The sequence below is a fragment of the Nilaparvata lugens genome, chromosome 1 (genome assembly GCF_014356525.2).
Source record: "Nilaparvata lugens isolate BPH chromosome 1, ASM1435652v1, whole genome shotgun sequence".
Classification (NCBI taxonomy): domain Eukaryota; kingdom Metazoa; phylum Arthropoda; class Insecta; order Hemiptera; family Delphacidae; genus Nilaparvata; species Nilaparvata lugens.
This window is the reverse complement of record NC_052504.1, coordinates 205435-349613: the sequence shown is the minus strand read 5'-3', so window position 1 is coordinate 349613 and position 144179 is coordinate 205435. Positions and strand designations below refer to the sequence as shown.

Below are 144179 nucleotides of genomic sequence, written 5' to 3'. Positions count from 1 at the left end.
GTAGTGAAATTTCTCATTCTAATTCACTCACTGTAATGTAGAACGGAGTATTTTAATAATAATTGTGTAATTTCTTGGTGTATTGATTTATTATTTTTTTTTCTCCACAATAGTAAATTTCGCACCTAGAGCAGAAAATGAGATTTTCCGGATTTCAAGTCCGAGCCGTAGCCGAGGACTAGAAAGATGAGAGCCGGAAAAACATTTTTACCGTGGTGCGAACGCTATTTTTCGCCACACACAAAAATAAACTATATATTATATATATATATATGAGAAATAGGTTTACTAAGCACTTCCGAAAGCAGAAGTGGAAGGTGATAGCTCTAGCAATCTGAGGTATCTGAATATCAGGAAATTGTCCAAGTATTTATTTTTTATTCTGATTTGTCTAAATAACCTAAAAGATTATGTTCAATTATGTGGGGGGTTGAGTTTATACTTTTTATTCTTTCAAATGACAATAAGATGATATTATTATAAATGTTTTAATATTGAATAATGAACACAAATAATGAAAAGTTTTTTTGATCAGCTGTTTTTTGATCACCTTTCTTAGTTGCATGTTAGCGGCTGGAGAACGGGTACTCTTTCCGGCCTAGGCCGGAAAGAAACCTGTTCTGACGTCAGACGAGAGTCGAATATCCTTCAGATCTACGTAGGGACTAGAAAACAGCTGCTTTCTGTGCAGTGTGGCGAAAATATATTGTAATCTTGTAGACTATTGTAGTTTCTCTATAGTGAGGTCCACGTTGTAATGGCAGTGTTTGATTAGCAATGACATTGCTATCCTTGTCTATCATTCAACAAAGCGGATAGCGCTCTCTTTCTCGCTTCCTCGCTTTGCTCTGATGCTAGATCATTTTTAACAAAGTAGAATTAAAAATTATTCAACCAAATATCTAATCTTAATTATGAGATATAATTTCTCGCTTAGTGAAATATAATTGATTATTTTAAACGAAAATGAACCGTTAATATTACATCAATAAACCTGTATCAGCTACCGTCTATAATAGAAGACATTGACAAAGACAGAGAATCGGCAACGTTTTTTCCTATCTTTCTACTGTCATTATAACGTGCACCTCACTATATACAATAACTGCCCGAGATATTTTAATTACGTTTAATGAATTGTGTTTATTTATTGGATTGTGTTAATTAATTGAGGTTCTCATAAATATAGGTCAAGAAGAAGCCGTTTTGAAGGGACACAAGGGGGAGGTGATCACGGCTCAGTTCAGCACTGTGGATCTCGCATCCTGACCGGCTCCTTCGATAAAACTGTGCGCTTGTGGGATAGACGAGTGCCCAAGTGAGTCATTTTATCATTAAATAAATAAGCAAAAATGAAGAAAAGAATAATTGATAGTTTACAATAAATTGTACATAAGTTGTGTGAACTTTTTGTTCAGAAGTCAAGGAGTTTGTGCAATACCTGTATAATAAGGATATATAAGAAAGGAAATGAAATAGGAAAGAAAAGAGGAAAATAGGAAATAGGAAAAAAGAAAATAGGAAAGGAAAAAAATAAAATAAAGGAAAGAATTGGCTTATACTCGTACGGGATTGGAAATTCACAAATGACGCATCATCACGTCTCAACTACTCAACTGATTAACTTGAAATTTTGCATATAGATTCTTAATTAACCGAGGATGGTAATAGGCCTACTTTCAATATTATTCAAGATTTCAGTACGTCAAGTTTTCAGTTTGTCAAGTTTCTAATTGGACCCTTGCGGAGCACTGGTTACCTACTGCAAGTTTCACATAATTTGAAGTAATTTATGATAGCAAAATTGAAGGGTGCTAAACCATAACATTGTAAGTGCCAAACAGCAAATTGTTCAGGAGAAGCAAATAACTGAAGTGAGCCATTGTACTCAACATGCATGGAATATTTTCGAGGAATATGGATACATATGAAGAATAATAGATTAAATTAGTAATATTAGAGATATTTATTAATTATAAAAAGCGTTTAAAATGATATTGAAGAATATATATATTTTTTTTCAATATGAAATAACTTTTATTTCACATTTTTTTATATCTTTCTTTTTTATTCTGTATTATGTTTGTTTGTGAAATAAATGAATTGATTGATTGATTGATTGGTGTTTTTTATTCAGGTCCTTGGTATATTTCTAACATCACAATATGAAAGAATATAAAATTTCTAAGCATTTCTAAGCACTATTTGATAAAATGTTCAAATAGAAGTCTTTTGCACTTTTACGCATAAATGGAAGCATGTCCTTCAGATTTTTTGCCTTAGCTGGTTGAAGTTTCCGCCGATTATCAATCTCAGCCAGTCTGTAGTTTGCAAAGAACGCTTTATCCATTTTCCATTGCAAAACCAACAAATTAGTAGCAAACTAATGCTATAAACAACAGAACTGAAAGCTATCAACATAACCTAAAAAACGTGTATGGCACTTGAAACGTTATGATATTGTCAACAGCCATCTAGCCTGCCACTGCACTTGAAACGTTATGGTGTTTCTCAAGGTTTAGTTACAAAATTCTCCACAGAGAGCAGTGTTATCACATCCATGTTTATACACAACATGAGAAATGGCACTTACAATGTTTTGGCGTTAAAATCTGGATTTTCATAATTTTAGCACTTACAACGTTCTGGTTTGGCACCCTTCAATTTTAGATTAGTATTGAAAGTTTGAATTTATGCTCAGTATACTGGCTAATTGCTCATCCTGTTTACGCATATTGCTAGTTTAAACGCCCAGATTTGTGCTTTTACTTTTGAGCTAGTTTAAACTGGCGTTTACTTTTGAGCCAGTTTGAACTGCGTTTCCTGGCTAAAGATGGAATCAACATACGGATACCTCGGTTTAAACTCGAGTTCAAACCATTGATGGGCTAGATGCAGTTTAAACCGAGCATCAGCCTACTCAATTTTCACAATTTAACATAGACCATAATACTTTCAATTTCTGGAACATTTTTGTTTTTTTCAGGGAAGTAGGTCTCCTTGCTGGGCACCAAGAGGAAATCAGCAACTGTCTGTTCAGTTTTGACAGTCGACTGGTAGTGAGCAGCTCTCTCGATAAGACCGCCAAAATATGGGACACTCGAACACTCACCTGTCTGTGGACGGTTACCGGTCATAACAATGAGGTAATAAATTATGATCATAAACACTTTGGAAACTTTTTTCAGAATTTTATGAAGATTCAAATGATACCTGAACTTTAGCCTGTCTATGGACGGTTACTGGTCATAACAAAGAGTCTTAACTGGTCAAAGAATGTTTAAATGTTTATATGTTGCGCATTTACGGCGAAACGCGGTAATAGATTTTCATGAAATTTGACAGGTATGTTCCTTTTTTAATTGCGCGTCGACGTATATACAAGGTTTTTGCATATCAAGGATAATATAAAAGGAAAAAGGAGCCTCCTTTATACGCCAATATTAGAGTAAAAATCAGACTATAGAATTATTCATCATAAATCAGCTGACAAGTGATTACACAGATGTGTGGAGAAGCCAGTCTATTGCTGTATTTCCATAAGGTCTATAGTTTCAATCAGGTACTTGTGGATGAGAATACTGCGTAAGGTCTACTGTTCACAGAACTACTAGTACAGAGTGAGCATAAATTATTGAACACATTTCGTAGGTGAAAATAACGAATTAGTGTACTTACATGAATATATTGATTTATTGAAATGCTTATTTCAAATAGTTTTTTTTATAACACATGACAAGTTCAAAGTGAACAAATTTCTAAGTAAGGGGCTTTTGTTGCACATAAAATATCTAGACTATATTCAATTTCACGCCAGTGTATGATGTCCGGAATTACGGCTTCAATTCTTCGTTTTAGTTCATCAATATAACATAACTTCGTTGTATACACCTTATTTCTCACGGCCATAGTCTAAACAAAAACGTCTTTGAACGGCTATAACCGATTTGCTTTCGTGAAGCCACAGAACGTACATAGCTTCCTATTGGCGCTCTGCCAGCCCCTCCATTGAGCTGACTGTGTTTTGGATGAAGGTCATCACAAATTATAGCAGCTACACTAACCTGTGGCATAGAGAAACGATAGCATAAGTAGATATCCCATGGTATAGGGCGTTTATGTCGCAACTTTTACTGTTATCCCAAGCCGATAGTTCACGTAGTTCTTTTCTATGCATATATGGTAGTACAAGTAAAGTAACCTTGATAAAATTCTGAAACAGCAAAAACGAGCAATAAGAATTATGCTGAACCTCAATAGAACTGATTCTGTAAAAATAGCGTCCTCAGACCTGGAAATTTCAACAATATATGGACAATACATAGATGATGTTATAGTCTTTTTCAAAAAATTTGGTGACACAAACTTGAGAAATAACACTCACGGTTACAATACAACGTTTGGTCGTATAATAGAGAGGCACAGATTAGATATTTTTACGAAAAAAACCATATACAGAGGTAAGAAGTGTTTTGTAAAGTTACCAAGCAGTCTCCAAATATTAGAAGATCCAAGAATGTTTGCAAAGTATCTAAGGGAATATCTGGTCAAATTGTCACTGTATTCGTTTCAAAAGTTTAACATTGATTTTTGACGAAACGTTTTTGTCTATACTAGGCTAGCCTAGTTATTTATATCTATATATATTTAATTTATTGACACTGTTCCAATGTATTTCTTACATCTGATGAATAAAGACTATTTCTATTCTATTCTATGCAGCTGTGTGACGCTGGTAGTCTCTCAAATTGTGTCGTTCATACTCTATCACCCCAACAAAACAGTAAAAATTGACAGTAATCGGCTTGAGATAACAGTAAAAGTTGCGACATAAATTCCCTATACCATGGGATATCTACTTACGCCATTGTTTCTCTATGCCTGTGGACTAGGCATCATATGTACGTGTGCTTGGATCACCACTTAAGGTGAAATAAAAACGATATTGTCAGTTCCACATAATTTATTTGAGCCAAACTTAAGTTTCAAATAGATTTTGTGGAACTGACAATATCATTTTTATTCCATCTTAATTATGGATAAATTCCACAATATCTCTGTACATTATTATTATTAGCGTATGGCTTTGAATGGTGGGGAGACCCAAGGGTAGTTCCACTTCGCCGTATATAGAGATGGCAAAGAATCAATCGATTCAAAAACTTTACTATGATCGTAATGTATCTAAAAACATCGAAGATTTTGTAGTTGGAGAGGAGATATATATGCAGAATATTCATAACAAAGAATGGGAAAAAGGAAGAATAATTGAGAAATTACCACAACCACGTTCATTCCTGGTTAGAAACAATAATGGCGGTGTTCAGCGAAGAAACACAATTCATAAAAATAAAAAGAGAAATAAAATAGGATAATATATGACTAATATAAATTCTTAAAGAGGGAGTTGTTACAGATGATAATTATTATTATAATATGATTTCAATACATTAGTTACCAGAACGTTAATAACAGTTTAGTCTTGAATGTATTAAAATAAAGATGGTTGGTTGATATGAAGAGTATTATTTATTCAATATCTAACATGGTATTAGATGAAAAAATCAGGACACTAAGGTTATAGTGAGCACAATACATAGTACAAATTCTATCTTTGTACATGGTGCAGATTCTATTCTCTGTTCATAGTGTAAATTCTATCAGTTTTACCCATACCATTGTATCTATCATTCTTTTTTCTTGTTGATTTATTACCCTATTATTCATTAATTTGAATTCATGTTTCAAGGTGCTTGACGTATGCCTGGACCATCGAGGCCGCCATCTTGCTTCGGCGAGCAGTGACTGCACGGCCAACATTTGGAACATATGCGGTGATCCGCGCCTTGTGGCTACCCTTCGAGGCCACACTCAAGAAGTGTCCAAGGTAGGTACTCTATAGCTTAGAGAAAATATAGCATAATTATAAATCCCATGGTATACTTTTTGTGTAGTTGAGAAGTTGATATTGTGGTAATTATTCATATTGAATGAAAAAGACTAAGAAATTGTCAAAAAACCACTGATTTATTGATAATTAGAAAGACCGGTTTCGGTTATTACACCATTGTCAATCAATAAACTTGATTAGTTTATCAGAGATTATCAAAAAATTTAAAGAGATTATCAAGAAATTGCCAAAAAAACCACTGATTTATTGATAATTAGAAAGACCGGTTTCGGTTATTACACCATTGTCAATCAATAAACTTGATTAGTTTATCAGAGATTGACAATGGTGTAATAACCGAAACCGGTCTTTCTAATTATCAATAAATCAGTGGTTTTTTGACAATTTCTTAGTCTTTTTTATTCAATATCCCATGGTATAGGTCGTTTATGCTCAGAATTTCACTGTCAACTCAAGCCGATTACTGTCGACTACTGTCTATTATTACGTACTGTTTTGTTGGGGTGAGAGTGAAAGAACAGCACAGTATGAGAGACTACCTACCAGCGTTACATATCTTCACGAAAAATAACTACAAGGACTATCAGCTCGAGTTGACAGTGAATTTTGGAACATAAACGCCCAAAACCATGGGATACCTTCTTATGCTATTAATTTTTTTCTCTGTCTTTAGTGAGTGTTTATCACCTTATTAAACGGCACAGTATGAGAGACTACCAGTGTCACATAGCTTCACGAAAAATAACTACATACTAGGACTATCGGCTCGAGTTGACAGTGAAATTTGAAACATAAACGCCCCATACCATGGAATATCTTCTTATGATATTTTTCTTATTCATTCATTCAATCGTATGGTTTTGATGCTAACATCAGCCTTTAAAAATAATTATCTATATAAATAAAAATCGAGCCTCAAATTTTGACATTCAATAACTTTTTTATGTGTGCACCGAATTTGATGATTTTTTTAGTTGTGTTCGTTATGTTCAGGATCAGGTTTAAGGCCTATCAAATTTATAATCCAACTTCAGGATTCTTTCCTACGGTCCTTCAAAGTTTACATGTAATCCTTATGGAAGAAGATTTGTGAGCTGGCTTCATACAGAAATAAAAATCAGCTGTTATAATCATTCCGTCATCCGTCGGTAGATAGTAGACGAGAGTGTGTGCTGCTCCATAACCGCCCATGTATTTTATTCTAAACGCCCAGACTAAAAACAAAATGACTGTTCTGTGTGTAACCATCCAGCAGTGCGGCTTCAGGTTAAAGACTTACATGCTCTGAAGACATTGCTTTGTTTCGAATAATTGTGCTGTCTTCGGTGTTCAGAATTAATTGATTTTTAGTAAATTATTTATTTTGCAGTTGGAAAATAATCGATATAAATAAAATGCAACATCGCGCCTTCTCAGATGTGCATCCAGCTAAAGTTTGTTATGAGATGCATTAAACTATTTGGCGGGCCAGCTAGTTCTCCGGGCCAGCTAGTAGGAAATAAAAGACAGGTTTTAAACCCTCGTCTTCAAAACATAAAATATCAGTTTCAGCCCTTCCTAAAAATAAAAATATTTAGTTCTTTCAGAGCCACTAACAATATTCTATTCTCAGCTGCTTTTCCCAGCGCAATATATTCCTTCTAGCTCAGTATTTACCCTCTTCAAATAATTTCTTTACTATCTTACAATGAAGCGTGAAGGGCCTTCACGAGGTGCGCCTGGATTCCGAAATGCAGGATGAAGAATATGGAGACCTAAATTTTGGAAACTAACTCGAGTACATGTCATGGCGGACTGTTGATAATAATAATAATAATAATAATAATAATAATATAATAATAATAATTTATTTCTCGTAAAAAGGAAAAATCACAATTACAATTTCAAATGAAAACATATAACATAACAGTATGAAGAAACATTTCAATTTTCAATGAAATTATATAACAAAATAATCATACAATTGCTTCCTTATCAGAGAAATTAGGTACTCCCGAGGATTCCTTTATGGGAGTTACCAGCAAATAGTTTTAGTCATTTAGAAAAATTATAAACCTATAAATAATAATTACTACATCCCTGTCGCGAAGAAAACTGTTAGGTACTAGAATCAACAAAACTTGTCTTCTCTATTTAAAAACAAACAATATAATTACTCTTCCACTTATATCCATTCATCATAAGGTGAAAAATTCAACTTAACGTATCCCTTGCCATCTATCTATTCTAGAGCAATCTTAGGGCACTTAATCACTTATATCTACCCTCTCCAACTTGGGTTGTTTTACCTTGAATAATAATATCTATTTACATCACAAACAGAAACAAATACCTACTAAGCTTAGATTTGAATATTTCACACATTGAATAGATTTCTTTAAATGACCTGTAACTATATTTCTATTGCAATATTATTAAGTTTTTATCTGAGATCTCTAAACACACTTCAACATCCTGCTTTTCCAATAACCAATTCTTCAGAAAAAACTTGAAACTTCTCGGATTTTTTGCTGCCTTATGCTAATTGGAATTTCATTGTATACTTTTGGGGCTATAAATAAATAAAAACGTTTAAAGATTTCTTTGTGTGGTCTTGGCCTGGTTAATTACTTGCGGATCGGAGATAATATTCGTGTTAGCAACGTTCACTTGCCCACTTCTAAAAAAGAAAATTGACAATACTTTGAAGAAATACAGATACCTTAGTGGTAGAAATCCCCATTTTCTGAAAATTGGCAAAGAGCTAAATAATCTTGGTTTTTTGTCTATGGTCCTCAATATGATATAATAAAGATTACATAATAAGTACAAGTAACAACCCTATTAGGGATGTTAGGTATGATTTTAGGCGTTTGCTAGTACACGTACCTCAATCAAATTTGACTGCTTTTCAATATTCTTACTCTTTCAATGCTCCAAGATTGAACAATTTGATTTCACCTAAATTGAAAAATTTGCAACCGCTTTCTTTGTTTCTAAAAAGCTTGAAAGTTTATCTTTTTACACTCAGTAACTATGAAACATTCTTGGACATTGTGGGATAGCTTACTTCAAGTCTTTTTGTACTGTTCATCTAAAATATATTATTCTAGTGTCACATTTGCCATTTGTTTATAGTTATTTGTGCAACTAGTGCGCAAAGTGACAGTTTGCTGCACCGAAAGAAACGTTTACGCCCGAGCCGTAGGCGAGGGCGGAATGGTTCCTTGAGTGCAGCAGAGGAACTTTGCGCACGTATTTCACATTAAGTTTTTCCTACAGTTACCATTGAATATGAAAAGTGGGTAATTATGGGTAAAATTGCCTGAAATGCATCAAATGTTTTTCTGTGTAATTTTATTATTGATAAAAACCTTAATCCTAAAATCCTAAAGTCCTCGTTGTCCTTGGTTATAATATCTAATGAATAATAATTAGCGCGTTGTTCTTCGTTGCACCTCTGCTCACTATAGCAGCCACAGCAGTCACTGTTACCAACTTCATTTTGATTTTGCTGCACTGTTGCTCCATATAACCTACTAAGTATTTTGCGTTGCCATGTTGCAAATCTGGAGTGCAGAAAAATTTTTCCCGCACTAGAGCGGAAAAGTGATTCTTTGCGTTCTGTAATCAGTGCAGCAATGGCCACTTTTCAACGTAACTGTAGGAAAAATATTTTGTTAGTCCGTAACATTTTATGTAGGTACCGTATATCTTTTTCATCGTTATCCGATAAAATTCTGGTAAATTTGTTAGGGCGGGCGGTCCTAAACCTCTGAGTACCATTTAAAATATTCATTTTGGGTACCGGTAGTACACCTCACTCAGGCTTATGCCTAGGGGTGCGCTTTTTATTTTACACTTTTCTCTTATTTTTTAGTTTATGGTTATTTTACTTATTTATCAAATTAAGTTATTTCCGTAATTATTCATAAGGTAAATTATGTAAATAATTATTTTTGTCATAATTTTACTTTCCTTGCCCTATTACCATAGGTAAGGAAAGTATTGCTTTCCGAAAAAAATTAAGGTACCCCAATTTCTAAATTTCTATACGTTTCAAGGTCCCCTGAGTCCAAAAAAATGGTTTTTGGGTATGGTCTGTTGTGTGTGTGTGTGTGTGTGTGGTGTGTGTGTGTGGTGTGTGTGTGTGTGGTGTGTGTGTGTGGTGTGGTGTGTGTGTGTGGTGTGTGTGTGTGTGTGGTGTGTGTGTGTGTGTGGTGTGTGTGTGGTGTGTGTGTGTGTGTGGTGTGTGTGTGTGTGTGTGTGTGTGTGTGCGTCTGTGTACACGATATCTCATCTCTCAATTAACGGAATGACTTGAAATTTGGAACTTAAGGTCCTTTCACTATAAGGATCCAACACGAACAATTTCGAACAAATCCAATTCAAGATGGCGGCTAAAATGGCAAAAATGTTGTCAAAATCAGGGTTTTTCGCGATTTTATCGAGAATGGCTCCAACGATTTTGATCAAATTTTTACCTAAAATAGTCATTGATAAGCTCTATCTACTGCCACAAGTCCCATATCTGTAAAAATTTCAGGAGCTCCGCCCCATCAATGCACAGTATGATTTTTGGTTCCCAATTATCAGGCTTCAGATACAATTTAAACAAAACATTTCAAGTGGAAAAGATTGAGCATAAAAATCCCTACAATTAATGTTCAGTGACATTTCCACCTAAAATTGAAAATAAGCTCGAAATTCGAGAAAATGTGTTTATTCAATAATGCAAACTGTTGGCAACTGTTGATTCTATTAAATCACACTATGAAGAGATAGCAGACTTCGTGTGTCTCCAGCGTTATTGTCCTGTCACCAGCTGGCCGATCTTTGAATGCGCGTGTACACTAGCGTCAGATGATCAATTTTCATAACGGCAAGGAAAGTTGTGTGAGTGCGCCACACCAGATTTTTTGTATTGATGTGCAAAATAAATACATTTTGAATTGAATTAATTGAAGATTACTGCCTTGGAGGTATTGGTGATTAGATTGGCAATGAACCGCATATATGAATATTGAAGGAATTTAAATTTGGATATTGAATGAATATGTTAGGACTTGTGAGGACATGTTATTCATTAGGCCTATCAGAATTTGGGAATAGAATTATGTTTGGGCCTTGCCTGTTGTTCTTTCCCGATCATAAATATATTATTGTTATTATATCCACAAATAAATAAATGAATACACAGAAGGAGCCAAACAATTAGGCTAGGCACACACCAGTTAGTCAAGACAAGACAAGACATGATCAAACACGTTTAGTCACAATACTTCACATTGTTGCTTATAACGCAACACACACTCATTAGTCATTGCAATTAGACATATGTCTTCATAAGCAACTGTGTGAAGTATTGTGACTAAACGTGTCTTGTCTTGTCTTGACTAACTAGTGTGTGCCTAGCCTTAATAAGGTGCGTACAGATATACGCGCCGCGAACATGAGCAATTCACTTTTAATCAGCTCACTATATCTGTATTTTTACAGAAACGATAAAATACAGATATAAAAAGCTTGGCATCAGCTGATTAAAAGTGAATTGCTCATGTTCGCGGCGCGTAAATCTGTACGCACCTTTAGGTAACATAGGTCGCACATAGGGTAACACTCTAATAATCCTTCTATCTGGTGCTGTACGTTCTAACTTACAGCAAAAAGATGCCAAGATGGCCTAATAATGACAGCCCTACTAAGCGCTTCAAGCTGAAAATTATTCAGCTCAACATAGAAGGAATATCATGGTCAAAATGTTTCTTATAAACACATTGGAAAAATAAACTGTAACTTATGTTTTTATGATGAACGAATTTGAATTTGCTTATTGGTTACAGGTATGCTTCAGCCCAGGCGGTCACCTGATCCTGACGGCGTCTGAGGACTCCACGGCGAGGCTCTGGCAAGTGGACTCGGGCGAGTGCAGCCAACTGCTGCGAGGACACTCGGACGAGGTGTTCTCCTGCGCCTTCAACTACAACGGTGACGTCATTGTCACCGCGTCCAAGGATAACACCTGTTGTATCTGGAAGAGTCATCGCTGAACTATAGTGAGGTCCACGTTATAATGGCAGTGTTTGGTTGATATTGCTATCCTTGTCTATCTTTCAACAACGCCTATAGCACTATCTCTTTCTCGCTTTGCTCTGTTGCCAGATCGTCTGTTAACAATCTAGGATTAATAATTGATTAACAAAATATCCTATTATATTAAGCGAGCAATTTCTCTATGTCTGTTTATATTTTTAATATCGGGGCACCGAGCTTCGCTCGTTATTTTTATTTATTGATAAACAGAACACAATTCTCTCAAATGATCGTGTTTATATTTCACAGCTGGCTATACATCATCTTATGAATTTCGGTGATGCGATATTTTGATTTTTCACATACTCACTCGCTCACTCACTTTTTTACTATCCACAGCTGTTTCAGCCAAGGATGAATTATCCTTTTAATGTCGTTCAGCGAGTTTCCCAAGGATGAGACCTAGTGCAATCGAATTTTTATATTATAAACCTACTATATTCCAAATTTCGTGAAAATCGTTAGAGCCGTTTTCGAGATCCGTTAATCATAAATAACCAGATATATAAATACAGAAATTGCTCGCTAAATATAATAGGATATCTGGTTATCTGGTTATTTATGTTCAACGGATCTCGAAAACTACTCTAACGATTTTCACGAAATTTGGAATATAGTAGGTTTATGATATAAAAATTCGATTGCACTAGGTCTCATCCCTGGGAAAACTTGCTGAAGGACATGAAAATTAAAATTTATCCTTCGAAAAATAGATGATAATTTCGTCGTCTGTCGATAACAGAAGATGTGTGTGCCTGTGTAGGAGATCAGCTGTGTAATCAATTAGCTTACTGTATCTCGCGAGAAATCTAGAAATTTTAATTGACTCTATCAAAATAATCTGATTTGTTCACATGAGATGATAATTATAATATATTGTAATATTCGAATTTAATCATTATTTTACAGTACTAAGTGATTAGTGAGTGTTATTTGGTATGTAAACAATCTAAATTAGAACTTTTATGTTTTCAAATATTTGGACTGAAAATTTGACCTGAATTCAAGTGTATGGAACATAACCTACTTTTTGGGATATTCATAGTGTATAAATCAAAATTCGGGGAAGAAATAGTTTTGGGCTGTGCCTGTTAGTCCTTCCCCAATCATTTTAAAGAATTGAGTTCTGTTTATCAATAAATAACGAGCGAAACTCGGTGCACCAATATTTTCATCTTAAATGTGAAAATCCATTATAAAATTATTTAAAAATATAATTGATTATTTAAAATGAGAATGAACAGTTAATATTACATCAATAAACCTGTATCAGCTACCGTCTATAGAAGGCATTGACAAAACAGAGGTTCGGCAACGTTTTTCTCCTATCTTTCTCCACTGCCATTATAACGTGGACCTCACTATGGATGCTTCTTTCAAGTATATATGAGGTCCACGTTATAATGGCAGTGGAGAAAGATAGGAAAACAGCGTTGCCTCTTCTCTGCCTTACCACTGTCTTCTATAGACGGTAGCTAATACAGATTTATTGATGAATATTAACTGTACATTCTAATTGAAAAAATCAATTATATTTTTAAATAATTCCATAATGAACTTTCATAATAAGATGAAATATTCTTTCAACTAATAAATTAATTCTACATTGTTAAAAGACGATCTGGCAACAGATCAAAGCGAGAAAGAGATAGCGCTATATCGGTATATCTGATATAATATTAACTGTTCTCCTTTCTTAAGGTTAAGTGCTGAAGGTTAGGGTATCCTTGATACCCTTTCTGAGAATGGACTTCTTAAGGTCCAAACTTCACCGTTTCATGTGAAAACATTACAGTAGTACCTTAACTTTCGCATATTTCATAAATTTTTTTGGCTCAATATTATTGTAAAACTCTTTAGTTTAATGTGATTCACCATTGTATTTTACTGCTACTGGTATTTATTTATAACGCTAGAACGTAAGTTGAATTTTGTTTTGTTGAACACATGAATAAAGGAATCTGAATCTTTATCCACTGTTATTATAACGTGAACATAATTTAATATGACATCAATGAACCTATATCAGCTACTTGCCCTTGCTTTGACGGGAATATTCATTTATATCAAACCATTTCATTGGTATTTCTGTTTTGATATCTACGAGTATGAATATTAAATAGTTATTTGTATATCAAGAGTGGAAAGTACGACTTTTTCTCCCTGTGGGAAAAAGTTTGAAGCCCGAGGCGAAGCCAAGGGCAACAATTTTCCTGAGGAAGAAAAAGTATTTTTCGCTCATGATGTACACAACATTTTTTCCTAGGGCAACAATTTTCCTGAGGGAGAAAAAGTATTTTTCGCTCATGATGTACACAACATTTTTCCTCCATCTACATTTTTTTATAGAAACTGCAAATAAAATCATTTTAAAAACTTACATATTGGTGACAATGTTTCCTAACAACATAACCTAAAATCTAAAACCTAAAAACCGGTCGGCTGACACAGCACACGTAATAGGGGTAAAATGAATTTCCAATATTGCAGATTAAGTAAATCACTTAATAGTCACTGTATAATGTACAAAAAGGTTTACAATAGTTTGTTGGGGTCCATTAACAAATATGATAATATGACTTTTCTCAATAAATTGGATATTTGGCTGAGTGAAAATCCTTTCTATGACATTGAGGAATTCTTTGAGCATCCACATATATTATTTAGTGTTAAGTATTAGAAGTGCTGAAGTGTTGTTTCAATCAATTCTGTTATTCAATTCCAAATTTTATTGTCTGTCCTGGTGTTATTTTATTGTTTTATTTTTATTTTTAATGTTTAAATTCTATATTATATATGGTTTTTATTCACCTCGGCTTTAGACTAAGGACTCTGCTCCGTTTTCATGACTTTGTCAATACATGTATAATTGTGAACGACAATAAAAAAACATTTGATTTGATTTGATTTGAATGGAGTCACTTTTACTCCCTAGGGAGTTTTTCAGTTTTTTACTACCGAGAGCGAAAAAGTGACACTTTAGTATTATGTTTCAGAGAGTAAAGTAAGTACTTTAGACAGTAGCTGGAGGAAAAAATAATAGAAATACAGGGTGAGCATAAAGTCTTGCCCTGATTTTAAAAATTTATTACAGAATAACCATTTGACATAATCAATTTATATCTGGCGCTGTTACATAGGTTAGTGTTAGTAGTTTTTTTTATATCACTTACGTTAGTGAACTGAAACGTGTGCCCCCTTGGTAGCCCGGAGAATGTCGAAGCGGTATTCCAGTTCTCGCCAGGTTTTTTCCACCCCGCTCTCCAGACATTACTCCCCTGGACTTTTTTTATGGGGATATATCAAGGATAGAGTCTTCGCCACACCAGTTATTGCTGACATCGACGAATTGAAGGCTAGGATACAAGCTGCTGTTGGGTACTGTGACAGACACATGTTACAAAACACCTGGCGAGAACTGAAATACCGCTTCGACATTCTCCGGGCTACCAAGGGGGCACACGTTGAAGTTTACTAACGTAAGTGATATTAAAAAAAACTAATAACACTAACCTATGTAACAGCGCCAGATATAAATTGACATGTCAAACGGTTATTCTGTAATAAATTTTTAAAATCAGGGCAAGATTTTATGCTCACCCTGTTATCAGCTCGCAAATAGGATAGATAAAATGTTGGTAATAATTTTATAAATTTTTCATAACCGAATTGTTGTTTTTTTAGATTATCAATCCAATTTCAATTATATTTGTTGTAACTCTCTATTTTTTATTGTAAGGCTTGTCCGTTAACAAATAGAATTACCCTCATCTATTAAATCCATTTAGGCTCTCCTTCTTCTTCCCCTTCATAAGATTCACTCTACTTGAAATACCAACTCGAGTCTACGCACAGGCCACAGTGCCCATGTAGGCTCATTCCATAATGTATAATATGAAACCCTAATCTAAGTACTTAATAATTTGTATTTTATATTTCATATTATTTATCATTTTTGTACTTGCTGTATTGCGGAATAAAGAAGATTCTTGATTGATTGATTGAGAATGATTATTCATTTATCTATTATATTTGAAGTAAAGGCGTTTTATACAGAGATAGTTGACAAATAAATTTAATAAAATATTATACCAAAGATGAATCATTTGATTTGTAACTAACTCAGCGCTTCTGGAAACCATATTTTAGCCTGAATAATTAAAGTTATATCGTTATATTATGTGCATGCTTTCATTTCATTTTCTTCATTACGATTTCATTATTTATGTATACAATAATAATTGTAATACTGACTCTCGGTTCCACAAAAGCCTTTTAAAAAAATAATATTGATTAAATTTCCTGAGAACCAATTAGAAAAGTTTTTTTTCAAAAGATAAACTTTTCTGATTTGTTTTCGTTGCATTTAATCACGGTTAAAATCTAACAGGGTTTCGTGCAACCGAGAGAGAAAGTATGAAAATTGCTTAAACATGTTGTTGAATCATTATACAATAAAGAAAATATTTTAGTTGACAAAATAGTTTCATTGCTAGAATAAGTCTTCACGAATCCCATGAATACGATTTGAGATTGTCCCAGTTTGCAGTACCGTTGTCTAATCGCACAGATGAGATAAGCGCCGTGCTATCAGTTCTGTCGTTGGAATGGTAACCGCTTGAGGACAGCTCTGCTAACAGAATTTTGTGAGCTTCAAATCACTTTCCGGTGGTTTGGAACTCACGTAAATATGTTAGCCCAAACTTCAAAATCTCATAAGACACTTGGTTCGCTCAATCTCTCAGGAATGATAGTACTTGACGAGAGGAAAAATAATATGTCATCACATTGGCCAAATTCACTCCTATTCTTGAGTTATAAGCATTTGAAGATGAGTGATTTCTCTGATCTGTGAGTGGAGCAAAGATTTTATGTTTGAGTGAATAACTCACCCTGTATTGTAGCGAAACGTCTCATATTATAGCACGACACTTGGTAGGTCAACCTCTATCCATAGCCCGTATATCAACCAAATCTGGGAGATGTGCATTTTTCATTAAATCCATGAAAAATCATGGACTATAACCATCGTGCATTTTGAAACAGAAAAACAAAGTATCTCAGAAGATTTTCAATTGACCATATCTCCTGAACGGTAAGGATTTTTTCAATTTCGATTTCTGACTCGTGTTCCTCGCATCAAAGTATAAGGTCACAAAATTTGAGCGATTTTTATTTTTCACAAAAAAATGAGAAAGACCTTGGACTAACCATCGTGCATTTTGAAACAGTTAAACAAAGTATCTCGGAAGATTTTCAATTGATCATATTTCCTGAACGGTAAGGAATTTTTCAATTTAGATTCCTGACTCGTGTTCCTTGCATCAAAGAGCATAAAGTCACAAAGTTTGAGCGATTTTTATTTTTCACAAAAAAATGAGAAGACCTTGGACTAACCATCCTGCATTTTTAAACAGTTAAAGTATCTCAGAAGATTTTAAATTGATCATATCTTCTGAACGGTAGGAATTTTTTAATTTCGATTCCAGATTCGTGTTCCTCGCCACAAAGAGCATAAAGTCACAAAGTTTGAGCGATTTTTATTTTTCACAAAAAAATGAGAAAGACCATGGACTAACCATCGTGCATCTTGAAACAGTTAAAGAAAGTATCTCAGAAGATTTTCAATTGACCATATCTCCTGAACGGTAAGGAATTTTTCAATTTCGATTCCAGATTCGTGTTCCTCGCCACAAAGAGCATAAGGTCACCAAGTTTGCAATTTTTATGTTTGAAGCTGCATAACTCACCCTGTATAGTAGCTGGGGGTTCCATATTTGGCTCCGACATTTCTCAGGTCAAGCTTTATATATTGTGCAAATTTCAGCCAAATCTTAGATACTTTTTGTTTCAGTGTGTTTCACTATGGTCCATGAGTTATCTCCTTTTTTGCGAAAAATAAAAATCGCTCAAACTTCGTGACCTTATGCTCTTTGATGCAAGAAACACGAATCTGGAATCCGATTTGCGAAATTCCTTACTGTTCATTAGATACGGCCGTTTGAAATTTTATGTTTGAAGCTGCTTAACTCACCCTGTATAGTAGGGGTGCCAAATTTGGCTCCAACATTTCTCTGATAGAGTTATAAGCATATAGTTATTAGCATTATTATTATTAGCTATTAGTTATTTAAGCATATATAACTCATTTCTTGAGTTATAAGCATTTGAAGATGAGTGATTTCTCTGATCTGTGAGTGAAGGAAAGATTTTATTCGTCTTCTATCATCAATAACATTTGATTTTGATCTTAACATCCCTAGAATTAATCAAGCACAAGTCTAGGGCTCTCATTGACATCATCCTCAGAAAAAGATAGTTCAAGTCCATGTATTATACCGTATATCCATAGGAGATGAATAAATTACACCAGTAAACAAACTATAGTGAGGTCCACGTTATAATGGCAGTGAAGAAAGATAGAACAACGTTTCCGATCCACTGTCTTGTCAATGCCTTCTATAGACGGTAGCTGATACAGGTTTATTGATGTAATATTTATTTACATAAATAGAAAAATTACAACAACATATAGAGGCTTACAGCTTTATGCCAAAACAAGCCTAATTGAAAATCAATTGTTTACACAAACTGAAACTGAATTAGTAAGAAAGAAAAAACGAAAAATAGTAATAAAAATAGTTTGGAAGAAACATTAAGGATAGAAAATAACACAAGACACAATAGAAAATAGAAAAAGACTGAATTAATAATAAAAAATAGAGTAATTGAAAAAGAGAATAGGTAGCAAGCCTATTTTAAGAAGAATTTGAAATTTAAATTTAAATTTTCAATTTTAATATTAACGGTTCATTCCCGTTTGAAAATTAATAAATAAAATAAAAATAATTAATTAATTAAATTATTTAAATTAATTATTTATTAATTAATTAATGAAAATTAATTAAACTATAGCAAGAAAAATGTTTTTTCAAAATAATTTCTTAATGAATTTTCATACTTAAGATGCAGGATTATTAATAAATTCTACATTGTTAAAAGACGATCTGGCAACAGTGCAAAGCGAGAAAGAGATAGCGCTATCCACTTTGTTGAATGATAGACAAGGATATCAATATCATTGCTAATCAAACACTGCCATTATAACGTGGACCTCTCTATAGTGGAAAGTATTTCATACAAGTTTTACTAGTGAAATTCAGTTCTGATTTTCAACATTGGTTTAATGAGGAACATAAATTCATAATAAGGTATTTATAATATTTACATTTTCAAGTAAATTTCACAACAGTTTCAACAGTAATATTATATGACTAGTCTCGACTTCTACATTCTACCATAGAGAAACAATAGCGTAAGTAGATATCCCATGGTATAGGGCGTTTATGTCGCAACTTTTACTGTTATCCCAAGCCGATTACTGTTGATTATTGTCGAATTTTACTGCTTTGTTGGGGTGAGAGTGTATGAACGGCACAATATGAGAGACTACCAATGTCACACAGCTTCACGGGAAAGAATTACATGAACTATCGGCTTGAGATAACAGTAAAAGTTGCGACATAAACGCCCTATACCATGGGATATCTACTTATGCTATTGTTTCTCTATGATTCTACATACATGTCAAATTGAACAAAAATCATGAAGTAGTGTAAACATAACCTATTTTTGGACAATTTCTATGGGCTTAAGGTGGGCCGTCCACTGGAGCCGATTTCGTGCGAACTAGCATCGGCCGAAAACTACCGAACTCGTCCGAACGATCCCCCAACAAAGAAAGCTATAGATGCTCGTCCATTGCAACAGGTTCATATGTCCGTGCACGGACGTCTCCGGCCGATCAAGTTTTCAATCCAAATTGAATGGGATTCTCCGGCTCAATCCGGCCGAAGTCGAGCTGAGACAACATCATCCTAACCTCAAAATTGTTTCACAGGCTTGTCTGTTTTTGTTTTTTGAACTTGTTCCGTTTTATAAAGTTTTAACTACTGTATATGGACAATGAGAAGTTGATAAGTTCGAGTAATGAGAAGTTTGGTTCAAGAGCATGTTCCATTGTGGGATATGCGAGACAAAAGATATCATCATTGTGATGTTCAAAGGAATCTATGAACAAATATTGTTGACCGAGCGAAGTGAGGTCTAAGATTCAAGTCGACGGTATGGCATTTCTCTTAATGTTTAAATGTTTATAATATAAACATATTTGTATATGTTGCGCATTTACGGCGAAACGCGGTAATAGATTTTCATGAAATTTGACAGGTATGTTCCTTTTTTAATTGCGCGTCGACGTATATACAAGGTTTTTGGAAATTTTGCATTTCAAGGATAATATAAAAGGAAAAAGGAGCCTTCTTCATACGCAAATATTAGAGTAAAAATCAGACTATAGAATTTTATTCATCATAAATCAGCTGACAAGTGATTACACAGATGTGTGGAGAAGCCAGTCTATTGCTGTATTTCCATAAGGTCTATAGTTTCAATCAGGTACTTGTGGATGAGAATAGTAGTTCTGCGAACAGTAGACCTCACGCAGTATTCTCATCCACAAGTACCTGGTCCCCAACTATAGACCTTATGGAAATACAGCAATAGACTGGCTTCTCCACACATCTGTGTAATCACTTGTTAACCGATTTATGATGAATAATTCTATAGTCTGATTTTTACTCTTATATCGGCGTATGAAGGAAGCTCCTTTTCCCTTTAATATTATCCTTGAAATGCAAAATTTCCAAAAACCTTGTATATACGTCGACGCGTAATTAAACAAGGAACATATCTGTCAAATTTCATGAAAATCTATTACCGCGTTTCGCCGTAAATGCACAACATATAAACATCAAGAGAAATGCCAAACCGTCGACTTGAATCTTAGACCTCACTTCGCTCGGTCAACTAGTAATGAATAACTAATTTAGTGGATATTTTTTGAAGGTAAGATTATTGTAATGAATAATAATAATAATAATATCGAGTGACCTGGCTGGCTCAGGTCTGGTGTCAGAGTTTTCAGGTCGCAACTGATCAGAGTTTTCAGGGCCTTTGACATGACCTAACGACTGCTTTTTAGGCAGCCGGGACAGACGACTTAACGTGTCCATCCGAAACACGGGAGTGGCCCGAGATAAATATCTTGCCCGGGCCGGGATTTGAACCCATTGTAACGAATAATTCTAATTTAGTGGATATTTGTATATTCAATTTAAAAAATCCCAAAAAATCATTGTTTATGAACAATTTTGGTGGCTATGATAGTAGTTAATTCAATATTCTAGTTCAGCCAACTACTGAACTAGACTGACGTAAACGGTTCCAATGGACGACTATATTCGGCCGAATTAATGGCCGGCAGATTCGTCCGATCTAACGGCCGAACGGATCGGTTGAATACACTTCCAGTGGGCGGCTACCCTTGGCCTGTTATTGTTCCTTCCCCAATCATTCATAGATGAGAATGATAATGTATCCATCTATGTAAAAAAAATAAATGTTAGATTAGGCCTTTGTTACATTTACGTTCAATGACTAACAATTAATGTGTCAAATAGTTCTCCATGAAAGCGTTCGAGCTTATAAGTCACATCATTTTTAAAACAATTTCATTCAAAGTGAGATTATTTGTACATTTGAAATTGGGCACAGTTTCAGAACACTTCACATCTCAAATGAACCGACATTGACTGTATTATTTACGGTGAGACTTTTCGAATTGAGCAGATAGTTTCATGTGTTTCCACAGCAGAGTGCAAACGGCTTGGTGGGTCTCAAACGCGGCAATATATTTCCCTGAACTTTGACAGGTATTGAATTTTGCGTCGACGTATATATAAGGTTTTTTAAATTTTGCATTTCAGTGATAATACAAAAGGAAAAAAGTCTCCTTTGAACGCCAATTACCGTAAAAATCAGACTATAGAATTATTCATCATGAATCAGCTGTCGAGTGGATTATTAATTGCATGCAATGACGCATGCAATTGATATCTCAATATCCTATACTATTAAACGAGCAACTTCTGTTTATATGTTTAGATGTTTATATGTTTGTATTGCACTGGATCTCGAAAACGGCTCTAACGATTCTCACGAAATTCAGAACATAGTAGGTTTATAATATAAAGATTCGATTGCACTAGGTCTCATCCCTGAGAAAACTCGCTGAAGGACATTAAAGGAATAATTATTATTCATCCTTGGGAAAACAGCTGATAATAATTATTCGTCGTCTGTTGGTGATGGAAGTGAGTGAGCGAGTTCATGTGTGTGGGACTGTGTCAAAATTATGACTCAGCTGTTGAACTTGAGTAATCATTCAATCAGGTACTTAGTGCCGGTTGCAAAAATGCCGGGTTATTTTCAATCCTGATTAATTCCAGTACATCCATCTTTTTGAAACGGTCTTCTCTGATTTGGTTCACGTGAAGTTAATCAGGATTGAAATTTAACCGGCTTTTGTGCAACTGGGCCTTTATCAGGGAAATTTTTGCACTCCTCTGGGAATTAATCTCAATTTACTGTGATTAGATAGAACATTTCTGTATGAATGTTATTATAATTTCTTCTTTCGTGATAGATTTTTTATGCTTTTGTACTCCAGAGCGAAGCTCGGTCCCCGATATTAACTTGGTAAAAAATCAGCTATCGTGTGGACATTGCATGCAATGACGCATGCAATTAATAACTGAAATTAACATAGTATTGTTTCTCTCGACCTTTCTCTGCTTTCAACTCGGGCTGACCTGTTACCAATATGTCTTGAAGGAGATTAGCTTTTGAAGCTAGCATTTTTGATACATCAATCCCAAAAGCAATCAGCTGTTTTCACGCCGATATCTCGCCGACACAACATACAGACAGGATGTACTCTGATGGATAGTTCTAGAGGAGGCTGTGGTTTTATTACTGCGCAAGGTCTACTGTTCACAGAACTACTAGTTAATAATTGGGAAAGGAACATTTTGGGGCTTTGAGCCTGTTGTTTCTTTCCCAAATCATTCATAATAGGTTAAAAATGATAGGCCTTAAAATCTATGAATGTATAAATAAATAAAATAAGTGGAGAAGTGAGGACCATGTTATAATATTCAATCTTCTCAATATTTTCCACATGTTTTAATCTTCTGAATATTCTCGGGCTTCAGATGCACATTCAAAATTAAAATGAACATCAAATTTGAATAATTAAAATTATAAAAAAACTAGCTTACCCGGCGAACTTCGTACCGCCAAAAAGTCAATGTATCTCATGTCACACTTGACTTCATTTGGTGAATCATAAAATTTATCTGACAATCAATATTTCGATTTACATCTCAATACGGACTTTCTATGTGCTTAGTACATGCAGCATTGATTATTCCTAAAACATATTCTTCTCAATAAATTGGTAGTAATATCTATCAGTAAAGTATTGAATTAAAAAAAAAAAGATAGGATAAATCAGTATTTCAAAGATGAATTTAATGTTTTCATATTTGTTGATTGTCAATAGATGGTCCAGGAAATATGCGATGTACGATGAATTACACAGAGTTCCATATTCTTTCCATCTTTCATTTTAGAATGAATATAAGCTAAGCTAAATTTAAAAAAAATGTAAATTAGTCTATCATTCTTCAGTAATTTATCAATGAATGCAATATGAAAAACTCTCTTTCATGAGGTGAATAATTTTTTCCAGTTTCTCAATGATAGGGGAAAATAATTATTTGTATAGGTCTTTCTAAGGAACGATTATCTACAGCTGGTACCAATCAACTACAGTAACTTCAACTCTAAACTACCGTTTGAATACCAGTGCATAATTTATCACAGGGTGACGTGTTTATTATACAGCTGGTAACTTTGGATGTTAAATCATAGGTAACCACTCGGCCGAAAATTTCGAAAACATAGGTTTGTAAAATGGATTGATAAATAATTACTAGTAGTTCTGTGAACAGTAGACCTCACGCAGTATTCTCATCCACAAGTACCTGATTGAAACTATAGACCTTATGGAAATACAGCAATTCAAGGAGACTGGAGAGTGACTTCTCCACACATCTGTGTAATCACTTGTCAGCTGATTTATGATGAATAATTCTATAGTCCGATTTTTACTCTAATATTGGCGTATGAAGGAGGCTCCTTTATATTACTTGAAATGCAAAATTTCCAAAAACCTTGTATATACGTCGACGCGCAATTAAAAAAGGAACATACCTGTCAAATTTCATGAAAATCTATTACCGCGTTTCGCCGTAAATGCGCAACATATAAACATATAAACATTTAAACTTTAAGAGAAATGCCAAACCGTCGACTTGAATCTTAGACCTCACTTCGCTCGGTCAATTATTAGCCCCCCTATTAAAATTTCTGGTCAGAAACTATCCCCAATATTCACACAACATATTCCCAAAGTTTCATTTCGTTCTGTCAAGTAGTTTTCGAGTCTATAGGGTACAAACAAACAGATATTAATTTATATATATATAGATAAAGCAACATATGAATGGCATAATCATCACACAAGTTGGGGTAAATTACATTGGATGCATATATGTGCAAGTGCATGCATGACAATGCGCGCAGAAGAGAAACAAAATCTGGAATGAGCAATAGGAGCATTCACACTGAACGCATGCAATTGCTGGTTGCGTTCAGTGTGAACAGCCCCATGCAAATCCCAACGTGTTTCAATAACTCTTTCCAGATTTTGTTATTCGGCTCTAATGCATGATCTGACGTCCACTATTGCATATACAGAGTGTTTACGAACTCCCTACCCAATACTTTAGGGCATTGTACCTGGGTAGAAAACATATCTAATCATATTTAAATTGTCCGAAAGTCTTCAGTTACCTACTCACACAGCGGTCATTTTGCTTTTTTCACTTAATATTTTTTTACAAAATAATGGTTAAACATACAAAAGTGAAACTCTGCACAATCAATTATAACAACTAGACAAAGCTAGAAAAAAATTATGATAATTTTTCAAAATCATAAAACAAAATGGCGGACATTTAAAATTTTGTTTCTCAAATAACTCAGAAAACGTTGGTTTTACAAAAACTTTACAAGAATAACTTTTTTTAGTAAATTTAACTGCCTATCGATTGGTACCGGTACCAGATTTTTCAATATTGGACCAATATTAACTGAGATATGGCAGCTTTAGTGGTTGCTGACCCACCTTTAGAGGGTTATGTAACATTATTTTATTGTTTGAAGACCTAAAATCGCTTACAATTAACATGCAATGCAAATAGAGATTGTTGCATCATTGAGGCAGCTCTATCAGCATGCCTTGGTTGCACTGCAACAAACTTTCAGTGGTCACCTATCACTAAGGCTGCCATATATCAATTAATTAATATTGGTGCAATTTTGAAAGAAAACTGCCTATTGATTGGTACCATATTTTTCATAATTGCACCAATATTAACTTATATATGGCAGCCTTAGTGATGGGTGACCACTGAAAGTTTGTTACAGTGCAAACCAAGGCATGCTGATAGTCGCCTCAATGATGCAACAATCTCTATTTGCATTGCATGTTAATTGTAAGCGATTTTAGGTCTTGAAACAATAAAATAATGTTACATAACCCTCTAAAGGTGGGTCAGCAGCCACTAAAGCTGCCATATCTCAGTTAATATTGGTCCAATCTGGTACAATTGATAAGTAATTAAATTTACTAAGAAAAGTTATTCTTGTAAAGTTTTTGTAATACCAACGGTTTCTGAGTTATTTTAGAAACAAAATTTTAAATGTCTGCAAATTTGTTTTATGATCTTGAAAATCATCATAATTTTTCTCTAGCTTTGTATAGTTGTTAGGGTATATAAATGATTGTGCTAAGTTTCAATTTTGTATGTTTAACCATTATTTAGTAAATAAATAATAAGTGAAAAAAGCAAAATGACCGCTGTGTGAGTAACTGAAGACTTTCTGACAATTTAAATATGATATTTAGATTTGTTTTTCACCCAGGAAAAATGCCCTAGAGTTCGTAAACACCCTGTATAATATGATCACACCCTTATGTTATTGTTGGCTCTCCTTTCAACGAATCAACTATAGTTTTCTGTAGTAATCTGTGTAGTCTGTGACCTTGTGTGGAGATGTATTATTAAGGGTTGTACAAGCTCAATAACAACTGATTCGGTAAGTGGGAAAATTAAAGCGTGCACCGGCAAACATTCCAATCATGCAACACCTGCTACTCCATCGAAACTTATTAATTATAATGAGGAAGTAGAAAATGTGAAAATTCCGAAAATTACAAAAATATCAAACTTTGAAAATAGAATGTCTCTTGATTCAGTAATAAATAAGCACCGGAAAATTGATTCATGTGATGTGGGATGTCAAACAGACGATTTGGTTCTCAAGGAGAAGGACGAACTGGTCTCTCGTGTGAGTGAGCTTCTTTTTCATAGGGATGCACTCATACAAGAAATCTAAAATCTCAAGAAGTGCAAACCCAGTAACGTTAATGCAGTGGGTTCCAATGAAATCATAACTGAACGCTGGCTGAGTGATTCAGAAATCTGGAACGAGCTGAGGGATCTGCACGAGGCAAAAGATGTCCTTATATTACATCCAATCATTGCCAATGCGATAATAACGATAATGCTTGCCAATAACGATAATGATTCCGTTGATAGTATAGGAAATTTGAACCCTTTTGACTATAAATTAATATTGGCCCCAATCTCAAACTCCAAAATAGACACTGTGAATGGTGGGAATACTGAAGGATCTCACTGGAGTCTGATAGCTATAAAGCTGCCTGACAAAGTCTTCTTACATTTTGACTCTGCATCCGGATTGAACAATGATTCAGCAACTGTTTTCTATGAAAGGCTCTCCAAATTGATGAATATAGTGAGCACATCATCTTTCAAACAATCCCAGTGTAGGCAGCAGGAAGATTCTCACTCGTGTGGTTGGGAAGTTGTAAAAAATGCAAAACTCCTGGTGAACCTATTGAGAGAGAATCCAGAGTTTCTAGCTGGGAATAAATGGTTTGACTTGAATATTGATTTTCCAAGTAGGCCTAATATTGAGAGTGAAGCTGATGAAAATGATTTTGTTGAGGAGTCGAACATTCTCAAAATCAAGATCAAAAAGCAGCAGAAGCGATGGACTTCAACCTTGAAATAATAGACACAGAATCATCTTCCATGGAATTAACATGTGAAATAGCTGCACTGAAATTTAAAACAAAATCTCAAGGGCTTATAATAGTATGCATCTACAGACCGACATCGGGGAATACCCTGGAATTTTTAGAATATATGGACAAGTTTTTGACTAGCATCATGACAAAAAACGAGAATATTGCAATAATGGGTGATTTAAATATAAACTCTCTAAAAGATTCTCCAAATTTGAGAAAACTAAAGAAAATCTTGGCACAGCATAGTTTAGATATTGTACAGCTTCCACCAACTCGACAAACTACAGACAGAAACTAGCATAGATTACTGTATTACAAACATGATCAGGCCTACAGTCAGGATTATAGATAATGTAATATCAGATCACAAAGCATTAGAATGCATTTTAGACACAGCCGTGAATCTCCAAACGCCTCATATGACAAAGATAAGACAACTGAACACTCAAAATATGGAACTAATTAGACTACTTCTGCAAAGAGAGCGTTGGAGTGAACTGATATACAAGATCTGTAAATGATAAGTACAATATTTTTATCAAAACAATGCAGTACCATCCAAATTGCATCTGCCCGTTTAAATATAAAAAACTTGGTACCCTGAGAAAAAACCAATTCAAAATAACAGAAACAATTAGAAAGTTGAGACAGAGGCTTCTTGATGCTAATACCATATACATGCTGACTGGAGAGCAGGATCACAAGGATAAATATTCCTATCTGAAGAAATTATATGATTGTGAAGTCAAAAATGAAAAGAAAAGACATATAGCAGAGAGAATAAAGCGGTCAACTAACCAGACAAAGGAGACATGGCGGGTGATAAATGAAGAGAGAAGGAAGAGGAGGAATGACGATGAGGATGAGGGAGTCTGTCTGAGGATAAATTGCAATTTAGAGAAAAATCCCCACAACCTAGTGGAAGTCTTCAATAATTATTTCTTAAATATAGAGCAGACAGACCGTCAGACATCAAGCACTGCTAATTGTGAATTGGAACAGAGTGATGAGGAATTGCTGGAGGCATACAAGAGAGTGACAGAGAAGGACATGCTTGAAATTTTCGCAAAAACAAAACACAAATACTCAGCAGGTATAGATGGAATCCCAGGGAAACTGCTGTACCATTGTCGAAAGGAAATTGCCTACCCAATCCTACAAATAATCAACTTTTCAATAAGAGAATCAATAGTGCCCGACAGCATGAAGATATCACTTGTCCATCCAAAACATAAGAAGAACTGTAAAACTGACATTGAGAACTACCGACCGATATCAAATCTGCCAACGCCATCTAGATACTTAGAAAAAGCTATATACCTACAGATATTAAACTTTCTCAAAAGAACTAAAAAGATCCACCAATATGGATTCAGGGACGATAAATCAACTGATACAGCTATAGCAAATTTCATCCACTTAATTACAGAGAACTGGGAGCAAAAAAACAGGGTCTCGGCGGTTTTCCTGGATCTCCGGAAGGCATTTGACTCCTTGGACTGGACGATTCTGCTGTCAGAAATAGAATATATAGGGATACGAGGTCAGGCAAAGAAATGGCTGGAAAACTACTTAACAAATAGGTACCAAATTGTGGAGCTCAAATATAAGAAATGTGGGAGAAAAATGACTGCTAGGTCTCTGCCCCAGTCTATGAGAAACGGAGTGCCACAGGGATCTGTGCTGGGGCCCTTACTCTTCCTCATTTATATTAATAGCTTGCCTAAAAAACTCCCAAGAGCTTCAGAATGCATACTTTTTGCTGATGACACTACATTAATAATAAATGGAAAAACCCAGGAGGAACTACAGTCACATTATAACACAACAATAGCCTCAACAAAAAAAGCCTTGTTAGAATTAAAATTAAATATAGACAGTTCAAAAAGTACCATAGTAAACTTTCAAACACAGGCAAGGACCATCATGAATGCTGGGAGCCAGTTGAATACTTAGGAAGAGATTTCGGGTTCAGCAAGATTCCTGGGCATAATATTAGATAGAAACTTGACATGGCAGGAGCACATTGAATCACTGTGTAGCAAATTATCCACATCACTCTATGGGATAAGAAGAATAAGGAGTATAGCAGATAAAAGCACTGCAATGATGGCCTATCATTCATTATTCGCTTCACACATCAGTTTTGGCATAATAGCCTGGGGAAGCGCACCGCACACATACATAGAACAATAATAATGATATTACAAAAGAAATCAATAAGGATTATGAACTGTTTGCCATATGACGCTCACTGCAGGCCTTATTTCAGGAGGGACAGAATCTTTACAGTAGTATCCCTCTATATCTACAAGACAATTCTATATATAAAAAAGTATGTACGGTAACGGTTAGGCCATGTAGACACAATATACATGAACACAATACAAGAGGAAAAAACGATTTCGACCTCCCATACAGTAGACTGCTGAAAACACAGAGACAGCCACATACACAGGGTTTCCGCTTTCATAATTGCCTGCCACACGATATAAAAAGTATAAAAGAGCCTAAACCATTTAAGCAAGCTCTAAAAAAATACTTTTTAGACAATCCACTCTATTCACTGAAGGAATTTCCAGTGAAGAGTTTAATTCAAAAGTAGCGACTTTCATTCGCTTCCTTGACGTGCCCCTCATCCTTGTGATGTAGGTGGTGAAATAAAAATGAAATGAAAAGTTTAATATTGAAAGTTTCTGTACCAAACATTATAAGATGAAAGTGATGATTCTTTTCTATTCTAACCTAACCTAACTAACCTTGTTGCATCTTGCGCGAGGGCAACTTGTCCATAGCGATGTTCTCGCCAGGCCTGCGCAGTAGCAGCCTCCCCACTCCCTCGCACCTGCGCAGAATGTCCTGATTTAGCAGATGTCTGCGCACTTCCGGTTGTAGACCGGTCACCCTCTCCAGCACCCATGTGGGCACTGCCCCAAAATCGGTTAACAGCTGCAGGGCACCCCATTCACTATAACATCAATCAATAAATTGAATTAAACAGAATAATATAAACTCTTTATATATTTATTGATTCATACAATAACAGCAACATCATCAAAATTATAGGGACAGAAAAATAAGGTAACTTGTGCTATTCCCCTCCCAAATTTATAGTGAGGTCCACGTTATAATGGCAGTGTTTGATTAGCAATGGTATTGCTATCCTTGTCTATCATTCAAGAAAGCTGATAGCGCTATCTCTTTCTCGCCTTGCTCTGTTGCCATATCGTCTTTTAACAATGTAGAATTAATAACTAATTAACAAAATATTTTACTTTTTGTGTAGTTGAGAAGTTGATATTGTGGTAATTATTAATTTTGAATGAAAAAGACTGAGAAATTGTCAAAAAACCACTGATTTATTGATAATTAGAAAGACCGGTTTCGGTTATTACACCAATGTCAATCTCTGATAAACTGTTTATTTCATTGACAATGGTGTAATAACCGAAACCGGTCTTTCTAATTATCAATAAATCAGTGGTTTTTTGACAATTTCTCATTATTTTTCATTCAAAAAAATATTCCATCTTTATCATGACAATTCATTATGATAATATTGAAATATTATTTCCAAGTTTGGTTTTGAAGCATCTAAATTGAAAAATTTACTTTGTGAAAATAATTATAAGAATTGAAAATTTTGTGAAGTGAACAACTACAAGACTTATGGAGTGATCCGTGGTCTAGTGGATAGAGTGCTTGCGTAGCAGCATAGAGATCCCGGGTTCGAACCCCTCTCATTACCAAAAGTTTTTTAACCAGATCACTCCCGTGTTATCGGATGGGCACGTTAAACTGTCGGTCCCGGCTGAAGTATGACAGTCGTAAGGCCCATTGACGGCTTAAATTATATATTCAGGCGGTGGAACATTCCCGAAAGGGAACTCCCCACCAACAAAAGCCATACGAATTTATTTTATTTACAAGACTTATAATGAGGTACACGTTATAATGGCAGTGGAGAAAGATAGGAGAACAATCCTCTGTCTTGCCTATCCTCTGTCTTGTCAATGCATTTTAAAGACAGTAGCTAATACATCCATTTATTGATCTAATATTAATGGTTCATTCTGGTTTAAAATAATCAATTATATCTTATTAAGCAATAAATTATATTTTTCAATTCTGCATTGTTAAAAGACGAGGAAGATAAGGAAGGTTCCTAAACAAGAATTGAGTTCTTTCACTTTATTATGTTAGTACCAAGTTGAAGAACTTATCTATACTATAATAAAGGGAAGAACTGGCTTATACACACGTATGGGATACCAAAATTATGTTTGACGCATCATCACATCTGAAACTACTGGACTGAAATTAACTTAAAATCTAGCATATAGATTCTTCATTAACGAAGGATGGTTCTAGGCCTGTATCAAGATTCCACTCGGTCAAGTTTTCAGTTTGTCGAGTTTTGAAATAGATCCTTGCGGATCACGGGTTACCTGCTAGCTATAAAACAATAATAAATATCGGGGACCGAGCTTCGCTCTGGAGTACAAGAGCATAACAAATTTATTACGAAAGAAGAAATTATATTCTATCTAATCACAATGAATTGAGATTAATTCCCAGAGGAATGTAAAAATTTTCCTCAAAAAGGCCCAGTTGCATAAAAGCCGGTTAAATTTTAATCCTGAATAATTTCACGTAAACCAAATCAGAGAAGACACCATTTGAAAAACATGGTTCTACTGGAATTAATCAGGATTAAAAATAACCCGGCTATTTTGCAACCGGCACTAAGTACCTGATTGAATGATTACAAAAGTTCAACAGCTGAGTCATAATTTTGACACAGTCCCACACACATGAACTCGCTCACTCACTTCCATCATCAACATACGACAAAATAATTATTATCAGCTGTTTTTCCAAGGATGAATAATAATTATCCTTTTAATGTCCTTCAGCGAGTTTTCCCAAGGATGGGACCTAGTGCAATCGAATTTTTATATTATAAACCTACTATGTTCTGAATTTTGTGAGAATCGTTAGAGCCGTTTTCGATATCCGGTAAAATACAAACATATAAACATCTAAACATAGAAACAGAAATCGTGGAGATGACGTTTTTGAAACGTATGCGCTAAAAATGTTGATGAGTACCTGAATTTGATTCGATGTGTGGTGATATGATCCAGCCATGCCTCGCACATGATATGCAACACAAGTCCTGCCACATTCTGCTGAACTTGCACTGAGAACGGACTGGACGCCAGAAACACTGGACGCATCACCACTTCTGCAACAAAACAAGTGAGATTTGCAGTTAAAATTTAAATAAATAAGGCTCAATTCACACTACAATGGGCCATATCAATAAAGTTGAGCATTTGCTTATACTTCTAAAATATGGAGCATTTGCTTCATTTTCTATTAATAAACGTGAGCAAACCCTTTTCCTCATGCTCATCAAAAAAATGGTTTGAGTATTTGCTCAAAAGTTGAAGCTTATACTCAAAATTGTATGAATAAACTAGAGCAATTGCTCAACTTTTGAAGCAAATGCTTCAAAAAAGGTGAGTCTAGTCTAGAGCAGATTTTCACCTTTTGCTCATAGTAAAATGGCTCAACTAATTCGTATGAGGAAGAGGAAACTATACCAGATACGATCACAACCAATAGTTGAGAGCTATAAAACTCTTTTTAGATTCAACCAAAAGATACCTATCCGATATAAATATAGCCATCACAGAATAGGAAATAGGCATTTAAGAAGATTGATTGATTGATTGATTGAGTACTTTATTTATGTAGATTACAATATATACTGGCTTATACACTTATATACAATGGCTTACAATACAGCAAAATTATAGATGAATTTACAAAATATAGACTAAGAAAATAATTATTGAACTGTATATGATATGAAAAAGTAATTTGTAATATAATAACTATAGATAATTATATTGTTATGCATCTACATAAAATTGGCGGAGCTTTGGACATATCAATGTCCATTCTTCGGAAAGAATATTAAAAAATATCCTCCCCAGTAACTCTCTACCAAAACTAACTCTCTACCAAGATGAGAGTGTAGACGATTATAAGAAGGCTATTGAGATTATAAGATTATGCTGAAGATTATTATAGAGATGACATTTTTCACGCTATTATTTCACAATTCTAAACTCATAAATAGAAAACAGAGCAGACGACGCAAACATATGCGGTGTCTCCTACTTGCATATTTAGCGCTTACGTGAGCTATAAAAACAAAGTAAGGCCACAAAGGTGAATCAGCTGATGAAAAATCTTTAAAATACGTGAGCAAATTTTGCTCCAGAGTTCAGGAGCATAAGGTAAGAGTATAAGCAGGACCTCCTAAATATTTAGGAGGTCCTGGTATAAGGTAAAGCTTATTCATATAAAAATGAGCAAATGCTTATGCTTTTACCTAATGCTCATGACCTTATGCTCCATGCTCATGCTCATGAGCATATGATTTGGTTTTATTCATATGGCCCGTTACCTCGACTCAAATCGTACGACTCCAGTCTCTTGACCTTACGACTTTCTTGCTCATTGTCACTACTTCACTTCCATGCTACTCCATTTCCTAACCTTACTTTACTAGAAATATAAGATTTAATTCGTAATTACTCAGCGTGCAACAAACTTTATAATTATCATGAATATATTGTCTTATCTTGCCACATGCAACCCACTTTTCCAAAAATTAGGTGTTCTGATTCTCCCATCTCAATATGTATATATTTATATATATGAAGAAAAACTCTAGTAAATAATATAATGTAAATGCTGATATACATAATTATTCTACAAGAGGTAGGCTTAACGTAAGACTTGATTTTCACTAACATGCAACTAATCAGAGAAATTGGCATTGTATGTCTATAAAATTGTTTTCGCCACACTGCACAGAAAGCAGCTGTTTTCCAGTCCCTACGTAGATCTGACAGACATTGTTTGCAATCTCAGACTCTCATCTGACGTAAGAGACAGGTTTCTTTCTGGCTAAGGCCGGACTCTTTCCGGCCGCCAGCATGGAACTAAGAAAGGTGAAAGAGAAATGGTCCTAAGCATTGGGAGCTAATGTATCGAATTTTCGGATGGATATTCCAAGCCAGGGCGGAGCTTAGAGATGACTTGAATAGAACAGACCAATCAGCATCTCGGGATCACAGCCCCAGAACAAACATTAACGAATAAAAACGAACATTCCCGAAGTTAATAAGTCATCCGCTAGATCGGGCGAGTGTCAACTTTCTTCATCTGAAAAATAGCATACTCGAATCTCTCAGAAAGGTGTTTACGGTATTCGGATAACATATTCCCGGGCTCGGCAAGCCTTGCCCGGGAAACTATCCTCATACCGTAAACACTAACTTTCTGTGCTTGTAGCGTAATATACTATTGATCAACTTTCTCTAGAGGTGAGACTCATGGACATCAAACGTTTCAAATCTTACATAAAAGAGGTTCTTGTAGAAAATGTCTTTATTCAGTTAATGAATTTTCTGTATAGACCTCATGAGTGTGAATGTTCTACTTTTTTGGCCACAGAAAAACTCACATACATTTAGGTATCACCTGTTTTTTAATATTTATTGGGTAATACCATTGTTATCATTGTGCTGTGGTGCTGTTCTGTAAGAGCCTGTTCACATGACAGCGATTTACGCTCGGTTGTCGCGCGATTGACCATCCGAGCGGTTGCCAGGTATAGGGAAACACATGGTGCAGTACACATGCATCGCTCGGTTTTAGTAGTCGCCGGCGAATCGCGGCGGTTGTAATCTCAGACTTAACCGAGGGCAAATCGCTCATGAATCGCTGTCATGTGTACGAGACTGGCAAATCGAGCGATTTGCCAACTGTGCGACAACTGAGCGTAAGTCGCTGACATGTGAACAAGCTAAAATTAAAAAAAAATCAAAATTCAAAATGTTTTTATTACCGTGAACAAATAGATGTATTGACAAAGTCATCAGGTAAACATATACATTATACATACATTTCACATGGTACTCAAAACAGAGAAATATTATCACAGCCAACAGTCCCGCGTACTTAGTATCTTCACAGTTATATACAGTCATATTTTTAATTGGCAATAACAATATTATAATAGAGGTCAAATATTAACATGAAATATCAGCTGCTAACATCTCCTCAATCGAATAAAAAGCCCTATTTTTGAATAGTTTGGAAATTGCGTACCTGAACGATCTAGAGTTTTTATCACGGATACTTTCAGGCAGTTTATTAAATATCTTTATACCGATATATACATACATATTTTGTGTTTTGGAAAGTCGTACCCGTCCGGTATTTATTTGTTTACGCTCTCTTGTAAAGTGCTGATGTACATCGCATCTTAGATCGAATTGCCTCAGATTATCTTTGACAAATGTCAGAGCTTGCAGCATAAATATACAGGGCAGAGTCAATATGCCGTTTCTTTTAAAGAATGGCCTGCAGGAATCCATTCTACTAAGATTAAAAATGATTCTAATGATTGCTCATGGATCCATTGTTGTTTTAGATATATGTGGATTGTATTGTGTGGTATAAGTTTTATCTATGATAGTTGAGTTCTTCCACTCGTATTTTCATTTTTTAATTAATAATGAGGATTGTCTCAAAATATTGTATGTTTTATGGCAATAAACGATGATATGATTTGATCTGAAATGATAAAACATCACTTTCATCAAACATAACCTCACTTTCATTAAAAATGCACGGTACTACGCAACTCTAGTCGAGGCTCGACCAACATGTCGAGTCGACGCTGGACTCAGTTTCACAGTCATGAGGTCGCGGAGACTTGAGTCGACTGGTGTGAGTGTCACCATTTGAAAACACATGCTGCTTCGAGAAGGGACTAGACTAGAGTGGCAGTCTCTTCTCGACTTGAGTCGCGTATGTGTGAGTTGAGCCTAAACGAATAATTCGATTGTATGGTGGGAGATATTGTGGTATTTCTCCCTAATTGAAAGAATAAAACGTTGATGTTGTCAATACCACTTTATTTGTTGAAAATCAATTTAAATTACAGAACCAGGTTTCATGTTTCAGTTGTAGATGTGGCAGGTGTTGCCAGGAAACCTGGTTCTGTATTTTTTTTTCAAATCAAATAATTTATTTCGCCATTTAAAAAAAACAATCACAAACAAAGAGCAAATCAAATATGATGAACAATAAATTTAAACAAAATACAAGTGTTAACTTAAAAATAAGAAAATAATAATACAAAATCATAAATATCTCTTTACGTATGTATATATAATTTATTTATTTATCACATTGTGTACAAATACTTGAGATGAGGAAAGGCACAACAGACTCATGCCCAAAACTGTCCCATTTCCAATTTATACTATACTGTCCAAATCAAAATGTTGGTTATGTCACTTTCACTTTTCAAATAAAATTTATGCTCTTCAATACTCACACTTCAAACGAGCAAATTTTGAACCAAATAGATACTATTAGAGCCTAGAATCAAAAAATCTAGAACAGTAACTTAATAATTATTCAAAAAGTCTAAATTTTGATTGAAACTAAAAATTTTCGAGCTAAAAACCTCACACTTTACAGAAAATCACATTAATTTACGTGTTATATATGGCATCACCGGCAAAAGAATAAACTTTGCCCGCTGGTGACCGTTGCAAATCAAAAATAGTATAATCATATTTAAAAAAAACTCAAAAAATTAATTAATTAAATTAATTTAGATTGTTTTTTTTTAACAATATAGGCTAGTCATTGACAACATCAACGTCCAAGGCTAGGCGCACACCACTTAGTTAAGACAAGACATGATCAGACAAGTTTAGTCACTATACTTCACATAGTTGCTTACTAATCGGTGTGTTCTGCTTCATAAGCAACTATGTGAAGTATTGTGACTAAACGTGTCTGATCATGTCTTGTCTTGACTAACTAGTGTGCGCCTAGTCTTATTCTTTCAAAATGAGTGTATGTTTCATTGCAGTAACAGAAGAGTACAACGCATTACAACGTCAATTGAAACAACAACTACTTAATGAAAACAGCAGAAGAAGACAGAACAAAATAAAATACAACAAAGATAGAAAAATAGAACTACTGTATTATACTATAAGTCAGAATTGTCAATATATAAATAATAGCTAATTCTATACATATCAAGTGTTCATTTATTCTTGGATATCAATTGAGTTATTATTCAATTTCAAGATTAATTTTTAAAAATCCATCTATTATATAAATTCTTAGACAATATTGCCTTCAATTTATTTTTAAATCTTGAAATTTCTAAGTTCTTGATAAATTTTCATAAATTGAAACAATAACTACCTAATTAAAATAGAAAAAGAAGATACAGAACAGAAAAAATACAACAAAAATAGAAAAATACAACTACTGTATTACTATAAGTCACAATTGTCAATATATAAATAATCGCTTTTGAACAACTAAATTACGACATAGCTGTCAGGTATTTATAAATAAAAGCTATTAGCTTCTACTCACATTAGTGGAGCGCTTTCGGACACTAGGCCCTTCATCAACACTGGTTGAACCAGTTGTATTGAGATTCAATATTTTGTTGGATAATTATGGTTCTACATTGCTAGAAACCGATCTGGCAACGTTGCAGAGCTAAAGAAGGATAGCGCTATATGCCTTGTCGAATGATAGGCAAGGAGAGCAACACCGATGTTAATCAAATACTGTCATTATAACGTGGACATCAATATGGATAAAGTGGTAACTTGCCAACAATGCCGTTCTATCTTATGCACTGACCTAGATAGGCCTCGACATAGTTGGTGGCGTATTGGGGCAGTTAAAGCCATCATTGTTAACAAGAATAATCAATTATTGATAAATAATTAAATATACCGGGATGACTTGAATGACAGTTATCTACTAGAAAAGGCGGTGGAAAAGGAACTCGCAAACAATGCCGTCCTATCATTTGCACTGACCTAGATAGTCCTCGACATAGTTGGTGGCGTATTGAGGCAGCTCCTCTGCGTGCTGCCTCCAGTAGAGCGGAGGCGGAAAGATCATGCGCAGATTGGCGAGGCAAAATGTGCGGCACACTATCGCCAGCACACCCACGCATTCTACTGGCACTTTCTGCAACCACAAACTGAATTTAATAATATTATTACACTATAATTAATGTAATTGACTACCTAATAAACAATTTCAACTTTTAAAAAAAATACTCTTCTCTAAATTATTAAAATCATTAAAAAATAATCAATAGTAGCAGTATGCCGGGTGTTTCAAAGAGAATGACCCAATTTTAAACAGTTATATTTATTTTAAAAAATGGTGTACACAAACCAATTTTACATCAAATTACTCAAAGAAGTATCAATTTTTTGATGATGTATTATAAGTGTACTATGTGCCCTCCTTTAGAGGCTCGGACGACATCTAGACGGTAGCCAAATTCATCCCAGACTGTTGGCAAGATGTCTTCTCGGACTGTAGCTACTGCATCAGTTATCCTGGTTTCAGCTCCTCAATATCAAGTGCTAAGGGAGGAACAACTTTAAAGATTGTATTTATGTTTCTCCCTTGTCGTCCGAGCCTCAAAAGGAGAGCACATATAATACTATTATTATATTAAGCGAGCAATTTCTGTATGTCTGTTTATATTTTTATATCTGGTTATTTATGTTTAATGTATCTCGAAAACGGCTCTAACGATTTTCACGAAATTTGGAACATACCGTAGTAGGTTTATGATATAAAAATTCGATTGCACTAGGTCTCATCCTTGGGAAAACTCGCTGAACGACATTAAAAGGATAATTCATCCTTGGCTGAAACAGCTGATACTTTCGTCGTCTGTGGATATTAAAAAGTGAGCGAATGATTCTGTGGAAAATCAAAATATCGCATCCCCGAAATTCATAAGCTGACGTATAGCCAGCTATACAATATAAACACGATCATTTTAGAGAATTGTGCTCTGTCTATCAATAAATAAAAATAGCGAGTGAAGCTTGGTACCCCGATATTACTTATAATACATAATCATAAACTTGATACTTCCGTGAGTAATTTGATGTAAAATTGGTTTGTGTACATCATTTCTTCAAATAAATATAACTGTTTAAAATTGGGTAATTCTTTTTATATTTCAGGTGTATTTCAGGTATTGTACCATCTTGAGGACCCGAAGATAAAGACCTGAAGCCCTGAAGGGTTGATTTTTAAATCAACTAATTATAGCAAAATATCCAATTATACCAGTATACGGCCCGCCTCAAATTAGACCCACGCTAATCCACGAAAATCAACCCACGCCGTGGGATGTTTTGTAAACCATTCAAATTTATTTATTCCACACTCATAACTACATATACGTACATGAATCAAACAAAGCTCAACATGACAATACAATCCAACCAAAGTGTAATAATAATAAACGGTAAGTGAAAAAACCACTGGCATAAGATGACTCTTGTTCGCCAGTGGGAGTAGGAGATGAAATTATAATACGCTTAACCTGATTTAAATTGATTTAGCACAGAAGCAAATATTTTTACAGAATAGTAAATTATGAAACGAAGAATCAAAACAAAATTCACAACAAAAAAATTAAAAAATTCTCTCGAGTATCTTAATATACTATATAACTATGGTACTCACTTATTCATAAAATAGTGATCCATAAATACAGTGTAAACAGGGTATATAGAACGCATTTCATGGTAAATGGGAAGAGAGAAAATCATAATATTCTTATAAAAAACAAAAAATTCACAAAATATTTAAATTGAAAATAAAAAATTCTGGCAAATCGTAATTCCCATACGAAAAAAATAACAAAATATTCAAATTGGAATAAAAATTCTGGCAAATTGTAATACTTATACAAAAAAAAAACACAAAATATTCAAATTGAAAAAAAAATCTTGGCAAATCGCAATTCCTATACGAAAAAAATCACAAAATATTCAAATCAAAATAAAACATTGCTATAGAATTATCCATAATCAATCAGCTGACAAGTGAATTATTCATTGTAAGTATTATTATCATTGCACAGATGTCTGGAGCAATGGTTTGCAATGGTCCCACGGCGTCGGTTGCTTTTCGTGGATTAGCGTGGGTCTACTTTGCGGCGGTCCTAAATACATTGTTCAGTACTTATATCTAAGTTAGTGTTTTTTCCAGGGCTGTCAGTAATGGGAAGTACTCAAAAGTTTAGTTTTGTTTAGTTTATTCAACGCCAGAGACTATTGAATATCCTATACTATTAAACGAGCAATTTCTGTTTATATGTTTGTTTGAATGTTTAGATGTTTTTATGTTTACATAATTATATATCTGTATGTGACCGGATCTCGAAAACGATTCTCACGAAATTTGGAACAAAGTACGTTTATGATATAAAAATTCGATTGCACTAGGTCTCAACCCTGGGATAACTCGCTGAATGACATTATAAGAATAAATACGTCCTTGGAAAAACAGCTGAAAATTCTGTCGATACTGTGTAATGGAAGTGAGTGAACGAGTGCATGTGTGGGATCATTCAGCTGATCTCACGAGAAGGAAAATTCAGCAAGAAAAACTTATTTTAGTTTATTTCTCTTTTTTTAGAAAACATGTTTACTTCAGAAAGTTCAAAACAGTAACTAGATGCTGTTAGTGTAGAATAGTACATAGTATATTAACAAATATTGTAGCAAACATAGTATGTAATTCTAAATCGAATTCATAGTATATCTATTTGTAATCAATGATGTGTTTGTTTTTTGAAGTGTGAATAAATTGTTATTGATAGAGTATATCAATAGTATATTCATAGTATATCTATTTGTAATCGATGATGTGTTTGTTTTTTGAAGTGTGAATAAATTGTTATTTTGATGAGTGATAGTAGCTTAACCTAGATTTTGATTTGCACTGTAGTATAAATTTGAAAAGGGACAGTTTTGGGCATAAGCCTGTTGTTCCCCCTCATATAACTGTAAAAATAACTGAACGATTGAGAAAATCAATAAATATAAACTATAAATTCAATCTTTCGTTACAAATTTTCTATGCTTTTACACTCCAGAGCAAAGCTCGGTCCCCCGATATTAAAGCTGGGTCTACACCAAAGTTATTAACAAAATGTTAATAACTTGATCCTTATAGATTCTATTAGATTGAACGGAACTTGACAAACACATATATGTTCATCACATGTATGATAAGTTATGTTCAATCTAATAGAATCTATAAGGATTAAGTTATCAACATGTTGTTTATAACTTTGGTGTAAACCCAGCTTAAGGATTGTCAGAGAGTAATAAAATATAGGAAGATTCACGTCCTGTTTCGGAAAGCCAATTTTCAGACTCCAGCTGTTTAAAGTCTAGAACTTAGCTAAATCCCGAGATCGGAAACCGTCCCTTAGTGGCAATGTTGATAGACAGTTTTTTATTCAATATACATTAAAATAGGGAAATTAAAATAGTAAGGAATTAAAATAAGAGACAGTGTTAGAATTTGTTCTGTAAATTAGGGATTAGATTGAATAATCAATCAGCTTGAAGAGTACCTCAAGTTTTGAGATGTTGGCTTTCACCTCGGAGACAAGTTTTCCTCTCATCTTACAGCAAACGGTCACGTGAACACTGCTCTCTACGCTCAACAGCTCTACTTGGCTCGAAGTCTGAAAAGTTATCAAAATAATGTCGTTTTTATCAATAACTTCAAGAAAATAATACAGTGAAAAATAATACAGTAGAAAATAATATTATTATATAATAATAATTTAAATAAATAATTCAATGTTTAAATAATTCAATGGTGGTTTCAAAATAATAATACAGTAGAGCGGTAATAATTATTGCAGCTGCTCACACTGAACGCAACCAGTACATGCATGCGTTCAGTGAGTGTTCCTATTGCTTTTTCCACATTTTGTTTCTTATCTGCGCGCTTGGTCAAGCATAAACAAGCGTGCACTTGCACACTAACGCATTCAATGTGAAGACAGCCTAATAATTAAGGTTAACAATTATTGTTTTATTATGGTTACTCACCATGAGTTCCTTGAGCTTGCTCAAGGCCTGGTTTACATCGGACTGAGTGACGCGGAAGAATTGGTCGATGCTCCAGTCGTTGGCTAGTTGGCGGGCACGCGAGGCCGCCCAGTTACGCGCTGTGTGCACCGAGTGGTCCAGCCTATCAATCAATCAATATATTTATTCTTTATTGAGTCATACAACAAGTACATCATCAAAATGATAGGGAGAGAAAAAAAGGCAACCTTGTGCTATTCCTCTCCCAAATTTTGATAAGGTTACACAATTGTCCACAATAGGTTGTCTTGTAGTTGTACGTGGGTTATCTCAAAAGTAAGTTGCACTATTAAATAAAAAATATAATAACGCACATAGTTTGTTTAAGAGGTTATATTTGAGAAACTACATGTATCAGTTATTTTTCTACATAATCTCCTTTAATTTCAATACAGTTTTGGTATCGTGGTATACGTTTTTTTGAACCAGAGTTATACCATTCTGCCGCCAAACTGGTTAGCCATGTCGGAACTTCTTGTATGAGATTTCCTTCGTTTGCAAAGCGTCTTCCCCCAAGGTGTTGTTTCAGCTGTGATGAAAGTCGCTTGGAGCGAGATCAGGGCAGTATGGTGGGTGTCCGAAAACAAACCCTTCAAGCATTGTCTTGGACTTGGGAAGCGTGAAGTGGATGGGCGGCCGCTTCGTTGTTCGTCGTGTGTTGTTCTGCCTTCAATAAATGATTGGCGCGAACGAGAAACCATTGGCCTCAACATAACGTTTTCCTCCACCTACTGTCTAAAGTACTTACTTTACTCCCTGAAACCTAATACTAAAGAGTCACTTTTTCGCTCTCGGTAGTAAAAAACAGAAAAACTCCCTAGGGAGTAAAAGTGACTCCATTTAAATAACATGGGGAGCATCTCTATTTTGAAACTTACATTGTAATAGGTTAGAAGGTCTAAGCTCAGATGAGAAAGCATAATAGAGGTGTCTGTCATTGAGTCAACTGAATTCAATACCACAACCAGAAATTTGATTAACTCATGAAATATATGTTTGTATGATAATTATTATATTCTTAATATTAGTAGACAATAAAAATTTATACAATTTTTAAAATATTCTATTCTATTCAAAATACCAGCCAACAAATATTTTTGATCTGCATTCAAATCTGAACCGCGTGATCTGGAGTCAGCCATTTTTGGTAGCTGCTCAGCTGATATAATTGTTACAACTTTAGCCGATAGATAGCACAATCGGCAGTGCCAATCAGACGACCGGTTTTTAGATTTAGGTTATGTTGTTAGGAATCATTGTCACCAATACGTAAGTTATTAGAATGATTTTATTTGCAGTTTCTATAAAAAAATGTAGATGGAGGAAAAATGTTGTGTACATCACGAGCGAAAAATACTTTTTCTCCCTCAGGAAAATTGCTGCCCTCGGCTTCGCCTCGGGCTTCAAACTTTTTCCCACAGGGAGAAAAAGTCGTACTTTTCACTCTAGATATACAAATAACTATTTCACCGTGCACACTGCACAACTCACGATGAATTTCAGTTGCATTTTTATTGTTTGCCGTTAAAAAACGAATAACACTGCGTACTTCGCAATCGGCGGTAGGAGTAAGTGGTAGCACCATAGTGGTTTGATCGCAACTGACAAATAAGTCATGGCGGCCTCTTAGGAACTTTACAGTGCTATCACAACACCCAGACAAAGGTTCACTGCGAATGCCAGACGTCTCCTGCCAACTGCGCGGATATAAAAAAATAGTGCAACTTACTTTTCAGATGACCAGAGTATATCTCAAAGATATGGATGTATGGATAAGATACATAGATGCGTCAAATTATTAAAACAACTAATAAGATCTACACTAGAAATCAACACAAAAATCAGATAACTGAATGTACTGGAACAATATGGAATCTACAACCACTCAAAACAGTTTCCCAACAAAATCCTAGATGATCAAATAAATTGCACACACTCTTTGACAAAATAGTTCTCAATTCAAAATCACTATAGTGAGTTCCACGTTGGAATGGCAGTGGAGAAAGATAGGAGAACAATGTTGCCGATCTATATGGACGGTAGCTGATGAAGGTTTATTGATATAATATAAACTGTTCATTCTCGCTTAAAATAAATCAATTATATTTTATCAAGCAAGAAATTATATTTTTCAATAATTCCATAATGAATGTTCATAATAAATATGAAATCTTTTGTTAATTAATCATCAATTTTACATTGTTAAAAGACAATCTGGCAACAGAGCAAAGCGAAAGAGAGATAGCGCTATCCGCATTGTTGAATGATAGACAAGGATAGCAATGCCATTGCTAATCAAACACTGCCATTATAATGTGAACCTCACTATAGAACAATATAGGCATAGCCATCTCTAATACAAGGCCCCGGCCTACGATATTGCAACGTCGCAGTGTAGGCCTAGAATCTGATACATGATTGGTGAAAAAGATCAGCTGGTATTTTTAAAAATCTTTTAAATCTTTGTGAATATTCTATATTTTTCACAAATTGTAGACTGCAAGTCGTCATTAATAATGAATTATGCTCTTTGAGTTAACAAACAATTGTAATATTTTTTCGATAATATTAATATGTAATAAATACTTTTGACTATTGCCTATTTGACTATTTAAAGGCCGTTTGAAAAGTGTCAGTTCAAACTAAATTTCATTTCAAACTAGATTAAATCCGTATCAAGTCTCGTTTGTTATAATGTGTTTCATTTTGAGTTTAAGCCACCAGCTGATTAAATCGAGTTCAAGCTTTGACTGTGCAAACGGCGCTTAGTGTGAAAACGAACCTGTGCAGGACGGGAATCTGCTCGACCAGTGGCAGTTGTTCGAGGTCCTCGAGTGTCCAGTTGCTTCCCTCGCACGAGTTACTCCAAGCCACGAGTTGCGCGAAAAGCTCGCCGAACAGTTCGCCTGTCCAGGTGCCCTGTCACAAACATCCAATCAAATTAAATAAATCTATAATATATAATATAATAAAGGAAAAAATTGGCTTTTACAAGTACGGGATAGGAAATAAACGAATGACGCATCATCACGTCTGAACTACTACTGAACTGAGTAGCTTGAAATTTTGATCAATGATCTACAGAAGAACCGGGCTAGCTTATGCTAAAACCTTTAATGCCTCACTATATAGTGAGGTCCACGTTATAATGGCAGTGAAGAAAGAAAGAAAGAAAAAAGAAAGAAAGAAAGAAAGAAATATTTATTGCCAAAATCATTAAACAAACTTTAAAAATGTGAAAAATATAAAAATTTTCATATACAATACATTGCAAAAACTTAAAATTAAAATATTTTCCATTTAAAAATCGATTATAATATTATCATTGGCGTTACCAGCAAAACTAAGTAGTTTGAGCGATGGCAACGAGTAATCAGTCGGCTATAGTGGCTTGAGATTCAGTCGAAAATAGAAAAAATATAATAAAGAAAAAAGAAACATATGGAATGTATGAAAAACTAGAAAAAAAAATTTCAATCCGAAAAGAAGAAGTACTAAGAGTGAAATACTAAGAGAGCAGAAAAACTAGAATGAATTCATAATAATTTAAAAACTCAAAAGAAAAAGAGATGATTCATGTAATTATTAATCTACAATTCACTGTACATATGTAATCCATTTAGTAACATAATGTAATTCATTTGTAGCATATATGCAATTCCTTTTGTAAGCAAAGAGAGAATTAGAAAAACAATACAATACAGTACACATGACACAAAAATAAAACTTAAACTCAGAGAGAGAAAATTAATCTGGGAGTATAGCCCTACTAATAATAAATTCAGAGGAACTGAGGAAGACAGTATATGTACATCAAATTAAAATATTTCAGGTATGATATCTTCTGTCTTTATCCAGCTTTCAATTTTTAATTTAAGTGCTTTTGTAGGTTTTCCTGCAATGAAATGTTCCGGCATAAAATTAATAAGCTTTTTTGTTGTATAGTTGAATTGTCTTCTGCATATAGTTAGATCTGTTCGAGGAACAAAGCATCTATTTAGTGAGGTCCACATTATAATGGCAGTGAAGAAAGATAGAACAATGTTGCCGATCCTGATCTGTCTTGTCAATGCCTTCTATAGACGGTAGCTGATACAGGTTTATTGATGTAATATTAACTGTTCATTCTAGTTCAAAATAACCAATTATATTTTATTAAGCAGGAAATTATATTTTTCAATTATTTCATAATGAATTTTCATAATTAAGATGAAATATTTTGTTTATTAATTCTACATTGTTAAAAGACGATCTGGCAACAGAGCAAAGCGAGAAAGAGAGCGCTATCCGCTTGGTTGAATGATAGACAAGGATGGCAATACCATTGTCAATCAAACACTGCCATTATAACGTGGACCTGACTATAGCTGTTTCAGTGTACCTGTCCAGAGTTGTTGACCTTGTGCCGACTGTTCTGGTGGGCGGCGGCCACAAGGCAGCGTCTGAAGTGCAGGTCCCAGGCGGTCGACGTCACGTGACAGCAGAGGGCGTCCATCAGTGACTGGAGCGGCGCGCGAACTAGTTCGGGCAGGGTATCTGCGAACAATCAAACTGAGAATATACACAGGGCCGGTTCTAGACATTTTTCTATATTCTGTATAAAATAAGTTGAGACTTGGCCCTCCATCTGAAGAAATTACAGGGTTGCCAAATCGTGTAAAAATGCAACTTTCTCAAATTTCCAATTCAACGTCAGAATTTGATGTAGAATATCAACACCGATATCCTAGTGGTGCTAGAAAAGATCCAGGGTTGAAACAGTTCGTCTGCTTCGTGTTTGTTTACATTTAAATGTCAACATGACCTGTCTTCTTATTAAACATATTTTTTTCAAGATTTTTTTTAATTTAGTCATACATTTATTCTAACTGAATAATTTGGAATGGACATCAACATTTCAAGCACCAATTCAAGCCTTCACTGAGCCGTTGTAATTGTACAAGTAACTAGTATTTGACTTTTTTTCTCTAAAACATAATAAAACCTGTTTAAAAATTGTTATAATATGATTGACAAATCTCCAATATTTAGAGTAACATATGCAATTTAAAGCTTGAAATTTACCAATTTCACTCAGAGATGATGCCACCATCACCCGCCTCTCCAATTTGCGTTTACTTTTTTTCTAGCAATGGTTTACAAAACATCCCACGGCGTGGGTCTAATAATCCACTCGGCAGCTGATTCATGATGAGAAATTTTAACGGTAATATTGGCGTATGAAGGAGGATCCTTTTCCTTTTATATTATCCTCAAAATGCAAAATTTCAAAAAAACCTCATATACAAAATGTTCTGAAAAAATGTGCCCATAAGATTATTTTTTAAGGGTTCCGTTTGTCTATTATAGACTTATTTCCATCATTCTCTTTGAGATTAAATTTTCTACAAGTTCTGTAAAAAAAAATATGTTGTGATTATTGTACATGTAAATCTGCTTCAAACCTTAAAGGAACTTGTTTTTCGGGACCAATTTTCGCTTATTTTATTATTATTATTATAATTTATTTGAAAATTTACATATTTGAGGGCACCAGGAACTGAATCCCATTATTGCCCTCATAACACACATTGAGCATACAATTTGAAAATACAATAAATTAAAAAGAAAATAGAATAACTTAACTAATATACTATTGAGTTTTAGAAAAAACAAAATACAAAAAAAAAAATAATAGAAAACCTTGCAAATATGAAACTTATAGTATAGCAGATAAAAGAAGAAGAACTAAGTATGTAACTAATACTGAAGAATTCAAGAAGAAAAGAAAAAAGAAACAAAGAAAAGAGAATTATGGAAACTTTGCAAATATGAAACTTATAAATAAATAAATATTTTGTCACATATCTTAAAAATGACTGTAGCTACAGGTCTGGAAACGGTTTTATTTAATGTTTTAGTTCATTTTACATAAAATACGCTAAATTGTACATCTTAATTAACAGCCAACAAATACCCGTAGGGCTTCGTTTCAGCAGGGGAACTGAAATTCAGACGAAATCTTTCAGCCTGTATAACTTGGTAACCAAGCATTTTTGGACCTATGTTAATTAGAGCTTTTTTTCTTCTTTTGATGTGAGGAATCACACACTGACTTATGGGCGCCTTTTTTCAGAACATTCTGTATACGTCGACGCGCAGTTCAAAAAGAGCATACTTGTCAAATTTCATGAAAATCTATTGCCGCGTTTCGCCGGAAATGCGGAACATAAATAAAAAGAAAAGCAAAACCGTCGACTTGAATCTTGGGCTGTCTACACACACATCGATTTCTTTCGGTCCTTATCCTATACTATTAAACGAGCAACTTCTGTTTATATGTTTCGATGTTTAGATGTATATATGTTTGTATGCTTGTATTTCACCGTATCTCGAAAACGGCTCTAACGATTCTCACGAAATTCAGAACTTAGTAGGTTTATAATATAAAAATTCGATTGCACTAGGTCTCATCCCTGAGAAAACTCACTGAAGGACATTAAAAGCATAACTATTATTCATCCTTGGAAAAACAGCTGATTATTTCGTCGTCTGTTGGTGATGGAAGTGAGTGAGCGAGTTCATGTGTGTGGGACTGTGTCAAAATTATGATTCAGCTGTTGAACTTTTGTAATCATTCAATCAGGTACTTAGTGCCGGTTGCAAAAAAGCCGGGTTATTTTGAATCCTGATTAATTCCAGTAGATCCATCTTCTCTGATTTGGTTCACGTGAAGTTAATCAGGATTAAAATTTAACCGGCTTTTGTGCAACCGGGCCTTTGTGAGGGAAATTTTTGCATTCCTCTGGGAATTAATCTCAATTTACTGTGATTAGATAGAACATTTCTGTATGAATGTTATTATAATTTCTTCTTTCGTAATAATTTTTTTATGCTTTTGTACTCCAGAGCGAAGCTCGGTCCCCGATATTGAATTCTATCAGATCAATCGGAACTTAACAAATATAATATGTTTGATCTAGTAGAACCTAAAGACGGCAAAAAACGTACGTCCAAATATCGATGTGTGTGTAACTAGCCTTAGACCTCACTTCGCTCGGTCAATAACTTACTTGTAGCAAAGAAGTTCCTGAGCCAGTTGCGCAGTCGGTTGGTGTGTTGCGGTAGCTGTGGACCCAGTGGAGCATTGCCCCACCACAGCAGAATGTGCTCGAGGTAGGTGCCCACTTCGCCCCACAACACCTGTCTGTAGTAGTCACAGATCTTCAGTCGCACCTTGGCTCTGATTTTCACATGGCCTGTCACAAAAATCATCAAATACTTTTTATTGCCTCAAATTAATACACAATATATTTTGAAAAATCACTTGAAAGTAGAAAAGATATAAAGATTAAATTTATCAAATTTTCAAAAATTAAATTTAGCTCGGGATTCAGCTAAGTTCTACACCTTTTCCAATTTTATTTGAGAAAGTATCAAGTTAATTTGAGAAGGTATCAATTGTATTTGAGTATAGTCACTTGTGATTGAGATAATGTCAGATGTAAATGAGAATAGTCATTTGTATTTGGGAAGTCATCACAATGTAATTGAGAATAGTGAATTGTATTGAGAAATCGTCAAATGCAAATGAGAAGATATCAATTGAAAATAAGAAACTTTTCCAATTGACATGTTGTAACTCTTCTGAAGCCTACAATGAAGGTTTGATTTGAGCAGGAAAGGATACTGTACTACGTACACAATATTCCAATTACAGTACTATCATAGGCTTTGCATGGGGGAAAATAAATATTTGCAATGGTGAAAGAATTTCCCCTGTACTGTTTATGAATGATTTCTATGTATTTATTGGCAACGCGACTTTTGTCTCCAAACATTTTGTGAAACATTGCACTTGATGAAGATCAAATTCTCTATGTTTACAGCGTAATTGAACTTTATCATCAATCAATTGAATCTCTTGATCAAACAATTCTTCAATAGATTTTGGGGCTTGAAAATAATGTTTTATTCAGAAACTAAACGGTTTATTGGAATATTAAATTAATTATCATAGTATTTTATATGAGTACAGTCATGATAAATATAATTACTGGAAGTACTGGTTTTTTAAAATCATTTCCCAATTACAACTGACAACTTCTCGATTTCAAATCGAATGCTCTCAAATTGAAATGATACTTTCTCAAATAAAATTCACTATTCTCAATTACAAGTGATGACTTCTCAAATACAATTGACCATTCTCATTTAAATCTAACGTTTTCTGAACTACAAATGACTATTCTCAATATTACAATTGATAATTTCTCAAATACAGTTGGAAAAGGTGTAGACTCTAAACAGCTGGAGTCAGAAAATTGGCTTTCCGAAACGGGGCGTAGTGGCAGTTTTTATGATAAACTTTATTTTATCATTTATATAATTGGAAACGTTTTTCCCTGACGAAATGAAACATTTCTAAGTCATTCAAAATGGCTGAAACTTTACACTATTCTCTCTTTATTTTATCTTGTTCAATTTTCTAGTTTCTCTAAATTTAATTTAGACGTGGACTGCGACTACGCCCCGTTTAGGAAAGCCAATTTTCTGACTCCTGTTTAAAGTCTAGAATTTGTCTAGAAACCGGCCCTTAAACTCTGAATAAACCCAATAAGAAAAAAATTGGAGGCGTTGAGCGTTGTACTGGTAAATACTGTTCATGGAGGAACACTCGTTGCTCTTGGCAAAACGACATGCCTACATTATCACACACAAAACAATATTGCAGGCCTGTTGTAACTTGTACACATTGAATGACTTTACATATCATGTTTTTACTTTCCTTGCCCTATTACCATAGGTAAGGAAAGTATTGCTTTCCCAAAAAAATTAAGGTACCCCAATTTCTAAATTTCTATACGTTTCAAGGTCTCCTGAGTCCAAAAAAGTGGTTTTTGGGTATTGGTCTGTATGTGTGTGTGTGTGTGTGTGGTGTGTGTGTGTGTGTGGTGTGTGTGTGTGTGTGTGTGTGTGTGTGTGTGTGTGTGTGTGTGTGTGTGTGTGTGTGTGTGTGTGTGTGTGTGTGTGTGTGTGTGTGTGTGTGTGTGTGTGTGGTGTGTGTGTGTGTGTGTGTGTGTGTGTGTGTGTGTGTGTGTGTGTGTGTGTGTGTGTGTGTGTGTGTGTGTGTGTGTGTGTGTGTGTGTGTGTGTGTATGTGTGTATGAGTGTATGTGCGTCTGTGTACACGATATCTCATCTCCCAATTAACGAAATGACTTGAAATTTGGAACGTGAGGTCCTTACAATATAAGGATCCGACACGAACAATTTCGATCAAATTCAATTCAAGATGGCGGCTGAAATGGCAAAAATGTTGTCAAAAACAGGGTGTTTCGCGATTTTCTCGAAAACGGCTCCAACGATTTCGATTAAAGTTATACCTAAAATAGTCATCGAATAGCTCTATCAACTGCCACAAGTCTCATATCTGTAAAAATTTCAGGAGCTCCGCCCCATCTATGCAAAGTTTGATTTTAGATTCTCAATTATCAGGCTTCAGATACGATTTGAACAAAAAATTTCGAGTGGAAAAGATTGAGCATGAAAATCTCTACAATTAATGTTCAGTAACATTTTCACCTAAAATTTAAAATAAGCTCGAAGTTCGAGAAAATGTTATTATTTCAATTGCAAACTGTTGGCAACTGTTGATTCTATTAAATCATTCACTATGAAGAGATAGCAGACCTCGTGTGTCTCCAGTGTTATAGTCCTGTCACCAGCTGGTTTAGATCTTTGTATAAAAGACTTGAGATGCGCGGCAACACTAGCGTCAGGTGATCAATTCTCATAACGGCAAGGAAAAGTTGTGTGAGTGCGCCACACCAGATTTTTCTATAATTAAATCAACTTCAATTTCTATTTGTTAGATTTCTATATCTATTTGTGTTGGTTTGAGATGTGTTGTATTTGTGGTTGTGTACTGACCGGATTTGGTGTGCTTGACAGCGTAGGGCCCTAGGAGGGCGGGGGTGGTAACGGACATAGTGCCCAGGAACGGGGCCAGTCGCAGGTCTTCGCGACTCAGCATCGAATCCAGTACAGGAACATCGGACACAAGTGGTTGCGACTTGGTCGCGTGTGCTTGCGACTCGCTGCAACCAGCCGGCGGCGTCATGTAGCGGGTCAGAGCTCTGCAATAATACAAAAATGGCAGTGTATCAACATGTAAAGATTTCAGTACGTGGATAGCATCAGTTATTAAAGCACAGGCACGTTGGAGAAGAAGATGAACATTTTCAATTGTGATATTATCAAAATATTGCTTATTGTGTAAATTGCTTTTGTAGATTTACTCAAGGCATTTGATAGGGTAAATTGGAATGTCCTCATGCAAACACTCAAAACAATCAAAGTAGATTACAGAGACAGAAGGATCATAAGAGAACTGTATACTGCTCAAACAGCATTTATAAAGGTGGGTGAGAAACAAAGAGAAGCTGCCATCGAGAGAGGAGTAAGGCAGGGTTGTAGTTTGTCACCGCTTTTGTTCAATATCTATGTAGAACAGGCTGTCAATAAATGTAAGGAATATTGTTCAGGAATCAAGGTAAATGGATTAAGAGTGCAAATGCTCCGCTTTGCAGACGATATTGCAATAGTGGCACAAGATAAAGGTAATCTAGTGAGAGCACTGAATACCTTGCATGACATTCTCAAAAATGAATTTTACATGGAGGTAAATAAGGCTAAGACAGAAGTGATGATCTACTCCAAGAATCCTGATTTTGAAATACTTAGGTAGCATTATTTCAGAGGATGGAAAAGACAAAGAAGACATAAAGCGCCGTATAAGAGAAGCCAAGGCCATTTTCATCAATAAACGGAATGTGCTTTCCTCCAAAAGTCTGAATTTGGATTTGAGAAAGAGACTTATAAAGAGTTGTATCTGGAGTATTGCACTATATGGCTCAGAGACATGGACTATCGGTAAGGCGGAAGAAAAGGCAATTAATGCATTTGAAGTATGGTGTTGGAGGCGAATGCTGAAAATAAAATGGACCGATAGAATAACAAATGAAGAAGTATTTCAAAGGGCTGAAGAGACACAAAAAACTCTATTGAAATCTCTTAGGGACAAACGGCATTCTTGGATAGGACATATTATAAGACACAGCGAATTCACGCTAACAATACTGGAAGGTGCAATCAGTGGACAACGGGCTCGTGGAAGACCCGGCTACAATATTTGAAGCAGATAACCCGGGATCTTGGGGTCCAGAGCTATACCCAACTAAAACAGCTGGCTCTGGACAGACAAAGATGGAAAGCTGCCAACCAATCGGACGATTGAAGCAGAAGAAGAAGAAGATAATTATAATAGTTTATTATTATTATAAAATATTATAATTGTTATAATAGATCATGTTTTGTACATAGCCTGCAAACGATTTGGCAATGGTGCAGAGCTACAAAATGATGGAGCTATATGCTTTGTCTAATGATAGACATGGATTTCAAAACAATGTTAATAAAATACTGCCATTATAACATGGTTATAATCAAGTGCTGAACATACAACGAGAACCACATTTTAGGTCATTTATCTTCTTAAAGCCATTGAAATGGAGCAAAATTAAATTTGTATGAATGAATAAGTAGAACTGTATGTGTATTAATTGGCATATTCTATCAAATTTATATTATTTAATCTGAATAAGTTGATATAGTAATTATGATAATATCGAAAGACCTGGATGACAGAGTTTTCAGGTCGCAACTGATCAATTTCAGGGCCTATGACATGACCTAACCATGTTTTTTAGGCAGCTGGGACCGACGCCTTAACGTGTTGATTTAGTGAGGCCAATGTTATAATGATAGAAGGCTATGTGATTAACATTGATGGTGTTGCTATCCTTGTCCATCATTTGACAAAGCAGATATCACTATCCTTTTCTAGCTTTGTCACGTTCAAAAACATTGTAGAAATATAATTGATTAACAAAATATTTAATCTCAATTATGAGAATTTATTATTGAACCATTGGAGAATATATTTTCTTGAGAAATAAAATGTAACTGATTATGAATCTTATTTCCACCAAAAAGAAGAAAGAAATTTGACAAACCCTTTCTGGAAATTAACTGACCACTACACCAATGTGTAATTAATCTATTCCAATTTGAATAAACACCAAATAGTTTTAGTTTAGTCCACATAACTGTATCGATGTTGAAAACTGCCGGCAGTGCAACACAATGAATTAATTTGAATTATTTTAAACAAGAATGAACAGTTAATATTACATCAATAAACCTGTATCAGCTACCGTCTATAGAAGACATTGACAAGACGGAGGATCGGCAAAGTTGTTCTTCTTTCTTTCTCCACAGCCATTATAACGTGGACCACACTATAGTTCAAATAGATAGTTTAATAATGTTGTGTAATTCAATAATGTAGAGAAACTCAAATCTTTTATTTCATTTATTAAATTAGATTAATTTGTTGTACTGCACCTTGGTTTTGCGGACAACTTAGGCGCTTGAAATACAGAATAGATTAGGTTTTTAGTGGATTATAATTCTCTTCAGATGGAGATAAATTTGTTCAAATGCTAATTAATTAATTATTATTCATCGAAAATCCTACTTAAAAGCTGTGAATCACTCTGAAGCATTCCTGAAGCATTAGGAGGTACCTGGTTCGATTCCCGGGCTGGCAAACAATTTTTGGGTAGTAGGGCCATAGAGAAACAATAGCATGAGTAGATATCCCATGGTATAAGGCGTTTATGTCGCAACTTTTACTGTTATCTCAAGCCGATAGTCCTCGTAGTTCTTTCCCGTGACGCGGTAGATTCTCATATTGTGCCGTTCGTACACTCTCACCCGGCCAAAACAGTAAAAATCGACAGTAATCGGCTTGAGTTATCAGTAAAAGTTGTGACATAAACGCCCTATACCTTATCTACTAACGCTATTTTTCTCTAAGGTAATGCTCATCGAATTTCTATCTAGCTGTTAACTCTGCTGTCAATATTTGCAGTGGTTGAAGTCTACAGGGTGATTTACAGCATTCAATTAGGATTTTCGTTTAATGATGATTATTTATTATAATTTTTTCATAGATTGGGTTTTTAGGGATTTAAATCGTATCACCCAGCAGATGTCCCAATAACCAGTCATCTGGTTATGGGGAAAATACAAACAAAACCGAGGGGTGAATAATAATAATTCAAAATCATAGTTGAACTAATGAGAAGAATATAACATAACTAAAGTAGAAGTCCATATCCATCGAGAATAGAGGTGATAAAGTGTAGATAAATGAATATAAATTGAATTTACAAAAAATTGGATTGAAAGAAAGAGTAATAATTGAGAATAAGAGAGATGGAAAAGTATGAAGTCAAACTAATAAGATGACAAAAATAAGAGACGACTGATGTCTGGGTAATCAGTGCTTTATCACTACTAAAATACCTTTTAAATTAAATAGATATGAAGAAGAAACTCACTTGTACACCTCTATGCTGGAATTGTCAGAGCTGACTACATTGTCTTCATCCACAACGGGTCTCGGCGATTCGTGATTGGTTTCCCGTCCCTGGTAGATGTCCACTATTACGTCCAGAAACAGCTGGGCACAGTACTGAGCTCTGTGCTGGGCTATCACCTGAACAGTTCACAAAAACAATAGCATTGGCTCTTATGGGGGAGAACACACTGATTTATTTTATATGATCTACTAGCCGTCAAGCTCGCTTCGCACGCCATATCCGTCCAGCAAGGGGGCTCCGCCCCCTGGACCCCCGACTGGATCGTCCAAAAATGAGATCAGCAGGCTCGCTTCGCTCGCCTGCATTTTTCATTTGAGCATTTTTATCATATGTTAGGACAGTCCATTCGGGGGTCCAGACTAAACGTCTGGCTAAACGGATATGGCGAGCGAAGCGAGCCTGACGGCTAGAAATATAATATTCCCAGGATTGAAGTAGCAGTGCCCAATCAATTTTTCCGCGATAAATGCATTTAAATCTTTAACTTGGTTCCAACCTAACAAAGTCAACTCAACTTAATGCCATTTATCAAATTAGATTAATTTGTTGTACTGCACCTTGGTTTTGCGGACAACTTAGGCGCTTGAAATACAGAATAGATTAGGTTTTTAGTGGATTATAATTCTCTTCAGATGGAAATAAATTAATTCAAATGCTAATTAATTAATTATTATTATTCATCGAAAATCCTACTTAAATACTGTGAATCACTCTGAAGCATTCCTGAAGCATTAGGAGGTACCTGGTTCGATTCCCGGGCTGGCAAATAATTTTTGGGTAGTAGTGCCATAGAGAAACAATAGCATGAGTAGATATCCCATGGTATAGGACGTTTATGTCGCAACTTTTACTGTTATCTCAAGCCGGTAGTCCTCGTAGTTCTTTCCCGTGAATCTGTGTGACGCGGTAGATTCTCATATTGTGCCGTTCGTACACTCTCACCCGGCCAAAACAGTAAAAATCGACAATAATCGACAGTAATCGGCTTGAGTTATCAGTAAAAGTTGTGACATAAACGCCCTATACCATGGGATATCTACTAACGCTATTTTTCTCTAAGGTAATGCTCATCAAATTTCTATCTAGCTGTTAACTCTGCTGTCAATATTTGCAGTGGTAGAAGTCTACAGGGTGATTTACAGCATTCAATTAGGATTTTTGTTTAATGATGATTATTTATTATATTTTTTCATAGATTGGGTTTTTAGGGATTTAAGCATTCCTTTTAAATCGTATCACCCAGCAGATGTCCCAATAACCAGTCATCTGGTTATGGGGAAAATACAAACAAAACCGAGGGGTGAATAATAATAATTCAAAATCATAGTTGAACTAATGAGAAGAATATAGCATAACTAAAGTAGAAGTCAAGGTGATAAAGTGTAGATAAATGAATATAAATTGAATTGAATTTACAAAAAATTGGATTGAAAGAAAGAGTAATTATTGAGAACTAGCCGTCAGGCTCCGCCCCCTGGACCGTCCAAGAATGAGATTCTCGCTTCGCTCGCCTGCATTTTTCATTTTTATCATATGTTAGTCGGGGGCCAGACTAAACGTCTGGCTAAACGGATATGGCGAGCGAAGCGAGCCTGACGGCTAGTAATATAATATTCCCAGGATTGAAGTAGCAGTGCCCAATCAATTTTTCCGCGATAAATGCATTTAAATCTTTAACTTGGTTCCAACCTAACAAAGTCAACTCAACTTAATGCCAACCTGACAAAATTATTAATTTAGTTGCCAGTTAACAACTGTTTCGAAGAGGTACTCTATCTTGATTATAGTTCTATAGTAACATTTGATATGGAAATTTCAATTATAATTAAGAGATTGGGAGAAGAAGAATATACATGCTAAAAGACGAACTTTAAACCCTTAAAAACAACCCTTAGAGTTAAAATATTGCCAAAAGATTTCTTAGTGCGCCTCTAGAGGGCCAACTGAACATGCCTACCAAATTTGAACGTTTTTGGTCCGGTAGATTTTTAGTTATGTGAGTGAGTGAGTGAGTGAGTGAGTCAGTCAGTCAGTCAGTCAGTGAGTGAGTGCCATTTCGCTTTTATATATATAAGATAAGATAAGAGAGATGGAAAAATATGAAGTCAAACTAATAAGATGACAAAAATAAGAGACGACTGATGTCTGGGTAATCAGTGCTTTATCACTACTGAAATACCTTTTAAACTAAATAGATATGAAAAAGAAACTCACTTGTACACCTCTATGCTGGAATTGTCAGAGCTGACTACATTGTCTTCATCCACAACGGGTCTCGGCGATTCGTGATTGGTTTCCCGTCCCTGGTAGATGTCCACTATTACGTCCAGAAACAGCTGGGCACAGTACTGAGCTCTGTGCTGGGCTATCACCTGAACAGTTCACAAAAACAATAGCATTGGCTCTTATGGGGGTGAACACACTGATTTATTTTATATTTTCTATAAGCAACTAAGTACCGCGAATAGGGAATGCCATCTTCGCCTGAGAGTGGGCACGGCGAATCCAATTCTTCCCAGGAGATAAGAAGAATCAACCTCATTCGTTAGTATCTTAAAAGAATCAAAGATGATACCTCTCTCCTGAGCTTAAGAGCATCAACTTCAAACAATGATCTTAATCGACGTGTAGGAAAACCCCTCTCACAGGTATGCCCGAATTTTTTGAAGAAGAGGAATCTTAGAAATTTATTTTGCATTCTCTCAAGTTTTATTACATAGGTGATCTGATAAGGACTCCAGACCGGCGCTGCATACTCAAGCTGGCTTCGAATCAAAGACTTGAACAAGTATAAAATGGGCTCCCACCTCTCGAAGCTTGAGCATGTTCTAAAACAAAGCCCATCATCTGATTGCACTTTGATAACAGGTGTTCAATGTGCTTATCAAAATCCATATGAGCATCCATAATCACTCCCAGATCCCTATACTCTTGCGAATGGTCCAACAAAATATTACCAATATTGTAGTTATGATGGAAAGGTTCCCTCTGTCTGGTAAACGATACCACCTTACATTTTGCCACATTCAGCGTGAGTCTTGATTCCAAACACCACTTCTGCAGTGCATCAATATCTTTTTGAAGCAACGAACAGTCATCAACAGACCTAATCTGTCTAAATATTTTGGTATCATCTGCAAACATGAGGCACTCCGAGCTTTTCGCAGCAAGTAAATCACGTTTAAAAGCACTAAAATGAATAAAATAAAATCATTTCAGTTATTTCTTATGTGCCAGGTAGTTGTAAAACACTTGTGTTCCATTTCTCAGCAACTAAATCACGTTTACAAGCAACTTAATTGCAAACAAAACAATTTCAGTTTCTAATATTATACCACACTGTAATAATATAATACTAACTCTTCATTCTTGTTTAAAATTCGTCATTTGTTTTATTCGTCAAGAAGATACCGGGTGTTTCAAAAATAATGACCCAATTTTAAACAGTTATATTTATTTTGAAAAATGGCACACACAAACCAATTTCACATCAAATTACTCACCGAAGTATCAAGTTTATGATGATGTATTATAAGTGTTGTATGTGCCCTCCTTTTGAGGCTCGGACGACATCTAGACGGTAGCCAAATTCATCCCAGTCTGTTCGCAAGATGTCTTCTCGGACTGTCGCTACTGGTTTCTAGCTCCTCAACATCACGTTCTAAGGGAGGAACAACGTTAAAGATCGTGTTTATGTTCCTCCCTTAGCATTTGATATTGAGGAGCTGTAAACCAGGATAACTGATGCAGTAGCTTCAGTCCGAGAAGACATCTTGTGAACAGTCTGGGATGAATTTGGCTACCGTCTAGATGACGTCCGAGCCTCAAAAGGAGGACACATAGAACATACATCATCATAAACTCGATACTTCTGTGAGTGATTTGATGTAAAATTGGTTTGTGTGAACAATTTTTTCAAATAAATAGAACTGTTTAAAATTGGGTCATTCTTTTTGAAACACCAGTATATTTTTCAATGATTAGATAATTGAGATTGAATATTTTTTTAATTATAGTCATACATTGTTGAAGAATCTTCTGTCAATATGACGGAGCTAGAAAAGGATAGCACTATCTGCTTTGTCGAATGATAGACAAGGATAGCAACATCATAATGATTAAATTCTGCCAATCATTATTTGCAGTATTTACAATTCTGCCAAATATGTATTCATCTATTATTTACAAGAAGGTAACCCGTGCTCCACGAGGGTCTATTTTTAAACTTTACAAACTGAAAACTTGACGTAATGATATCTTGATAATGTGTCTTTCGTGTATTTCCTATCCCGTACATGTATAGATGTATAAGCCAATTCTTTTCTTTATAATATTATAGACTAGCAGAAACCCATGATCCGCAAGGGCCTATTTTTAAACTTTACAAACTGAAAACTTGACGTAATGAAATCTTGGAAAATTGAAAATAGGCCTACAACCATCCTCGGTTAATTAAGAATCTATATGCAAAATTTCAAGTTAATCAGTCCAGTAGTTGAGACGTGATGATGGGTCAAACATAATTCTCCTATCCCGTACGTGTATAAACCAGTTCTTTACTTTATTATAGTATAGTTAACGACTGCAAGAGATAGGAAGCTGTGGAACAGAATAGTGGTGAAACTATGATAACTCTATAGGTGTCTTAAACACAATAGTAGGTAGATGAAATTTTTGAGAGTGATTTGAAAAAATCTGGTGTGGTACACTCACACAACTTTCCTTGCTCATATTTGAACCTATGATCAGGCTTCTGTATATGTGTATATATAATTATTTATTGTTTTCAGAATCCTTTTTCTTTGTGTAAATTGTGTGAAACTCGATGATTTTTTTAGTCCTAATTTTTTTAAAGTCGTCAAAACAGCTGTTCTACAGATGAATTATCTTGACTATGACTGTGTACTTTTTATAAACTGCTCTACCTCATGCACGAGATGGAGGTTACAAAGTCCATTTCTCAAGGATAGGGTGGACCTCCCATTAGTTTCCCAATGCCAGTTGATAGATCTGATAAATAACTATACAGGGTATGAATTTGAAAAAAATCGTTAGAGCCGTTTTTGAGAAAATCTGAAAAACATGGTTTTTAGTCATTATCCGCCATTTTTCTCAATAATATTACGGAGCTCCTGAAATTTTCCCGGAAATGAGACTCATGCCAGTTGATAGGGCTTATAGATAGCTATCTATGATATGAATTTGAAGAAAATCGTTAGAGCCGTTTTCGAGAAAAACGTGAAAAACATGGTTTTTTCGTCATTATCCGCCATTTTTCTCAAGAATATTACAGAGCTCCTGAAATTATCCCAGAAATGAGACTCATGCCAGTTGATAGGGCTTATAAATAGTCCGAAATAGGTTAAGTCTTGTAGTTGTTCACTTCACAAAATTTTCAGTTCTTAGTTAATTTGATATAGTGTTTCAGGAAATAGGAGTCCTAAAAATGGAATATATTTATTTGATTTGATTACCTGAGTAGAGGTGGTTGATGCATGTGCGAGCGAGTGAGACAGTGCGCGATGACCTGGTTGAGCAAGTAGAGCAGACAGAGACGGTGCTGGCAGATGGTGTGGTGCCAGTGGATGCACGCGTGGTGCACCCTGCGCTGGGACACCACGGTGGAGGCCAACAGCTGCATCAGGGACACCACAGCAGGGCCGGCGCGGTCGGTCACCACGCACAGGTCCTACACCAAATAAAATAGTTACAACATAGAGTTCGTAATAGCATAGAGGAACAATAGCGTAAGTAGATATCCCATGGTATAGGGAATTTATGTTGCAACTTTTACTGTTATCTCAAGCCGATTACTGTCGACTATTGTCAATTTTTACTGTTTTGTTGGGGTGATGGTGAATGAACGGCACAATTTGAAAGACTACTAGCGTCACACAGCTGCATAGGAAAGAACTACGTTAACTAACGGCTTGGGATAACAGTAAAAGTTGCGACATAAACGCCATATACCATGGGATATCTACTTATGCTATCGTTTCTCTATGGTAATAGTTAATATCGGGGATCGAGCTTTACTCTGGAGTACAAAAGCATAAAACATTTATTACGAAAGAAGAAATTATAATAACATTCATACAGAAATGTTCTATCCAATCACAGTAAATTGAGATTAATTCCCAGAGGAATCCAAAAATTTCCTTCACAAAGGCCCAGTTGCACAAAAGCCGGTTAAATTTTAATCCTGATTAACTTTACGTGAACCAAATCAGAGAAGACCATTCCAAAAAGATGGATCCACTGGAATTAATCAGGATTCAAAATAACCCGGCTTTTTTGCAACCGGCACTAAGTACCTGATGAATTGATTGCAAAAGTTCAAAAGCTGAGTCATAATTTTGACACAGTCCCACACACATGAACTCGCTCACTCACTTCCCTCATCGACAGACGACAAAATAATTATTATCATTTTGAATGAAAAAGACTGAGAAAATTAATTATTGATAAAAGAAAGACTAATTATTATCAGCTGTTTTTCCAAGGATGAATAATAGTAGTTATCCTTTTAATGTCCTTCAGTGAGTATTCCCAGGGATGAGACCTAGTGCAATCGAATGTTCATATTATAAACCTACTATGTTCTGAATTTCGTGAGAATCGTTAGAGCCGTTTTCGAGAAAAACGTGAAAAACATGGTTTTTTCGTCATTATCCGCCATTTTTCTCAAGAATATTACAGAGCTCCTGAAATTATCCCAGAAATGAGACTCATGCCAGTTGATAGGGCTTATAAATAGCTATCCATGGTATAAATTTGAAGAAAATCGTTAGAGCCGTTTTCGAGAAAAACGTGAAAAACATGGTTTTTTCGTCATTCAATTTTACAAACATTATTTCGGACCAATTTCCTGGTAAAAATTCTTTATACTTTATTCTTTATTGATTCATACAATAAGTACATCATTAGAATGATAGGGAGAGAAAAAATAAGGTAACCTTGTGCTATTCCTCTCCCAAATTTAGATAAGGTTACACATAGTCCGAAATAGGTTAAGTCTTGTAGTTGTTCACTTCACAAAATTTTCAGTTCTTAGTTAATTTGATATAGTGTTTCAGGAAATAGGAGTCCTAAAAATGGAATATATTTATTTGATTTGATTACCTGAGTAGAGGTGGTTGATGCATGTGCGAGCGAGTGAGACAGTGCGCGATGACCTGGTTGAGCAAGTAGAGCAGACAGAGACGGTGCTGGCAGATGGTGTGGTGCCAGTGGATGCACGCGTGGTGTACCCTGCGCTGGGACACCACGGTGGAGGCCAACAGCTGCATCAGGGACACCACAGCAGGGCCGGCGCGGTCGGTCACCACGCACAGGTCCTACACCAAATAAAATAGTTACAACATAGAGTTCGTAATAGCATAGAGGAACAATAGCGTAAGTAGATATCCCATGGTATAGGGAATTTATGTTGCAACTTTTACTGTTATCTCAAGCCGATTACTGTCGACTATTGTCAATTTTGGGCACCCTAATAACGGAAGAGAATAATGTAGCAGAAGAAGTGGATGCTAGGATAATGTCCGGAAATAGGGTGTATTTCGCCCTGCAGAATATCCTAAAGTCCAAAAATGTGTCAAAAAAGGCAAAATAAAAATTGACAACAGTTTTAAGACCAATAGTGACATATGGGGCCGAAGCTTGGACATTGACTACACGAGAAGAAGGTCTGCTTCAGAGATGGGAAAGAAAGATTTTAAGAAGAATTTTTGGAGCAACCAAGGAAAATGAAATATGGAGGATGAGAACAAACGAGGAACTAGGAAGATTGTTCGAAGAGACCAGTATTTTATCTGTTGTGAAAAGTATGAGGCTGAGATGGGCTGGTCATGTGTGCAGAATGCCGAACAGCTGTGCTTTCAGTGAATTAGTTTGTGTTTTATTTCTGGTTCCAAATTTTTCTTAATAACTCAATATTTTCAAGTTCTGAGAGTTTATTGAATATGTAATCATTCTATTATTTTCTTTTTTTAATCAAATCAAATTCAAAATTTCTAGTTCATTTATTTCTGGACTAAAAAGAGGACTCAAATCAATTCAAGTGGATAGCATAACCTATAATTTTTATTCATTCATAACTCTACCTTCATTGTATTATCATTGATCCCATCATCATCACCTAGGCTTAAAATACTTCTAGAAAGTCGCTTTTGTAAAATAATAAATAAAAAAATCATTTTACCTCCATTTAGAGAGGCTTTTGTTTGAGACGTGATGATGCGTCAAACATAATTTTCCTATCCTGTACGTGTATAAACCAGTTATTTACTTTATTATAGTATAGATAACATGGACCTAACTAGAGGCTTACGGTACCTGAAGTAGTTTTGGTAATTGTCAATTTTCTGAGCGGCTGTAGAAGGGAAGGACATGTGTTTTTGACAACTGATAATCCTTTCACATCCAGCAGCAGATTACAGGCGTGAAGTTCATTGAAGATTTCGATCAACCTGCCACAAAACAAATAATAATTAATAAATTAATAATTAGTTTCATTTCCAACACAAAAACACATTATTCATCATTCAATTTTACAAACATTATTTCGGACCAATTTCCTGGTAAAAATTCTTTATTCTTAAATGATTCATACAATAAGTACATCATTAGAATGATAGGGAGAGAAAAAATAAGGTAACCTTGTGCTATTCCTCTCCCAAATTTGGTTAAGGTTACACATAGTCCGAAATAGGTTAAGTCTTGTAGTTGTTCACTTCACAAAATTTTCAGTTCTTAGTTAATTTGATATAGTGTTTCAGGAAATAGGAGTCCTAAAAATGGAATATATTTATTTGATTTGATTACCTGAGTAGAGGTGGTTGATGCATGTGCGAGCGAGTGAGACAGTGCGCGATGACCTGGTTGAGCAAGTAGAGCAGACAGAGACGGTGCTGGCAAATGGTGTGGTGCCAGTGGATGCACGCGTGGTGCACCCTGCGCTGGGACACCACGGTGGAGGCCAACAGCTGCATCAGGGACACCACAGCAGGGCCGGCGCGGTCGGTCACCACGCACAGGTCCTACACCGAATAAAATAGTTACAACATAGAGTTCGTAATAGCATAGAGAAACAATAGCGTAAGTAGATATCCCATGGTATAGGGAATTTATGTTGCAACTTTTACTGTTATCTCAAGCCGATTACTGTCGACTATTGTCAATTTTTACTGTTTTGTTGGGGTAATAGTGAATGAACGGAACAATTTGAGAGACTACTAGCGTCACACAGCTGCATAGGAAAGAACTACGTTAACTAACGGCTTGGGATAACAGTAAAAGTTGCGACATAAACGCCCTATACCATGGGATATCTACTTATGCTATCGTTTCTCTATGGTAATAGTTAATATCGGGGACCGAGCTTCGCTCTGGAGTACGAAAGCATAAAACATTTATTACAAAAGGAGAAATTATAATAACATTCATACAGAAATTTTCTATCTAATCACAGTAAATTGGAATTAATTCCTAGAGGAATCCAAAAATTTCCTTCACAAAGGCCCAGTTGCACAAAATCCGGTTAAATTTTAATCCTGATTAACATTACGTGAACCAAATCAGAGAAGACCATTCCAAAAATATGGATCTACTGGAATTAATAAGGATTGAAAATAACCCAACTTTTTTGCAACCGGCACTAAGTACCTGATGGATTGCAAAAGTTCAAAAGCTGAGTCATAATTTTGACACAGTCCCACACACATGAACTCGCTCACTCACTTCCCTCATCGACAGACGACAAAATAATTATCATCATTTTGAATGAAAAAGACAGAGAAAATTAATTATTGATAAAAGAAAGACTAATTATTATCAGCTGTTTTTCCAAGGATGAATAATAGTAGTTATCCTTTTAATGTCCTTCAGTGAGTATTCCCAGGGATGAGACCTAGTGCAATCGAATGTTCATATTATAAACCTACTATGTTCTGAATTTCGTGAGAATCGTTAGAGCCGTTTTCAAGATCCGGTGAAATACAAACATCTAAACATCCAAACATCTAAACATATAAATAGAAATTGCTCGTTTAATAGTAAAGGATACAAACAACGTTAGTTTTCAAGTGATATGAAGTAAAATGGCATCAATGTTGAAACATGTTGTGATAGAATAATTCAAAAAGGGTACTGAGATTTTTCTTTCTATTTATATTACAAGTAGCCCTATACAGAAAAGAGATAAATAAACACTATCATTTTACAGAATTGTGTTCTGTTTATCAATAAATAAAAATAACGAGCGAAGCTCGGTGCCCCGATATTGTCAAATTAATCAAGACATTTTTTTTCATAATTTGATTAAAAAATTTGCTTCCATAACTGAGATCAGATTTTTATTTTTATACAAACCTGAAATGGCGGCTAATTAAAAAAGCTGTGATACACCAATCTGAATTTCAAAACAACAGAAATTAAGTTATTTGGTAGGTATTCTATTCCAATTTCTATTAAAAATAATAGAAAAATAGAAATCCTATTTGAAATAAGTAATTCCAAAGGAAATAATATTCTGAAATAACATTTCAATATTATTTATACCGGTAAGAGTAGGTCTAACCTATACGTGTAGGCTAACTGAAGCATGGATGAAGTCTAGGATGGTTAGTTATCAACTTTTAAAATGTAATTTCAGGTATTTTAATTTGTGTTTCTTATACGGTAATGTCTAAAAATTATTTCATTGTTTCAAAAATACATTTTTAATCAATTATAAGACTTGTGTACTAACGTATTTTGATAAAATGAAGAAAAAAATGGCGACTGAGAATTGTTTGTTTACTTTTGTACAGTCACTGTCAAAAGTAGAAATAAAATATTCTGGCAAATGGACAACATTGCAAAGCTAGAGAGAGATAGCGCTATCTATTTTGTTGTATGATAGAAAAGGATAGCAATACCATTGCTAATCAAACACTGCCATTATAACGTGGACCTCACTATAGCAGCTAGATATAACATAGATTCAATGAATGAATAATGAATCAAAAATCAAATCAAATCAAATTTATTTCCATTCAAAAACAGTTAACAAACATAAATATAAATTACATTTTATGGAAAGATTAGCATCCGCAAAGAAAGAATCTGAGCGCGGATGCGAGTTGTGCTATTTCATAAAACTAAAAAGAAATATAATTATAATTCTATTCTAAGAACAAAAACAAAAAAATACAATATTACTAAAAATTACTTATAATTGACATATTACTAAACATGAATAACAAAAGAAACCTATTGAAAAATTTCTCCCGATACAGCAACTTTTATTACTATTATTTTTATGTTTTATTTTGTGTGATTTTTTCTGTTTTGATTATTACTATTAGTTTTTATGTTTTATTATTACTATCAATTTAGTTAGATCTATTACTATTTCGATTTGTTATTTTTTCATCACTATTTTAACTATCATGGTTTTTTGTATGATTATTTCTGTTTTGGGGTAAACAACTATTTTTTTAAGATCATCAAAAAGATTCCAGTATATCACCATTTTCCCTCAACCAGTGATCTATTTCTTTAGAATAATATTTTTTTGCAGCTGATTTCTACGATCCTCGCTGGAATCAGGAGCATAACTTTATCAATTTTGTATTTGAATTGTTGCCTGCATACATTTAGATCCATCCTAACCTGGTTTATGGTCATTGTTCTTAGGTTGTATGGTGTGTCTCTCATGTTGAGCCTCAAATTACATTTATTGAATCAAATTTTTAAAATACAATTCTTTAACAGTGAGCACTCCCAATTCTCTAAAAAGTTCATTACTTGGATAGCGTCTAGGTTTACCCAGGGATGCTCTTATTATGTGTTTCTGCACCACGAAAATGTTGTTCATATGACAGCTGGCCGCTCCCCCCCCCCAGGCCAGTATCCCATACTGCAAGACAGACTGTGCATATGCCACCTAGATCAATTTAGCTATATCTATGAATAAATGAATAATGAATGAATGAATGAATAATGAATGAATGAATGAATAATGAATGAATGAATAATGAATGAATGAATAATTAATGGTGGTTACTCACATTTCGCACATTGGTTTCATCCAACAGCAAAAGTCCCAGTTTTCCCTCCAGACGGCAGCACATGCGATGTAGCTTCTTACAGGCCACGATGTACTCCAAAGTAGGTGGCTCTTCCCTAGGTAGCCATTTTGCTACGCTCATAGCGCCCTAACATCAACTTCAAATATTACTTTCAACTTAAACTAAAATAAATATTTACTTCAAATTCAAGTGTTTCCAACTCCAGTTTGGTTAGTTTTGTGTTCTCGTTGGTTTGAATTCATATTTTCAAAACTTCAATCACAAATCTAAGGTTGTTTTTTCATCTTCTCGTTAGTTCAACTATATATTTTCAACTTATTAACTTCAACTTCAACTTAATTTAGGATTGGTTATTTTCAACTTCTCGTTAGTTCAACTATATATTTTCAACTTATTAACTTCAACTTCAAGTATACTTAATTTAGGATTGGTTATCTTCAACTTCTTGTTAATTCAACTATATGTCTTCATCGTCAACTTCAATGTAAATCCAACTCTTCGTTTGGTTTTTTGCCATCTAATCAGTTTATCTTCATAATTATTTTCAGTCAATTTCAACTTATTAAATTTAACTATATCCTCAACTAGTTCAACTTTATATTTTCAACGTCAACTTCAATGTATCTTCAATGTATCTCTTAGTTTGTTTTTTTGCCATCTCATCAGTTCATCTTCATACTTTCAATGTCATTTTTAACTTACTAAATCCAACTATATCCCCAACTAGTTCAACTTTATATTTTCAACTTCAAGTATACTTAATTTAGGATTGGTTATTTTCAACTTCTCGTTAATTCAACGTCAACTTCAATGTATCTCCAATTCTTAGTTTGGTTTTTTGCCATCTCATCAGTTCATCTTCATACTTTCAATGTCATTTTTAACTTATTAAATCCAACTATATCCCCAACTAGTTCAAATTTATATTTTCAACTTCAAGTATACTTAATTTAGGATTGGTTATTTTCAACTTCTCGTTAATTCAACGTCAACTTCAATGTATCTCCAATTCTTAGTTTAGTTTTTTGCCATCTCATCAGTTCATCTTCATACTTTCAATGTCAATTCCAACTTATTAAATTCAACTATATCCCCAACTAGTTCAACTTTATATTTTCAACTTCAAGTAAACTTAATTTAGGATTGGTCAGTTTTAACTTCTCGTTAATTCAACTTTATATTTTCAACGTCAACTTCAATGTAACTCTTTGGTTTTTTGCCATCTCATCAGTCTATCTTCATAATTATTTTCAATGTCAATTCCAACTTATTAAATTCAACTATATCCCCAACTAGTTCAACTTTATATTTTCAACTTCAAGTAAACTTAATTTAGGATTGGTTACTTTTAACTTCTCGTTGGTTCAACTTTATATTTTCAACGTCAACTTCAATGTAACTCTTTGGTTTTTTGCCATCTCATCAGTCTATCTTCATAATTATTTTCAATGTCAATTTCAACGTATTAAATTCAACTATATCCCCAACTAGTTCAACTTTATATTTTCAACGTCAACTTCAATGTATCTTAAACTCTTAGTTTGGTTTTTTACCATCTCATCAGTTCATCTTTATATTTTTATTGTCAATTTCAACTTATTAAATTCAACTATACTTTGAGTTTGATAATTTTTATCCTAACATTACTCCAACCTATTAACTTTAAGTTTGGTTATCTGTATCTTCTCATAAGTTTTAACTCAATATTTTCAATTTATTAACTTGAACTGAAAGTATGCCGTATCCCAACTTACAGTTTAGTTATTTTTGTAGGTAGTTTTTGAACTATTTATCAACGATTAACTTGGATATTTGAGCAACTTTTTGATAACTGACGATTGTGATTACGATTCAAATCACGATAAAAGGCGTCATACATTTAAAATGTTTAGCCAGTGTCCTTGTAGAGGTTACCGCGTAGATGTTTCATGGTTCTTTGTGAAGGTGGCGCCAGGTTTTCGATCCATGAGTTTGTCTGAACAAAAAACGATTGAATTAATAAAATTATATCATTGCACAAAAAAATTTATACAATAAATTCAAACATTATAGAAAAATATTGAAACTTTATTCTTTATTCGATCCATGAGTTTGTCTGAAAAAAAACGATTGAATTGATAAAATAAAATTATCTCATTGCACAAAAAAAAAATTGTACAGTAAATTCAAACATTATAAAAAAATATTGAAACTTTATTCTTTATTGATTCATACAACAATAAGTAGATCATCGAAAATAAGGTAGCCTTTTGCTATACCTCTCCCAAATTTAGATAAGGTTACACATAGTCCGAAATAGGTCAAGTCTTGTAGTTGTTCACTTCACAAAATTTTCAGTTCTCAATTATTTTTACAAAGTAGATTAAACTATTTTAGTAAACTATTGCAGATATATTGAAGCAGAACTGATTAGTGATTTGAGTTTACACATGAAATAAATAAATTGAAACCTTATACAAAAAAATTGGAGCTATTAGGTAGATAGATAGATTGAATAGCATCCACTGCCCACACCTAAAACAGGGGGATCAGGAACTTGTCAAAAAATCTAAATGGTCGAAAAAAAGACACAGCCCACAGTTACAAATACACAAAACACAGGAAAAGAAATCATTATACCATTCATGTGGGGTAATATTGAATGTACTCTTCTTTTGAGTAGAAAGTACTCTTGGAAAAATCTATCTTTAATTGAGATCTAAAGTCTCGTTCATTCATACTCTTCATGAAATCAGGTAATATATTATATAATTGGATACCAGAGCTTCTAGATAATCTTGAAGTTTAAGAAAAATGTTTTTAAAAATAGGGTAACTTTGTGCTATAGAGAGGTCCACGTTATAATGGCAGTATTAGATTAACATCGGTGTTGCTATCCTTGACTATCATTCGTCAAAGCAGATAGGGTTACCCTTTTCTACCTCCGCAACGTTGCCAGACTGTTTTACAACAATTTGGAAATATAATTAATTGGGAAAAGGTATTTATAATCCCAATTGTGTATATTTATTATTTGATCATTGAAAAAAATACTTTAGAACTGTGCATGAAATGAACAAAAATGCAATTTAGGATTACTCCAAGATAATATTGTTATGCATCTACATAAATTGGTGGAGCTTTGAACATATCAATGTCCATTCTTTAGAAATAAAACTCATATTATCCTTTTCAGTAACACTCTAACAAATATGATGACTTTAAATAATATATTAAACGTTGAATAAAATTAGATTAGAATTTTTTATTTATGTATGTTACAATATACATGTTACAATATGTATGTTATAATTTACATTAAATTACATTATTGACAATTATTCAACGAATTTTACAAAGTATGAAAAATTAATTAATGAGAATAAAGATTTAATGCAATTTGAATAACGATAGTATAATATATTGTGCTGCAACTACATAAATCGGCGGTGTTTCAATAAATAATTGTCAATTCTGTGAAAAGGATAGACAATAATATCCTTCCCATTAACACACGACCTTGAAGAGAGAGATTGATTGATTGATTGAGTACTTTATTTATGTGAATTACAATATAAATATACACTTATATATAATTGCTTACAATACAGCAAAATTATAGATGAATTTACATAATATAGACTAAGAGAATAATTATTGAACTGTACATGATATGAAAAAAGCAATTTGGAATAACTATAGATAATGATTATGAATCTACTAAATGGGCGGATCTTTGGACACATTAATGTCAATTCTTCGGAAAGAATATTAAAAATCCTTCCCATAATACACGACCTTTGGAAAAAAAATAAATTAAAATTAATTTTTGAACCAATTATTATATAAGTTTTCTTTAACCATAAACCCATTAAATTTAAAAATGAAAAAAGGGGCCAGAAAAGTGTTTTAACTTAGAATTTAATAATGTATAATATACAGTTAGTTAGATTAGATTCTTTATTTATGTAGTTTACAATATTTACTGGCTTATACACTAATTTACATTAAATGACGATAATGCTATTCAACGAATTTTACAAAGTATGAATAATTAATCAATGAGAATAAATATAATGGGTCGCGTGCCCTCACAAAGTGACAAAACCTATTGTATAATATTATGTACTTGTTGGTCAATAAAGATTCTTATTCTTAAAATATATAAATGCAATTAGAATAACGATAATATAATAATGTGATGTAGCCTCATAAATCGGCGGTGTTTCAACAGATAATTATCGATTCTTTAAAGAGTCGAAGAGAGAGAGAGTGAGTGTGTATGAGTGAGAGAGAGAAAGAGAAGGGAATAACAAATATAAGCGTGGTCGGAATAAAGGCGCGGAATTTGCGTGCCTCTGATTGGCTAATTGGAGTTTAATGGCAACCAATCACGCGCTAAAGCTGAGATGTCGCTTCCCCTCTTATCCCACCCCTCACCAATCCCCTAGGAAATCTGCAATATCCGCAACATTAACGATTTGAAATGGGTTGCTATAAATCCCCAGTGTTATATTCGATTATCGTTCTATGTTGTTATTTTTACGGTAGAATTGGATTATATACTTTATGTTATTGTAGTAAGGTAGTGAAGTCCATGTTATAATGGTAGTGGAGAAAGATAGGAGAACAGCGTTGCCGATTCTCTGGTTAGCCACTGCTAGAGAGAATAAAACAATCTTATAGTCTTACAGAACTACTATTGACTTGAAGGGTGATACGCAGCAGAGAAAGGTAGGGTTACAATGTTGCCGTTCTAAAGCGGCCAGCGTTCTCTTGAGTGTTAAAGTGCTCATGATACACGTACGAAATTTTCTCTCTGAAAGCACTGAATCGACTGAGTCTAATCGACAAATTGGCAACTGCGCTTCTACCTATGACTCCATCCATCACTGTAATTGGCTGATCTCCCTCCATTTTTCTTTCCGCATATCCCTCCAACTCAAGAGTAATTTTGTATGGACTATAAGTTTCAACAATCTTAAAAAACCCATTTTTCTTTCCGCATATCCCTCCAACTCAAGAGTAATTTTGTATGGACTATAAGTTTCAACAATCTTAAAAAAGTTCCAACAGTCATACGCCCGGTTGCACAAAAGCCAGTTAAATTTTAACCGTGATCTCTGGACCAGGAGAACCAATCAGAGAAGGCGTTTTTGAGAAGACAGGTTCTCTAATTGGTTCTCGTGGAATTGATCACGGTTAAAATTTGACCGGCTTTTGTACAACCACCACTTACAGGTTAACAATCGTACGGTATAAGTTTTCCTGTCACAGCCTTCTATAGAGAAAAGCTTATACGGTATATTCATTCTTGTTTATGTATATCTGATGCTATGTTAATTCTTGTTTAAAATGATCAATCCTATTTTATGGAAATTACTGAGATATAGCAATTATTCATATGAATTAATAATTATCATTAAACGAAAATCAAATTAAATGCTGTAATTCACCTGAAGACTTCTGCTACTACATAACTTCTACTTCATCGAATTCCATCTAGCTGTTTACCCTGTTGTCAATATTTGCGGAGCAGAAGTCTTCGGGGTGAATTACAGGATTAATTTGAATTTTTAATTCTATTTTATTCGCCAAGGAAATATATTATGATTAACATTATCAAAATGATAAGGAGAGGGAAAATAAGGTAACCTTGTGCTATTCCTCTCCAAAATTTAGTTAAGGTTACACATTGTCCGAAATAGGTTAAGTCTTGTAGTTCTTCAATTCACAAAAATTTCAGTCCTCAAGTATTTTCACCAGTAGATTTTCAAATTTGGATTGCTTCAAAACTAACATAGCTAATACCGTATATCTGATGTGATAGTAACTGTTCATTCTTGTTTAAAATAATCAATTCAATTTACTCATCAAGAAAGTATATTTTTAAATTATTATCTAATAATAAATTTATAATTGGGGTCGAATATTAAATTAAATATATTTTTATTCTGTTGGAGAACGATCAGATATACCTGATGTTAATTTAGGCTGTGTAAAGGTTAAAAATAAACTTTTTTTCGTGATATTTTTCAAAGTTTTTTGATTTGTATATCATCAAGCTATCAAAATGGAAAAGTTTCTCAGAAAATTTCTTTTTCCGATCATTACTTTTTGAGATATGAGCACCTAAAGTTAAAATTTTTGGGACAGAACATTTCACATTCGGTAAGAGATAAATCCATGAGATTCAGAGGATAAATTCTTCATGGTATTATTGATCTAGTAAGACAAAATTTTCTGAAAATATCAATAAGATAGTTTTCAATTTACTAAAAATAACCAAAAATAACTTTTAGTTGAGTTATTTTTGATAAATTGAATAACTTTTCCAAAAATTGATATTTTCAGTAAATGTTTGTTTTACTAGATCAACATTACCATGAAGAATCCATCCTCTGAATCTCATGGATTTATATCGTACCGAATTTGAAATGTTCTGTCCCAAAAATTCAAACTTCAGTCGCTCATATCTCAAAAAGTAATGTTTTCCTGAGAAAACTTTTTCATTTTGATAGCTTGATGATATACAAATCGAAAAATTTTGAAAAATATCACGAGTAGAAAGTTTATTTTAGCCTTTGCACAGCCTTAACTGTTCATTCTTGTTCAAAATAATGAATTCTATTTTAATTTTCTAATAAAATATATTTTTCAAATGATTGAATAATACATTTTCATAATTGATATAAAATATTTTGTGAATTAATCATATTCCTCGATTGTCAAAAAACGATCTACCATGCGGAGGTAGAAAAGGATACCGCTATCTGCTTTGTCGAATGACAGACAAGGATAGCAACACCAATGTTAATCAAATACTGCCGTTATAACGTGAACCTCACTAGAGAAGCGCACAAAAATAATGGCGAATTTCGATTACAATAGTTAAGTTCATACCAAGTTGTCCTTGATAAGTCGTTTAGAAACTCAAAGCTCATAAATCACTGGCAAAAAACTAAACAAAGCATTGTGAGACAATAAACGGGGCGGGCATTGCGTGTGGAAATTGGAGCTTCCAAGTCTTTTAAACCCCCTTTCACGTGGAACCCTGGTCTTTCAAGCCCCCCAAAGCCCTTCTGAACCCTGCACCCTTTAACCCCGAACCCCTTCTGAGTCCTGCACCCTTCAAAACCCCTCAAACAATATTTTCACGACCTTAGCTATCAAGTTGAAACCTTTCTCTGGGAACACCAACCCCTTTCTCAACATTGTTCAACTATATATTTTTCCTCTATCTTTTTCTCTTCTTGCTTTTATTCTTCTTCTCCTTCTTCTGCACCCTCTTCTTCTTCTCCTTCTTCTGCTTGTTCTTTTCCTACACTTCCCTCTCATTCTAGGTCTTCTTCTTCTTCTTCTCTTCTTCTTCTTCTTCTTCTTCTCCTTCTTCTTCTTCTTCTTCTTCATCATCCCCTTCATCATCTTCTTCTTCTTCTCTTCTTCTGCTTCATCTTCTTCTCCTTCTTCAGCTTTTTCTACTCTTTCCTCTCATTCCACCTCATCTTCTACTCCGTCCTCCTTCTCCACCACCTCCTTATATTATTCATTATAATCTTTTATTATTCCTCCTCATATTTTTATTGTCATTCCGCTTCTATTTCTCATTCTACTTCTTTTTCTTCTTCTTCTTCTTCGTCGTCTCCTTCTTCTTCTACTACTACTACTACTTCTCCTTCTTCGTCTTCATCTTGGAAGAACTGACCTGGATTCTTCTTCTTCTTCTTCTTCTTCTTCTTCAGCTTTTTCTACTCTTTCCTCTCATTTTCTCCATCTTCTACTTCGTCTTCTTCGTCTCCTCCACCTCCTTCTTATATAAGTAGTATAAAATTTATAACCCTTATCTTTTATTATTATTCCTTCTCATATTTTTATTCCACTTCTTTATCTTCTGCTACGTCTTCTTCTTCTTCGCCTTCTTCTTCTTGTTATTCTGTTTTTCTTCTTCTTCTTCGTCATGTTTTTCTTCTTCTTTTTAATCATTCTGCTTCTCATTTTTCTACTCTTATCTCATTCTCCATCTTCTTGTTCGTCTCCTTCATCGCCTTCTCTTCCATCTCCTTCTTTTAAATGCAGTATAACTTCTTATAAACCTTACCTTCTATTAGAATTCCTAATCATCTTTTTATTGTTAATCTGCTTCTACTTCTTCTTTTCCTTCTCTCCCCGCCTTATATTTTTCTTCTTCTTTTCGACCTCCTTCTTATTCCACATCCTCCTTCCTCTCCTCCTCCAATTTTCTTGTTCTTCAGCTTCCACTTCATGTTCTTTTATTTTTTTATTTTTTTATTATTTATTAAAAACACACATAACAAGACAAAACAAAATTACAAAGAATTTGAAACAAATAAAACACAATAAAATGTTACAAATATAAAAAAACCATGGGCTTTGTGGTTGTTGGAGAAGAGAAAAAAAAGAGAGGAAGATACCTTTTGTTTCAGCGTCTTCTTCTTGTTATTCTGCTGATTTTTCTTCTTCTTCTTCGTCATGTTGTTCTTCTTCTTTTAATCATTCTGCTTCTCATTTTCCTACTCTTAATGATTCTCCATCTTCTTGTTCGTCTCCTTCATCGCCTTCTCTTCCATCTCCTTCTTTTAAATGCAGTATAACTTCTTATAAACCTTACCTTCTATTAGAATTCCTAATCATCTTTTTATTGTTAATCTGCTTCTACTTCTTCTTTTCCTTCTCTCCCAGCCTTATATTTTTCTTCTTTTTTTCGACCTCCTTCTTATTCCACATCCTCCTTCCTCTCCTCCTCCAATTCTGTTCTTCAGCTTCCACTTCATGTTCTTTTATTTTTTTATTTTTTTATTATTTATTAAAAACACACATAACAAGACAAAACAAAATAAAAAGAATTGAAACAAATAAAACAAAATAAAATGTACAAATAAAAAAAACCATGGGCTTTGTGGTTGGGTGTGTTGGAGAAGAGAAAAAAAAGAGAGGAAGATACCTTTTGTTTCAGCGTCTTCTTCTTGTTATTCTGCTGATTCTTCTTCTTTGCCATGTTGTTGTTATTCTTATTCTTCTTCTTCTTCTTCTCTTCTTCTTCTTCTGCGAGATTTTCAAGCCTAAATCTCCCTCTCCTCACCATCTTTCTTTCTCTATCTCTCTCTCTCTCTCTCTCTTCCTATCATCTCCTCTCCTTCTTCCTCAATCTTCTTTCTCTTCCTCTTCTACTAGCTACTACTACTTCCTGTCCTTCTCCTTTTCTTCTTCTTCTCCTTCTACTGTTTTCTTCTTCTTCTACTACTACTACTTCTTCTTCTCCTTCATACTTGGAAAACTGACCTGGTTTTCTTCCCGCCACCCCCCCCCACAACCCTTCATCAAGTAAGATAAATATATAATCTGAGGTAAACTACTTTCACTAACAATATTCAACAAATGGTGGGGGTGGTTGTATATATTATATATATATTTTGTTTATTTTTAGGGGCGGTTATTTATGCCTGTTCGTGATATTATTGTACTGCATTATTGCATCACTGGCAGCGTTAGTTTGAGTGCGAAGCACTAATAATATTAACACCAAAAAGCTGACAATTTCAAGTGAATCAATCTCTCAACCAACTTTAGGCTCTAAACCTGCTGGGGTGAACTGGAAATGTATTGACCGTCGAAAAGCTTGCTTCTTCTATAGTGAGGTCCACGTTATAATGGCAGTGGAGTAAGATAGGAGAACAACGTTGCCGATCCTCTGTCTTGTCAATGCCTTCTATGGAGGGTAACTGATACCGGTTTATTGGTGTAATATTAAAATAAATAAATAAATAAATAAATAAATAAATATACATAAATAAATAAATAAATGTTTATTTCCCAAAAAAAACTAAAACTACAACATCAATTACACAAAATATTAGATAAATTACAATATTACATACAAGTTAGTTACAAAAAATTCTTATAATGTGTCCTCTACTTGTTTAGTTTTTTCTGTGTGGAAATTGACCTACTCCACTATGGCGTACCATGTTCTAGAGTAGGTATTGTTGTTTTTTTGTGCGTATTATTTAGTGTTTAGTAAGTCATTAGGTGGTTAGTTGTGTTTGAAATAATGTTTCTATGTTCTGTCTTCCTTTGTACATCAACCAATTGTGTACTATTGTTTTGAACTTTCTAGGATGATTAATCTGTTTAAAGTTTGCAGGAAGTAGATTATATAATTTTGGTGCTAAATGATTGAAATGTCTCTGGTATAGTGCCTTCCTTGCAACACTAGTGATGAGAAGATTCCTGTATGTGGTGTTGTGGTTGTGGTTTCTGGTTTGAAATGTTGTTGGTTCTTGTGTAATCTGCATAGTATCTCCTTGGAGTAAAGCTGTCTTGGATCCATCACGTCAAACTCATGAATAGCTGGTCTGATGAATAGCGTGGAGGCTTCTGGTTGATGACCCTCATGATCAGCTTCTGCACCCTGAGGAGCGGTTCAATGTGCAAGAAGCTTGCACCTCGCCATCCCACAATCCCATACAGCATCAGGGACTGAGCTAGAGAGAAGTAGATAACTCTTAGACATCCCTTGTCGACCAGTGTCCTCAGAATCCTGAGGACATACTAACTATATTAACTGTTATATATATAACAGTTATAACCGCTATAACGTATATAACGTATAACCGTATATAACAGTATAACAGTTAGAACCGCTATATTAACTGTTCATTCTCGTTTAAATAATCAATTATATTTTATCAAGCAAGAAATAGTATTTTTCAATGATTTCATAACGAATTTTCAAAATCAAGATTTAATATTTTGTTAATTCATTAATAATTCTACATTGTTAAAAGACGATCTGGCAACAGAACAAAGCGAGAAAGAGATAGCGCTATCCGCTTTGTTGAATGATAGACAAGGATAGCAATACCATTGCTAATAAAACACTGCCATTATAACGTGGACCTCACTATATTATAATAAGATTCACGTTATAAAGTCAGTGGACCTTCTCCAAATCTCTCTCTCTCTCTCTCTCGGAAGAGAGTTAGTGGGGAGGATATTTTTGAATATTCTTTCCGAAGAATGGACATTGATATGTCCAAAGTTCCTCCTATTTATGTAGATGCATAACAATATTATCTATAGTTATTATATTACAAATTGCTTTTTTCATATAATATTTTTTCATTCAATAATTATTTTCCTAGTCTATATTATGTAAATTCATTTACAATTTTGCTGTATTATAAGCTATTGTATATATAAGTGTATAAGCCAATTATATTGTAATCCACAAAAATAAAGTACTCAATCAATCAATCTCTCACAGGCTTCTGTGTCACCACAAAGAAAACTAAAACTTCAATCAGCCGCCATTTTGGACCACAGAACATTTTTATTAATTCCATCTTTCTTGTTTTAAGAAGGCCTTTGAAATTATGTACCACACAATGGGTGTTTACATTTGAAATATACGAGTCCAACCCCTAAGTCACTCCCTTAGTTCGGTATTTTTTACTTTCCTTGCCCTTTTACCATAGGTAAGGAAAGTATTGCTTTCCGAAAAAATTAAGGTACCTCAATCTGTGAATTTCTATACGTTTCAAGTTCCCCTGAGTCTAAAAAAGTGGTTTTTGGGTATTGGTCTGTATGTATGTGTGTGTGTATGTGTGTGTGTGTGTGTGTGTGTGTGTGTGTGTGTGTGTGTGTGTGTGTGTAGTGCGTCTGTGTACACGATATCTCATCTCCCAATTAACGGAATGACTTGAAATTTGGAACTTAAGGTCCTTACAATATAAGGATCCGACACGAACAATTTCGATCAAATTCAATTGTAGATGGCGGCTAAAATGGCGAAAATGTTGTCAAAAACAGGGTTTTTTGCGATTTTCTCGAAAACGGCTCCAACGATTCTGATCAAATTCATAACTAAATTAGTCATTGATAAGCTCTATCAACTGCCATAAGTCCTATATCTGTAAAAATCTCAGGAGCTGCGCCCCATCTATGCAAAGTTTGATTTTAAATTCTCAAGTATCAGGCTTCAGATACAATTTAAACAAAAAAATTTAAGTGGAAAAGATTGAGCATGAGAATCTCTACAATTAATGTTCAGTAACATTTTCACCTGAAATTGAAAATAAGTTCTAAATTCGAGAAAATGTGATTATTCAATTGCAAATTATTTTTGATTCTATTAAATCATTCACTATGAAGAGATAGCAGACCTCGTATGGTTCCAGCGTTATTGTCCTGTCACCAGCTGGCTCAGATCTTAGAATAGTAGACTTGAGATGCGCGTCAACACTAGTGTCAGGTGATCAATTCTTATAACGGCAAGGAAAGTTGTGTGAGTGCGCCATACCAGATTTTTGCAAATTTTAATCAGATAATAAAATATTCAAATATAATTGCTAATAGAGTGGGAAAAAAGTGGCAACCGAAATTTTTAAGTGGTATAATAAGCGAGTTATGGAGCGTTGAAGTGCTAACTCCGTTTTCCTTCGAGATCGTAAACGGTTTCGACTATATTAACAGAACTACTCTTATAAGGTGTCGAAATTCAGTTGTACGTCAAAAGGTAGGTAGAGTATTCGACCAATAACTTATCCTGAAAGTTACAGTATTATATCTACAACAGTCTCCAATTTATTGAAGGGTTCCCATACATATGACTCACTCTGTATATGTTGGCAGAATAACTTTTAAAAATAACCGTACAGTCTACATTCTGGTGATATATTCATATACATGTTGGCAGGATGACTTTTATAAATACATATATAATCATATATGCTAGATGGTAGCGACTCTCAAGTTCGAATAGAGCAGCATTGTTTGATAGGGGAACATCAGTGTAATGCATTAGAGTTGCTGCCAGTTAAGGCTGAATCTTAGTATAGAATATAACATGCACTTCAGAGCAGAGAATCGATAGGCTGCCTTTATCCATTCCTAGCATTGCCCGTGCTTCAACAGGGAACAAAAGGATAAATTTCTTGAATGAAAAAGACTAAGAAATTGTCAAAAAACCACTGATTTATTGATAATTGAAAGACCGGTTTCGGTTATTACACCATTGTCAATCTCTATAAAACTAAAAACTAAATACAAGAGCAGCAGAATTTATACTAGTAGGCGAGTACTGCTATTGGTCGAGGGCATGAACGCCTGCCATTGGCCTAGCTAGACAGTCTCCTCCCCCTCAACGGTGTGACAAAATGGCGGCGTTTCAAAATGGCTACTTTCAAAAGTAGAATTAAAGAACACATCAGAGATTGGAATAAACAAAATGGGGACTTTGCAGAACATTTGATAAAAAATAATCACAAGTTCACAGTTAAGGAGAATGTTGAGTTTCTGCATGTTAATAACAAAGGCAGATCTTTGAATATTCTAGAGGCTTTAGAAATAACAAGAGTAATTAAGGAAAATCCCCAGTATAGTTTAAATGACCAGATTCATTTCAACCAGTACAACACTACGAATTTAGTTTTATCATAAACATGTAAGCATACATTAGTCAATAGTTTTTCCATTTACATATTTGTTTTATTATCTTTCACATTTGTTTTCATGGTTCTTATTTTGTACTAAAAAGTAATTTTGTTATCATGGCGATTCTGTTGCTTAAGCCGCCATTTTGTCACACCGTTGAGGGGGAGAGGACTGTCTAGCTAGGCCAATGGCAGGCGTTCATGCCCTCGGCCAATGGCAGGCGTTCATGCCCTCGACCAATAGCAGTACTCGCCTACTAGTATAAATTCTGCTGCTATTGTATTTAGTTTTAGTTTATCAGAGATTGACAATGGTGTAATAACCGAAACCGGTCTTTGTAATTATCAATAAATCAGTGGTTTTTTGACAATTTCTTAGTCTTTTTCATTCAATATGAATAATTACCACAATATCAACTTCTCAACTACACAAAAAGATAAATTCTTTGTAGAATCAACGTTTTCTATTCTTATTTTCCTCCAATTCATTGCTATAGTGAGGTCCACGTTATAATGACAGTATTTGATCAACATTGGTGTTGCTATCCTTGTCTATCATTCGACAAAGCAGATAGCGCTTTCCTTTTCTAGCTCCGCAACGTTGCCAGTAACAAAATATTTCATCTCAATTAGGAATCTTATCATTAGAAAATATATTTTTGTGACCAATGAAAATTGATAATTTTTAACAAGAATGAACGAACAGTTGATATTACATCTGATATACCGTTTTCAGCTATTCTCTATAGACGGCAGAGGCAAGGCAGAGAATCGGTAAAACTGATCTATCTTTCTCCGCTGCCATTATATTAATGTTCTAGCCTGCCGGCTAGTTCCATTATAAAACGTTCTGAAATTAAATCGGGTGTTAAGCGGGTTGCATAAGCGGCCCCTGACTTTGTTAAATACAGTACACTAATTCTTACGGTGTCAACTTAATTATTTTAGTATAATTTTGTATGTACTTTATATTATTTTATTCAAATGGTATCCCTGAGATTATCTGAGTATTGACTGGTATTTGTACTTTCAAATTCCGTGCAAATATCAGTATCAGAGTCAGTGAAAAAAATTATAACTTTTATATGAAATATATTATTATAATTTCCTCGTGTTTTAATGTGACTGTCCTCACTCAAGTTAATCATTGAATATTTATTATTATCGTCATTCCATAGGGAAATTTCACTACTTTTTCAGCAATTTAATAATAATTGTATCGATTTTCGTGTATGTTTACACTATTCTTCTATTATTCTCTAAATCCCAACATCGATGCTCGCTATTTGAGTCTTTTATACATTACTCTATCTAACTACTATATATTTTATGACAGACGAGCATAGAAAATCAATGTCTATCAGACCTTATATTCTGTGAATCTCCTGATATTCAAAACGAATGAATTTATTACTTTTCAAATTACAGATATTGTTTTATCAATTTGTGGAAAACAATCTTTATATCAGGTATCAAAGCTCATCAATGTTATTCCTAACTAGTAAATTTGATAGAAAACTTCTGATTGAAATGCATACATGAATAATCTCGAACAATGCAATTTCCTCTTAGTATACATATAGCTTAGTATAAAAAATTCTCATGTTTTTTATGTAATTTTCAACTATTCTTTACTTTCCCGTATGCCTCCACTCTGCTCTTTCTCTTCCCTATTTCTTTTAATAATATCCCACTACACTCTTGTACTGTTAAGCATTGAACGCTTGGCCTCTGCGCTCAGGTTCCTTCAAACCTTGCAGGGACTTCCCGATTTTAATATAGTTATGTATAATCCTATTGAATGGTATTTTTCTTTATTAATTTTATTACTTTCCTTGCCCTATTACCATAGGTAAGGAAAGTATTGCTTTCCAAAAAAAAATTAAGGTACCCAATTTCTAAATTTCTATACTTTTCAAGGTCCCCTGATTCCAAAAACTGGTTTTTGGTTATTGGTCTGTACGTGTGTGTGTTGTGTGTGTGTGTGTGTGTTGTGTGTGTGTGTGTGGGTGTGTGGTGTGTTGTGTGTGTGTGTGGTGTGTTGTATGAGTGTATCTGCGTCTGTGTACACGATATCTATCTCCCAATTAACGGATGACTTGAAAATTTGGACTTAGGTCCTTTCACTATAAGGATCCGACACGAACAATTCGATCAAATGCAATTCAAGATGGCGGCTAAATGGCGAAAATGTTGTCAAAAACGGGTTTTCGTGATTTTCTCGGAAACGGCTCCACGATTTGATCAAATTCATACCTAAATAGTCATCGATAAGCTCTATCAACTGCCACAAGTCCCATATCTGTAAAAATTTCAGGAGCTCCACCCCATCAATGCAGATAGAATCCCAATTATCAGGCTTCAGATACAATTGAAACAAAGAAAATCAAGTGGAGTAGATTGAGCATGAAAATCTCTACAATTAATGTTCAGTAACATTATCACCTAAAATTGAAAATAAGCTTTAAATTCGAGAAAATGTGATTATTCAATTGCAAATTATTGTTGATTCTATTAAATCATTCACTATGAAGAGAGAGCAGACCTCGTGTGTGTCTCCAGCGTTATTGCCCTGTCATCAGCTGGATCAAATCTTTGAATAGTAGACTTTTGATGCGCAGGAACACTAGCGTCAGGTGATCAATTTTCATAACGGCAAGGAAAGTTGTGTGAGTGCGCCACACCAGATTTTTAATATAGTTATGAATCCTATTTAATGGTATTTTTCTTTATTCATTTTATATTTTATTTTACTTTATTCTTTTATAACCATTTTTGCCATTGTAATTATGTTTTTGGGACAAATAAATATTTGATTTGATTGTGAAATACACTGATTCTTTTCGTATGAATTCTTAACGTTTTATAGTAATGCCACTTTGCAATGACGACCTATACCATGGAATATCTTCTTATGCTATATTTTTCCTACACTGTAACCTGGTGAGATACTGAGATTTTCTTCAAACCGGCAGTACTCCTTATGTGATTAACATGAACGCTACCCATTAAACCAATACTGACAGTAATAGCGTGACGCGGTAATGAACAGTGATGACACACTCGATCCGCATTGCGGAAGTTTCTCGTTAATTCATCGTCACGAATTTGAAACACATGGCTCAGCATGGCAGCGTTCACGCGACGGCAATCACGCGCCACGTGTGCTCCCACCCCTCTGCCATTCACTGCATTGTCACGCGATGAGGGGCCAGCACACATTGGCGACTTTAGTTGCTGGCTACTGGAAATCGCGTTTCTTGGTTTGAATGCTCTCGTTTGGTCGTAGGTGTTTGATAAGAGAACACTGATGATTATAATTGACCGAGCGAAGTGAGGTCTAAGATTCAACGGTTTGGCATTTCTCTTAATGTTTAAATGTTTATATCTTTATACTAGCCGTCAGGCTCGCTTCGCTCGCCATATCCGTCTAGCCGTCTGGACCCCCGACTGGATCGTCCAGAAATGAGATCAGCGGGCTCACTTCGCTCGCCTGCATGTAGACCTCAGTGGAACCTCTGTACCGAATTTGAACGTATTATGTCAATTTGATCTCGAAAAACACCTGTTACTATATCGGCGTATCTTTGGCAAACAAAATTCTTCCACCTCAGCTAAACCTGTGTACTGAATTTTTTTAAATATATTTCCATCAATTATTGAAAAAGGTGAAGAAACGCAGAAAAGCTGAGAAAAACGCTAATTGGATAAATTGGTATATAGGAGGTCCTGGATAAATGCATTTCAATCTTCAACTTGGTGCCAACCTAACAAAGTCAACTCAACTTAATGCCTACCTGACAAAATTTTTAATTTAGTTACCAGAACAACTGTTTCGAAGAGGTACTCCCTCTAGATTATAGTTCTATATTAACATATGGTATGGACTTTTCAATTACAATTTTAAGATATTGGAATAAGAAGAATATACATTCTAAAAGAACTTTAAACTCTTAAAAACCACCCTTAGAGTTAAAATATCGCCAAAGTACGCTATTTCTTAGTGCGCCTCTAAAAGGCCAACTGAACATACCTACCAAATTTGAACGTTTTTGGTCCGGTAGATTTTTAGTTCTGCGAGTGAGTGAGTCAGTGAGTGAGTGAGTGCCATTTCGCTTTTATATATATAGATAGATGTAGTGCATTTACGGCGAAACGCGGTAATAGATTTCCATGAAATTTAACAGGTATGTTCCTTTTTAAATTATATACAAGGTTTTTTGGAAATTTTGCATTTCAAGGATAATACAAAAGTAAAAAGGAGCCTCTTTTATACGTCAATATTAGAGAAAAAATCAGACTATAGAATATTATTAAATCATAAATCAGCTGTTTAGTGGACTATAATACTACCCGTTCAAAAACATCGAACATATTGAAAATGTATCTTTCCATCAACGTTAGTAGACAGTTGACTATAATACTACCCGTTCAAAAACATCGAACATCTTGGAAATTTATCTTTCTATCAACGTTGTAGACAGTTGCAGCCAGACCTGATAACAGCTCACACTCACATTCCGGGACGACACGTTACGGTACGATAGGACAAAAAGCTCTGTTTATTTAGGAGTTTTTCTAGACATTTAAAATTGATAAATTATTTATTAATTTTTGATAAAACATAACAACAGGTCAATGTAGCTTACTGAGCGCGAGGTTTACTGTTCACAGAACTACTAGAACCTTAAATGCATTGAAACCAATGTACCTAGAATACATGCATGTAAACAGGTACACTGTTTGAAACTATAGATTCGATTGACTAAATTACATGGAATTTCAGATACTGTTTTTGGTGATATGTAGTGATATTCATCCATAATGAAACACTGGAATGTGTTAATTTTATTGAAAAATTACATACACTTTTTAAAACCAGACACATTAGAGATAGCACCACATAGGTATTAAAACATGTTTGTAATTTTTCAATAAATTCGTGATATTTCTAAACAATATTACAGAGTTTCATTATATGGAACTCTTTCATATTGATTTGAATACGGTAACTGTATGTATTTCTAACATATTATTTTATGCGTGTTGATTGGGTGTTACTTCGCTTTTGAATGTATTTTCTATTTAAAAAATCTGGTGTGGCGCACTCACACAACTTTTCTTGCCGTTATGAAAATTTATCACTGACGCTAGTGTTCCCGCGCATCTCAAGTCTACTATTCAAATATTTGAGCCAGCTGGTGACAGGGCAATAACGCTGGAGACACACATGAGGTCTGCTATCTCTTCATAGTGAATGATTTAATAGAATCAACAATAATTTGCAATTGAATAATCACATTTTCTCGAATTTAAAGCTTATTTTCAATTTTGGTGAAAATGTTACTCAACATTAATTGTAGAGATTTTCATGCTCAATCTACTCCACTTGATTTTTTTGTTTCAAATGTATCTGAAGCCTGATAATTGGGAATCTATCTGCATTGATGGGGCGGAGCTCCTGAAATTTTTACAGATATGGGACTTGTGGCAGTGGATAGAGCTTATCGATGACTATTTTAGGTATGAATTTGATCAAAATCGTTGGAGCCGTTTCCGAGAAAATCACGAAAAACCCTGTTTTTGACAACATTTTCGCCATTTTAGCCGCCATCTTGAATTGTATTTGACGAAATTGTTCGTGTCGGATCCTTATAGTGAAAGGACCTTAAGTTCCAAATTTCAAGTCATTCCGTTAATTGGGAGATGAGATATCGTGTACACAGACGCACATACACTCATACACACCACACACACACACCCACACACCACACACACCACACACACACACACACACACACACACACACCACACAACACACACAAGTTTTTTTGGACTCAGGGGACCTTGAAACGTATAGAAATTTAGAATTTAGGGTACCCTAATTTTTTTCGGATAGCAATACTTTCCTTACCTATGGTGATAGGGCAAGGAAAGTAAAAATGTAATGCAAATCTATGTGAGTTGATCAGTGTGTGAGAATGCTCTCATTTTTTGCTCTAATTATGTATTTCTAGAATGCATAGCAATTCAATGTGAGTGGTTCTGTATGTTACCTCGCATTTGAATACATGTATTTCATGATGTTGACGACATGCATGCGAACTGAAACCAACTTGAACTTCTATAACCCAACCCAGTTACAAGTGTGCTTATTATAGAGTAGTGCGGAAGGCATAAGTCAAATTGTATAACGTTCAGTTATTTCTAATGTTGAGGGTATATGGCCATAGAGAGAATATAGCATAAGAAGATATCCCATGGTATCAGTAGTTTATGTTCTTAATTATTTAGAAAATTGTGACTTAGCACTTCTATATTCATAAATTTATCAATAAATGCAATGCATGATATCCATTTTTGTTTTGTAATTTTATGGCAAATAGTTATTTATTTAGATATATTTTTATAATGTTATGTTAATCATGTCAAGTTATCTATGAGAAAAAATAATTCAGTCAAAAAGCGGTGGGATAGCGCTACCATCAATTCTAATTTTTTAATTCATTTAAAATAAAGAATAATATTTTATTCATTATATATATTACATTTTTTATGCATTTTTCATCAGTCAACACTACCTCATTTTCATCCAGACATGTTTTGATCCAATACACAAATACAAATGAGTATGAAAATATATGATCTTAAAAAATACTAGTAGTTCTGTGAACATTAGACCTCACGCTCAGTAAATTACATTGACCTGTTGTTATGTTTTCTCAAAAATTAATAAATAATTTATCAATTTTAAATGTCTAGAAAAAATCCTAAATAAACATAGAGCTTTCTGTCCTATCGTACCGTGACGTGTCGTCCCGGAATGTGAGTGTGAGCGCTGTTATCAGGTCTGGCTGCAACTGTCTACAACGTTGATGGAAATATACATTTTCAACATGTTCCATGTTTTTGAAGGGGTAGTATTATAGTCAACTGTCTAGTAACATTGATGGAAAGATACATTTTAAAGATGTTCGATGTTTTTGAACGGGTAGTATTGTAGTCCACTAGACAGCTGATTTATGTTGAATAATTCTATAGTCTGTTTTTTTCTGTAATATTGGCGTATGAAGGAGGCTCCTTTTCCCTTTTATATTATCCTTGAAATGCAAAATTTCCAAAAACCTTGTATATACGTCGACGCGCAATTTAAAAAGGAACATACCTGTAAAATTTTATGAAAATCTTTTACTGCGTTTCGCCGTAAATGCGCAACATATAAACATTTCAACATTAGGAGAAATTCCAAACCGTCAGACTTGAATCTTAGACACACTTCGCTCGGTCAATAACTTTAGAAGAAAATATTAATTATCAACTCTGTTTTGGCCCAAATTCGACCCAATCCAAAGCACACATAAGTCTACGTTAGATTTAAAAAATTATTTGCAAAACTATATCATTGACCCCAACGCATATTAGTGAGGTATAGGACTTAATTTATTATTAGCAATCTCTTTTAATATGGGTATCATAATTATTATGTATATGTATTTGTAAATAAACTCCTCTGATTACAATTCATTGGAAATCAGAGAAATTATTATTATTCTCTATCACGTTACGGTGTATAAAATATATATAAGACAAACAACAATATTGTTGGGCTAGGCTTTAATGGAATGGTCCGATGAAGGGCAAGTGGGTTGAGGAGGAGGAGGAGGAGGAGGAGGAGGAGTAGAAGGAGGAGCAGGAGAGTTGCAATAATAAAGTTTTGTTAGTAGGCTAGGGCAGGTTGATTGATTTTCGGCAACACGGGTTTCTGACACGGAATCGCTACGAGTATAATATTTTTAGTGCGGGTCAGGTCAGGGCAATCTGTGCCACAAGTGTGCAACTTGCCTCGATTCTCATTCAATTCTATATTAACTCAAGGCAAAAAAGATGCATGCCTTATCGCTTGCCTCAGACGTCCCAGAATACTTTAAGTTAGCAGCTAATTCAGGACATTGAAGTTGCATTCCTTATCCCTAGCCCCTAATGCTCCCAAAATACTGGGATTCATAGGCAAATATTTTAGACATTGAAGTTGCATGCCTCATCCCATATCCCAAACGCTCCCAGAATACTGGGAGTTGTGTGCTAATTAAGGACATTGGAGTTGCATGCTTTTTCGCAAAGTATGCCCCAAATATACACATCTCCAAGAAGTTTTCTGCATTTCAGGCCTAGTTTTTTGGAAGACAGCAAAAGTTGTAGAAAGAGTGAGAGAGTTAGGAGGTAGGCTGTAGTTTAGGCCTACTTTGGCGTGAGAGAATAAGTTGAAAAGAGTTATGATTTGGGGAGAGTTTGAGTGAAAAAAGTAGGTCAATACAAGTCAAGGCTGAAGGAATATTTCTAGAATTTCAGAGAAATAAAGCCTTTATAGTAGGGTAATAGTGATAAATCAGTCTATTTATTCACTCTGTATTTTTACTAGTAGTTCTGTGAACAGTAGACCTCACGCAGTATTCTCATCCACAAGTACCTGATAGAAACTATAGACCTTATGGAAAATACAGCAATAGACTGGCTTCTTTACACATCTGTGTAATCACTTGTCAGCTGATTTATGATGAATAATTCTATAGTCTGATTTTTACTCTAATATTGGCATATGAAGGAGGCTACTTTTTCATTTTATATCATCCTTGAAATGCAAAACTTCCAAAAACCTTGTATATACGTCGACGCGCAATTAAAAAAGGAACATATCTGTCAAATTTCATGAAAATCTATTACCGCGTTTCGCCGTAAATGCGTAACATATAAACATTCAAACATTAAGAGAAATGCCAAACCATCGACTTGAATCTTAGACCTCACTTCGCTCGGTCAATGAGAATATTTGGGAAGCAAATTGGTTCTGTGGTCACATTGACAAGCTATCAATAAAGGTCCAGATCCTATAGTGATATCCACGTTATAATGACAGTATTTGATTAGCATTGGTGTTGCTATCCTTGTCTATCATTCGACAAAGCAAATAGTGCTGTCCTTTTCTAGCTCTGCAACGTTGCCAGATCATGTGGAAATATTACTAGCCTAATTAAAAAAAATATTTAATCTCAATATGAAAATTTATCATTTAAAATACAATTGATAATTCTAAACACGAATTAACAGTAACGGTTAACCTACCCGTTCATAAACATCGAACATCTTGAAAATGTATCTTTACATCAACGTTAGTAGACAGTATTGTCTACTAATTTTGTCTTTCCATAATAAGCTGAGGTTATGATTCTAGTTTAGAGTTTGGAGTTATTGATAGAAAACATTTTTTTACATTTTTCTTTTTTAATCTGATGATCAAAATTGCAACAAATATTATTGAAAAAAATTGATTTCTAAAATCATGAAAAGTGAGAAATGAAGTTAGTAGGAAATCAGCATTACGGTAGTATATTTTGTTAATTTCAACACACCGATTTTCCACCAACACGACAACACAGAATGTTCTCTGATGGGTTGATTGGATTGGCGTATTGACGGCAGCCAGACCTGATAACAGCACTCATACTCACATTCCGGGACGACACGTCACGGTACGATAGGACAGAAAACTCTATGTTTATTTAGGATTTTTTCTAGACATTTTAAATTGATAAATTATTTATTAATTTTTGAGAAAACATAACAACATGTCAATGTAACTTACTGAGCGCGAGGTCCACTGTTCATAGAACTACTAGTTCCTAATAGCAACAAATTCATCGTAAATTTCATTAGAATTGGCCGACAGCAATTACTTTCAAGTAATTTACAAATATTTTTCTGAAATAAAAAATTCTACACCACCATTCTCAGACATAACTCTACAGAAGGCAAATATCAAAAAAAAATCTGGTGTGGCGCACTCACACAACTTTCCTTGTCGTTATGAAAATTTATCATCTGACGCTAGTGTTCCCGCGCATCTCAAGTCTACTATGCAAAGATCGAAGCCAGCTGGTGACAGGACTATAACGCTGGAGACACACGAGGTCTGCTATCTCTTAATAGTGGATGATTTTTTAGAATCAACAGTTGCCAAAAGTTTGCAATTGAAATAATAACATTTTCTCAAATTTCGAGCTTATTTTAAATTTTAGGTGAAAATGTTACTGAACATTAATTGTAGAGATTTTCATGCTCAATCTTTTCCATTTGGAATTTTTTGTTTAAATTTTATCTGAAGCCTAATAATTGAAAATCTAAAATCAAACTTTACCTAGCTGGTGCAGAGATCCTGAAATTTCTACAGATATGGGACTTGTGGCAGTTGATGAAGCTTAACAATGACTATTTTAGGTATAAATTTGATCAAAATCGTTGGAGCCATTTTCGAGAAAATCGCAAAAAAACCCTGTTTTTGACAACATTTTCGACATTTTAGCCGCCATCTTGAATTGCATTTAATCGAAATTGTTCGTGTCGGATCCTTATAGGGGAAGGACCTTAAGTTCCAAATTTCAAGTCATTCCGTTAATTGGGAGATGAGATATCGTGTACACAGACGCACATACACTCATACACACACACACATACAGACCAATACCCAAAAACCACTTTTTTGGACTCAGGGAACCTTGAATCGTATAGAAATTTAGAAATTGGGGTACCTTAATTTTTTTTGGAACGCAATACTTTCCTTACCTGAGATAATAGGGCAAGGAAAGTAAAAACCACTTTTTGGACTCAGGGAACCTTGAATCGTATAGAAATTTAGAAATTGGGGTACCTTAATTTTTTTTGGAACGCAATACTTTCCTTACCTGAGATAATAGGGCAAGGAAAGTAAAAACCACTTTTTTGGTCTCAAGGGACCTCGATACGTATAGAAATTTACAAATTGGGTACCTTAATTTTTTCGGAAAGCAATACTTTCCTTACCTATGGTAATAGGGCAAGGAAAGTAACATCTATATTAAACAAACCATAATTTTTTTCAAGTATCACACTGTTCTTTGAATTAAACATATGTTTATCATTCAACAACTGATTGGAAATGAATTAACCTAAATTGGAAGTCACAATAGAATGCATACAGAATTTCTGGTAAATTTGGCAAAAATTATTTGTTTATCAAAACACAATTTTTGAATTATCACACAGTAAATGAGAGCATGAGAGGAGCTCTCTGTTTGAAAGCATTTGTTTGAGTTTTTTTTCAAATTCAAGTGCTCAATTGATATAATGTGATGGATGAAGAGGATGAATCATCATGCCTCGCGTCGGTTGGAAATTTTTTCAGACGGATTGGAGGAAATATGCGCCATTTTATGCAACGCATTTTCAGGTCTGAACAATCGGCAACCTTTGAAATCGTACCGCCGATGCAGTATGGAATTGGTAAATAAATTTTCATATTTATCCTTAAATTTAAAAACAAAAATACTCAAGTAAAAATAATGCAATAACCACTTGTAGTTAGAATAATTTTGACCTGATGTGGGTCATCATTAGATTGTAAAAACTTTATCCTCTTATTTATTCTTTATTAATTCATACAATAAGTACATCATCAAAGATAATGAGGAGAAAAAAATAAGGTGACCTTGTGCTATTCCTCTCCCAAATTTAGATAAGGTTACACATAGTCCGAAATAGGTTGAGTCTTGTAGTTGTTCACTTCACAAACATTTCAGTCCTTAATTTATTCTCACAAAGTAGATTTATAAATTTAATAACTTAGTCTAATATATTTATCCTATTTTTCATGGTTCCAACTGTGAACTCATATTATATAGTAAGGTCCACTATTTTTGATGTCACGTGTGGGGGCTCACAGACTTACCTTCAGCCAAGCTCAAATTAAAATGACAGTAGAGATAGATGAGAGAACAGATTTGCGATTCTCCACCTTGCCACTGCCTTCTATAAAAGATAGCTGATACCGTTATATTTGATGAAATTCCAACTGTCCATTCTTGTTTGAAATAATCAAGCTTTACAGCTTTAAATAATCAATCACTTTAGCCTACATTTTATCAGTCAAGGTAATATATTTTTTATGATTAGTTAATGAATTTCATAAATGAGATTACCATTGCCATTTGTGCAAATTGCACTGGTGTTCACAAGACTAATGGGAATATCTTTTGAAAATAGATACAGTAATTAAAACCAAGAATGTGTTTATAACTATTGAGTTGGTTGAATGTTAATTATTGTAAACCTATACTATAATATTTTATATATTAATGATAATGTACAAGTGAATAAGATAAGACTCCAAGTCGGCGTACAAGTTTTCTTTTGCCGACGTGTAGCACAAAGTTGTTTTCCTTTTTGTTGTATTCTGTATATATTTTTTGTGCAATAAACGATTTGATTTGAAGTTAGCTACCAACTATAAATTTTCAAGATTTCTTATATACTGTATTATAGAATCCTCTTTCAATTGCAATGTTGCAGCAGTAAAATACTTGAAATATAATTGATTTTTCAAACAAGTTTCAAGTTTTTATTGGGCAAGTTGAATATAGAAGTTACTTATAGCCAAGTCACAATTCACATTGAAGAAACATACAATAAGTTGCATAGGTACTACAAATACAATAAACAATAATAAATGAAAGAGATCAGTTAGATAAACAAGAATAAACAGTTAATATTACATAAGATATACCGATATCAGCTATACTCTAGGCAGTGGCAGAAGGCAGTGGCAAGGCAGAGACTTGGCAACGCTGTTCTTCTATCCTTCTCCAATGTCATTTATTACCAGGACCTGACTATAGCAATACTATAGATTTATTTAAAAGTCACTAACCTTCAGTCAACGTGATTTCATGCCCTCCGCTACAGTACGCACCCAGGGAGCTGCTTCAGCTGCGTCCTTCCGCGACGGAAGCCAGCCACCGACTGACGGCGAGCCGCCTCTTCCCTCTGCGCCATGGCTTCCCCCCACTCCGCCCGCTCTGCCATCCCCACCCTTCACCCATCTGGGTGCGCGGAAGCGTCTGCGCATCGCGCCCAAACCCACCTGCGACCTTGACACGCTCACCGAGCTACGGCATGCGCTGGACTTTATGCAGCAGGTAATATGATAGAGTTTTCTGTAAAAACAAAAATAAATACACGTGATTACATTATGGGCCGGTTTCCGAACTCGGGATTTAGCTAAGTCCTAGACTTTAAACAGCTGGAGTCAGAAAATTGGCTTTCCAAAACGGGGCGTACCACTACCTCCGTAAACAAAGCCGTAGCGCATTCGTGTGACGTCAGCACAGGTAGGGCTTCTACACCAATAAAAATTCGTTGATTTCAGCTGATCTATATCAGCTAGTGTTTTTATTGGTGTGGGAGCCCTACCTGTGCTGACGTCACACGAATGCACTATGGCTTTGTTTACGGAGGTAGTGGGCGTAGTCGCAGCTTTTATAACAGTAGTCGTAGTTTTTATTTTCTCATTTCTATAATTGGAAACGTTTTTCCTTGACGAAATTAGACATTCCCAAATAATTCAAAATAGCTGTAACTTTACACTATTTTCTCTTTATTTTATTTTGTGTTCAATTTTCTAGTTTTTCGAAATTTAATTCAAACGTGACTATGACAATGACTGCGACTCCGCCCCGTTTTGGAAAACCAATTTTCTGACTCCAGATGTTTAAAGTCTAGGATTAGCTAAATCCCGAGCTCGGAAACCGTCTCTATAAGATTTTACATTATTATAACTGGTTTACTTTGATGGGATATAGAATATACAATAAATAGATATCTTTCCAGATCTGCACCCACAACATTTTTTTTCAAACACCACTTGGTGATCGCCCCTCCCTGGATCCGCACCTGTGAAACCTATAATTAATATGTAAGAGATAAAATAGAATCAACAAAAAAGTAATTAGATTTTATCTATACTATCCTACAGCTCGGGCCTCTAAAGCCATGTCCACACTTCGACATACTTGTTCGGCAAACATGTTTCTTGAGGAGCTCAGGGGCAAACATTTTACAAAGTTTGGACAAACATTGTTTGTCAAACAAAAAATTACTGTTTTTTTCAAAAAAAAATCAGAGTTAACAGCTGTAAAACATAAAACCTGTTCTTCCCACTTACAAATATTTTATTTGGTGATGCGTCCACACTGGCCACGGGCAAACATTGTTTGTCAAACATGATAAAATTTGCCCAAACTGTTTCAACAAACATGTTTGTCGAACATTTGTTCAGTGTGAGCACGCCTTAATACTAACAATTTAATATTACCTAATTTAATCAATTTGATAGATAGATTTATTCATTGTTGGTTGAAAACATACCTACTAAATCCTCTGCTTCTTCAATTCTTCAACAAATAATAGCATTGAAATATTAGGTATTGAATATTGAAGGTTTGAAACTTTTCAACCTTTTGCCTCAATCTGAAACTTTTCATACAACCGATGATGCTAAACGAAATTATGGCGCAGTGGTGATGCATTTTCATAGCGGCTGAAATGTGAAATACCTACTTTTCCAAGCCCAATTAATTCGAATAATTATGTTGGGTGTATGTCACTCACTAAAGGTCTGAGTTTAAAATTAGTTACCGTATATTGAAACACATTTTTACTTTCCTTGCCCTATTACCATAGGTAAGGAAAGTATTGCTTTCCGAAAAAATTAAGGTACCCCAATTTCTGAATTTCTATACGTTTCACCGTCCCCTGCGTCCGAAAAGTGGTTTTTGGGTATTGGTCTGTGTGTGTGTCTGTGTGTGTGTGTGTGTGTGTGTGTGTGTGTTGTGTGTGTGTGTGTGTGTGTGTGTGTGTGTGTGTGTGTGTGTGTGTTGTGTGTGTGTGTGGTGTGTGTGTGTGTGTGTGTGTGTGGTGTGTGTGTGTGTGTTGTGTGTGTGTGTGTGTGTTGTGTGTGTGTGTGTGTGTGTGTGTGTATGAGTGTATGTGCGTCTGTGTACACGATATCTCATCTCCCAGTTAACGGAATGACTTGAAATTTGGAACGTAAGGTCCTTACACTATAAGGATCCGTCACGAACAAATTCGATCAAATGCAATCCAAGATGGCGGTGAAAATGGCGAAAATGTTGTCAAAAACAGGGTTTTTCGCGATTTTCTCGAAAACGGCTCCAACGATTTTGATCAAATTTAAACCTGGAATAGTCATTGATAAGCTCTATCAACTGCAAGAAGTCCTATATCTGTAAAAATTTCAGGAGCTTCGCCCCATCTATGCAAAGTTTGATTTTAGTTTCTCAATTATCAGCCTTCATATACAATTTAAACAAAAAATTTCAAGTGGAAAAGATTGAGCATGAAAATCTCTGCAATTAATGTCCAGTAACATTTCCACCTAAAATTGAAAATAAGCTTGAAATCCGAGAAAATGTGATTTTTAAATTGCAAACTGTTGGCAACTGTTGGTTCTATTAAATCATTCACTACGAAGAGATAGCAGATATAGTGTGTTTCCAGCGTTATTGACCTATCACCAGCTGTCTCATATCTTTGAATAGTAGACTTGATATGCGTGAGTACACTTGCGTCAGGTGATCAATTTTCTTAACGGCAAGGAAAGTTGTGTGAGTGTGCCACACCAGATTTTTATTGAATAAATTGATAATATATTATAAATGTTTTATCACAGAAGAGAACATCAAATGAAAACAATAACTAATGTCAGGCAATAACTAATGAAAAACGGCTTGATGAACAAGCCGTGGTCACTTACACAACGTATAGGACCTTCATCAAGTGCCACCTTTTAAGGCTGACGCACTCCCATTATATTAGAGATGATACTTTTTCAAATCTTTCTGATATAGGTACTCATTAAAGAAGGTACAGTCATTTTTATGAAAATTTTCAATTGAAGTTTATAAGCATGATTACACATGTTTTTATGCTTCTAGTGTAGAAGTCTGTAAAATTTGTAAATATCAAAAGAGAATCAACCTGCCTATTCATAAAATATTAATTATACAATTTACAGACCGGTTGCACAAGAGTCTGGTTAAATTAAAACTACTAGTAGTTCTGTGAACAGTAGACCTCGCGCAGTTATAAACCACAGCCACCTCTAATATTGTCAATCAGAGTATATTATGTACTGTCCTGTCGTGTCGGCGAGATATTGGTGTGTAAAAAACTAATGGCTGTTTGGGTTGTTGTACCGACAATGCTAATAATTTGTTGTAAACAACTATGCTATCATCATAAAAATCAAGCTATCATCACCATACCGAGTTGAAAGCAGAGAAAAGTCGGGAAAAATACAATGCTATTTCGAGTTATCAATTGCATGCCTCATTGAATGCAATTAATAGTCCACACGACAGCTGATTTTTCATCAAGTTACATTGAGATATTGAATTGCATGCGTCATTGCATGCAATTTATAATCCACTTGACAGCTGGTTTATGATGAATAATTCTATGGTCTGATTTTTACTCTAATATTGATGTATGAAGGAGGCTCCTTTTTCCTTTTATATTATCCTTGAAATGCAAAATTTCCAAAATCCTTGTATATACGTCGACGCGCAATTTAAAAAGGAACATACCTGTCAAATTTCATGAAAATCTATTACCGCGTTTCGCCGTAAATGCGGAACATATAAACATTCAAGCATAAAGAGCAATGCAAAACCGTGGACTTGAATCTAAAGCTGCGTACACATATTCGTGCTTCCAACACGCACCGAGCACGCTCCTCCCTCGTACCGCCTTCGTACCACCATCGAACCACAGTCGGACCGCCCACGTACCCATCATGAACGTTACGGAAGATGTTAGATCTCGCGTTCCCCGGTCGAACCACTCTTGCTCCCGGTCGATCATCAATCGCTCTGCTGGAGGACATTCGGTTGCGGAGCAGAGCGAGAGTCTGTACGCAACCTTTGACCTCACTTCGCTCGGTCAATGACCAGGTGCTGATTAACAACGTCTTCCGTTTCTCTAACTGGTTCTCAAGGCATTTAATCGCCGTTAAAATTTAACAGACTTGTGCAATGTACCGGATCATTGTATAGAAAATTTGTAAACCTTTCGATACACCCCAAATTTTTCTTGCAAGCTGATGGTGACTAATATTTTTTTCAGAAAGTTCAAAATGAAGAGAAGGAGAAAGATGATGTAGATGAAGACATGAGTGACCCTACAACCAAATCTTTTGTGGAAGAGATAGGCCAGCAAGAACCTGGTAGAGACGAGCAGAACTTGAGTCATCAAGAGAATTCTTGATTTATTAAATGAAAAATCAAGAACTATTCATTACATGAATAAATCATCAAGGCCTTTTTGTAACTCAACAAATATATCATTTTCATAAAGTAGATACAATAATAAATAATTTAAAAATATGTTACTAGCGTGAGTTTCCTTTCAAACTGTAGACATTTTAGTTTTAGTATCACTGTTTCCCATTTCAAATTTGCTGACATTTAGGGCCGGTTTCCGAGCTCGGGATTTAGCTAAGTCCTAGACTTTAAACAGCTGGAGTCAGAAAATTGGTTTCCCAAAACGTGGCGTAGTCGCAGTCATTGTCATAGTCACGTTTGAATTAAATTTCGAAAAACTAGAAAATTGAACACAAAATATAAAGAGAAAATAGTGTAAAGTTTCAGCTATTTTGAATTATTTAGGAATGTCTAATTTCGTGAAAGGAAAAACGTTTCCAATTTTAGAAATGAGAAAATAAAAACTACGACTACTGTTATAAAAGCTGCGACTACGCCCCGTTTTGGAAAGCCAATTTTCTGACTCCAGCTGTTTAAAGTCTAGGACTTGGCTAAATCCCGAGCTCGGAAACCGACCCTTAGTTTTATAATGATTATTTCAAAATACAATATTAGCTATAATTTAATTCATAAAAATTAATAATTAATTCATATGAAACCTGCGCAAGGTATTTTTTTAAGGGACGTATTCAAGGATCCAAATGTTCAAAGAACCCCACACGTAAACTGAAGCTTATTGTGTTCCCAAGTAGTATGTTAGTTAGGCAAACCAATACCTGTGTCCTTTACAAGAACCAGGAGTTAACCGCAAGGTAACCCATAGTACACAATACAAAAACAAATTTAAACTTAAGAAAATAGTCAAGAGAAATTCAGCTATAGTGAGGTCCACGTTATAATGGCAGTGTTTGATTAGCAATGGTATTGCTATCCTTGTCTATCATTCAACAAACCGGATAGCGCTATCTCTTTCTCGCTTTGCTCTGTTGCCAGATCGTCTTGTGACAATGTAGAGTTAATATTTAGTTAACAAAATATTTCATCTTAATTATGAAATTATTGAAAAATATAATTTATTGCTTGATAAAATATAATTGATTATAACCTTAGAGTGAGTGATGTGGTACTTTTCCATAATGAAAAATATTTGTGTTTCCATAATTGATTATTTTAAACGAGAATGAACAGTTTACATTAATAGCCCTGTATCAGCTACCGTCTATAGAAGGCATTGGCAAGACAGAGGGATCGGCAACGTTTTTCTCCTATCTTTCTTCACTGCTATTATAACGTGGACCTCACGTTGTTGGGCGTTTGTTCATATGAGTTATTTACATGTGTGTGAGTGATGAGATGAGATGATGATACGTTCAAAAAAGCCATTCTTCCGCTGGGAATCGAACCCACAATTTAGTTTTCGCCCCGTTGGATCGGCAACGTTGTTCTCCTATCTTTCTCCACTGCCATTATAACGTGCACCTCACTATAGATAGTGTTTTTTTTATGAAATAAGAATATTTTAATTATCGTATTTGAAAAAACAATATTGAATTCATATCCTCTAATAAGCTACATAGCTTATAAGAACCGGTAAATAAGAATTGGTTACTAAGACCCGGTTGCACAAACCCCGGTTAAATTTTAACCGTGATTAATTTCTCGAGAACCAATCAGAGAAGGCTTTTTTGAAAATACGGCTTTTCTTATTGGTTCTCGTGGAGTTAATCACGATTAAAATTTAACCGGTTTTTTTGCAACCGGCACTAAGAATTTAATAATTATTATAATATTCCGATTCCATTTAAAAAACAGTAGCTGAATTTATCTTAATTATTTTCTCAAATTTCTATTATTTGTTTTTGTATTGCGTGATAGTATGTACAGTAGGTTACCTTGTGTAATATACAAATGTGTATTTCATATAATATCTATTCTCATTTATATTGTTTTATTTTCAATCGGGATAAGATTAAAAGATAAATTTGAATTGATTACATTAATATGTAGCCTACCTATATTCTCTATCCTGATTTTAACATTCTGTTATTTTCCATCTACATATTTATGAGTTTGGTTGAGCATTTTTTGTTCCAAGTGATTACTATCTACCAGTAATCCAATATTTTGATAATTATTAGATTAAAATAGTCAGCTAATAGTTGCAGTGATTGTAGTTTTAATTTTTCTGCTCAAAATTATCAAGTTTATTTCAATATTATTGAAACTTTCGGATTGTTTAGTGTTATTTCCGGCTCTTATCAACCATTCGAAATTCAAAATTCATCAGTCATATCTCGAATACGTATTCTCTGAGTGTTAATCTTTGGTGAAAACAGAAATTTTAAACTTAACCTCACTTTGGACTATTTATGTGCCAAAATCAAGGAATTGAAGAAGTTTTGGGCAATTGCCTGTTTCTCTTTCCAAATATCGTGTTTGTGACTGTTCTAATAAATAAATAAAATACTTCAAGTTACTATGTTTCAGAAACTCATGTTCCTCTGTGAGTTTTCTGTTTTAGCCTGTAATAATTTATTGTTTGATATGAAGTCAAAAAATAAATAATTTAGCCACAAATTTATAAAACGTTACGGTATGTCAAAATATGGCTGAGAAAGAATAAAAGCTAAGCAGCCTTCTACAGTAGTCTAAAAAGAATAATCCACGTAATGTAACAAAATCTATTTATTTGAGTGAACACAATTACAAAAAACTTTAAATTGAAAACCCCTACATGAAATGAAAGAGAAGGCACATTCTATGGAATCGAAACAAAATAAAACAGAACAATCAATAAATTTCTAATTAATATAGTTAACTCTATTTATATATTTTCCTCTGTTGGTAATGTAGTTCATAATCAACTTTGAATAAGTTTCCAAAAACAAAATCTATTTGTACATTAGTTGATCAAAATCTAAGAAATATATTACGAAAAACCCATCAAAAGGTTCAATACATGAAATTATATGTTATAATATTGCTCTATGACCGTATGATGTAGGCCTACCTATAACCCAATTTTAAACAGTTATATTTATTTTAAAAAATGGTGCACACAAAAAAATTTTACATCAAATTACTCACAGAAGTATCGAGTTTATGATGATGTATTATAAGTGTTCTATGTGCCTTCCTTTTGAGGCTCGGACGACATCTAGACGGTAGCCAAATTCATGGCAGACTGTTGGCAAGATGTCTTCTCGGACTGTAGCTACTGCATCAGTTATCCTGATTTTTAGCTCCTCAATATCAAGTGCTAAGGGAGGAACATAAACACGTATCAATCTTAACGTTGAACATCGATCTGAACATAAATCTTTAATGTTGTTCCTCCCTTAGAATTTGATATTGATGAGCTAGAAACCAGGATAACTGATGCAGTAGCTACAGTCCGAGAAGACAGACATCTTGCAAACAGTCTGGGATGAATTCGGCTACCGTCTAGATGTCGTCCGAGACTCAAAAGGAGGGCACATAGAACACTTATAATACATCATCATAAACTCGATACTTCTGTGGAGTAATTTGATGTAAAATTGGGTTTTGTGCACCATTTTTTTAAATCAATATAACTGTTTAAGATTGGGTCATTCTTTCTGGAACACCCGGTATAATTACTAAAGATGAAACGAGAATGTATTAAATCTACCTAAGGCTAGGCGCACACCAGTTAGTCAAGATAAGACAAGACCTGATCAGACATGATTAGTCACAATACTCCACATTGCTGCTTATAACGCAACTCACACTGATTAGTCATTGCAATTAGACATGTCTTCATAAGCAACTATGTGAAGTATTGTGACTAAACGTGTCTGATCATGTCTTGTCTTGTCTTGCCTAACTGGTGTGCGCCTAGCCTTAGACTTACTTATACGCTCTATAATATAAATAATATGAACAATAATATTCTACCTTTAATTTAATATAGGTAACAATATGCTCAGAAAGAGCTGAAAATATATTGTTTAGGGCCGGTTTCCGAGCTCGGGATCTATAAGTTCTTGACTTACAGAGTCCAGGACTAAAATAAGCTCTCGGGTCTAAATCAACTTTCTGAGTCACGTGTTTATGTTCTAAACTCCGGAGTCTAAGTTCTCGACTTCTTCAAGTCCAGGATTTCAACGTAGTAAACATGAGGAAAATTCACAATATTTTGCTGTTGTATTGTTGGCATTATAGCAAAACGAAAACAGCTGATTGCAGCGGGATAATTCAAATGCTCTCCAAATTATTTTGTGAAAATACGTTTAGATTTTTTGTATGGTGTAGCCTAGGTCTATAAATTCAAAGCAAAACCTAACTTTTTGAAACATGAATGAAAAAATAAACATTTCATTTTATGTTATGCTATTATTTATCATTGATCCTTGCCATTTATTTTGGAATAAACATTTTAGTATGCTACCTATTAGGTTGGAAAACGTATTTGTTTAAACGTTAAACAATAAACGTTATGGTTAAACAATGTTTAAACGTTAAATGGTTAAACGTTTTAGACCAATCACTTGTATGTGTCGGTGGTTCTTATTGCAAATAGTATCAATCCATACTACTAGCAGGAGCATCTGAGAGACAGCTACCAGTCTTTATCATACCAGGAGCGAGCATCCACACAGCTACCAGGAGCATCTATAACTTCGCTACCAGGAGTTTTGATTATACCAGGAGCATCCACTCTACCAGGCGCCAAATCTGCAGCTACCTCCTCACTAGTTTCAACTCCACTTTTGATTATACCAGGAGCATCCACTCTACCAGGCGCCAAATCTGCAGCTACCTCCTCACTAGTTTCAACTCCACTTTTGATTATACCAGGAGCATCCACTCTACCAGGCGCCAAATCTGCAGCTACCTCCTCACTAGTTTCAACTCCACTTTTGATTATACCAGGAGCATCCACTCTACCAGGCGCCAAATCTGCAGCTACCTCCTCACTAGTTTCAACTTCACTTTTGATTATACCAGGAGCATCCACTCTACCAGGCGCCAAATCTGCAGCTACCTCCTCACTAGTTTCAACTTCACTTTTGATTATACCAGGAGCATCCACTCTACCAGGCGCCAAATCTGCAGCTACCTCCTCACTAGTTTCAACTCCACTTTTGATTATACCAGGAGCATCCACTCTACCAGGCGCCAAATCTGCAGCTACCTCCTCACTAGTTTCAACTCCACTTTTGATTATACCAGGAGCATCCACTCTACCAGGCGCCAAATCTGCAGCTACCTCCTCACTAGTTTCAACTCCACTTTTGATTATACCAGGAGCATCCACTCTACCAGGCGCCAAATCTGCAGCTACCTCCTCACTAGTTTCAACTCCACTTTTGATTATACCAGGAGCATCCACTCTACCAGGCGCCAAATCTGCAGCTACCTCCTCACTAGTTTCAACTCCACTTTTCACAACCCGCTGCATCCAGTTGTGCAACAAACAGCACGACTTCAACAGTTTCACAACAGTTTCTGGAGCCAGTATGGCGGGAGAGTCAAACAATTTAAAACGACCACTGAGTAATTTGAGTGTGTCGTCGGCAGTCATTGACACCTTCTCCAGATGCCTGTTGTGGGCTGCTTCATCATCCGACAACAACCCATCGTCTCTCTGACTGTTGTCAAACGGTGTAACAATGTGCTTCTCCGACTGTACCCCACTAGGACCAATGAAGAAGCATTTCTCAGGTAGATTTAGAGACTTGTCTCGAAGTGATTCGGCTAGATTCGAGAGAGGAAACGAGAGTCCATCTGTGTGACAGGTGCCAATATCGACACAGACCAGACTGTTTCTTGTGTCGGTTGCAAGCCAATAGTAAAGCGCCGTGTCTTTGCTGTATCGTTTCCACTGTTTGTTAAAGATCGTCTTGCCCTGAATCACTCCGGCACAATTATCAATGCCTATTTTAGTGATAATAATGTGAAATATTTCTTCTATGTTTGGTTTTGAAGCATCTAAATTTGAAAACTACATTGTGAAAATAAGCAAGGACTGGAAATTTTGTCTAAACAACTACAAGACTTAGGCTAACCTATTTCGAACTATGTTTAATCTAATCTGAATTTGGGAGAGGAATAGCACAAGGTTACCTTATTTTTCTCTCCCTATCATTATGATGATAGGTTCATCAGTTCAACCAGTCAATAATGACTGGTTCAGACTACTATGCGCATTGTCGTCCTCTTTTTAAATCACAACATATTATGACAGTGTTCAGTTTGTATGTTATGCTTCTTCTGATAAAAGTAAAAAATGAGTTGCATACTTTGAAGTGTAGATCAGAAATGCATAGGCACGACACTAGGCAGAGTAATTATTTGGATGTTCCCTATGTAAGATTGAAAGTTGCAGTGTCAATCTGACGTTCTATCAATAAGAGCTTTCAATAGATTACCGCTGTGTTCCAGGAATCTGAGTATATCTGTTTTCAAAACAAAAGTGAAAAGGATGCTTTTAGAGAACCCACTGTACAGTGTTGGAGAGTTCTTTGATCTCCCTTGTGATATTATAAATAATTTCTTCCAAGCTGACTGATATATTTATATAATTACGAGAATTGTTATGTTATAATTATTGATTGATGTTTATAGGTATGTTGTAACCTGTATTTTTTTATATTGAGATGTTTATATGTGACATGGCCCACTGTACTATTTTAAGTATTTATCGGCTAATAAATATATTTCTATTTCTATTTCTATTTCTATGATGTACTTATTGTATGAATCAATAAAGAATAAATATATAATTAATAATAATATAATAATAACAGATGTAGATGATTAATAGATGTTACAGAGCTGATGTGAAACAATATTACAAATAATCTATTTATTGTACTATTATAGTGAAATTCACGTTATAAAGTCATTTAAAATGTTGGGACGACAAATTTTCATAATTTGACCACCTTCTATAGTAGATACTATGATTCAAGTCATCCTGATATATGCAGTAAACAACAATAAGATATCAGTGAGAGAAAAAAGTTACGAAGGAGAAATTGTTGAGGAGGAGGAGGGGGGAAGGAAAAGGAGAAGAGTATTGTTTCAACACTGGAAAATAAGATATCAGTGTGAGGAAAAAATTGAGAAGAAGAAGAAAAAGTGGAGGAAGAGGAGAAGGAGGAGAAGCAGGAGGAGGAGGAGAAGGTGGAGAAGAAGGAGAAGAGTGTTGTTTCAACACTGAAAATTATAATTGACCGAGCGAAGTGAGGTCTAAGATTCAAGTCGACGGTTTTGAATTTCTCTTCATGTTTATATGTTGCGCATTTACAGCGAAACGCAGCAATAGATTTTCATGAAATTTGACAGACGTATGTTCCTTTTTAAATTGTGCGTCGACGTATATACAAGTTTTTTTTTGGAAATTTTACATTTCAAGGATAATATAAAAGGAAAAAGGAGCCTCTTTCATACGCCATTATTAGAGTAAAAACCAGACTATAGTATTATTCATCATAAATCAGCTGTCGAGTGGATTATAAATTGCATGCCATGACGCATGCAATTCAATATCTCAATGTAACTTGGTAAAAAATCAGCTGCTGTATGGACTATTAATTGCATGCCTCATTGAATGCAATTTTATGCACTATTAAATGAGCTATTGAATGCATGCAATTAACAACTAAAATAACCTAGAATTGTCTCTCGAACTTTCTCTGCTTTGAACTCGGGCTGACCTGTTGCCAGTATGTCTTGAAGGAGATCAGCTTTTGATGTTAGCATTTTTGATACACCAACCCCAACAGCCATTAGCCGTTTTCACACCGATATCTCGCCGACACGACATACAGACAGGATCTACTCTGATGGACAGTATGAGAGGAGGCTGTGGTTTATAACTGCGCGAGGTCTACTGTTCACAGAACTACTAGTATCAGTGAGAGAAAAAAGTGCAGAAGAGGAAGAAAGAGTGGAGAAGAAGAAGAAGAAGAAGAAGAAGGAGGAGGAGGAGGATAAGTATGAGGGTAACGAGGAGGGATGAGAAGATAACAATAAATTCATTGTTTGGTTACTTTCAATTACCTGAATGAATTCGGGAAACACAGCCAATATGGCGTCGGCCACCTCGGGAATGTACTTGCTGATGGAAGTGGCTGACACGTGGAACAGTCGCTCCAGGCTGGAGAAGGTGCAGCCAGTCACCACGTACTCGCAGAACGACTGCAGCTTGAGGCGCGCCGGAATTGCCTGTCGCATCAGAGTGTCCGCCTTGTGAATCTTCCGCGAAATCTGCAATAACAATACAGTTAAACACAGTGATATCCACGTTATAAAGTCATCGACTGATTAACATTGATTTTGGAATTGGCCTAGTGAGGTCCACGTTATAATGGCAATGTTTGATTAGCAATGGTATTGCTATCCTTGTCTATCATTCAACAATTCGGATAGCACGTCTCTTTCTCGCTTTGCTCTGTTGCCAGATCGTCTTTCAACAATGTACAATTAATCTAATTAATTAACAAAATATTTCATCTTAATTATGAAAATTCATTATGAAATTATTGAAAAATATAATTTCTTGCTTAATAAAATATAATTGATCATTTTAAACGAGAATGAACCGTTAATATTACATCAATAAACTTGTATCAGCTACCGTCTATAGAAGGCATTGACAAGATTGAGGATCGGCAAGATTTTTCTCCTATCTTTTCCACTGCCATTATGACATGGACCTCACTATAGCTCTATCCTAATTGTAATAAGTAGATGAACACTAATTGTAATAAATAGATGAACGGTTTGTATGATATGAATAGAACCAGAAAATTCAATCTCAATAATTAGGAAAATTTGTTATTAATCATGTAAAAATATATCTTATGGACGAATAAAATAGATTTTAATAAAATTATCATTATTATCAAGAATATACAGTGTTAGCACTGAAAATTGGACTCAAATTCAAAAGTGAATGAAACATTACCTACTTTTTGGACTTTGAAATTGGAAGCAATCGTCTAGAAAATCCTGAACTTCTCTGTGGAAATGAGCTGGTACACCGTCATGCTGAAAGTGAAAGGGCACTTATTCCTCTCGTTCACGGTGCACCACCTCATTTACACGGAAAAGGTTTGGATTTTCTAGACATTCGCTTTCAACTTCGCTGGATTTACCATGCAGGGCCAATTGCATGGCTACCTCGCTCACCGGATTTAACATCGATGGATATCTTCCTGTGGGGTTTCATTGAGGATAAGGTTATGTTCCGCATCTACCAGACAATCTTAATGACCTCCGAAATCGGATCACATTCGGATTGCTGCTGTTCACAAGTTACGCCTGATATGCTGGTACGAGTGTGGCAAGAAATCGATTATTGGTGGGATAATATGTCGCATTACCAACGGCTGTCACATCGAACCAAAATAAACCCACTTCTTAAACTTGAAGTGTTTTGTAACAAAATGACATCTTTCTGTAAGTAATTTCAATAAATATTTATGTGCTTTCAAAGTTGTAAAGTCCTTTTAAAATGATTCTGTTTAGTTATCTATATATATATATAAAAGCGAAATGGCACTCACTCACTGACTGACTGACTGACTGACTCACTCACTCACTCGCAGAACAAAAATCTACCCGACCAAAAACGTTCAAATTTGGTAGGTATATTCAGTTGGCCCTTTAGAGGCGCACTAAGAAATCTTTTGGCAATATTTTAACTCTAAGGGTGGTTTTTAAGGGTTTAAAGTTCGTCTTTTAGCATGTATATTCTTATTCTCTTAATTATAATTGAAAAATGTCCATACCATATGTTAATATAGAGCTATAATCTAGAGAGAGTACCTCTTCGGAACAGTTGTTAGCTGGTAACTAAATTAATAATTTTGTCAGGTTGGCATTAAGTTGAGTTGACTTTGTTAGGTTGGCACCAAGTTGAAGATTGAAATGCATCTATCCCGGAAAAATTGATTGGGCACTGCTACTTCAATCAGAGCTATCCCTGGGAATATTATATTACTAGCCGTCCGGCTCGCTTCGCTCGCCATATCCGTTTAGCCAGACGTTTAGTCTGGATACCCGACTGGATCGTCCTAACATATGATAAAATCAGCTGTTATAATCATTGCGTCATCCAACATATTATCTTTCTACTGATTCACAAAATTTTAATTCTAATAATAATGCCGCGGTACGAACGACGTCCAAACTTGGATCGTAGAACACGAAATGCTGTAAATTTACAGTATGCACGGGATAATCAGCAGCATGAGATATACCATTCAATTTCCCAGCAAGCTGCATTCAACTATATCTAAAAATACAAACAGCTGCACAACTAACTGAGCACATAGGAAGTCCATATTGAGATACTAGAATGTAAATAGTGATTGTTGGATAATTTTCATAAAAATATAGTGCATCTGATTAAGCTAAGGCTAAGCACACCTGAGGAGGCGCGGTTTGGTGATACAAAGTGTTGATCTTATGGAGATTGCCTTATCACACCGTTCCACGCCATGCCCGATTCAGTGTGTGTGAGTTGTTCCATTCAAACCAATAAGAAAGAAGCACCTGGATGCAAAATGTCGCATCGCGCCCCCTCCAGTGAGTATGGAATTACATTCTATACTCACTGGCCTCCTCAGGTGTGCATGAAGCTAAAGTTTGTCATGAGATGCATTAACTATTTGGCGGTACGAAGTTCGCCGGGCCAGCTAGTTATAGATAAAAAGATAAACAAGCGAGCATGCCATACCTTTTTCAGGATAGAGTTGAATGCTTCTTTATCAATGCCCAATATTTCCATGAATTTGTAAGGAATACTGGATTCAATTTCATCGTATTTCTCATACATCTCTTCTCTAGAAGATTCTCTCATCCATACTGACCGTTTCTTAACTTTTTTATTCTCCACATCAACTTCTTCTCCTTTCCTTTTTTTCGGTTCACGTACTACGACAGCCATTGCTTTATGTGTTGGGAACTGAAAAATCAAGAAATAGAAATTTTATTATTTGCATAAGACACTTCAACAAAAATGTATATGTCTTATACAGAGTGGTTGAAAAGTCTGAGAACAGCTTAATATCTCATACATAAAGATAATTTGACGGTGGGTGTGATTGCGGATGCTACTCGAATTGAAAATACTACTTTACAATGACTTTAAAAATCTGGTCCGCCATCTTGGATCCGCCATTTTGAGTGCAACTTTATTTTTTTAAATAAGAAGGTGGTCATGCAATACATGATTTCGATACGGAATTTCAAGGAAAAATGAATGGCGAAAACCGCACATCGATATCGCAAACCTTTGTTGAATGATAGACAAGGATAGCAATGCCAGTGCCATTATAACGTGAACTGCCCAATTTATACTTAATTTAACAAGGTTAAATTCATGAATTTGCACTAATAGGGCCCTTTTGCTTGAGGAAATACAAGCTAATATTTTAGTAATTATTTTCTATTCTAATCGCCCATTGACTGCTAGGTATTTGACTAATACATGACAGTTTGAATTCACTTGAGCATTAGACTCAAGATCAATAAAAGCAATAATCAGAGTGAAGCAAAACTAATAAGTGTTGATTAGTAAACATTTCAACTTTAAAACTATAAAGTAATTTTTAATTGTTTTTTTGTTAATGTAGAGTCTAGCCTATGACATACCGGTATCATTTGTTTAGTCATTAAAATTTACGATAATAAGGTCCAAGTCACCCCAATCAAATCGAGATTCATCTTTCTTCTTCCGAGAAAATTAAATGAATGATAAACGTTTTAAATAAAATGTAATTCACAAAACACTTTAATACAAAACAACAACAAACGAAACCGAACCGAGCAAATAGGCTTTAGGTTATGCTTTAAAAATATAAATGGCATTGGAATATAAGATGAGTGTTTTTTAAGGAGATAAGTAGAGTACTTGACTTGTCGTAAGACTCATCCTCAGCGCGTTTTGTCCAAAAATAAAATAATCCAAATTTATAAATTGCTCGAATTGAGAGTGAGCGTTTAGTAGTTGAAGAAGTGTACTTCAGGTATGAATTAGATAATTGTTGGATTGCTTGTTGAATCCAATCCACTTTCAACTTTAATGAGTTTTTAAAGATGATACTTTGCAAACCAAACTCCAGGTTTTACGCAATCGATTTACATTCAACTCAACTTGTAGGCACAACTTCGTAGACATTTTAAACGGTCTAAATATACACCGTAGAATGGACTGAATCGATTATGCAGTACCAATCCTTGTGCAGTACTGATAATCTCTTCTGATGTTTGCTACAAGAAAATTCAACAATTATCAAAATCTTTGATCATTCCAAAATAATAAAAACAACGATTTTTATCAGTCATAATTTTCATCTAATAAGTTTAGATGGTCCAAGTTTGTTCATTGTTGTCATGGTAACTCTTGTTATTTCCTCAAATCGTAGTTGCTTAGGCAGCGTGCATTTTCAGTTCATGTTTGGGGTTAGGAGGCAGCTTCATTAATTTTTGCACATTCCAATTTGAACAATAAATAAATAATGAAGATCGAAGAAGTAAAAAGTACTGTCAAAACTCAGAGAATATCATCTCATAGTCACATCAAAGGATTAGGTCTTGATGAAAATGGAATTCCAATTCAAATGGCTTCCGGCTTGGTTGGTCAAGAAAACGCTAGGGAGGTAAGAACCGGTAGCCTATAATTTTCAATTAGAATTTAAAATCAACCTTATCTTATATTAATTGTGATGATTATTCTCATATACTCAAGTAATATGATATGCCTCAATCTGATACTTGATATTCTCATACTAGAAGCGCGTATGCGCCGTGGTCGTCAGATTTTTTCATCATAATGTAGAGCTCAATTTCCTTGTGGTTCCTGGAGTCGGTGTGGTGAGATTCTTTCCTTAATGTATTCTTGTAAACTATATTATTGTCTTGTTGTGAGGATCTTTTTTAGTTCATTTTAAATTGACTCAAGTTTTCCAAGGTCTTCAATTCATTTGGCAAGCAATTGTATATCCTAGCGCAGATATATTTGGGTTCATATTGGGTCAGTCTGGATCGTACCACTGTCACATGAGTGTCGTTTCTTCGTCTGGTGTTGTAGTGTTGATATTGCTGATTGCTCAAAAAAATATCAGGCTTTCTTCTAGTCATCAAACACGCCTTCAAAACAAACAGTGCAGGTAGTGTTAGAATGCCAGCCTCCACAAACAAGGGTCTACAGTGGGCGAGGTATGGTTGCCTGAAGATAGTCCGTAGAATTCGTTTTTGCAGAAGTAAAATTCTTTCCATGTATGGACTGTTTCCCCAGAATAGTATACCGTAATTTATTATACTATGAAAACAGCCGTAGTAAACATTCATAAGTACTCTTCTGATCTAGGAGTGGTTGAAGACGGCGCATCATATAGCAAAATGTCTTGTTGATAGGTTCTCAATGTGTAGTCGCCAGTCATGGTTATCTGATATGGATAAGCCCAAGTATTTTGTACTCTCCACCACACTCACACTAGATCCCTCCAATCTGAGGAGAGGAGTACTTTCATACTTTTTTCTATTGTAAAACTGCAGAATTTTTGTTTCCCCTTTGTTTAACATAATTTATTTATATGACATCATTTACTCACTTCATTTAAGCCAGATTGTGCTTTAACATGGAGGCTGTGTTTATTTTGGTCCTTGGTTATTAAGTGGCTGATATCGTCTGCAAAAAGCCATATATTTCCTGTAGTAACATTCTCAGGTAAATCATTTATATATAACAGAAACAAGACTGGCCCCAAGTTCGACCCCTGCGGAACCCCGGTCTTTATCGCTGTCGAAATAGTGGATTTATAAGTTCGAGTCATACCATCATGTCCTGAATGTCTTATACTGACAATTTGCTTTCTATTTTCTAGGTAAGTGGCTATCCATTTCAGAGGTTTTCCTTTAATTCCCATTCTTGATAATTTATTCAAAAGGTTTACATGAGATAGAAGATCAAATGCCTTTGTCATGTCATAAAAGATACATACCTGTTCACCCACTTCGTCCAGATTTTCGTATATTTGTATTAACAAGTCAAATATGGCATTCGTTGTATTTTTGTTTTTTTGGAATCCGAATTGTCTGTTATTTAGTAATTTCCATTTCTCCAGATAATCATAACTCTGATAGTACTCTCCACTCTCTGATAGTAGTCTTTTCTCCTGTCAATCAATAACTTACTTGAAGATGAAAATTGTGATAGATTGTGTAAGCCCATTTCTATTATGATATTTATATTTCTACTTGCTGCTCACATTCACTGTCATTAGTTTGAGAACCCGACAAATTAATTCCTTCTACTTCATTAATAACCAATTAACTGGATAGATGGCGTCATAAAATTACTTCTAAGATGGCAGGTCAGGCTATGTTGTCCATGTGTGCAAAACTGGTGTAGAATGGGTCATTTTTCAGCCATGTCACTATTTCAATTTTATTTTAAAGTCACTTCCTTGCAGATTCATTACATTGACAGGTAGCCTAAGTCGTTGAACAAGCGAAGAGCAAAAATGGGGAAAGAGTCCTTCTTCTTACTTGTTCTGCAGCGTGGAATATCCATTGCAAGCCTTCTCCTTGTATTATATCCATGGAGAACCGATCTAAGGACTTGACTGCTCTCGGTAACCTTGATATGCAGCAAATGTCGGTACTGGTTGTAGATCGTGAGGATGCCTAGTTGCATAAAGATGGGCCAACAGTGCTCACGATACCCCACTGAGGTGATCACTCGAAGTGCTTTCTTCTGGAGCATTAGCACACTCTTGCAGCCCGCCGCATGTCCCCACAGCAATCTTGAATTTTTTCAGTGATACAAAGATGTAGAGGCATATCACTGTCATGTTTTAAGTTATTAGTTGCTTGTTGCGTGTTAATTACTATTTACAAACTTCATTCAGTGATATAGGATTTTAGTTTTTTATACTGAAATTAGAAAAATTCATAATACATACAAAAATGTTGATAAATTAGTGTTTTTTTGTTTCTGACTTTCATTGTGAAATGACGCCATCGATCCCACAAGTGTGGGTAATGGATGAAGAAGAATGTATAAGGTAAAATGAAATTAGTAGGCCTAGATAAATATTAATGTTTTATAAAAGATAATATTAGAAAGTTTATTTAAAAAAAATGAAAAACTAGTAAAGGAAAATATTGAAATAAATAGTTTCATATTTAGCTACAGTCTAACTAAATTTTCACAATTTCCTACTCCAATATCAACTAACCAGGAAATAAACTTGAATCAATTCTTGAACTTAAGTGTCTATTGAATTCTTCCCTAATGTTACTTGTAAATGAATTGTCAATGTTTGGTCCCGAATATATGTAGTTTCTTTGCCCAAATGTAGTGTAATGAAAGCTACTATCCAAAAATTATCTGCCAGCCCGGAATCGAACCCGGTACCTCCTGATTTCTGTTTTATAAAATGAGCGGTGCTATCCAGAGATTGTCAGTTTGGTGTGAGGGTGAGCACACCTGACTGGCAATTAGGAGGTACCGGGTTCGATTCTCGAGCTGGCAAATAATTTTTGGATAGTAGCTCTCATCGAATTTCCATCTATAGTGTGGTCCACATTATAATGACAGTGAATATAGATAGAAGAATAGCGATGCCGATTCTCTGCATTAACTAATTATATTTCTACACTGTCAAAAACATAATTGTCATCGTTGTGGATCTAGAAAAGGATAGTACCACCGTCTTTGTCGAATGATAGACAAGGATAGCAAGACCAAAGTTGATCAAATACTGTCATTATAACGTGGACCTCACTATAGCTGTTAATAACCATGTTGTCAATATTTGCAGTAGCAGAAGTCTTCGGGGTGATTTACAGCATTTAATTTGGATTTTCGTTTAATAATAATTAACTTGTTTGAGTTGTTTGAATAATTAACTTGTTTTGAGTGAAGATTTGTTTAATTTACGATTTGTTCTGTGTTTGACAGGCTGCTGGCATTGTTGTCGACATGATAAAGTCAAAGAAAATGGCGGGCAGAGCCATTTTGATGGCGGGTCCGCCAGGAACCGGAAAAACAGCCATCGCTCTTGCTATAGCTCAGGAGTTGGGAAGCAAGGTAAAATTATTAATTTATTATATATTTTTTTATAAAAGCACACAAGAGAACAGTCGACCATGCGTTTGGCTGGATTCAAACCCACGATTTTATCAGTTATTTGTGAAAGTTGTTCAGGTCTTGATAAAAGTTGTTTTTTATTGTTTGCAGGTGCCGTTCTGTCCAATGGTAGGCTCGGAAGTGTTCAGTTCGGAAATAAAGAAAACGGAAGTGCTGATGGAGAACTTTCGACGCGCAATCGGTCTGCGCATCAAGGAGACCAAAGAGGGTCTACGAAGGAGAGGTCACTGAACTCACGCCTATCGAAACTGAGAATCCTATGGGCGGTGAGAATCTTCATTTATGTATTCAATTATTTATTTATTTATCCGGGTCCTGTAGCTTTGCCTATAGGCGGAGGGCCACTAGACTACAATACTATCCGTTCAAAAACATCGGACATTTTTGAAAATGTATCTTTCCGTAAGCAACAAATGCTCTTTTGTATCTTCTCAAAAGCAACGTGTTGCATCCGAAAAGATACACGAAGAGTTTTTTGGAGTTACGTCCTTTTAGCTCAACACAGTCTATCAGCTGACATTTGTTCAACTTACTCTTTCCTTTGTTGTTAATACGTTGCAACTCTCTCATTCATGAAGAATCTCTGTGTGTGGGGAGCTTCCTCCATCTAGGGATCTAGGGTCTGTGAAGCCTGATGTTTTTTGCAAAGTCGTGAATATTACCCCGTGAACCATACCTTGCCTATATGTTGGTTCAAAGTCACGGAGGCAAAGCTACGGTACAAATACTTGGAATGAAGAAAGGTACAACAGGTTTTTTATTTCATTCGGTCTTTTCTTATTCGTCATATAAGGAAGCAACAACAATGAATGGTCCTACAGCATATGCCCCGTTAAATTTTAATATTTTTCATCTGCTATTTGAAATATTTTGGAAAAGTAGAGGGGGAATTCCTCAGAGACGAATGTGGCCGTGCTGTATCAGCTGCTGTTTTTTTTTTTACTGTAGCTGATATAGTCTACATATATAAACTAAAAAATGTGGTCTATTAGGGTCAAGCCACATGAAGTGTTTTTGCACTGGCGGCGGACAAGTCGGTCTTAGATTGGCTGATTATCAGCTGATTGGGTTGGTGTTCGGAATCAGCTGAGTATCAGCCAATCGGAGAGATTCCTGCCCTGCCGACTTGTCCGCTGCCTGTGCAAAAACGCTTCATGTGGCTTGGCCCTAATAGACAACATTTGTTAATACATACGTGTCTATAGTGAGGTCCACGTTATAATGTCAGTATTTGATTAACATTGTTGTTGCTATCCTTGTCTATCATTCGACAAAGCAGATAGCACAATCCTTTTCTACTTCCGCAAAGTTGCCAGATCGTTTTTCAACAATGTAGAAGTATAATTTATTACCAAAACATTCAATCTCAATTATGGAAATCTATTATTCAATCATAGGAATATATATTTTTGTGATGAATGAAATATAATTGATTATATTTGAAACAAGAAGGAACAGTTAATATTAATCACATTAGATACACACCGTGTCCCACGAAGAGGTTTACACGTTTAATTTTATATTACGAACTCATTCATCCACTGAACGATTTCAAATTTCACAGAATTTGCAAAGCAGGTTCTAAAAATATTCTGGGAAAATTTCAGCACCCTATTTTTCGTAGGAACAAAATGGTGGCATATTGAAAATTTTACCGATTTTCTTCCTGGAAAAACTACTGCCGCCATTTTGTTTCTACGAAGGTTGGGAAGCTGAAATTTTCTCAGAATACTTTTATATTTTTAGAACTTACTTTGTAAACTGTGTGAAATTTGAAAAAGTTCGGTGCATGAATGAGTACGTAATATAAAATTAAACGTGTAAACATCTTCGTGGGACACCTTGTACGTGTATCAGTTGAAGGCAGTGGCACGGCAGAGAATCGGCAACGCTGATCTACCATCTTTCTCCACTGCTATTATAACATGGACTTCACTCTAGCTACTATTAGTTGCTGTAGCTGCTGCAGTCGACATATTTTATAGACTACAAAACTACACAGGAATAGAATACAGCCGTGAATACAGTCTTTCAGACTTTACAAATCAAGTTACTTGTCACTACTCTATAATGAGTTTTATGATAAAAAGTGAGTATCTGATTAATATTGGTTTGCTATCCTTGTATGTCATTAGACAAAGCAAATAAGTCCATCTTACAGTTGGTAATAAATAATAAATTACATTTAATTTAGATTTTCGTTTAATAATTATCATAAATAAGTCCATGCTTCTAGAGTTCCGCAATGATGCCAAATTTTACTTTCCTTGCCCTATTACCATAGGTAAGGAAAGTATTGCTTTCCGAAAAAATTAAGGTACCCCAATTTCTAAATTTCTATACGTTTCAAGGTCCCCTGAGTCCGAAAAAGTGGTTTTTGGATATTGGTCTGTATGTGTGTGTGTGTGTGTGTGTGTGTGTGTGTGTGTATGAGTGTATGTGCGTCTGTGTACACGATATCTCATCTCCTAATTACGGAATGACTTGAAATTTGGAACTTAAGGTCCTTACGATATAAGTATCCGACACGAACAATTTCGATCTGATGCAATTCAAAATGGCGGCTAAAATGGCGAAAATGTTGTCAAAAACAGGGTTTTTGCAATTTTCTCGAAAACGGCTCCAACGATTTTGATCAAATTCATACCTAAAATAGTCATCGATAAGCTCTATCAACTGCCACAAGTCCCATATCTGTAAAAATTCAGGAGCTTCGCCCCATCAATGCAGATAGATTCCCAATTATCAGGCTTCAGATACAATTGAAACGAAAAAAATCAAGTGGAGTAGATTGAGCATGAAAATCTCTACAATTAATGTTCAGTAACATTTTCACCTAAAATTGAAAATAAGCTTTAAATTCGAGAAAATGTTATTATTCAATTGCAAATTATTGTTGATTCTATTAAATCATTCACTATGAAGAGATAGCAGACCTCATGTGTGTCTCCAGCGTTATTGCCCTGTCACCAGCTGGCTCAAATCTTTGAATAGTAGACTTGAGATGCGCGGGAACACTAGCGTCAGGTGATCAATTTTCATAACGGCAAGGAAAGTTGTGTGAGTGCGCCACACCAGATTTTTAATAGGCATTTAACTAATGCCGACAGATCAAAGTGATTCTCACCATAGTTTATACACAGAGGGGTCCAAAAAAGGGTACATTCTTTGACAGTGAATATCTTGGTAACGCAGTGACAGACCGTTTCAGACCACCGACGTATCTTGAGCAACGTTTTGAAAGACTTTTTTCCTAATGTTAATCAATCTACCTATCCATTTCAAAGTGGCGTAGGCATCGTTGACACTACATAATACAAAAATAATGAAAAAAATATATGTTTTAAAGTGTCACTTGCGCATCAGTTATACATATAACTTTATTCTATCTTATTTTTGTGTGTGTTTCAGGTTACGGCAAGACAGTATCCCACGTGATAATCGGACTGAAGACGGCGAAAGGCACGAAGCAACTGAAGCTTGACCCGAGCATCTACGAGTCACTCAGCAAAGAGAAGGTGAGCTTGCCTCGAGTCATAACCATAGAAAAAAGATAGCTTAATAAGATCACCCATGGTTTGTAGAATTCATTCAAAGTTTTGTATCAAATTATGGTGTTGTGTATCAAGTTGAGATGATACTGTATCATGTGTGGTGATACTGTATCATTAATGGTGATACCATAGAGAAAAGATAGCATAAGAAGATCACCCATGGTTTGTAGAATTCATTCAAAGTTTGGAAGTTTTGTATCAAATTGTGGTGTTGTGTATCAAGTTGAGATGATACTGTATCATGTGTGGTGATACTGTATCATTTATGGTGATACCATAGAGTAATGATAGCATAAACAGGTTGATAATCAGTCAATCGGAGAGCTTTCTGACCTGCGGACTCTTAAAAACACTCCGTATGACTTGACCCTTGTATACTCCCTCACTCCTGGTGTCCCAGTGGTGTCTTAATCATAGAGTAAAGGTAGCAATATCGGGGGACCGAGCTTTGCTCTGGAGTGTAAAAGCATAGAAAATTTGTAACGAAAGATTGAATTTATAGTTTATATTTATTCATTTTCTCAGTCGTACAATTATTTTTACAGTTATATGAGGAGGCACAACAGGCTTATGCCCAAAACTGTCCCTTTTCAAATTTATACTACAGTCCAAATCAAAATCTAGGTTAAGCTACTCATCAAAATAACAATTTATTCACACTTCAAAAAACAAACACATCATCAATTACAAATAGATATACTATGAATTCGATTTAGAATGATTATACTATGTTTGCTACAATATTTGTTAATATACTATGTACTATTCTACACTAACAGCATCTAGTTACTTTGTTGGACTTTCTGAAGTAAACATGTTTTCTAGAAAAAAGAGAATTAAACGAAAATAAGTTTTTCTACAACTGCGCGTAAAAAAAAGAATTTACATACTCAATTTTCCTCGTAAAACAGCTTATTTTTGAGGAGAATCTACTTTTTCGCTCGCTAACCATCCGCGCATGCGCAGAAAATTTTCTTTACCCTCGCAAATCATTCGCGCATGCGCAGAAGAGTTTCTTTACGCTCGCCAATCAGCTGATGGTAAGCAGCTCGCCAAAAGGTCAGATCTTAACCTAAAAAGTCGGTAATTGTAATTTCGCCGATAAAAGTAATTTAACAGGTTTGGGCAGTTGTAGAAAAAATTGTGTATGTAATTCGCACGTAATGCTTCTTTATCGCTCTTGCAAAATTATCACGCTCGGCTTCGCGTCGCGTGATAACTGTTTTGCGCGAGCGATAAAGTCACGCATTACGCTCTTAATACATAAATAGCTATTTTCTTGCTGAATGTTTCTTCTCGTGAGATCAGCTAAATGATCCCACACATGCACTTGTTCACCCACTTCCATTATGGTATCGACAGACGACAAAATTTCCAGCTGTTTTTCCAAGGACGTATTTATCCGTTTAATGTCCTTCAGCAAGTTATCCCAGGGTTGAGACCTAGTGCAATCGAATTTTCATATAATAAACCTACTTTGTTCCAAATTTCGTGATAATCGTTAGAGCCGTTTAAGAGATCCGGTCACATACTACAGATATATAAACATCTAAACATATAAACAGAAATTGCTCGTTTAATAGTTTAAGATATATCCCTTGGTGTAGGGTGTTTATGTTCAAATTTTCACTGTCAACTCAAGCCGATAGTCCTGGTAGTTATTTTCGTGAAGTTTGTGACGCTGGTAGTCTCTCATACTGTGCCGTTCTTACACTCTCACACCCGGCTAAACCGTAATAATAGACAGTAGTCGACAGTAATCGGCTTGAGTTGACAAAATATCGGCTTGAAATATGGAACACAAACACCTTATGCCATGGGATGATATCTTCTTATGCTATCTTTTCTCTATGCTAAAACGCATCAAATATCATAACTCTGTATTTCTCTTTAGAGCTAATTTTAATATAAATTAAAATATTAATCTGAGTTCCTTTTTTAGTTATTTGTGCAACTAGTGCGCAAAGTGTCAGTTTGCTGCACCGAAAGAAACGTTTACGCCCGAGCCGTAGGCGAGGGCGGAATGGTTTCTTGAGTGCAGCAGAGGAACTTTGCGCACGTATTTCACATTAAGTTTTTCCTACAGTTACCATTGAATATGAAAAGTAGGTAATTATGGGTAAAATTGCCTGAAATGCATCAAATGTTTTTCTGTGTAATTTTATTATTGATAAAAACCTTAATCCTAAAATCCTAAAGTCCTCGTTGTCCTTGGTTATAATATATAATGAATAATAATTAGCGCGTTGTGCTTGGTTGCACCTCTGCTCACTATAGCAGCCACAGCAGTCACTGTTACCAACTTCATTTTGATTTTGCTGCACTGTTGCTCCATATAACCTACTAAGTATTTTGCGTTGCCATGTTGCAAATCTGGAGTGCAGAAAAATTTTTCCCGCACTAGAGCGGAAAAGTGATTCTTTGCGTTCTGTAATCAGTGCAGCAATGGCCACTTTTCAACGTAACTGTAGGAAAAAATTATTGTCAAACACTTCGGTGTGGTCCACGTTATAATGGAAGTAGTTGATTAACATTGGTGTTGCTATCCTTGTCTATAATTCGACATAGCAGTTAGAGCTATCCTTTTCTAGCTCTGCAACGTTGCCAGATCGGGTTTCAACAATGTAGAAATATAATGTTAGTCGAATACTGCCATTATAACGTGGACCTCACTATAGTGACTGATTAATGGGACCCCAGGTGCCATTTGATTTGTGCTTGTAGACGATATTATAGAGAAAAGATGGCATAGTAATCTATCCGATCGTTTATGTTTCAAATTTCAAGCCGGTTTCTTGTTAACTCCAACTGATTTCTGTCGGTTATTACTGTTTTGGCCGGGTGAGAGTTTACGAACGGCACAGTATGAGAGACTTCCAGCCATCACATAGCTCTACGAAATGTATGTAGAGCCGAAATGAAATGTATGAGAAATGTATGTGCCGATGACACATCATACATTTTTGCAGCTCTCAGGATGCAAGTGTGTTAGAAATAGAATCTTTCATGAACATAATGCCATAGCCCAGTACCTTTCTCAACTCAAATTAGGAATTAATGAATCAAAATCACATTTTTACTTTCCTTGTCCTATTACCATAGGTAAGGAAAGTATTGCTTTCCGAAAAAAATTAAGGTACCCCAATTTCTAAATTTCTATACGTTTCAAGGTCCCCTGAGTCCAAAAAACTGGTTTTTGGGTATTGGTCTGTATGTGTGTGTGTGTGTGTGTGTGTGTGTGTGTGTGTGTGTGTATGAGTGTATGTGCGTCTGTGTACACGATATCTCATCTCCCAATTAAAGGAATGACTTGAAATTTGGAACTTAAGGTCCTTTCACTATAAGGATCCGACACGAACAATTTCGATTAAATGCAATTCAAGATGGCGGCTAAAATGGCGAAAATGTTGTCAAAAACAGGGTTTTTCGTGATTTTCTCGGAAACGGCTCCAACGATTTTAATCAAATTCATACCTAAAATAGTCATCGATAAGCTCTATCGATTGCCACAGGTCCCATATCTGTAAAAATTTCAGGAGCTCCGCCCCATCAATGCAGATAGATTCCCAATTATCAGGCTTCAGATACAATTGAAACAAAAAAAATCAAGTGGAGTAGATTGAGCATGAAAATCTCTACAATTAATGTTCAGTAACATTTTCACCTAAAATTGAAAATAAGCTTTGAATTCGAGAAAATTTGATTATTCAATTGCAAATTATTGTTGGTTCAATTAAATCATTCACTATGAAGAGATAGCAGACCTCATGTGTGTCTCCAGCGTTATTGCCCTGTCACGAGCTGGCTCAAATCTTTAATAGTAGACTTGTGATGCGCGGGAACACTAGCGTCAGGTGATCAATTTTCATAACGGCAAGGAAAGTTGTATGAGTGCGCCACACCAGATTTTTACAGTTTAAACATAGAAATAATTCAAGGATAAATCAACTTATTAATGTACAGGTAAATGAAAAAATGTTAACCAGCCTCATTTCGTGAAATTCCCAGGGGTTGCTCTGGATCAGCATCTTTCTTGGGATTGCTATACTGATCAGCTCTGTGGGAGGATTGCATCTGGAGTCTTTACACTCCGACAAATTAGAGGATTCAATGATACCAAACTCATAATGGCAGTCTACCACTCACTCATAATGTCACACATCCGCTATGCCATTATTGTGGGGGTGGGTCGTGCCAGAATTTGGAGAGGGTGTTCAAGCTCCAAAAAAAAGCTGTTAGAGCGATCAAAGGTATTATGCCTTTAGAGTCATGTAGGAACCACTTCAAAGAATTAGGCATACTAACCGTTCCCTCTATTTATACCTATGAGGTGATTATAGGTATAAATAGAGGGAACGGTTAGTATGCCTAATTCTTTGAAGTGGTTCCTACATGACTCTAAAGGCATAATACCTTTGATCGCTCTCTATGCATGTTAGAAGAAATACTATGACTGGAAATGCTGATTCGCATGGATACAATACACGAAATAGAGGAGACTTTGCTTCACTGTATAACAGAACAGCTCTTTTTGAGAAAACCCAACATATATGGGCCTTAAATTTATTAGACAGCTTCCTAATCATTTGAAAAATTGTGAAGATGTCGATGTTTTTGAGAAGGAGTTGATTTTTTTTGTTGCTTGGAGTATTCTATACCATAGAAGAGTTTGTGTGATTTTTTTTTGTATTACTGTTTGTATTTTACATTTTTGACAATTCCTATACTCTGATTAGAGTCTCTGGGAAGCTTTAAAAACAAACAAACAAATAGAACTACTATACTCCATACAAAATTAGTTTTGACTTGGAGGGATGTGCGCAGAAGAGAAATGGAGGAAGATCAGCCAATTTATTTATTTATTTATCATTTCATCACATTACATCATAATATTGGGAATACTCCCACTTGATAGGTGATTTGTCAAATAATTGCATCCTAGAACTAAGTAAGATTTCTAACAGGTAAAATAAACAGTAACAGTATATAAAAAATTATATAACAAAGTGTATCCTATATTAGGTCTATCATTATTCTTAGTCCTAAAAATAGAGCAAATGTGATCATTTAATTTGTGTCATTGAGTGCAGAGTTTATGGTTAATGAATTCTGCCACTGAGTAGTACGCTTTATCAACTAAGATTCTTTTCACAGATTTCTTAAAGAGCTTTAGAGATTCGACTTTTCGAATGGTCTCAGGTAATTTATTATATAATCTAATCCTGAATAAGGGGGATTCTTCTCATATGTCGCATGTCTATGGACTGGATTCAACAGCAAATGCTGATTGCGTGTGGAGTAATTATGTCTCTCTGTGCAAAATTGAAATTTATTGATATTACTCTTGATGAAAATTAATAACTGATAAATGTAGATTGCAGGCAAGGTGAGAATTCACATAATGAATAGAGTTGAAGGCATTTGCCTATTTGTCGATTAGACACAGTCGGCTCAGTGCTTTCAGAGAGTAAACATCGTATGCGTATCATAAGCAGTTGAACACTCTCTACGCTGGCCGCGTTACAGCACGGTAACATCGCCGCAGCTGTATCCATACGTTTCTCTGTTCCGCATATCCCTCCAAGTCAAAATTAATTTTTCCTCCAGCTACTGGCTAAAGTACTTACTTTACTCCCTGAAACATAATACTAAAGTGTCACTTTTTCGCTCTAGGTAGTAAAAAACAGAAAAACTCCCTAGGGAGTAAAAGTGACTCCATTTAAATAACATGGGAAGCATCTCTATTTAAAAAAACTTACATGGTAATAGGTTAGAAGGTCTAAGCTCAGATGAGAAAGCGTAATAGAGGTGTCTGTCATTGAGTCAACTGAATTCAATACCACAACCAGAAATTTGATCAACTCATGAAATATATGTTTGTATGATATATTCTTAATATTGGTAGACGATAAAAATTTATACAATTTTTAAAATATTTTATTCTATTCAAAATACCAGCCAACAAATATTTTTGATCTGCAATTCAAATCTGAACCGCGTGATCTGGAGTCAGCCATTTTTGGTAGACACCCAGCTGATATAATTGTTACAACTTTTGCCGATAGATAGCGCAATCGGCAGTGCCAATCAGCCGACCGGTTTTAGGTTTTAGATTTTAGGTTATGTTGTTAGGAAACATTGTCACCAATACGTAAGTTATTAAAATGATTTTATTTGCAGTTTCTATAAAAAAATGTAGATGGAGGAAAAATGTTGTGTACATCACGAGTGAAAAATACTTTTTCTCCCTCAGGAAAATTGTTGCCCTCGGCTTCGCCTCGGGCTTCAAACTTTTCCCACAGGGAGAAAAAGTCGTACTTTTCACTCTAGATATACAAATAACTATTTGTGTGTTTAAGGTGGAGCCGGGTGATGTGATCTACATAGAGGCGAACAGTGGCGCAGTCAAGCGGCAGGGACGTAGTGACACTTTTGCCACAGAGTTCGATCTTGAGGTTAGTACAGTCATGGTCTCACATGTTGATCCCTGCACCCATTTACACCTTCGACAGCGGTTGGTCTCACATGTTGATCCCTGCACCCCTTCCACTATTTCAATTCAATCTAATCTATAATAACATCCCATAAACATCTGACAACTAGATAGGGGATAAGTAACACAAACACAAAGACAAACTTATGACAACTTTCCGGTTCTGACAATGAGGAAACTTTATATAAAAATTTATTTATAGGGCCGGTTTCCGAGCTCGGGATTTAGCTAAGTTCTAGACTTTGAACAGCTGGAGTCAGAAAATTGGTTTCCGAAACGGGGCATAGTCGTAGTTTTTATTATAATCTATATTTTCTCATTTCTATAATTGGAAACTTTTTTCCTTGACGGAATGAAACATTCCTAAATAATTCAAAATAGCTGAAACTTTACACTATTTTCTCTTTATTTTATTTTGTGTTCAATTTTCTAGTTTTTCGAAATTTAATTTTAGCGTTGACTGCGACTACGCCCCGTTTCCAAAAGCCAATTCCAGCTCCAGTTGTTTAAGGCTTTGCAAAGGCTAGAAATAAACTTTCTACTCGTGATATTTTTCAAAGTTTTTCGATTTGTATATCATCAAGCTATCAAAATGAAAAAGTTTTCTCAGGAAAACATTTTTTTCCGATCATTACTTTTCGAGATATGAGCGCCTGAAGTTTGAATTTTTGGGACAGAACACTTCAAATTCGGTAAGATATAAATCCATGAGATTTAGAGGATGGATTCTTCATGGTATTGTTCATCTAGTAAAACACAAATTTTCTGAGAATATCAATTTTTGAAAAAGTTATCAAATTTACCAAAAATAACTCAACTAAGAGCTATTTTTAGTAAATTGAATAACTATCTTAAAAATTGATTTTTTTAGTAAATTTTTGTTTTACTAGATCAACAATACCATGAAGAATCTATCCTCTAAATCTCATGGATTTACATCTTACCGAATTTGAAGTGTTCTGTCCCAAAAATTCAAACTTCAGGCGCTCATATCTCGAAAAGTAATGATCGGAAAAAAATGTTTTCCTGAGAAAACTTTTTCATTTTGATAGCTTGATATACTAATCGAAAAACTTTGAAAAATATCTAGAGTAGAAAGTTTATTTTTAGCCTTTGCATAGCCATAAAGTCTAGAACTTAGCTAAATCCCGAGCTCGGAAAGCGGCCCTTAGTTTTAGTTTATCAGAGATTGACAATGGTGTAAAGCCTGGTCCACACGCAACTATATGATCGCAGCAACCTGATTGCACCGATAATCGTTGCAATAAATTGTACATCGACGTTCCGTCCACATGCAACGATTTTTTGCCCCAACTTCCTTCGCAATTTGTTGGTCTTTCCTCTCTCCTTTCTTTCAGTTGTGATCAACATGAAGGAGATACTGTCGTGGTCCCTTTGTGTAATTTATTTGGCGAAAGTAGGGAGAAAGGGACAGTTCAAACCAAGAAGTAAGTGGTTACTGGATTGAACAGGTGTTCGGAGCAATTTAGTTTGATCAAAAAGTTGATCGAAGCACTGTCTACACGCTACAACCTGTCGCTCCAATCTTGCCAGATTGGTGCAATCGTCGCCAGGTTGATCAAGTTTTCGATCAACCGTTCAACCCCGATATATCGCGATCAATCTAGCTCAATCGTATCGATCTTCCGTCCATACGCTCCAATTATTGTAACAATATGGTCGGTACCGATCAGATTGGTGCAATATATCGTTGCGTGTGAACCAGGCTTAACAACCAAAACCGGCTTTTCTAATTTTAATAAAATTTGTGGTTTTTGACAATTTCTTAGACTTTTTATTAAATTTAATTTAACAACCGAAACCGGTCTTTCTACTTTTTATAAAATCTGTGGTTTTTGACAATTTCTTAGACTTTTAATTAAATTTAATTTAACAACCGAAACCGGCCTTTCTACTTTTCATAAAATCTGTGGTTTTTGACAATTTCTTAGACTTTTTATTAAATTTAATTTAACAACCGAAACCGCCTTTCTACTTTTCATAAAATCTGTGGTTTTTGACAATATCTTAGACTTTTTATTTAATTTGATTTGATAAATGATTGGTTGATTGTTGGTAGGCAGAGGAGTACGTGCCGCTACCAAAAGGTGACGTGCACAAGAAGAAGGAGGTGATTCAGGACGTGACCTTGCATGACCTTGATGTGGCCAATGCGCGCCCGCAGGGAGGTCACGACATTCTCTCCATGATGGGCCAACTCATGAAGTCCAAGAAGACCGAGATCACTGGTAATTATCACTATAATTCATTGTAGAATTATTAATTATAATCCATACTATAATAAAGGAAAGAACTGGCTATAAAATGCATTATATGTCTGATATGTCAATGTTTGTTAATTAAGACCTCACTTTTTTTGCTGATGATACAATCGCACTCATAAAAGGTGCAAATTTTGATTATCTAATTAATGGAGCAGAAACCTGTTCGACTAAGCTCAATAAGTGGTTCAGTTATAATGGTCTGTCATTGAACTCTAGTAAAACTAAGTTTGTGCCTTTTCATACGCGAAGGGAAATTTCTATGTAAAACTTGATTCCGATACCACCTTGAAACCCTGAGATGCAGCCACTTTTCTGGGATTGTTATTGGATAGTGATATGAAGTGCAAGTCACACTTTTCGGAACTTTTGAAGAAGCTGAGTAGAGCAACTTTTGCAGTTGGTGAAATCTCGAGGGTTTCTGTTACAGGAGCAGCTTTAATTTTGTATCCCATCTCCGCTTTGGCATTATTTTTTGGGGCAGGGCGACTGAGTTTGAAGCTATTTTCAGGGCTCAAAAGAAGGTTTTGAAGTGAATCTTTGGCCTGACAGATAGGTGTTCTTGTAGACCCATATTTAGGGAACATTTGCCTTCTCACAGCGCTAGCTATTTATGTATAAGAGTACTGGCTCTTTTTGTATTAAGAAACTGGGACCGTTTTATGGATAGACGAGTCGCACATAGATATAACACTCGATTCAGGTGGATCAGCTATCCAGAGCATAGACTAGCCCTATTGGAGAAAAACCCTTATTACATGGACATAAAAGTTTTCAACGCCCTACCACAGATTATCAAAGAGAGTGCTACTCCTGATATATTTAAGAATAAATTGAAAGCTATTTTCGTGAGGATATGTCCCTATAAAATTGATGAGTTTTTCGAGAAAATTTTCTCTATAGAAAGAACATACATATCAGTATGTTTAATGTTAATACTCTATATTATAGGGTGTCATTATTTTATCATTCATTATTCATGTTTTGTTATCATTGTTTACATTCATTTATTTACTAGCCGTCAGGCTCGCTTCGCTCGCCATATCCGTCTAGCCAGGGGGCTCCGCCCCCTGGACCCCCGACTGGATCGACCAAGAGTGAAATCAGCAGGCTCGCTTCGCTCGCCTGCATTTTTCATTTGAGCATTTTTATCATATGTTAGGACAATCCAGTCGGGGGCCAGACTAAACGTCTGGCTAAACGGATATGGCGAGCGAAGCGAGCCTGACGGCTAGTAGTATAATATTCCCAGGATTGAAGTAGCAGTGCTCAATCAATTTTTCCGCGATAAATGCATTTAAATCTTCAACTTGGTGCCAACCTAACAAGTCAACTCAACTTAATGCCAACCTGACAAAAATATTTATTTAGTTGCCAGTTAACAACTGTTTCGAAGAGGTACTCTATCTTCTTGATTATAGTTCTATAGTAACATATGATATGGAAATTTCAATTATAATTAAGAGATTGGGAGAAGAAGAAATGCTGAAAATTTAGAATATGACGGGAAAATCAGCAGCAAGGAGATTTGCCATTCAATTTCCCAGCAAGCTGCATTCAACTATATCTAAAAATACAAACTGCTGCACAACTAACTAAGCACATAGGAAGTCCATGTTGAGATATAATTGTGAATACTGATTGTTGAATAATTTTCATAAAAATGTAGTGATGCATCAGAAAGCAAAGGCTAAGCACACCTGAGGAGGCGCGGCTTTGTGATACAAAGTGTTGATCTTATGGAGATTGCCTTATCACACCGTTCCACGCCATGCCCGATTCAGTGTGTGTGAGTTCTTCCATTCAAACCAATAATCAAGAAGCACCTGGATGCAAAATGCCGCATCGCTCCTCCTCAGGTGTGCATCCAGCTAAAGTTTATCATGGGATGCATTAACTATTTGACGGTACGAAGTTCGCTGGGCCAGCTAGCTTTAAATTAATAAAAACAATATAAAAACTTGTAGTACCCTTCATTTTAAAGTTTTTAAAAATAAATGATTCACTTCAAAACCTTCTTTTGAGCCCTGAAAATAGCTCCAAATATTAAAATATTTTAAAGTTTTTAATAAAGGGTACTACAAGTTTTTATTTTTCTTGTTTATTAATTTGAACAAAAGTAGCCCATATAAGTGAAGTGATTTCATTCTTATTTTGTATCCCATCTCCGCTTTGGCATTATTTTTTGGGGCAGGGCGCCTGAGTTTGAAGCTATTTTCAGGGCTCGAAAGAAGGTTTTGAAGTGAATCTTTGGCCTGACAGATAGGTGTTCTTGTAGACCATTTAGGGAACATTTGCCTTCTCACAGCGCTAGCTATTTATGTATAAGAGCTGGCTCTTTTTGTATTAAGAAACTGGGACCGTTTTATGGATAGACGAGTCGCACATAGATATAACACTCGATTCAGGTGGATCAGCTATCCAGAGCATAGACTAGCCCTATTGGAGAAAAACCCTTATTACATGAAAAGTTTTCATGCCCTTTTCAACGTTTCAACATTTCAACGCCCTACCACAGATTATCAAAGAGAGTGCTACTCCTGATATATTTAAGAATAAATTGAAAGCTATTTTCGTGAGGATATGTCCCTATAAAATTGATGAGTTTTTCGAGAAAATTTTCTCTATAGCTTGCTAATATCAGTATGTTTAATGTTAGTACTCTATTTATATTATAGGGTGTCATTATTTTATCATTCATTATTCATGTTTTGTTATCATTGTTTACATTTATTTATTTACTAGCCGTCAGGCTCGCTTCGCTCGCCATATCCGTCTAGCCAGGGGGCTCCGCCCCCTGGACTCCTGACTGGATCGACCAGAGTGAAATCAGCAGGCTCGCTTCGCTCGCCTGCATTTTTCATTTGAGCATTTTTATTATGTTAGGACAATCCAGTCGGGGGCCAGACTAAACGTCTGGCTAAACGGATATGGCGTGCAAAGCGAGCTGACGGCTAGTAGTATAATATTCCCAGGATTGAAGTAGCAGTGCTCAATCAATTTTTCCGCGATAAATGCATTTAAATCTTCAACTTGGTGCCACCTAACAAGTCAACTCAACTTAATGCCAACCTGACAAAATTATTAATTTAGTTGCCAGTTAACAACTGTTTCGAAGAGGTACTCTATCTTCTAGATTATAGTTCTATAGTAACATATGATATGGAAATTTCAATTATAATTACAGTAAGAGATTGGGAGAAGAAGAATATACATGCTAAAAGACGAACTTTAAACCCTTAAAAACAACCCTTAGAGTTGAAATATTGCCAAAAGATTTCTTAGTGCGCCTCTAAAGGGCCAACTGAACATACCTACCAAATTTGAACGTTTTTGGTCCGGTAGTTTTTTAGTACTGCGTGTGAGTGAGTGAGTCAGTCAGTCAGTCAGTCAGTCAATCAGTGAGTGAGTGCCATTTCGCTTTTATATAATATAGATACCATACAATATCATTCTCAACATTTAGAATAGTTGTGACATTTCATACATCACTGGAGCTCTGATCTGCTATGTGGTTTTATGTGAAATTATAAAATAAAACATTATTTATTTATTCTTACAAAAAATCTAGGAGTGCAACAGGCCACTAACAGTATTATGTTAAATTATGTGTGTTTGTTGGCAGATAAACTGCGTAAAGAGATCAACAAGGTTGTGAACAAGTACATAGACGATGGCGTTGCTGAGCTGGTGCCCGGGGTGTTGTTCATAGACGAGGTGCATATGTTGGACATTGAGACGTTCACCTACCTGCACCGTGCGCTGGAGTCGGCCATTGCACCCATTGTGATATTCGCCACCAACAGGGGCCGGTCGCTTGTCAGGTAACTGCATTGGTTGAATTATCAGTTCGACGATATGTCTTATTTGCCACCAACAGGGGCCGTTCGCTTGTCAGTTGTCAGGTAACTGCATTGATCGAATTATCAGTTCGACGATATGTCGAGGTAATTTAAACTCAAGATAAACCTAAAAACCTACCAAACTTCACCCGCAATAATGAAATCCACAGTTACAATACAAGGCACTCAGCCTCCCTATCAGTGGCTGCTCATAGAAACGCCATGTTTGAAAAATCTCCGCAATATATGGGCCCAAAAATATATAATAGATTACCTCAGGATATTAGAGACATGGCGGACTTACGAAGATTCAGAGGAATGTTAAAGAGGCTGTTACTTGAAAGGACATACTATTCTGTGGATGAGTTTCTGCAGGAGTGATATATTATTGTTCCTTGTCTTTGATTCTTCCCAGGTCCTTGTACATAGGTAATCTTGACTAACTGCGTTTATATATATATATATATATATATATATATTATATATATATATATATATATATATATATATATATAATATATTAATATTTCATGTGGCTATTGTATAATTACAGTATTTTATAAATGTATTATGATATGTGTTGAGAACCTCCTTCAGGTTGCTCTTTTTGACTTATCCCCAGTCTGATTATTCGGATGTTTGGGATGCAATAAAAATAATAATAAAAAAATTATAAGGTAAATTATAACTCTTATGTTCAGCAGGGTATGTGTCATAACTATAGTGAGGTCCACCTTATAATGACAGTATTTGATCAACTTTGTTTTTGCTATTCCTTTCTATCATTCGACAAAGCCGGTGGTACTATCCTTTTCTAGGTCCACAACGGTACCAATAATGTTTTTGACAGTGTAGAAATATGATTAATTAATGCAGAGAATCGGCATCGCTATTCTTCTATCTTTATCCACTGTCATTATAACGTGGACCTCACTATATAATACTAGAGGTAGGAATAAACTAGTCTTGAGGTTTTGCCACTATGCAAATACTCAGAAAACTTTCTATTACATTTCTCTGAAACTTTTCAATACCTTGCCTGAGAATATAAAAAAATTACCATTTAAAATATTCACGAATAGAGTTAAACGATTTCTGTTGACGAATCCAATTTATGAAATAGAAGAGTTCTATGACGTAGTAGACAATAATATGCTTGATTAACAACTAGGTATTCTTATGAGTGAACTAGTCATATGATTATGTCTTATGAGTGTGTTTTACTTATATTGTTATGAAAATAAGTATATTTTTATGTTTATAATTTATTGTAATGACTTCTTGCTTGTAATAATTACGATTCAATCTATCATTGACATTTGTAATGCAATTGATGTTCTCAATTAACTGCTACAATAAAATATTTGACTTTGACTTTGTCTTATTTGCCACTGATTGGGGCCGGTCGCTTGTCAGGTAACTGCATTGATCGAATTATCAGTTCGACGATGTCTTAATCTGAGCACACCAGAAATAACATTGTAGGTGATTTTCAGGTGACCCAAATGATAAGTCTCTGACAATTTATTCTGTAAGAATAGTGAAAATTTCAACACCAAAGTAATGAAAACTGTAAATATCCAACCCAGAAACACATTTTTGGTTGTACGAAATTCATACCTTTGAGACAGTGGCCGGGTTGCACAAAAGCAACCCGGTTCCTATTTATCAGATTAACAAACAGTTCCTATTTATCAGATTAGTTGAAGAGTGACATATAAAATATTGAATACCACTAGTAGTATTTTAGTTCTTATTTCTGGACTGAAAAGTGGACTCAAATCAATTCAAGCATAACCTATAATTCTTATTAATTCATAACTCTACCTTCATTGTATTATCATTCATCCAATCATCATCACCTAGGCTTAAAATACTTCTAGAAAGTCGCCTTTGTAAAATAATAAATAAATAAATAGTTAAAAATACGATTACAGTCAAAAATAAAAGAATTGATAAATTTTAAAGAATGATTGTGATTAGGGGAGCCTTGCTTCAATAAACTATTATTTGTGCTTACAAGAAAATTTCAACTGTAAGCTTCAATAAATTAATTAAGACTGTGTCTATAGATATGAATCTAAAAAGAAGTAATAATTGAGTTTGCTCTTTACTATGATGCTATGAAATTTGATGTACTTATTTGGGCTTTTTAGGGTGGGGTGGTGTGGATTTGAAATAAGGAGAATTGAAAATTCTAAATACAAACTTTACCTGGCTCAGTCAATTCCCTATAGGATAATTGAAGTCTGAAACCAAAAACTCACTCCTACACTGAACACTGTCCAAAATCCAAGAGACTAAGAGAGACTAAACTCGCAAGACATGGTCTGCCTGCATATATACAAGCACCACGATTTTCCACCCCTCATCACCCTTCGCCATCTAGCTCCGCCTACACTCAAACTCTTCAGCCTAATATTCTGCTTACAAACTGAATTCAAATATCAATTTAAATTTACTATAATGTTTATTATGATATATCATTTTAAACTATGGCTCCCCTTCATTATTAAAACAAATTATATCATATATTTTACCAATATTCAAACTCTGAAGTTTGGATACTGACAATTGAATACATCCTCATCGAATTTGATTAATACAGTGATCAATCTTATAAATCTAATATGAAAAATACTTCACTAATAAATACATGAAATGAAGAACAAAATACAATATCATACAGTACATCATTACAATTGAATTGAATAAATCAAATTAATAAGATACTTATTAATTAAGCAGGTTTCTCATACTAATTGTATAACTATACTAATTGTAAACATGTTTCAATCATACATTAAAATTTAACCCAACCGCTTTTGTGCAAACGGGCTAATGTTATGAATTTCGTACAACCAAAAATTAGTTTCTGGGTTGGATATTTGTAGTTTTCATTACTTTGGTACCGTATTGAGATTTTCTTTAGAATTTTATATTCATTCGAAAGCTTATAAAATGGCTAAGGGCCGATTTTCAAGCTCTGGATTTAGCTAAGTTCTCGACTTGAAACAGCGGAATTAGAGAATTGGCTTTCCGAAACGGGGCGTAGTCGCAAACGGGGCGTAGTCGCAGTTCACGTTTAAATTAAATTGAACTCTTAAAATTGGCCAAACTGTAAACGGCCTGTACTACAGAGAGGTGCTCCGTCGACCAACCGCCCGGGCCCATCGAGTCCGTCCGGGGATTGCCGATTCGTCGATCCTCCATCTTGACAATGCTCCGTCGCACAACTACCTGCTCGTCACCGAGCAGATGGCCAAACAGTCGAGGGTAACGTTGCCACATCCTCCTTACATCCCGGATAAGGCACCACCGGACTTCTTTTTGTTCCCCAAGATCAAGAGACAACTTAAGGGGACGCGGTTCGGGACTCTGGAAAACGTTAAACGTGCTACGACGAGGGCTCTAGACAGCATAGTGGTTGCCGACTTTCAGGGAGCGTTCAGGGATTGAAAAATCCGGTATCAGCGTGTTATCGACTCCAATGGGGACTACTTTGAAGTTTTCGAAAGAAAAATTGTACAAATTTTGCCATAAAATAATTTCCTGAAGTCAGTCCGGTTACTTATTATACAGACCCTGTATGACATGTCGAACATCGTTTGAGCTGTGCTCATCAAATGCGGTTTAATATGACGAAATAATAATAATAACAATAAATTATAAAATTATTGTAGACTAATTTCGGCCCGTGTTTGGTTGTTTAGAGGCACAGAAGACATCTATTCGCCGCACGGCATTCCGCTCGACCTGTTGGACCGTTTGCTGATAATTCGCACGCTGCAGTACTCGCGGCCCGAAATGGAGCAGATTCTCAAGCTGCGCGCGCACACTGAGGGTCTCTCAGTCGACAATGACGCACTGGCACTGCTCGGCGAAGTGGGCGCCAGGACCACGCTCAGGTGAGCTACCCGTTCACTAGATCTAGGTCTCAAATCAGCCCGGTTAGGTTAGGTTAGAAGTGAGCGGCGCGCTCGCTCTGCTCGGCGAGGTGGGCGCCAGCAACGTTAGTAGACAGAAGGTTGATCACTCACAGGTGTAAGATTCAAAGTGGTGGGAGGAACGCCAGCGTGACGTCACGTGTAGTAAAAAAGTGATAGAGTAACCACACTGAGCATACAGTTTATTCACTGTATCTTCAAATACATCGTCTTTTAATCCCCTCAAGATTGACCTAGAACTTAAAAATTCTCCATACTTATAGCGAATGAATCACCGATTCTAATGATGTTGTTAAATATTTCAAGTTCATTTAACTTGTATGAATAAAATAAAGTTGAAAGTTTCCAAGAATCTGAAAACGTGACATGAAAAACTTGATATGCTGGAAAAGCGTTGGTAGACAACGTTATACTATTATAATTTCAGATTAACCCATAAAACAATCTTGATAAACCAATGCATTACAATAAACCGATCCCGATAAATCCGATGCATTGCATTCAAGATTCAAGATTTTTCAAGATTCGTTTTATTAACCATCAGGCTACAATTATAGCATTAGGCAAGTCATAATATATACTTTTAAAAAGTAGTCTACACACAATTGAACAGAAAATCGATACAAATTGAACAGATAAAGCATATCTACATTACATAAAATACATTCAATTCAGGTATTCAAGTATTCCTCAAGTGAGTAAAAGGCATTATTTTTCAGATAACTATATACAATTTTCTTAAATTTGTTTGGAGGCAGATTCCTGGTTGTTTGAGGCAGTTTATTATACAATATACACTGTTGGAAAGTATGGCTTCTCATAGTTTTAGTGAGTCTTATTTGTGGTGCTACAATGTTCCTACTGTTCCTGGTATTATATGCATGGTAATCTTCATGAATGGAAAATTTTTCTGAGTTTTTCTTGACGTGAATTAAATTGGAATAAATGAAGAGAGATGGAAGGGTTAGTATACCCAAATTAGGGAAATGTGGCCTGCATGAATCTCGCTGTGTTAGTCCTAGGATAGCTCTAAGAGCCTTTTTTTGCCATAAGAACACTGTTTTAGCATGAACGGAATTACCCCATAGACGCACACCATAACTCAAATGTGAGTGGAAAAGCCCAAATAGGTCAATATGAGGTTATCCAAATTCACGCAGCCTCTCAGTTTTCTCAATAAATAGACTATTCGAGATAATTTTTTTGAAAGATGCTCAATATGTGTGTCCCAGTTCAGCTTGTAATCCATATAAAGTCCAAGAAGTTTGACCGGTTTAATCAGGCCATTATTCAGCTTGTCTTTGAGGGAGAAAAACAATATCTCAGTTTTATCTTCATTCAATTTCAGTCCATTGGCCACATACCAAGTCCTGGCCGTGAACAGAGCATTGTCAAGTTTATTCTGTACTCTTTCTATCAATGGGTCTGTAGCAACAATAGTCGTATATTCATATAAATATTCATATTAATATATTCATATAAATGCACTGAACACATGCTGGTATCGAGCACATGTTCTACGAGAATCAAAAAATCTTATCCCCGAAATTCACAAGCTGATGTATAGCCAAACTAAAAAATATAAACAGGACCTGGAAGATGAAGAAACCTTAAGGGTTTGAAAGGATAGGTTAAGAGGTGTGGTTTTTGCTTTTAAATGGCAAAATACTTGTATCATTTAAATGTTTTGATAATAATTGTAAAGCAGAAACAGAAAGCTTGCATGTCAGAACATGTTTGTGTGTGTGTGTCCGTATGATTTTCAAGAATGTGATATTCTGCCTACTTTGTACTACAGCCTACGTCACGGCTGCAGTTCCCCCACTCCAATTGCATATCAACTTAAATTCATTTTTTTTCATCCCACTGACCACCTATGAAAGGGGTATAAGGATTTGTCAATTATAATCTAAGTCGTCAATCTTTGCATTCCATAATGCAAAAAGAATTCCTCACTGGAATAAGGACAAACCTGCAACAACTCCTCCCTCACCTTATAGATGAGTGACCAACCTTCTGACTACTAACTTTGGGTGCCAGGACCACGCTCAGGTGAGCTACCCGTTCATTAGATATATGTTTCAAATACCCCCGGTTAGGTTAGAAGTGAGGCGAGGTGGGCGCCAGGACCACGCTCAGATGAGCTACCCGTTCACTAGATCTAGGTCTCAAATCAGCCCGGTTACAGTGATTGACAGACTTCGAATTATTCAGACTTGATGTTGCGTCAATCGTGTATTTTCTATCCCGTACATGTACAATAAAATACACGTAGATAAAATTAATAGTGTATACAATATGGTCTTTTAAGCACTCGTGAGATGTTTAAGACACGTTAAGAAATTCTACATCTAACTCGGGCGTTAAAGACCCTTATCATAAAACTGTTGTATAGGGTGGTGCAGAGGATACACATGTTTTTCGAACCGTTAGTACTCGGCGATGGGCGGGCCTTCAACAAATGTTATTGATACTATGCCGTTTCAGTCGCTATGGAGCGTTGGAACGTACAACATCGTGTGTTCGCTGTTGAGCAGTTTATTTTTAGAAACAATGAATCTGTAGTCACAGTGCAACGTCTTTTCCGTCAATATTCTGACTCGATACACATTTTCCTGAATACGAACTGAACGGCGAAGACTAGGTGGTTTCTTCTTCATCATAGAACCAGTACTTCTAAACGCTGCAACCAATCCGAGGTACAGTATTTCGATCAGGCACTGCACCTCGACGTCCAACTCTAAAATATTAACGGAAAAGACGTTGCACTGTGACTACAGATTCATTAAAAAAAAACTGCTCGAAAGCGAACACTTGATGTTGTACGTTCCAACGCTCCATAGCGACTGAATCGGCAAAGTATGGGCCGTCTGCCAACATTTGTTGATGGTCAATACCCCCACCCGTCGCCGAGTACTAGCGGTTCGAAAAACATGCGTATCCTCTGCACCACTCTGTACAACAGTTTTATGATACGGGTCTTTAACGCATGAGTTAGATGTGGATTTAAGACACTTAGCTCGATCACTTGTGTCTTAAACATCTCACGAGTTCTTTAAATACCATATAAAACTGTTGTATAGGGTGGTGCAGAGGATACACATGTTTTTCGAACCGTTAGTACTCGGCGATGGGCGGGCCTTCAACAAATGTTATTGATACTATGCCGTTTCAGTCGCTATGGTGCGTTGGAACGTGCAACATCGTGTGTTCGCTATTGAGCAGTTTTTAGAAACAATGAATCTGTAGTCACAGTGCAACGTCTTTTCCGTCAATATTCTGACTCGATACACATTTTCCTGAATACGAACTGAACGACGAAGACCAGGTGGTTTCTTCTTCATCACAGAACCAGTACTTCTAAACGCTGCAACCAATCCGAGGTACAGTATTTCGATCAGGCACTGCACCTCGACGTCCAACTCTAAAATATTAACGGAAAAGACGTTGCACTGTGACTACAGATTCATTAAAAAAAAACTGCTCGAAAGCGAACACTTGATGTTGTACGTTCTAACGCTCCATAGCGACTGAATCGGCAAAGTATGGGCCGTCTGCCAACATTTGTTGATGGTCAATACCCCCACCCGTCGCCGAGTACTAGCGGTTCGAAAAACATGCGTATCCTCTGTACAACAGTTTTATGATACGGGTCTTTAACGCATGAGTTAGATGTGGATTTAAGACACTTAGCTCGATCACTTGTGTCTTAAACATCTCACGAGTTCTTTAAATACCATATAAAACTGTTGTATAGGGTGGTGCAGAGGATACACATGTTTTTCGAACCGTTAGTACTCGGCGATGGGCGGGCCTTCAACAAATGTTATTGATACTATGCCGTTTCAGTCGCTATGGTGCGTTGGAACGTGCAACATCGTGTGTTCGCTATTGAGCAGTTTTTAGAAACAATGAATCTGTAGTCACAGTGCAACGTCTTTTCCGTCAATATTCTGACTCGATACACATTTTCCTGAGTACGAACTGAACGAGGAAGACCAGGTGGTTTCTTCTTCATCACAGAACCAGTACTTCTAAACGCTGCAACCAATCCGAGGTACAGTATTTCGATCAGGCACTGCACCTCGACGTCCAACTCTAAAATATTAACGGAAAAGACGTTGCACTGTGACTACTTTAGGTGTGTGTGTGTGTGTGTGTGTGTGTGTGTGTGTGGGTGCGTGTTGGCGTTTTCACGCCTTTGTGGGTGATCTGTTTCTTCGTCTGTTTGTTGGGTTTGGTGGGGGGGAACGTCACTTATGGGGGCGGGAAGGGGTTTCCTGGGTTTCTAGGGAGTGGCATAGGGATAGGGGGGAGAAATTTAGTTTCATTCTCAGGGTGGGGGGGTAAGTAATGCCTCTGCGAGAGTAAATATTTCTTAATATATATTTGTATATCGCTGTCATTTCTGTGGTGCTAACATTGTCTTTTTTTTATTGTAAAGTGTATTATTATTTTATGATGTAGGCTACCACTGTGATTGCTTGTAAGACTTGTCAAATAAATATCGTTTTGAATTGAATTGAATTGAATACAGATTCATTAAAAAAAAACTGCTCGAAAGCGAACACTTGATGTTGTACGTTCTAACGCTCCATAGCGACTGAATTGGCAAAGTATGGGCCGTCTGCCAACATTTGTTGATGGTCAATACCCCCACTCGTCGCCGAGTACTAGCGGTTCGAAAAACATGCGTATCCTCTGTACAACAGTTTTATAATACGGGTCTTTAACGCATGAGTTAGATGTGGATTTAAGACACTTAGCTCGATCACTTGTGTCTTAAACATCTCACGAGTTCTTTAAATACCATATAAAACTGTTGTATACGCTACTTTATCTACGACCACTCAAGCAAAGTATCACATTGCAGACTTGACGGCATAATGGGCCATATGAATAAAGTTGAGCATTTGCTTATACTTCTAAAATATGGAGCATTTGCTTCATTTTCTATGAATAAACGTGAGCAAAACCTTTTGCTCATGCTCATCAAAAAAATAGTTTAAGCATTTGCTCAAAAGTGAAAGCTTTTGCTCAAAATTGTATGAATAAACTAGAGCATTTGCTCAACTTTTGAAGCAAATGCTTCAAAAAAGGTGAGTCTAGTCTAGAGCAGCTTATCACCTTTTGCTCATAGTAAAATGGCTCAACTAATTCGTATGAGGAAGAGGAAACTCTTCGATCACAAATTTCGATCGAAAATAGGATCACAATCAATAGTTGCGAACTATAAAACTCTTTTTAGATTCAACCATGATATATCACCATTATTCCTACAAAAGATAGCAGCTATCTGATATAAATATAGCCATCACAAAATAGGAAATAGGCATTTAAGAAGATGAGAGTGTAGACGATTATAAGAAAGCTATTGATATTATAAGATTATGCTGAAGATTATTATAGAGATGACATTTTTTCACGCTATTATTTCAAAATTCTAAACTCAACCAACCTAAAACTCAATTCATAAATAGAAAACAGAGCAGACGACGCAAACACAAGCGGTGCCCCCTACTTGCATATTTAGCGCTTACGTGAGCTATAAAAACAAAGTAAGGCCACAAAGGCGAATCAGCAGATGAAAAATCTTTAAAATAATTGAGCATTTGCTCCAGAGTTCAGGAGCATAAGGTAAGGCCGGTTACAGAGCTCGACCGACCGTCAGTGCGTATGTACCATTCTGACCCTACATAAGTTTTTCTGACTCACAAAATGGACGCCTTTACAGATTCTTATTGCAGCTTATTATCTTCGTAAACGAAAGATTAAAAAACGTAGATATAAAGTTCAACCAATGGTCGCCCAAAGAGCATTTCAAATGGAATTTAGTACCATTATATTCATCATTGCTTGGGGTGAAGATACATTTTTCAACTACCTCAGAATGTCCATCAGAAATTTTGAGTTATTTCGAGCTTGTATCACCATTGGGAATACTTGCAGTCACTTTAAGCTACGGATCAAATAAATGTAGATAATATTAATAATTTAAGATATTTTTCAATAAAAATTTAGAAATGATTGAAGAAATGTATAGAAAAACTCTGAATTCAAATATGACAATATTAATTGAATTCACTCATTATGCTATTCAATTCAATATCAGCTGATTGTCGGGCAGAGGTGTCAGCACATTGGTTATGTTGCGATCGGTCTACTAATCAGTACAGCTCTGAAAGCTTCTATTTGTTTCAATAGCGCGTCAGTCGACCGATGGAACGGATGCGCACGAGCTCGACCGATGGTCCTCGTACGCTGTATAAAACGCATGGTCCTGACCGTGCGCATGCGTGCCGTCAGTCCTGCTTTGTACGGATACATGGAATATCTATGGAAAAGACAAGCGCGACTGACGTACGCACTGACGGTCGGTCGAGCTCTGTAACCGGCCTAAGAGTATAAGGTAAAGCTTATTCATATAAAAATGAGCAAATACTTATGCTTCTACCTAATGCTCATGAGCTAAACCTAAAGGTGCGTACAGACTTTCGCTCTGCTCCGCAACCGAACGTCACTCCAGCAGAGCGATTGATGATCGACCGGGGTCCAAGAGTGGTTCGACCGGGGAACGCGAGAAGATCTAACATCTTCCGTAACGTTCATGATGGGTGCGTGGGAGGAGCGAATGTTGTTCGATGGTGGTACTAGGGCGGTACGAGGGAGGAGCGTGCTCGGTGCGGGTCGGAAGCTCCATGCTCATGTTCATGAGCATATGCTTTGGTTTTATTCATATGGCCCAGTATGTTGGCAGTCTGCCAACATTGTTCATGGGCAATACCCGCTCCCGTCGCCGAGTACTAGCGGTTCGAAAAACATGCGTTTTCTCTGCACCACTCTGTATAAACTAATATTATAGATAGATAATGATGAAATGCTTGTCTGTTGTGTCAGGTATGCCGTGCAATTGCTCACTCCGTCTTCGCTGACGGCGCGTGTGAATGGTCGCTCTGTCATCTCCAAGGAGGACGTACAGGAGGTCGGCCAACTCTTCCTTGATGCCAAGTCATCGGCGCGAATCCTCACCCAATACAAGGACAAGTTTATGGTCTAGACAACCTACTGTGGCCTGTCTAGAGGAACACAGTACGATCTTTACAGTGTGGACAACAAAGTGTATTATATAATAAAGTCTGGACAACCAACTGGACTAGATAGTATCATAGATGCAAGATAGTTTAAGAAGATATCCCATGGTATAGGTCGTTTATGTCCCAAATTTTAAGTCGATTTTTTGTTAACTCAAGCCGATTACTGTCGACTACACTGTGTATTATCACTGTTTTGTTTAACCCAACCTAACCTAACCTAACCTAACCTAACCTATCACTGTTTTGTTGGGGTGAGAGTGTAAGAACGGCACATAATTATACACAGTACGATCTTTACAGTGTGGACAACAAAGTGTATTATATAATTAAGTCTGGACAACCAACTGGACTAGATAGTAGCATAGATAAAATATAGTTTAAGAAGATAATCCATGGTATAGGTCGTTTATGTCCCAAATTTCAAGCCGATTACTGTCGACTACTGCTAATGAAAAATCGGCTTTTATTATTTGTTGATTGATACAATAATAATAATAATTTCTCTGATTGCCAATGAATTGCAACCAGAGGAGTTTATTGACAAAACATATACATAGTTGTTATACATACAAAATTGCTAATACTAAACTTAGTTCTAATTATGATACCCCACTATAATAAAATAAGTACATCATCAAAATGATAGGGAGAGAAAAAAATAAGGTAACCTTGTGCTATTCCTCTCCCAAATTTAGATAAGGTTACACATGGTCCGAAATATGTTGAGTCTGTTCACTTCACAAAATTTTCAGTTCTTAATTATTTTCACAATTATTTTATAATAAAATAAACTACCCTTACCATGGACTATATTTTTATGCTATCTTTTATCTATGATAATACTATTAGAACTTGAGGGAATTTTATTTTCACTGTCACTGTTGTCTGCGAATCCAGTTTTGTGAAAATATTATTCGCTTGAGTTCCAATGGGACCATTCACACTCGTTCAGTCGTGCTGAGTGTGGATAGCGCCATAAGAACTACTGGGAATAATATTTCCACTGAACCGGGCACTGCTTTCTAATAGCTGTTGGAGGAAATAGTTCATTTACTGTGTTATGGGTTACAAAGGCCGACTCACACAGACCGAGGAGAAATCTCTACTCAGGTTATTGAATTTTTCAACGCACGCAGAAAATCTGCAGACAGTCTGCAAGCTGAGGTTCGATCTTTCCTGCATACGCATGTCGGTTGCTGTGTGCGTTCGTTGTAATGTTTGCATAGTGCAAGTTTTAACTAGATTCATTTCCTTCACTTTACTGTTAACTTTTCACACTACTGTACTTATGTTGTAAATTGGTTGCGAAATAAAGAATCTTATCTTATCTTATCTACCTGCTCTACGACAATTCTGAGCTTATCCATGTAATGTTTATACTGTATTAAGATCAGATTTGTGATATATCATGTTTTATTGGTATAGGTACACCTCACTAAAATTATTTTCATACTGTATTATTCTATTTTTTGGTTGATACATTTAGCTGAGTAGCTATTCGACTCTATTCATCTCTTTCCATAGTTTATAAATTTTATAATAATAAAATATATGGCAGTGAAATGTGTTTGAAATTATTCCTGCAGTCTATTTCCTGAATTTAGATTTTATGTGATCGATGGAAAGAAATATGTTATCATTTGTCATCTGTTTAAGAGCCTGTTCACATGACAGCGATTTACGTTGGGTTGTCGCGCGGTTGACAAACCGAGCGATTGCCAGGTATAGGGAAACACATGGTGCCGTACACATGCATCGCTCGGTTTTAGTAGTCGCCGGCGAATCGCGGCGGTTGTAGTCTCAGTCTACAACCACTAGTCTGAGACTACAACTGCTCGGTTGTCGCTCGGTTGCCGGGCGGCTCGATATACTAGAGCAGGCATGAGAGCGTACACATGTCTTCAGTCAACCGAGCGGTTTCGATCAGAGCAGTAATATATGTTTAAGAGTAATATAGTGATTAAGTACATAGATTAAGATATTAAGATTGAGTACATAGATGTTGTACCTAGTAATTATTTATCATAACCGAGCGCAAACCGCTCATGAATCGCTGTCATGTGTACGAGGCTGGCAAACCGACAGATTTGCCAATCGAGCGACAACCGGGCGTAAATCGCTGTCATGTGAACAAGCCCTAACCCTTTAGTTCTTATAATAAATATCCTCTTTGATTTTGTACAGAATAGTAATGTCCTTAAAACCCTGAGTTCCCGAGATATATGCGAGAAACCAAAAAATGGTATATTTGAACCACCTGAGAACATGGCGTAGGGGTGGGAAATTTTGATATGTGTAAGCACGATGTGGAACGGCGGGAGGAGCCTCCACCAAAATATGTAAGGGGGAATAAAACTATGATAACAAAAAAAGAACAGAATAATTAGAACTTTAATTAATGAAACTTTAACATATATACATTTGAACAAAACAAGATTAATTTGATTATAAGACAATATTTGATATGAATTAATGGGGAAAACACTTGCTTGCTGCTAA

The 144179-nt window shown here is 35.4% G+C and overlaps 6 protein-coding genes across 6 annotated transcripts in view; 3 read left to right on the top strand and 3 right to left on the bottom strand.

The window, feature by feature from the left end:
• Positions 1 to 12060, top strand: part of LOC111058465 (dynein assembly factor with WDR repeat domains 1-like) — a 40656-nt gene extending 28596 nt beyond the window's left edge. Inside the window, 5 exon segments of the mRNA XM_039426879.1 lie at positions 1190 to 1249; positions 1252 to 1318; positions 2987 to 3146; positions 5750 to 5887; positions 11734 to 12060. Of these exon segments, the coding sequence (XP_039282813.1) occupies positions 1190 to 1249; positions 1252 to 1318; positions 2987 to 3146; positions 5750 to 5887; positions 11734 to 11940 (632 nt within the window). The 3' untranslated portion in view covers positions 11941 to 12060.
• A 17822-nt stretch (positions 12061 to 29882) lies between these two features.
• LOC111058464 (coiled-coil domain-containing protein 142) lies at positions 29883 to 55848 on the bottom strand. Its single transcript, XM_039426876.1, has 10 exons — positions 55644 to 55848; positions 52108 to 52313; positions 49249 to 49434; positions 46578 to 46732; positions 44979 to 45115; positions 42158 to 42299; positions 41671 to 41784; positions 38084 to 38237; positions 32241 to 32376; positions 29883 to 30096 (listed from the first exon to the last, which is right to left on the bottom strand). The coding sequence occupies exons 2-10, from the start codon at positions 52295 to 52297 to the stop codon at positions 29883 to 29885; spliced, it is 1428 nt and encodes a 475-aa protein (XP_039282810.1). The 5' UTR covers positions 52298 to 52313; positions 55644 to 55848.
• Positions 55849 to 57904: 2056 nt separating this feature from the next.
• LOC111048982 lies at positions 57905 to 69521 on the bottom strand. The gene is made up of 4 exons (XM_039426999.1): positions 67736 to 69521; positions 64509 to 64723; positions 64020 to 64153; positions 57905 to 58057 (listed from the first exon to the last, which is right to left on the bottom strand). The coding sequence occupies exons 1-4, from the start codon at positions 67874 to 67876 to the stop codon at positions 57945 to 57947; spliced, it is 603 nt and encodes a 200-aa protein (XP_039282933.1). The 5' UTR covers positions 67877 to 69521; the 3' UTR covers positions 57905 to 57944.
• Positions 69522 to 92080: 22559 nt separating this feature from the next.
• LOC111048990 lies at positions 92081 to 98456 on the top strand. The gene is made up of 3 exons (XM_022334976.2): positions 92081 to 92499; positions 93958 to 94190; positions 98197 to 98456. Exons 1-3 carry the CDS (start codon positions 92349 to 92351, stop codon positions 98335 to 98337), a joined length of 525 nt encoding a protein of 174 aa, XP_022190668.2. The 5' UTR covers positions 92081 to 92348; the 3' UTR covers positions 98338 to 98456.
• A 4147-nt stretch (positions 98457 to 102603) lies between these two features.
• LOC120351026 lies at positions 102604 to 109973 on the bottom strand. The gene is made up of 5 exons (XM_039426862.1): positions 109965 to 109973; positions 109048 to 109275; positions 106355 to 106571; positions 103695 to 104234; positions 102604 to 103619 (listed from the first exon to the last, which is right to left on the bottom strand). The coding sequence occupies exons 1-5, from the start codon at positions 109971 to 109973 to the stop codon at positions 102916 to 102918; spliced, it is 1698 nt and encodes a 565-aa protein (XP_039282796.1). The 3' UTR covers positions 102604 to 102915.
• A 777-nt stretch (positions 109974 to 110750) lies between these two features.
• On the top strand, positions 110751 to 142130 carry LOC111048989 (ruvB-like helicase 1). The gene is given in 10 exon segments (XM_039426992.1): positions 110751 to 110971; positions 114280 to 114408; positions 114559 to 114675; positions 114677 to 114734; positions 117880 to 117986; positions 124382 to 124477; positions 126596 to 126764; positions 130423 to 130621; positions 134353 to 134547; positions 141484 to 142130. Coding segments are annotated over 10 exon segments (1371 nt in total). The 5' UTR covers positions 110751 to 110830; the 3' UTR covers positions 141644 to 142130.
• The last annotated feature ends 2049 nt before the right edge of the window (positions 142131 to 144179 follow it).

Excerpts from the sequence above, each read along its gene's own strand:
- LOC111048982 (XM_039426999.1), bottom strand. The coding sequence starts at position 67,876 with ATGAGCGTAGCAAAATGGCTACCTAGGGAAGAGCCACCTACTTTGGAG. Across the intron at positions 64,154-64,508 it reads CATCAACCACCTCTACTCAG|GTTGATCGAAATCTTCAATG; the intron begins GTAATCAAATCA and ends GTTTTGTGGCAG. Across the intron at positions 58,058-64,019 it reads AATTACCAAAACTACTTCAG|GTGATAGCCCAGCACAGAGC; the intron begins GTACCGTAAGCC and ends TGAACTGTTCAG.
- LOC111058464 (XM_039426876.1), bottom strand. The coding sequence starts at position 52,297 with ATGACGCCGCCGGCTGGTTGCAGCGAGTCGCAAGCACACGCGACCAAG. Across the intron at positions 49,435-52,107 it reads TGTCAAGCACACCAAATCCG|GCCATGTGAAAATCAGAGCC; the intron begins GTCAGTACACAA and ends TTTTTGTGACAG. Across the intron at positions 45,116-46,577 it reads AGGTCAACAACTCTGGACAG|GGCACCTGGACAGGCGAACT; the intron begins GTACACTGAAAC and ends TGTTTGTGACAG.
- LOC111048990 (XM_022334976.2), top strand. The coding sequence starts at position 92,349 with ATGGATGAAGAGGATGAATCATCATGCCTCGCGTCGGTTGGAAATTTT. Across the intron at positions 92,500-93,957 it reads GCCGATGCAGTATGGAATTG|TACGCACCCAGGGAGCTGCT; the intron begins GTAAATAAATTT and ends CCTCCGCTACAG. Across the intron at positions 94,191-98,196 it reads CGCTGGACTTTATGCAGCAG|AAAGTTCAAAATGAAGAGAA; the intron begins GTAATATGATAG and ends TATTTTTTTCAG.
- LOC120351026 (XM_039426862.1), bottom strand. Across the intron at positions 106,572-109,047 it reads TCAACTCTATCCTGAAAAAG|ATTTCGCGGAAGATTCACAA; the intron begins GTATGGCATGCT and ends TTGTTATTGCAG. Across the intron at positions 103,620-103,694 it reads AGCTGCAGATTTGGCGCCTG|GTAGAGTGGATGCTCCTGGT; the intron begins GTAGAGTGGATG and ends ATTTGGCGCCTG.